At 41.2% G+C, this 123,886-nt stretch overlaps 3 protein-coding genes across 12 annotated transcripts in view; all 3 read left to right on the forward strand.

Annotated features, from left to right (window-relative positions):
* The window catches only part of LOC138759047 (zinc finger RNA-binding protein-like), a 50,592-nt gene extending 42,855 nt beyond the window's left edge, over window positions 1–7,737 (forward strand). For 8 of the 9 annotated variants that reach the window (XM_069928872.1, XM_069928875.1, XM_069928874.1 and 5 more), the window contains 4 exons: window positions 1,490–1,585; window positions 2,644–2,755; window positions 3,948–4,045; window positions 5,558–7,737. In XM_069928872.1, the coding sequence (XP_069784973.1) occupies window positions 1,490–1,585; window positions 2,644–2,755; window positions 3,948–4,045; window positions 5,558–5,740 (489 nt within the window). In that variant the 3' untranslated portion in view covers window positions 5,741–7,737. The remainder of the gene's footprint in view (window positions 1–1,489; window positions 1,586–2,643; window positions 2,756–3,947; window positions 4,046–5,557) is intronic. The other variant, XR_011354606.1, reaches the window with a different exon arrangement.
* Window positions 7,738–32,818: 25,081 nt separating this feature from the next.
* On the forward strand, window positions 32,819–93,840 carry matk (megakaryocyte-associated tyrosine kinase). Of its 2 annotated transcripts, XR_011354610.1 has the most exons (14): window positions 32,819–32,979; window positions 54,870–54,932; window positions 58,080–58,193; window positions 59,214–59,329; window positions 62,953–63,172; window positions 65,513–65,606; window positions 74,957–75,022; window positions 75,641–75,740; window positions 80,271–80,355; window positions 82,844–82,917; window positions 85,495–85,690; window positions 86,433–86,481; window positions 87,120–87,206; window positions 92,538–92,627. XR_011354610.1 is itself a non-coding variant. In XM_069928890.1 (13 exons), the coding sequence occupies exons 2-13, from the start codon at window positions 54,924–54,926 to the stop codon at window positions 92,739–92,741; spliced, it is 1,365 nt and encodes a 454-aa protein (XP_069784991.1). In that variant the 5' UTR covers window positions 32,821–32,979; window positions 54,870–54,923; the 3' UTR covers window positions 92,742–93,840. The 2 variants fall into 2 exon arrangements, 1 of the variants encoding a protein (XP_069784991.1); XM_069928890.1 differs by lacking the exon at window positions 86,433–86,481 and having other exon boundaries at window positions 32,821–32,979; window positions 92,538–93,840.
* An 11,249-nt stretch (window positions 93,841–105,089) lies between these two features.
* On the forward strand, window positions 105,090–121,444 carry LOC138756551 (complexin-4-like). Its single transcript, XM_069922995.1, has 3 exons — window positions 105,090–105,280; window positions 118,620–118,707; window positions 120,986–121,444. The coding sequence occupies exons 1-3, from the start codon at window positions 105,090–105,092 to the stop codon at window positions 121,202–121,204; spliced, it is 498 nt and encodes a 165-aa protein (XP_069779096.1). The 3' UTR covers window positions 121,205–121,444.
* The last annotated feature ends 2,442 nt before the right edge of the window (window positions 121,445–123,886 follow it).

Raw genomic sequence — 123,886 nt, forward strand, 5'->3', positions numbered from 1 at the left:
AAGGGTTTGGGGGGGGGAAGAAGTACAGACCTAAGGTGATAATTGGATATGAATAGGAGGGCAGCAGAGAAAAGGTGAGAGTTGATCAGTGGAGTGTGTGGCTCTATGAATGCGAGGTGGAGAAAAGGTTGACAGGGGGAAAAGGAAAGAGAGGGAGTCAGTGCTAGAGGAGAGGAGCAATAGCCATAGATGGGGTGGGGCACGCTAACAGAAACCAGAAAAGGTGATGTTGGGGGATGCCTGGACGGAATATGAAGTGTTTTTCCTCCAACTTGCAGGTGGTGCATGAGACCATTTACTGTTAACTTGCCTTTTATCTTGTATAGCTGTTGATGGCCTTGTTTACCAACATTTTTTGGTTTCCATTATATGACATTTTACTTTAGGAATCGTGCATTGATAATGGCCTTTTGGTTGAAAGCTTTTTTTTTTAGCCATCTGCAGAGCAGGGATTGCTTTAATCCCTTACAACTTCAACACAAGATGTTATAACTTTATCAGTAGGCTTTAAAGGCCTTATTTTTCCTTTTTCTTAGACTAACATCCATGTTACTATAATTCCGTGGATACCTTTTTCTGTACGTTTTAATGAGTGCAGAGCTTCAGAAAATCAATGACTGACATTTATAAAGTTGCTTCTCTCATGAGGAAAAAAACCTTTAATGTGCTTTTAAATATTTCCCTAAAGTACTGGAAATGGATTGACAGTGAATATGAAATGAAAGCATTGACAAATAAAGAATGGAAATGTACAGCTGGAATTAATTTGCACTTGAAGAACATTTTCTGTAAAGGTTATTTTCTTGAAAGTGAATTCCGATAATAATTACTATTAGTAATTAATTCTGATAATAATTATTATTATTCAACTGGGCAAATGTGTTGCTTGTTATTTGAATGCCTCTGGGCCAAAGATTGTCTTGGAGTTTTATCCTGAGTTTGTTTTAATAGGTAATATATATTTTTAAAAGTCATTGCATTCCATTACAGATAGACATCACTTCATCTGATGGTGATGGCTTTTCCTGTGATTCTTCTGTTGTGATCATCAACAAAAATGAGTCATTTCTTTGTTTTGCACTTTTGCTGAAAATGCACAGTAATTTTGGAAACTATTTTCATGAAGTCCCTATCTATAACTAGCTTTCCCTCCAAGAATTACCTTTCTGGTATTAGTAACGTAAGCAATTCTAAAAGGCAGAGCCAAACAAAAATTGCACATGTTGGAAATTTCCACACAAAACGTGGAGAGAGAAACCAACTTAACATTTTAGGTGGATAACTTTTCATTAATTCCAATGAAATCTGATGTGTTAACTCTTCCTTCTGCTAATTTGCTCAATACCTCAAAGATTAATTGATAATACTCTTTGTTGTTTGAGTTTAATGTATATTAAATCTGTTCGTTGATATAAAAGCATTTGGTAATATCTTTGCATTGTGCCTTTGTTGTTCAAAAATAATTGATAATTTTCTTTGCAAATGAAAGGCAAGGGCTAATGGCTTGCAATCCTGTGTGATCCTCATAAGAATACTACGTGACCTGTGCCAACGTGTGCCAACTTGGGGAGCCTTACCAGACTGGGTATGTATGCAAATATCACACGAGTTGATACTAGTAAAATTGGTTTCTTCTTCCCCATTCCTGCCCAGCCAATTTCAACTTTTTTTTCCCCAAAGGAATTTTTTAAAGTCATATAGCACGGTAACAGGCCATGAGTTCTGTACTATAATTCCATGGATCCAGCAGCACCTTAAGTGCACAGCCAAGTATGTCACATTAGCCTGCATCCATGAATTTTAGGAGCTATTCATTACAATCAACGTGGAGAAAATGACTGAACTCCCCTATTGAGTCGCTTTGTGCAAATCGCTGGATATTGGCACAAGAGTGGAAACCCCATGTTTTTTTTCATTATGTCTACACCAAGGCAATTCACGGGCAGGTTTTCCCCCATTCCTTCAATCGCAGCTCTGCTCCAGGTGAGATTGGCCAATACTAGTGAACTTGTAGATGCTTTGTCCCACCAAAGCCAATTTGCAGTTTTAAAGTAATATTTTATCCTTTTAACTGGTTTTAGAAAGAGGTTTTTATTGCTGCTGCCTCCGTCAAATTAAATGATTCCATTGTGTTCCTTCGAATGTAACTCCACATCTCTTTGTGGACTTTTGAGGTATTAAAATGGGATTTCTTTCAATATTTCAAAAAGTGATTTCTTCACCCTTCAGATCTAAACATCAGCTTTCCCTTGACTCTCCTATTTCCTTATTTGGCCTCGGAGACTTCTCGAACATGGTTCTTACCACTTTTTATTATTGACAGATGTAATCATTCTAAATGTACTAATTGCCCTGATGGTTTCTCTCATTTGCTGCCCGTGCTTTTAATTCCTTCTCCCCGTTCCTCCAGTGCTCGTTCACTCCTCCACTTAATGTATGAGTTGAATTTCTGGTGCAGAGATTGAACCTGCCTTTATTAATTCAGACTTGCATTTTCAGTTCAGTAGTTTTTTTAAAAGTTTAAATACTGACTGCTGTTCTGGGAAAAAAAAAGTCATCTTATTTTGTATAGACTGTATTTCACACCTTTGAAAGGAGGTTCAATTCAATTTTAATTCCACATTGCTTTTTTGATAAAAACAGGCTATGGAGCTGCTTGTGGAGAAAGCCATTAGCAGTTCTTCAGGCCCATTGAGTCCTGGTGATGCAATGCGGAGGGTATTGGAATCTATTGCCTCTGGAGTTCTTCTTCCAGGTTGGTGTCTCTTGCTTGTTTTGGGAGTGAATCATTTTTTGGCCTATATCTCGTGCAAGGCATTTCCTATCCTTTTTTTCAAATTGCATAATTTTTTGCTCAACTTAGAAGATGTCATCGTTGGGAATGGAACACCTCTTTGGACACACATTGGCAGCATTAAACCCTTGGGTCAAAGCAGAGCAATTTAACCATTTATGGGTCTCATTAAGGTCTCCCTACAGTTCCAAGTCCGTTCCAGTACAGTTGACTGCCTCATTGCTGAGATTATCTCGGTCTTTCCCGGCGGGAATGACAGTTTTTGTAGATCAGTTATTCTGCAATCATTCTGAACAATCTTACCAAGATTAAGCCAAATTAAAGGCCTTGTCAGATCGAAATGGATTTGCTCATTTTATGCAGAAATTTTCCAAAACGAATTTGAGCTCAGACACATGAAAAGGACATGGTCTCGCCCATAGTACAGCCATGTAACTGCCTTTCACTGCGTATCTCATTCATGGTTTAGAAGGGGTAACAAGAAAAGATTGAATACTCATTCCTAAGTGAGTAAAACTTGTATTTTTAAGATCAAGTTGAAGGCTTTGCAGCCAGATGTTTCGATGGTATTTTTTTAAAGAAACTCAAGCAATAGACTCCAGCATGTCATTGTATCACTGTGACTTGTACTCTTGTGTGTACATTTGTTGGCATCATTGTGCATTTTAGCTACATTGAATCTCCCTCAAACCTTCTTTATATTGACTATTTTATGTAATACTGAACAGAATGAAGAAAGCTAATTTTTGTATTGTATTAATAAAACTTAATGTGGATGCTAGGACTCCTGTTCACTCATTCATGCTTTCAAAATATAAACATCTATTGGCCAGTATCCAAAACATTATGCCCACCTTCTATAAGCCACTAACAATGGGAACTACAACTTGCAGCTGGTACTTCACTGCAAATGGAGTGCTAATTGTTGGGGATTCTTGCTGTCTAGATTATTCAGGAAATAGAATTCCCATTGTGATCAGGGATGATTTTAGATTTATTCTTGGATTAGCATGTGCACAGCAAAGTTTTTGATGCCATAATGATAGGTTTTGTAATTGTTGGTTTGACCAATGTTATCTGTGGTTAGAGGTATTTTTAAAAAATTCTGGTTTGATTTTCGTGTTTCACCATATTTTGAATTTGCTTGTAACAGATGGGCCTGGACTTCTAGATCCCTGTGAAAAAGACCACTGGGATGCCCTGTCCTGCATGAACCATCAGCAAAGAGAGGATGTTACAGCTAGTGCACAGGTAAGAGATCTGTGCCATCAATTTCCTGAAGATAGTATTTTTGCAATCTGCTTTCAAATCTGCCACAGTGAGGTGAAAGTGAAAAGGCAAGTTGTCTATAATCTGAAATTAAAACAGGAAATACAAAAGACATCGATCCCAAAGAGAGTGAAGATAGATTCCCCCCCCCCCCCCCTCGTGCCCCAAGGGATTTTTGCATTTGATACCTCTTAAGAAATGTAATAACTCGCAGGCACTGGCGGTCATCACCGTGGCTCCTGATGGCCTCAAGCAGATCTTGAAGTAATTTGAATTATTCTGACAAAGGGACATCAACCTGAACCATTTCCTCTTTGCACACAAGTTCCTGACCTACTGGAAACCCTGGTATCCTGCACCTATGGAGATTGGTAGTTTCCGGATATGCAAATTGTCCAGTTGCTTGAGACTCGCTCTTAAAATGCATACAGCTAATACATTAGTATTAGAAAAGGTTTGGACGCTGTTGAAATCAAGCTCAGAGGGAAGGCACAGGAAGCGCCACAACAAAGCTTCTGCCCCTGCTGCCCCTCCAGGCCTCACCTGTCAAGTAGGTGGCAAGTAGGGCCTGTCAAGGATCGCCCTGTCCAGCCCCTCCAGCTCGCACAAATTAAGCCCCACAAACTGAACGGAGCCATCATCATCCTATGGGATGGTGAGCCTGAAGAAGAAGACACCAATATTATGAATAAATAATTTAAAATACAAAAGACAGTGAAAAATGTAAAGTAATTTGAATAAAAAATAGTGTTATAGTCCTTAATTATGGAAAGTTCACTTTAATCAGGTAATTCCTATAACTTACAAAATTTAAATTTGAACCCCGATTGCTGGCGCTGTAACAGTGTTGCACTAACCGCTCGCTCAATGTGCCGTCCTCATAACCAATCCCCCCTTCCCCCGAAGTTTACAGATTAAACCTTATTAATATGCTAATAAAGATAAAGACGTATTAAGCAGGGATAAGGAGACACTTTGAGAGTCATGTCCATGTGTCATAGATTATGAATTTTGAATTATAAACCAAATATTTTTATTTTTTGTTGATACATGTATGGCTTTAAAAAATTTAAATAAAATGTTAACAAAGAGAGAGAGTCACCCCAACAGCAAGCAGCATCAACCAACTCTTCATCCTGGGTGACACCATTTTATTCAAACAACTTTATTCTATGAGCAAAGCAGAGACACGGCACCCGGCCTAATAACATTCGACCACCAGGTGGACCCAGAGGGCCCATGGTATAAAGCCGAGGTCCCAACCATGTGCTCTCTCTTTCTCCCCAGGATCACACTGTAAGCACAGCTAGCAGCCAACTAGATATTTATCTGAGTGGAAGAAAGCTGTATTGCCCCAAACAGTATTGTGCCTGTGTTTTCCTTTGGCACAGCCTGCCACAGCTGTTTCTTGTTTTATTTGCACCAACCAATTAGATTGTGGAGAAAATGTCATTTGTTTGCCAATTTAAGATAATTGTTTGTTTATCCTTCCAGCATGCACTGAGGTTGCTCGCGTTTAGGCAGATTCACAAAGTTCTTGGAATGGACCAACTACCCCAGCCAAAACCACGGTTTAACACACGAAATCGCAAAAGGAGACGAGACACCAGTGAAACAGCAGAAGGGGAAGGGGATGGAAAGAAAGACAAAAAAGACAGCGATACAGGAGACGTCTAGACCTGTTAGGAGTCGTGCAAAATTTTCAAGATTGCAATTTTTTTTATATGTTGCTGTTTAGTCTGAGACATTTGCAATTTTAGTGTTTTACTTGAACAACAATGTACTGTAGATTTAACTGCTTATTGAATAATAGCATCATTCCATGACGATCAAGTTGCCCATGGCAACAGTTCTCTTTCCCCGCTCACTTTCTTCCTACCCCCCTCCCAATTAATGTCTGTCGCAAGTGAGTTGACCTGGTCCAGAAACCCACGTTTTCATGATTTCAAAACCAAAGCCGATTTCGTGCTTCTCTGAGTGAGATGAGGCTGCTTTCTGTCATGAACTAATTAAAATGGCTAAGATGGTTTACATGCATTCAGATGAAAGATGGGGTGTATATTGTATATTTTATATCTATCCAGAAGTCAACATTTAAATGCAGGCGTCCCTTTTTGTGCCGAGAGCTGCTAAGCGCAAGTGATTTCAAGTACCTCCTGCTTTATTCTTTGTTATATTCCACACAAGCACTTTTTAAGTCTATGGGACTTTGTTTAAATAATTGTGCAAACCTCAGTAACTTACCAATTGGATATGACTGGTTTACTTTAAATTTGTGGTACAATGACAACTAAAAAATCTGAGGCCTTTGTGGTGATCATGGAGTCTGGTAGGCAAACCATTGTGTACACTGCATTGCTGGCACATTGTGTACCTTTTGCCAAAAGCAGAAAGGTCTACAATTTCAAAAATTGTTTCAGAAAGATTGATTTGACTTGTTTAACTCGTAATATGGCTCTTCCGCTTGGTTTGAAGATGCCTTTTTCCTATATCATTTGCTATATTTATTGGTGCCAGAATCAGATCTTTTCCTTGTACCTTCTTTCACTTTTCCAAAACTCGATTACTCGACCTGAAATTTGGCTGGATACTTAAGTGTTTTTGTAGCTCAATTAAATAAAGACAATTCTTCAAACAACTCTTGACACCTTTTGCAGCAGTGAATTACCATCTCTCTGCAAAATATCTTTTAAAGCTTCTCGTTTCTTTTAACTTTTTAGAAGGGTTTCTTTTAGTCTGTTCACTGTTTTCACATTTTGGTAATTCCAACAATTTTAAGTTTTTTTAAAAAAACATATTAAAATGTAAATTTCTCTGGAGAAACCCACCTCCAGTTCAGTGAAATAGTTTACTATTCGTAAATTTTTTTTCAAGGTACTAAATGACTTAACGACAACATCTACTGACAAACTAGTTTGAAGTCTTCTGCATCGATTGTGTATCCCAGACTAGGTATGAATCAAGAACTTGGTTACATGTGGTTTGTATAGGTGGTTGCGCTAGTGGGGGTGGGAGTGAATTTGAGTTTTTTTAAAGTTATCCCAGCTCATCTTATTAAAGGCCACGTCTGCCTTGTGAAGCCTTTCACACCTGATCTTTCCAGCTGTGTGGTGCCAAATTGTCCTGACATTGTGGGTGATATAATGATTCAAGATAGCTTGTGCACCAAAATTGCTGGGCATTCATAACTATAAAATCCCTTGTGCATAAAATGTACAGTTAAACTGGTTACACTATTGACATTTGTATAGGTAGGAAATGACTCACTGTAAGCAGACCTGACTCAGTTTTACTTATTGAAGTGTTATTTCCATTGAAATGTGGCTTTGTCCTCAGCTCTGTGGTATTTAAAAAAAAGTGTATTCAATTTTTTTTTGTTGGCAATGTATTGCATTACTGAAATAGCGTAAAAATGCTAATGAGAAAGAGTAGGGGATCTTTGTGTACTTTGGATCCTTTTTATGTTTTGAGGTAGATGTTCACAAACTGCAACTCTATGAAAATAACTGGGAAATAAAATCCTGACTGAATGACGGCATGTTCTGACAGTGCTTTTTGTTGCATTCAGAATTTCTGTAAATGTTTTTGAATGCCTAGTGATCGATTTCCCAGTGAGGTGCAGGATTTGTTTGCAAGACATACTTTGGTAAGTTAATAAAGTTACTTCAATGTGATATTCCTGTTTCTTTGGCTTGGCTTCGCGGACGAAGATTTATGGAGGGGGTAAATGTCCACGTCAGCTGCAGGCTCGTTTGTGGCTGACAAGTCCGATGCGGGACAGGCAGACACGGTTGCAGGGGAAAATTGGTTGGTTGGGGTTGGATGTTGGGTTTTTCCTCCTTTGTCTTTTGTCAGTGAGGGGGCTCTGCGGTCTTCTTCAAAGGAGGTTGCTGCCCGCCGAACTGTGAGGCGCCAAGATGCACGGTTTGAGGCGATATCAGCCCACTGGCGGTGGTCAATGTGGCAGGCACCAAGAGATTTCTTTAGGCAGTCCTTGTACCTCTTTGGTGCACCTCTGTCACGGTGGCCAGTGGAGAGCTCGCCACATAACACGATCTTGGGAAGGCGATGGTCCTCCATTCTGGAGACGTGACCCACCCAGCGCAGCTGGATCTTCAGCAGCGTGGACTCGATGCTGTCGGCCTCTGCCATCTCGAGTACTTCGATGTTTGTAATGGAGGATTAAAACCATGTACCCAGATGCTTTTTGCTTATGTGGAACTGACGACACTGGGTCCACACGCAGGTCACCTTACTTTCAGAACTAGCAGATGTAATTAAACTCAGCCATGGGGACTTATCTGAAGATACACTTTGAAATGGAATTCCACTGTGAGGCCCAGGGAAAGCAGTTGTCAAATGCAACACTCTGAAATTGACGAATTGGTCACAACCTGTCTTGCTCGAGAAGTTTTAATAAGTCTTTGTATCTACGAGATAAACCAGGAAATTATAACATCCTGGTTCCATAATAATTAATCTTCTAAATTGTAGAATGTAATGTTCAGTTTTGATTTTGACTGACAATTAGAAGGAGTAGGCGCATGATTAATTGTTTTTGGGGTATATAAGCCTGTGGTCCTGCTGCTGAAGTTTAGATTCTCCGAGGGGTGGGAACACCCCTTGTCAAGAAGGAAGAACAGCCAGAGTCCAAGCAACGTCCCGGTCGGGGGAGGTGGAGAAGCTGCTACCAGCGCCCTGACAACCTACTACAAGTGTGCAGTCGTTGCCTCGCTTCGGCAGTTGGGACCAGTCCAAGCGTTGATAAGTATAGTTGGGAAGGGCTTGCATATTGTAGTGTGAAATCAGCTTTTGAATTAGTAATAAACATTTGTATAAACTGAACTGCTCTCAGTGTGTGTGTCTATTTTCTTTCAGTAGCTCAAACACTGTGACCAATCTAAAATGAACAAAATGAGAGGTATAAGTTTACCCAAGACAATGTTAGGGATGAAGTCGCTCCAATGAATGTTGAGGATGGAGCGGAGACAACGCTGGTGGAAGCGTTCTAGGAGCCGTAGGTGATGCCGGTAGAGGACCCATGATTCGGAGCCGAACAGGAGTGTGGGTATGACAACGGCTCTGTATACGCTTATCTTTGTGATGTTTTTCAGTTGGTTGTTTTTCCAGACTCTTTTGTGTAGTCTTCCAAAGGCGCTATTTGCCTTGGCGAGTCTGTTGTCTATCTCATTGTCGATCCTTGCATCTGATGAAATGGTGCAGCCGAGATAGGTAAACTGGTTGACCGTTATGAGTTTTGTGTGCCCGATGGAGATGTGGGGGGGCTGGTAGTCATGGTGGGGATTTTGTGTGGTCATTTGTTCTCCAAAGAGTACTAGATTAAATATTGAGTTATTGCCATTCAAATGCCAGCCTATTTAGTAAGAAGACGGCAAGTAGAATTTCCAAATAACATTAGCAATAGCTGCCATAGTTGGTGGTAATATATTTTTAAAGTAAGGATAATTGATTAACAGAATCGACAATGCTGTTCCAGCTCCAGCGGTATGAACTGAGGTTTGAATCCTGCACTGTATGTAAGGGGTTTGTGCGTTCTCCCGTGACTACGTGGGTTTTCCACGGGTCCTCCAATTTCCTCCCACCATTCAAAGCATACTGTAGATCATTTGAGTGGAATTGGGCAGCATGGGTTCGTTGGCTGAAAGGGCCTGTTACTGTGCTGTATGTCTAAATTTAAAGTTTAATAATAATATGTAAAATTTAGAAGTAGTAATATGTAAAGCCATTCTTAACAGCCAGACAGGATATTCTGTTTGGTATCATTATCTACCAACATTGTGCAAACTTTTCCTACATGGAGGGTGGGATTGACTATCTGAATCACTTCTGACATCCATTTGTATGAAATACATCATTACCTGACATAGCCAGGAATTAATCTATTGAGTTATGTACATGGTCACATTCTGTAGATTATTATCCCAGATAGTATTTTGATTGCTGTTAAAGCGTGGAATCCAATAGCAATTTCCATATTTAAAATAAAATGCACAAAGTCTATCATGATTGTGTGAAACTTTGCAATTTGCTCGAAATGCCTTAAACACCTGAACAGTCCTGGATGTTCTCCATGCTTTCTTAATTCCACCAATATCAAATCATTTGTCCCCCATAACCTTGGGACCAGACACATACATATAGGAAATTTTTGGCGGTATGTTAAGTAATTGCGCTGATTTCAGATTCATGCTGGGGGTGGGGGGAGGTGGTGAGATAAAGATAGACTGTAAAATCACGAGTACTTTTTATTTTTAAGTGAAATATACAGTAAAACTTCAAATATAAACTCAAGCGGTTCATGCAGTAAAAGCACATTACAACAATGTTGTTATGGTCATCGTCTTCAGGTTGGGTCTTTTTAAAGACTTTGTCCAGTGTCAACTGTTTCATTAAAAGAGGTTTCTGTCTAAGCAGTCTCCCTTGAATTCAGTAAGCTGAAAAATGCGCCTTGTTCGATGGGCATTTTTTCCACCTGTGTTCACAATGTCCTCTTCCTCATGCTAATCTTTCTTTACCACCATTTCAGCAATTTCTCCATCACTCAAGGAATGCACAACAGAGCATCATTTTCAATGTTCAGCACTATTTCGATATCAGCTGCCTCAAAAGTAATTACATTTTCTGCTACAACATTTGGCGTAAGCAGTGAGGTTTGATATCATCACCTCGTAACTGACAAACAATCCTTCAAAGTCTTCAGCTGCAGGCTCATTTTCATTGAACATTGTTGCAGGCCAAAGTTTGTGCCAAGCATTTTTTTAAAAGTTGATTTAGTTACATTTTTCCAAGCATTTTTTTTTGGCTACCTATCCTCATCGGGTTTGATATGAGGACACCCCACTCCTCAGAAAGGAACAGTGTGTGCGTGAATGGATTTAGGTGAGTAGAGGTGCACAGGTCTAGACCCTCCCTCTCGACATCTCTTCACGGATCCAGCAGCGTGGTGAGGTCCAAGATGGCTGGGGTAAGTTCTGTGGCAGTGAATGGCCCGACCAAACTTGGATGCAAGGGATGCTCTTTCCGCATCTTTTAAGAGTGAACTCTTTCAGGAAGTCTTTGATACTTGTACCTCTGTTGACTTAATCAAGCACACAGTTCAGAAAAAAGTCTTTAGAGTTGCTCTTCATTGAGCATAAAATTTCTTGGTCACAAGGCTGTATTAACGACGTCACGGGGAGAAAGTAAAAGTGGTAAACATTTTTCACAAGCAGGGGATGTGTGAGCAGTTGTCGAGGAGCAATAAAATTTTGCAGTTTTCTTCCAGATCTGCCTCCCTACAATGAGCTCATGCAGCTGGTATGGTGGTTATTGAACCAATCAGTAAATATTTTTAATGGTCACCCATGCATTTTTATTTGCATTATAATGCATAGTTAACTTTGTTACACTTTTAAAGCATCTCAGATGTTGACATTTTCCAAGAACAGTCACCCTGTCCTGAGTGTCCTTGAAACCTGATGATGCTCTTTAATCAGCCATTGTTAATGTGTTTCCAGGGAGGTAGCGCCAGTAGAGAGCTATTTGATCAGCATTGTAAATTTACTCTGGACTGAGGTTTTGATCAGGTACCATGTTGGCAAATTCTTCAACGTAATGTTCAGCTGCATCAAGATCAGCGGAAAGTTTCACCATCACAGATTTTCAGAAATTTTACACCATGACGCTTCTTAAATTTCTGCAGCCAACCTTATAGGCAGGAATCTCTCTCTCTCTCTCTTCTTTCCCCCCCCCCCCCCCTTAATCTTCTCAACCTGCAGGTAAGTTTGCAAAACCAAAATATTGTTTTTAAAAGTCTGAAATAAAACCAAAAACACTTCAAATGGGGAACATTGTTGGTGATAGATGTTATTTATATTCAACATACTCCAGAAAGATTATAGACCTGAACTTTTGATTCTCCATCTTGCTGAATGGTTTTTAGCTTTTGCTTTTTAAAACCTAACCCATTGAATTTATGTATAAATGAATTCATGACTAAAATGTGCTACTAAAGTGGACAATAGGATCATCCGGGCCTTGTCGCTGTTTTTGGAAGTTCAGGGCTAGCTAATGTTCTTTATGATGGCTGCCTTCTTGGAGGCATAGATATCTTCAGTGGATGAGAGGTCAGAGCCTGTGATGGGCTTGGCTATGTTTGCTACCTTCTGCAGTCTTCTGTGTTCCTGGCCATTACCAATCCAGGCAGTGATGCAACCGGTCAGTATACTTTCCACAGTGTACCTGTAAAAGTTTATCTGATCGAGTATTTGGTGACATGCAAAGTCTCAACATTTTGGAAATTAGAGTGTTGATGTGCATTCTTCACAGTTGCCGAGTTGTGTTGGTTCCAGGAAAGGTGTTCTGAGATATGGACTCCCAGGAACCTCAAGATACTAACCACCTCCATCCTATCAATGCAGATAGGTGTGTGGTTCCTTGGCCTGCCTCTCTAAAATCAACAAGTACCCTTTCATTTCCACTTTGTCACCTCCTGCTATAGTAAACTTTCCACACCTCAGCCTTCCAATATTTTCATGTTTGAGAAAGTGCTAACAAAAGAAAAACTGGTTAATTAACAATGTGTTCACTCAACAACTTAAACAGTTGAATCTGAAGCTAAGACCTAAAAAATAAGTTTAACAATAAGAATTTCTAAAAGAAATATAAGGTATGCTCAATGGTTGACATGTAGCTGAAACCCATTTCCTGAAATCTCTGTGCCATGTTGTAATGGAGGATTTAGACCAGCTTATGCAAGAAGGGATGCAGTTAAATCAGAAAACATAATCTCAATACCACCATGGGGCCCAGGGATGCATATGAATCAGTAGACATTATCCAACTTCCACCATGAGGCCCAGAGATGCAGTTGTCTTTTGTTGGTCGCAGACTGTCAGGAGACCTTGAAGATAATTAAATCATTTGTTCAAAGAGATAAGATCTGAAGTAAACAGCTTTTGGGTAATATAAGCCATAGTCCCACTGCTGAAGTTTGAGACTCTCCAAGAGGTGGCAACATCTCTCAGCAAGAAGAAGGATTTCAAGATTCCAAACCGACGTCCCAGTCCGGGGAGGTGGAGAAGCTGCTACCAGCGCCCCGACAACCTATACAAGCGTGCAGTCGTTGCCTCACTTCGGCAGTTGGGACCAGTCCAGGCAGTGATGAGTATAATTGGGAAGGGCTTGCATATTGTAATGTGAATTCAGCTTTAGATTTAGTAATAAAGCCTTGTATAAACTGAACTGCTCTCAGTGTGTATGTCTATTTTCTTTCGGTAGCTCAAACACTGTGACCAATCTAAAACGAACAAAATGAGAGGTATGAGTTTACCCAAGACACATGTGTATTCTGATTTCTAGCATCTGAGTTTTGTTTAGTTTTCAAGGATAGAATATATTTGATTAGAGTTGCAAAGTAGTAAATGTGCCATTCCAGTACTGAAGGTACTTTGTAAACTGGAAACTAATAGGATGGATATGGAGGAGTAAATTTGCAGTGAAATTAGAGTGATGTTCAAAAACTACAGTGGTAATAACCAGGAACTTCAACAATACAAACATGTACTGATTGGGCAGGTAATAAAATAAAGGACAGAAACCAATTTTTGAAGTGTGCAGGACAACTTTTTTGAGTTCATTTCTTGCTTGAAGAGGTAGGAAGCCAGTGAATTAAGAATTATTAAAGGGAGCATTGGGGAATCAGTGATGATAAATATAAGATATCCATGTAAAGGTATATAACCATTTAACCACTTACAGCACAGAACAGGCCAGTTCGGCCCTACTAGTTGTTAGAAATAGAAGTACCTTTAAAGAAATTGCTCGAGACAAAAATTGAGAACAAAGAACATTTATTACAGCAACAATGCAAAGTTGGGTGCTTCCCCTTACCCTGGGAATACACACATACACTGGGGCTCACCCAACTTTTATACAGAAAATTTCAGTATCAGAATACCCTCCCCCTTACATTCTTCTGCCCCCTGGATGGGTTTGGCAGAGGCAATCCTTCCTGCCTACGTGCAGTTTCAGTATACTTGGAGGACCGGGGGTATCCTGTCGGTGTCTTCTTATGCCATTATTCCCGTTAATCTTGTACAGGGTTTACTATTTAAATATGCATACTTGAAAAATCTGTTGTATGGCTTACTAATTATATATGTATAACTTGCTAATACTGTCTAAGGTCTTCTAATTATTTATGCAAGCCTTGCTAATTCTATCTGGGGCTTGGCGACCCTTATCTCATTCAGACTAACTCTACTTCTATTCTCAATTGTCTGTCCTTCTCTCCTTCATTCAGTGAACTTGTGGTGTAGGAGATTCTTATCTTACTCAGACAGTGTCAGCTTCCTGCCTTCTAATATCCATGTCTCATGTTGTTTGCACTGGCTTCATTCATTTACTTATGTATCAATTTTATTTTCTTCATTTCTTCATGTTCATATTGCAATGTCAGTTTTTCTCATCTCTCACATAGTCCATGCCGTAACAAATTCCCACCCTCCTAGTCCCACTGACCAGCACCCGGTCCATACCCCTCCAGTCCTCTCCTCTCCATGTAACTATCCAGTCTTTCCTTAAATGTAACCAATGATCCCACCTCAACTACGTCTGCCGGAAGCTCATTCCACATCCCTTCCACCCTTTGCGTAAAGAAATTTCCCCTCATGTTCCCTTTATAATTTTCCCCCTTCAATCTTAAACCATGCCCTCTAGTTTGAATCTCCCCCACTCTTAATTGAAAAAAGCCTATCCACATTTACTCTGTCTGTCCCTTTTAAAATCTTAAACACCTCTATCAAGTCCCCCCTCAATCTTCGACGCTCCAGAGAAAAAAGCCGGAGTCTGCACAACCTTTCCCTGTAACTCAAACCTTGAAATCCTATCAACATTCTTGTGAACCTTCTCTCTATTTTGTTTATATCTTTCCTATACCTTGGTGACCAAAACTGTACACAGTACTCCAAATTTGGCCTCACAATTTCATCATAATGTTAGGAATTAAAGTACCTTTAAAGAAATTGCTCGAGACAAAAATTGAGAACAAAGAACATTTATTACTACAACAATGCAAAGTTGGGTGCTTCCCCTTACCCTGGGAATACACACACACACTGGGGCTCACCCAACTTTTATACAGTTGATTTCAGTGTAGGAATACCCTCCCCCTTACATTCTTCTGCCTCCTGCTGGAGAGGTTTGGCATTAGGCAATCCTGCCTGCCTACGTGCAATTTCAGTATACTTGGAGAACCAGGGGGGGTTATCCTGTCGGTGTCCCTTCATGTCATTGTCCTTATTCACACCTTCCTGATTCTCGGGGCTACAGTCTCTTGATATGCAGAGTTGACTCATTCTATCTAGGGTTGGCTAATTTCATATGTATAAATCTGTGTATGGTTAGCTAATTAGAAATGTATGACTTGGTACTTCTGTCCAGGGCTAGGAGACCCTTATCTGATCCAGACTACCTCAACTTCCTACATTCTATTGTACCTTACCATTCCTTATCTTAGTCCTATGGTCTTGTCACAAAGGATAGAAGATTCTTATGTTAATCGTGCTGACTCTGCTTTCCTGCATCCTAAGCCCCAAACTTATCCTGTTTGAACTGGTTTCAGCCATTTTACTGATGAACTTTAGTTTCTTCCATGTTCATAATTTTAGGTCAATTTTCCCATCTCTCACAATCCTCACTTTTCTTTTAGATCAGTAATACTGATCTTTCACCATGATCAGTGTTACTGATCTTTGGTTACTAGTGTCAGTGTGACTGATCCCCCCCCCCCCCTCTCCTCACTTTTCTTTTAGATCAGTAACACTGATCTTTCAAGTGTAAGGTGTAGTTTTACCCAGCAGGTCAATAACCGAATTGTAATGTCTGTGTAAAGTCTTTAGGTAGGGGAGCACCATGAAGGTCAGGGGAGTGAGTCCAGCTGCTTATTAGGGTTTGGAGTATCAGGCTCCAGTTCTCAGTAAAGAGTCTAGTCCATCCCATACGTTGAAATATTGAAGCAGTGTCTTTGAAGCACACGACCTTTGTTAAGTGTTGTCCCGACGAAGTCTGTGAGAGGCGCTGCCTTCAGCAGCGAACGAGTAGCAGTCTATGAGAAGCGCTGCCTTCAGCAGCGAACGAGTAGCAGTCTATGAGAAGCGCTGCCTTCAGCAGCGAACGAGTAGCAGTAGTCAGGCGGTTCCGTTTGATTGTGGCTCGTATCTGATGTCCTCTTCAGCCCCGAACCCTAGGGCCACCGATCTCCGAAGGCTGTTTGGAGCCTGATATTAAAGTGTCAAGCAGCTCACGTTGTTGGAAACTGGTGCTCCCTTTCATGGGGTGATGAAAAGTGACCAAGCAGGGGGGATTGTTTCTTGTGATTTAACTGTGTGTTGCAGCTTGTCTGCTAACATTAGCATATATATCATTGAACTTGTGAGTTGCAGCCTGTCTGTGTACATTAGCATATGTATTAACTCTCTCTCTCTCTGTTACATGTACAATGCTGACTACCATTCTGTCTGTCTTTGTCCCACCATGTCCTTTGTGCTATCGCTTCAAAACTCCTGTCTTTAATACCTGTGTAGGCTATGATACAAATTAGATGTACTCCACTAAAGCTGTTTAATTCCCCTGGTCCGTATTGGGATCCCTTATATCCCATTATGACTATACATTAAATCTATGCCCTGTCTACATTCTAAAGGAGCTGAATTGTAACCTCTGCTGTCCCTATTCCAGGGGGGCTTAAAACATTAACGAACAATATTCCAAAGAAATTAGTAAACAACAATGAACAATACATGTAAAGCTCATTAAAAACAGCATTAAAATACAATAAGAACTGAATAAAACACAATAAATGTAAAGCTCATTGAAAACTGCAATAAAATACAATAAGAACTGAATAAAGCACAATAAATGTAAAGCTCATTGAAAACTGCAATAAAATACAATAAGAACTGAATAAAACACAATAAATGTCAAGCTCATTGAAAACTGCAATAAAATACAATAAGAACTGAATAAAACCACAATAAATGTCAAGCTCATTGAAAACTGCAATAAAATACAACAATAACTGAATAATCAAAAGACAAGTAAAATACAACAATAACTGAATAAACCATTAAAGAAACGAAAAAAAATGTTAAATTACGGCACTTTGTAACAATCTGACTTTCCTTTGTGTTAGTGTAAAAATTGTAAAATGAAACACAAACCATATTTGCATGGGTTTTGAATATGTTAGACCTTATTAAAATGCAGTTGGAGCTGCTTGTCTGTATGGGGCACAACCCTCCAATTTGTTAGAGTGAGTACATAACAGACATTGCAGCACAAGAGCCCCTGCAAGAGAACTTGAAACATATTCAACCTTTAGTTCTGCCTTAAGTAAAATGCCTTGTGCCACAGCTCACAGGAGCTGGCCTTATTTAAAACAGTCTGTAAAACAGGCACCAAAAAAAGTTAAAAGATGTTCTTATGAAGATTGCACACACAATAATTTAAGTACAGGCTAGTTTCTATTATATTCCACTTAAAAGTTCTGCTGCATGAATCCTGGAGCTTGTGGAGTCATTATTGAATCAAGAAATATTGGTACCATGCCAATCTCATTCTAACATGCCAATTTCTCCAGTCCTTAAGTCAAGATGTACTGAATAGCATCTGGTACAAGATCTGTGAGTTCTCAATGATATTATTATTCTTATGCACCCAATTGTTCTGAACTATGCCACCAATTTAAATCATATTCTACCTATTGCAATACTCACACAGCACCATAGACCAGTTCGCAGGTTTATTTCTCCATTAAGCTGAATCCAGTCGCGCAGGGTTTACCTCCGTGATTATTTACAATGTAACTTCTGCACTACCGGATTTAAATATAAACCTGATGAATGGGGAAAGTTATCATGAATTAAATAACAGCGGCAATACAGAGAAATTGTGCTGAGGCATTAATTTCACTCCAGAGGAAAATGCACCAGAGAAATGAATGATTAAACTTATAGGAATCCCCATAGGAATCCCCAGAGGTATCTTTATTCTCCAGAGGTGGGTGATCTTTAAACTCACGGACCTTGACTGCTGAATGTGTAGAAGAAATGTATTAAATGTGTTGATAGGGCTCCATACCTCTAACTGCAAGACAAGAGCCTGAAGCCTCAATTTCAAGTGCCACAGTGCACTTAAAGGGACATGCACACTCCCCCTTCAACTGGCTGATCCAGCCACTTTACACATCAGATCCTTTCTTTATCTCACATACACTTAAAGTTAAGACGTATAGAACTCACCCTATTTGCGCAAACATTTCTCCCTGCAAATGTTATAACATCACTCAACTCTCAGGTACTCCCTGTGCAAAATCACATTTAAATACAATTTATTTCATAAATTGGAATTAACTGGTAGTTAAATTCGCTAATTCTACAGTATTGAAAAATGATCCTTTATGACATTTAATTTTTAGCATGAATTTTAATCAATGTTGGTCAGTGACTGAAGTGGGAAGTCGTGATTTATGAAATTATCTCTGGTCTCTACTCTCCCACTCCCGACGCTTCTCCCAACATTCAGGAGCTGGCACACAGTCCCTGCCTTTTTCCATGTTACTCATCTACTATTACTTTAACTGCTTGCATCAAAATGTTAGCCTTTGCTTTCTGCTTATCCTCAGATGTCTGGACAAATGCTTTTTGTGTGATCTGTAGAAGCTGGGTTATTCCCTGCTCATGCCAATTTTCTGTCTTTTGTAATTTTCTCCTAATGTCTGGGGCTGAGTTGGTAACAAAACCTGTTAGTACCAATTGTTCCCCTGCTGGGGATTCTATGTCGAGACCCCCATATTGTATATATATTTGGTCCCAAAAATTGGTCTTAACTGTTCGGCACATCCCTGGGGATCTTCTATCAGGGAGGTCAGTTCTTTCTTAAAGTTACGCACTTCAGTACTGGTCAGGGGCACATTTACGAAACCGAGACCCTCTCCCATGGGAACTTCCCGCAGTGGTCTCATCCAATTGGTTTCTGGCTTATTAGGTCTGGGTTCCTGCTCCCTGGGAAATGAATCAAAGGGTTCTGCCCTTTCTTCCTGAAGAGTCTCACGCTGTTCTGAATTAAAGTTACCTCTCTCTCCTGCCAACAGAGGTGGTAATCGAGTGCTTTGTGAGCAAGTTATCATACCACTCCTGCTCTCTTCTCTCTTCTCTAGTGGTGGGGGAGGTGGGGAAGGTGCAGAAGGGTAGGTCATAGGAGGGGAAGGAAAGATAGGAGCTGGCATAGGAGGAACATAGGGTGGAGGGAGGGAATGTAACACATCCCAACCCTGTGATTCAGGGACAAGAGGTTCCTCCTCTCTCTTATCCCTGGATTCTTTCTCATTCAAAACCAGCTGTTCAATGGATCCCTTGAGCCAGCAGGCTGCATATTCTCTGCTCTCAACATTGTCTGGCTGGTTTTGATAGAGCCATAAGTTCAAAGCTTCACACATCCATTCATCCTCGGATCCGAATTTTGGCCAGTACACGGAGCTCCCTTTAACCGGGTATCCCACCCATTCATTACAACAATACCTGACCGTCGTCAGTTTGTCTTTACCGCGGGTCTTTCCTGTGCCCCACTCAGATAACATCATCCCAAGCGGGCTGTACGTAGCTATCTGGTGGTCACGTCCTGTGTCAGGACTCTCATCTCTACTGCCCGCTATTCCCATACTTAGGAACAAGTAAAATACTCTTACCGAGTTCTGGCAGTACTGCTCTAGCGCGCGTCCTTCCGCCGTTTGTTCTCAATGCCTCTTCTCGGATATCACTCGCTTCTTCCACTGACCAGCCACCCGTCGCCCATGAGTCCAGCTGAATCAGCCGGGGTGCACCTACTCTCGTCGTCGGGGTACTCTGTCAGTGGAGGGAGTGTGATCCCGGACGAGCCCCCATTTGTTAGGAATTAAAGTACCTTTAAAGAAATTGCTCGAGACAAAAATTGAGAACAAAGAACATTTATTACTACAACAATGCAAAGTTGGGTGCTTCCCCTTACCCTGGGAATACACACACACACTGGGGCTCACCCAACTTTTATACAGTTGATTTCAGTGTAGGAATACCCTCCCCCTTACATTCATCTGCCTCCTGCTGGAGAGGTTTGGCATTAGGCAATCCTGCCTGCCTACGTGCAATTTCAGTATACTTGGAGAACCAGGGGGGGTTATCCTGTCGGTGTCCCTTCATGTCATTGTCCTTATTCACACCTTCCTGATTCTCGGGGCTACAGTCTCTTGATATGCAGAGTTGACTCATTCTATCTAGGGTTGGCTAATTTCATATGTATAAATCTGTGTATGGTTAGCTAATTAGAAATGTATGACTTGGTACTTCTGTCCAGGGCTAGGAGACCCTTATCTGATCCAGACTACCTCAACTTCCTACATTCTATTGTACCTTACCATTCCTTATCTTAGTCCTATGGTCTTGTCACAAAGGATAGAAGATTCTTATGTTAATCGTGCTGACTCTGCTTTCCTGCATCCTAAGCCCCAAACTTATCCTGTTTGAACTGGTTTCAGCCATTTTACTGATGAACTTTAGTTTCTTCCATGTTCATAATTTTAGGTCAATTTTCCCATCTCTCACAATAACCTCCCTTCTCTTGAATTCAATACTCCGATTTATGAAGGCCAACATTCCAAATGCCTTCTTCACTACACCATCTACCCGAGTATCAGCCTTGAGGGTACTATTTACCACAACTCCTAAATCCCTTTGTTGCTCTGCACATCTCAATAGCCTACCATTTAATGCATATGACCTATTTAGATTTGCCTTTCCAAAATGTAACACCTCACACTTATCTATTAAATTCCATCAGCCATTTCTTAGCCCACACCAGATTTGAAAACAACTGCGTATTTGGGTTTGTGACAGGGTATATAGAGGAATTTCATGTTCAAAGATAATTAAAAGCAACTTTTGTTTAAATAACCCTTTGTCATGTTGCCTATCTATTGCTGCTGGGTTTTGGGGTTCCCTGAATTTGTAGCAGGTTAAAATCTAAAATTAGCAATGAAATTTAAATACACAGCTTGCAGCATTTAGGAAGAAGATGGTAAATAAGGAGAAAACATCCAAGGGAAATTAAAGCTGGAGTCTTCGGAGAAAGGTGGAAAAGGCATCATGTGGAAGAAGTCAAGTCGATGATGTGAGAATCAGGCCAATTGTAGAAAGTTTCAAAGGGAAGTTAATCAAACAAGATGTAAACCCATGCAAAGAAACTGATGACAGTTTCAGTTGCCACAGCAAATGAAGTGGATAGCATTATACTAAAGATGAGGAAATTTAGCTGTATTCAAAATTAACCCAGATAGACCGCATTCTAGATATTGGTTGGACATTGATGTGGTACTGGCCTTAATAGCCCAAATGCGACCTTAAGTTTGAAAATGGCTCATAACCTTCTTCAGGAAAGATTAATCAGTTAAATATCAATGGTAATGAAAATTTAGAAACTAATCTGGTACGGAACTTGCAGTTAGTTAGACTGATTCATTACAGGAATCCAGCATGGATTTGCTATTCAGGCTTATTTAACTCAATAGTGCTTTTTAATGAAATAATGAAAGGGTCAGTGAGAGGAATGTGATGTATTTAAATTTTGAAAAAAATATTTTGATAAAATGCTGCATCAAAGGTCTATCATAAAGATTGAAACTCATGGGCACCCAGCTGCAATGAGAGAATGCTGGTTTGATGACCAGATACCGAGAATAATAGTGAATTGTTTTTGGATTGGGTCGGAATGTTCAGTGGTGTTTTCAGCAAATGATACTAGGACCTGTCTTCTCATGTAACTGGACTTGGATGGATAGAGTACAACTTCCAAAAGTGCTGGTGATGCAAAATGGCTGGTGGAAAAGCCTGGTAGATAGTTTAATGCAGAAAGGTACAATGGGAATGACGAGCTGAGGTAATAACTAAAAATGCAGAGATACTGGAAATGTGAATCATTTCAGTGAAATGGGAGGTTAAGAAAGTGATCTTTAAAAGCGGAGGAGGGGGATTTGGGGTTTTGTAAATGGAAGCAGCAAGTTAGAGCAAATAAGTCATACACTGACCATTACTGTGCTACACTAGAAAAGAAATCTGTGAAAGCAGATTGTGGGGGAAGAGAGATTTTGGTGACGTGGTCTCATAGAAACATGTCGAATGCTGAAAGGATTGGACAGAGTAGATGTGAATAGGATGTTTCCCTTGGCGAATGAATCCAGGACGAGAGGCCATGGTCTTAGTTTTAAATGGGTACCTTCTCATTCTGAGATGATGAGAAATTTCTTTAGCCGGAGGGTCGTGGATTTGTGGAATTTATTGCCACATACCGCTCAATTACTGGGGGAGTTTAAAGGGGAGATTGATAGGTATCTAATTGGTCAAGGAATCAAGTGATGGGGAAAAGGCAGGAAATTGGAACTTGAAGAGAGAACAGTTTACCTCGGTGGTTTTGTGGAACCGACCCGATTGCCTACTTCTGTTCCTTTATCTTCTGATCTCGTGATTAAGCGAGAAACTAAAACACCAATTTTTATTGTTCTGGTTGGGATGGAGATGGGTGAAAAGGGAAATGAAAGAGATTTACAATCCTGTTGGGGTCAGACACAATAGATGGAGAGAAGCTATTAGTGGAACAGATCAGTACATACATGGAAAGAAAATTGTTGCAGTGCTGTGGAAGAGGATGGAAAAGCAGAACCAACTTGATTATACTGGACCACAAAACTGGGGATTATGATAGACAACTTCAAGCTGGACACACAGATATTTCATATTTGCTGTATCATGTAGGAAGTTGGAGAAACATAAAATTAACATTGAATTTAGCATGTTTAATCGCATAACGATGCTGACACATTGCATTAGTTCAACTGACCTAAAAATGTTTTGCCACTGATTTTAATTTGTACTTAGCACCTGATGCCTCTCATGTCAGTGTCCAACAATAGTCAGCCTGCGTTGATGGATTCCAGTGTTGACGAAGCTGTCCAGTGTTATTCTTGCATCAGACCATCTTCATGGGCTAAACAGGCTGTTCTGTGCAGTAACCCTGCTGTGAATCAGTGGCCTTAGAATGCATTTTCAGAATTGTGCTAATTTCAACATCAACCATACTAAAAAAAATAATTTTATAACTTCTACAAAAATTGAAAGCAGCAGTTTGAGTTTGGTTTGCAAAGTTCACTGAATAAGGTAAGAAAGCCTTGCAATTATATAGTTGTATCACTTGTTTCTTTATTATTTTTGAAATGTTTTTTGATGCAGCTCCTTTGATTGCAAATCTGTCCTCAAACTGCAGCGAAGTGGGTCAGTGACTGGTGTCCTAGTCGTAGTGCTTTCCTTTGATAGCAGCCTGCTGCGCTGTCTATCTTTGAATCATCACAGAGGAACAAGTACAGGCTCTTGGGTGATGAAAGACGGTGCCTGATGATATGGCTGATTCCAATGCAAGGTCCAGATGTGAGTCCACAGTGTGCATACAAAATCCGACACCACTGCAGACTTCTCTCCCTCTTGACCCATTTCTCTTGGGCGATGAAAGATGGTGCCTGATGACATGGCTGATTCCAATGCAAGGTCCAGATGTAAGTCCACAGTGTGCATAGAAAATCTGACACCACTGCAGACTTCTTTCCCTCTTGACCCATTTCTGTGCCTGCTCTGTTGTACAGTGAGACTAGGGTTGGATATTTGATTGGATGTCATGTACTACTTGTCTTTTATCCATTCCCCTAAACACCTTTGAACATTAAAGATCTACAAAGTTAAGAATTAAACTTTCTTTTAAAAATATTTTTATTGGTGTTTTACAATATAAACAATTTTACAGAACAAGTATACAATGCGCTTCAAGATTTGAGAAAGAAAAAGAACATACATTATTGTCATAATAACGAAATCCAGAGCAGTCAGAACAATAAGATTTAACAACAAAAAAGGTTTCCAGTTCTCTCTCCTCCTATAAATGATTTTAACAATCTTTATATTATTCCCAAAATTGAACAAAACCGTTATCTATCATATTATCAAAATCAAAAGAAAAAAAATTAATTCCCAAACAGAAAGAGAAAAAAAAAACCTTGTAAATCAAAACCAAGACCACTAAGCAAGGTTTTAAAAGAAAATGGGAGGTGGGAATCAGGTGGCACTAACACGGAACTGGACAGCACAGCAGCAGAGCATCTAAAGACCTTAAATCTTTAGGTTATGATAATAGTCCGTAAATGGGTCCCACATCTTTTGGAAGTTAATGTTCGAATCTTTAATAGAATATCTAATTTTTCTAGACTTATGGAGGACATGAAATCATGTGTGTAGGTGGAGTATCGTCTTTCCATTTGATTAAAGTTGCGCATCTGGCTATGAATGAAGTGAAAGATAAAATTTGATTTGGAGTTGGAGTTGGTAAAACATTGTCATCTTGAAATGATCAGAATAGAGCAATTAAAGGGTAAGGTTCTAAATTGAACTTAAGAATCACCGGTTAAAGATGTCTTTCCAAAATTTTTCTAGACCTGTGAATCAATGAACCATCAACGATTTTGACAATTAAACTTGAAAATTGGCCAATCATCAATTTGCACTTGGGGAAGGGAGTTCTAAATATCCACCACCCTCTACAGGGAGAGATGTGACCAGGATTTACTCCTGGAAAGTCAGATCTCATTATTATACTAAGCCCTCTTGCTCTGACCTTTCCAAGCTGCAGAAATTGTCCTCTCTGTCTACTGCCCGATCAGCTTACTTTAAAATGTTATAATGTTCAATCAAACTCTGACAATTCTTTTGTGCCTCATTCATCTTTTAATTTTTTTTTATATGTAGGGTAGTGTTCCAACTGCAGTCTAATAAGTGAAAAACCTGTAAGAACCTCTCTAACACTTTTGTTCACGTTTGTTTTATTCATTTTTATTGCATGCTTTTTGCCAGAATTTGTATTTCCTAAAGTATTATTTTTCACACTTTCATTCTTTGTCCTGAATGACTGTGGCTAAATTTATCCGATTTCTGGTTATCTGACTTTGCTCTGTGTAGTTGATTCTATTTAATTATCATATATTTCATCATATAAGCTGACCAGCATGTAAGGTGACTCCATTCTTCAGCCTAATTTTAAGGGTTTTATGGTCTATCCAGTATATAAGTTGACCCCCATTTTACAGACTGTCTGGGTCGCCCAGGAACAACCAAAAAATGTTTAAAACACCCCAATCGCAAGTAACAAAGCTGTAAATTAATTTTTTTTTAAAAAACCTCGGTGTACCAGTCTGTAATGACGACAGCCCACGGATCTGGACTGGCAACATCATGCTCTAGGCAGGAGCAGAAACCTTGGCCTACCTGGCAGCAGCAACAATGGCCCACAGAGCTGGAGCGCCATCATTGTGTTCTTGGCGGGAGCAGCAACCTCAGTCTACCAGGCAGAGGCAGCGATGGCGACCTCAGGGTCCCAGGGAGAAGCAGTTATGGCAGCGCTCAGTGATGGGGAGGTGTCAGGGAGCGGCAGTGCTGGTGGTGGGGAGGTGCTTCCAGCATCGAATTATATGCCATATTAATGTCAGTCTGGTTTTTTTTTGGTGAATTTAAGGTCTCAGAAGTATACAAGTCAACCCCTCTCCCCCCCGAGAAATTTTTTAGGGTTTCACGACTCGACTTGTATACTGAAATATATGGTAATCCTGAGGCTTTGTAACAATCTGATGTTACAAAAGACTTTCAAACAGGTATTCATAAAATTGTCACAGCATGCCAGAATCAAGGTTGGACTATCTTCGCAAAGTTATTAGCTTCCTCGTACTTGAGATTGTGACTTAATACACATGCGGTGCTTGACAAATCCCTGAAGAGTCAGATTCATTCCAACTCACCTCACCAATTCTTTCTTTGTGGCAGCACGTAAATGTTCGATGGCCAACACCTTCATTCTTTCAATAACTCTCTGATGCCTTCTGGGAAGAAATTCACAACAATGGGTTGAGTCTGATTCATTAAACATCCAGATAGTTTTATTCCAACTTTGTTTTATTTACCAAAGTTCTTGATCTTACTTTATTTAGTTAACTTCCTCTACTGGAAAAATTGTATCTTATTATAGCACTTAATTCAACAGTCTAACAGTATTGCAAGATTAACAATCCAGTTTACACAAGATAAATAGCAGAGGTACAACAGAATAAGGGTAGAAGTGTTGCACGCATTGAGAAACAGAAGGGGAAGGGAGTTAAATAAGCTTTGGTATTCAAATCCCAATTATTTCTGACACAATGAAACAAGTTCAGGTTTATTATCGTCTGATCATACATCTACAACCCGACAAAACGGTGTCTCCCCAGACCATGGCGCACTCAAAAAAAAAACCCAATACACAGTACATAATGATCATATAAATAATCAAAATAAATACCGGTAGATATAAATGGGATGATTTACACAGTTACAGAATACTGTTCATCATTCTCACAGCCTGTGGGAAGAAGCAGTTGTGTGTCTGGTGGTAATAGAGTGGTTACCTACAAAAGACTTAACTAAATGGCTATGACCTATAACATGTCATGTACAGATCATTCTATTATTTCTAGGTTCTAAATTGTGCAGTTTTAAAAAATTTTTTCACACTGTGAACCATACTGACCAAAATACATACAGACATTTTTCTCTTGAATATATACAGTGTCATTTTCTCCCCTTTTTCCCCCTCCCTTCCCTCCCTCCCTCACCCCCCTTCCCCATTTATTCAACGTTCAATCTATATGATACATTAAACCCATTAAACAATGTCGTCACACAATAAAAATAAACAAGAAATTTGTGTCTTCTACTTTTACATACTGGGTCAGTTCATTTCGTTGTCTTCTCCTTCTGTCATTTTTTAGGTGGTGGAGGTCCGTGGTAGGATTTCTCTATTGTGTTCCATGTATGGTTCCCATATTTGTTCGAATACTGTAATGTTATTTCTTAAATTATATATGCTATTTTTTTTCCAATGGAATACATTTATTTATTTCTATGTACCATTGCTGTATTCTCAGGTTATCTTCTAATTTCCAGGTTGACATAATACATTTTTTTGCTACAGCTAAGGCTATCATAATAAATCTTTTTTGTGCTCCATCCAAATCGAGTCCAAGTTCTTTATTTCTTATATTACTTAGAAGGAAGATCTCTGGGTTTTTTGGTATATTGCTTTTTGTGATTTTATTTAATATCTGGTTTAGATTTTCCCAAATTCTTTTCACTTTCTCACATGCCCAAATTGCATGTACTGTTGTTCCTGTTTCCTTCTTACAGCGAAAACATCTATCTGATATTGTTGGGTCCCATTTATTTAACTTTTGGGGTGTGATGTATAGCCTGTGTAACCAATTATATTGTATCATGCGTAACCTCGTGTTTATTATATTTCTCATAGTTCCGGAGCATAGCTTTTCCCATGTTTCATTCTTTATCTTTATGTTTAGATCTTGTTCCCATTTTTGTTTAGGTTTACAGCTTGTTTCCTCGTTCTCCTTTTCTTGCCGTTTGATGTACATGTTTGTTATAAATCTTTTAATTATTATTGTGTCTGTAATCACATATTCAAAATTGCTTCCTTCTGGTAACCTCAGACTGTTTCCCAATTTGTCCTTCAAGTAGGTTTTCAGTTGGTAGTATGCAAACATTTTATCGTGAGTTATATTATATTTGTCCTTCATTTGTTCAAAAGATAATAATTTATTTCCCGAAAAACAATTTTCTATTCTTTTGATCCCTTTTCTCTCCCATTCTCTGAAGGAAAGGTTATCTATTGTGAAAGGGATTAGTTGATTTTGTGTTAATATTCATTTTGGTAGTTGATAATTTATTTTATTCCTTTCTGCATGAATCTTCTTCCAAATGTTGAGCAGATGGTGCAATACTAGTGAATTCCTACATTGCACCAATTTTTCATCCCATTTATATAGTATATATCTTCTCCCCTATTTTATCTAGCTCTAATCTGGTCCAATCTGGTTTTTCCCTTGTTTGATAAAAATCTGATAGTTATCTTAATTGTGCTGCTCTATAATAATTCTTAAAGTTTGGTAGCTGTAAGCCTCCTTGTTTGTACCATTCTGTTAATATATATATAGTGCTATCCTCGGTTTCCCCCCTTTCCATAATAATTTCCTTATTATTTTCTTAAGCTCCTTGAAGAATTTCTCTGTTAGGTGAATTGGTAATGATTGAAATAGGTATTGTATCCTTGGGAAGATGTTCATTTTAATACAGTTTATCCTTCCTATCAGTGTTAGTAGTAATTCTTTCCAGTGCTCTAAGTCGTCTTGTAATTTTTTTCATTAATGACTGATAATTTAGTTTGTATTGATGGCCGAGATTATTATCTAGTTGTATACCTAGGTATCGAATTGCTTGTGTTTGCCATTTAAATGGTGATTCTTTCTTAAACTTTGAGAAATCCACATTATTCATTGGCATCGCTTCACTTTTATTTGCGTTGATCTTGTACCCCGATACTTCTCCATATTCCTTCAATTTCTTATGTAATTCTTTTATTGATATTTCTGGTTCTGTTAAGTATATTATGACATCATCTGCAAATAGACTGATTTTATATTCCTTCTCTTTTATTTTTATCCCTCTTATTTTATTTTCTGTTCTTATCAGTTCTGCTAGTGGTTCTATAGCTAACGCGAACAGTGAGGGAGATAGTGGACATCCCTGCCTTGTTGATCTGCTTAATTTAAATTGGTTTGATATATATCCATTTACTGTCACCTTCACTAATGGTCCTTTATATTATGCTTTAATCCAATTAATATATTTCTTTGGTAGGTTGAATTTTTTTAGTACTTTGAATAAATAATTCCATTCTACTCTTGTCAAAGGCTTTCTCTGCTTCTAAAGCAACCGCCACTGTTGGAGTCTTGTTTCCTTGTACTGCATAGATTAAGTTAATGTTCGTCTTTTTTTAATAAATCCAATTTGATCTAGTTTTACTATTTTTGGTACACAGTCGGCCAATCTGTTTGCTAATAGTTTAGCTATTATCTTATAATCTGTGCTAAGTAGAGATATTGGTCTATACAATGCTGGTGTTAGTGGATCTTTCCCCATCTTTGGTATTTCTGTAATTATTGCTGTTTTGCATGAATCTGGCATGTTTTGTGTTTTTTCAATCTGGTTCATTACTTCCAGGAGAGGAGGAATTAATAAGTCTTTAAATGTTTTATAGAATTCTATTGGGAGTTCATCCTCTCCCGGCATTTTATTGTTGGTAGTTTTTTTTATTATCTCCTGTAATTCTTCTATTTCAAATGGTTTTATTAATTTATTTTGCTCCTCTGTTTGCAATTTTGGTAGTTCAATTTTAGTTAGAAATTCATCTATTTTGTCTTCTTTCCCTTCGTTTTCAGTTTGATATAGTTGCTCGTAGGATTCCCTGAAGTTTTCGTTGATCTCCGTTGGGTTATATGTAATTTGTTTGTCCTTTTTCCTTGATGCCAATATCGCTCTTTTAGTTTGTTCTGTCTTAAGCTGCCATGCTAGTATTTTGTGCATTTTTTCTCCTAGCTCATAATACTTCTGTTTTGTCTTCATTATGTTCTTCTCCACCATATATGTTTGTAGAGTTCCATATTTTATTTTTTTGTCTGCCAATTCTCTTCTTATAGTTGTATCTTCCTTTATTGCTAATTCTTTTTCTGTATTTGCTATTTCCCTTTCCAACTGTTCTATTTCCCGATTGTAGTCCTTCTTCATCTTAGTTACATAACTTATTATCTGTCCTCTGATGAACGCTTTCATTGCGTCCCATAGTATAAACTTATCTTTCACTGATTCCGTATTTATTTCAAAGTACATTTTAATTTGTCGCTCAATGAATTCTCTAAAATCCTGTCTTTTAAGTAGCATGGAGTTTAATCTCAATCTATACATTCTCAGTAGGATGTCTTCCAGCTCTTTTGCCAATAACAGGGGTGAGTGATCCGATAACAATCTAGCTTTATATTCCGTTTTCCTAACTCTCCCTTGAATGTGGGCTGATAACAGGAATAGGTCTATCATTGAGTATGTTTTATGTCTACCCGAATAATATGAATATTCCTTTTCCTTTGGTGGGTGTTGTTTCCTCCATATATCTAAAAGTTGCATTTCCTGCATCGATTTAATGTGCAGTCTTGTCACGAGTTGCAATGTTACCCTAACCCTAACCCTAATGTCTGTTCAGGGGAGCATTGCACAATAAAAGTCCAGGGTAGATAGGAAGATGACAATAGAACTTTTCACATCACTGGGAACAAGAGGGGAAACAGGCAATTTAACCGGTTACCTACCTGGGAATTGCGGGGTGTGAAAAGGTCAGACCAGGCAGGGCCGGTCAAATTCAACTGGGCTTCGAGACGTGGGTTGGGAGGAGGGGCTACTCTCGGAGCTCATCCGAGCTTACCAGCCAATCCCCTTCTGGTGGTGTGAAACAACAAATGGCTTACCAGGAAGGCTTCATGACGTCAGCGCCTGCAAGCGTACATGCGTCACATAGGTGATCCGTCTCTTCTTTGAGGATTTTGCAACTTTGGCTTTTCATGCAAAAGGCTCAATTTATGAATCAAACTTACTTTTCATCATTGTTATTCAGTTCCCTGATGTTTAAGTTGATGTTAAAACTTAATTTATGTATAAATAACCAAATTTACAAAAATAAAGAAAAATGCTACTGACGGTTCTGGGAGTGTACATTAAGCCCATTGAGCATTGTTGACAGAAGAAAGGTTAACATTATGCAATACAGAGCATTCAAGTGTCTGTTCTCTTTATTAATGCTCTGTCTACTGCAATTGTCACAAATGCTTAAAAGGAGAACTTGTTGCTTTTATTTATAAATAAAAATCCAGCCAAGATTTTCCACCATTCTAGGTGCTTTTAAGCTGTAGCACCCGGTAATCCTCCTGGGGACCCAGATGCAATTAGTGAGGCAAAGGTGTCTCCAGCACCTTTTAAGCTGAGATGGGGGGGGGGGAATAGCCCCAGTAAAGCGCCAACCCGGCGATTTAAGGGCAATCCTGCTCTCGCGATTACGCAGTAAGTGACGCTTCACGCAAACCAGTCTCCCCACCCCCACCAGCTATTAGTCTCCCACCATCAATTTCACCCCCCCCCCAACCCATGACAGTCGACCATTCACCCCTTCCCCTCCATTTCTCCACCCCAGGCCCTGGCAGCGACCCCTCTCTCTCCACCCCCCTCCCCCCGATCACTGCAGACACTTCAGCTGGGGTTTCCCTGTGACACCAGCATGTAAACACTGACATCACAGGAGTAACCGGGTTGGATATTTTGCTGTTCAAGCTGCTGGTCAATATGTTCTGAATAAGTTTAACTGGGTTCCCTGGTTACCTCTGGGGTAGGGCAGGGACCCGGTTGACTTTGGACGACACTGACCGGGTTGGGCCCTTTCAAGCTGCCTTGCGAATGGGGTGCTAACCAGACAAATTGCCCTATTAACCCTATTTTTCAAGGCAGTTTTAAATCACCTTCTGTCACATCCTGCTGACCAGTAACTTCATTTTGTAATGTTCTTTCAATTCCCCTCAATACCTTAAATGGACATCTGCATGTAGGTTTTCTCAAGGTGCCCATCTATTTTAGCTTAAAAGTGTTCAAATTAGTGATTTTAAGTAATTAATATTTAAAAGCCCCATGGCGGCTGAACACAAGATGACAAAAGTTAAACCAAGTTTCTGAGCCTTAACTATCGCCTCAAAATGTAAACTGAGGCTCCAGAGACTTTATGAAACCATCCCTTTGCCTTCAACATGTTCCTATATTATCTCGAGGCCATTATATACAAGAGTTTTGCTCCACCAACCCCACCCCTACATAAACCCTTCACCATCGCCCTTGTAATTGCAACATGAAGCACATAGCTTTTGTTACATCAAGGACAGGGCAGATGTTTGCCACAGCATTTGCCTACTTTGTTGTAAGAAGCATCAAATGCAGTGCACGTTCTCAATAACAGTAACTCACAGGCATCTGACAGGGGAATAAATAATTGCCTTTTTATATATTAATTGGAACATGGCTGATTCTGTTGGCACGATTTAACTTTATAGTGTGTTAAAGATTTATAGAGGCAGGTCCCATTGGGCCTTCCTGTGAATGTGCACTGTATCACTTGCAATGTCATTGCTGGGGGCTGGACCACGCCTCCCCCCCTCCCTCCCCCTTAAAGTATCTAGTTGTTAATTTTCCAGGTAAGTAAGGTTGCAGTGTGAAAGGCCGGGAGGTGCAGCCTTCCCAGGGAGTGAAAAGGCCTTACTGATTGTGGAACAGTTCTGGAAGCAGAGGAAACATGTTCACAAACAGGACCGATGGTAGTCTCAGATTTCTCACATAGGGGATTATATCAGAATGTCAGTTTTCTGGGAACTATCATAAATGAAACATTGCCCGGCTAGTCTTGATAGCAAGTCTGCTCTGAGTTGGGCGAAGGTTGTAATCTTGGATCAGTCTCACTAAGTCACTGACAGTGGTAGAAGATTGGGCAAATGTTAATTTGCAAACCATATTAATATTACTGTGATAGGTTTTAACAAAATCATATCCTCTAATGCTAAAGGCCTCCAGCTCAGATCAGAGGAAATGATTTGACTGAACAGTAACCAATAGAAGAACACTTGTTGGGTGAACAAAGTGTTGAAATGCTAATTAGCTGTGAGCTTCAGCGAAACTATTGAGGAGTTCTTGATAAATGAAAGAACAGGAATTCTACGCAGTTCCTGTCCTGCTGGCAGTTTCTCGAGAGTGCTGCAACACAAGCAAATGGTGGTGTGCTTCCTCTAGATGCCAGGAATCATCAGTGCTGAATATCTAACCAAACCTTGAGCAGTAAGTAGCTTGCTGATTGCAACCTCGATGACACTTAGTTAGCTGATTCAAAGAAGGTTGTTTTATGATTAACAATAGAAACACGTTTTGTAAACTTGTCCCTTGCTGAAGCTATTCTAATGGGGATTTTGGTTTTGCTTTCTGACTGACAACTGGGGGAGGGCCCAAACCTTTGAAATTCATGCTATTTGGAAACACGATTGTGAACTAGCGTTGCCAAAAGTTACAATGAACCGAACTAATTTAGAAAGCTATTGTAAATAGTGAAAAACGGGTTAATAACAAAATTGTGGAAGAGGTGGGAAGAGCAAAGGACATTAGAAGTTTCATAGTTTTGAAGTCTCAGGAAAGATGACAGTAGAGAATATCGTGGGATATCTCAATTTAAATTAGTCAACTCAAAATGTGTAACCTCATTCAAGGTGTACATCTGACAGCCAGCCAGTAAGTGATATTGAAAACCTGATGTGATCTGTCCTATTACTTCATAGTTTGCCCTTTTTAATTGTACTTTTAATGTAAAACTTCAGAGTTTGGAAAATGCCCAAACTCGCTTTATGCTATTTGGTCAACTTGTCAGTTGGATAATGCCAATATAAATATTTCAATGATTGAGAAATATTAGAGCAGAATTCACAAAGTTTGTTCACCACTGCAATTTTCATGAAAATATATGAAATACTACATGCGGCAGATTACTGAGGGGGATGATCAATGGATTGTGAATTATCTTGGTGCCTTGGAAATGACTGACTAGAAATTGGTTGCTTTGGGGGTTGAAGCAACATTTTTCAGGGAAGAATCTTGCAGTGATTAACAAAAATAGCATGGAATTTTTATTATCAGAATTGAACTGTCAGACTGGCATTTAAACAATCACTGGCTTGGCAAAAGAGTGAAAATTTATCAGTGATATCAAGTTATAAAATAGATTCAAGATTCCTTCATTGTCATGTAATAAAATAAAGTGTTATATTACACGGAATTTGCTTTAGTCTGCTGTCAGGAAGGCAGACTAGCTTTCAGCAGAAATTGCCTTGCAGTCAGAGAAAGAGAAGCAAAAAATAGCACCACCCCCACCACCCACAGAGTTGCCTGGTGTTCGTGGATTCGCCTCCAGTGCGTCCACAGACTGGTCCAGACCCTCTAATAACCCCAGCTCCAGATTTGAACCTCCGAGACATTCAGGAAGCCTTTAGCGCCCTCAGCGCCATCTCACATCTCGATTCTGATACCTGGGACCCATTCAGCCAGTCTCCAGCAGTCTGGAGCCTCTTGGGAGTTCTTTGACCGCAGTTCCCGGCAGGCTGCAGCTTGCGTGTATTCCATATCTCGAGTTGCCAACAGCCCCACTGTCTGTATGTTCTTCAGCTGCAAAGTCCCTCACTAGCCCTCCATTAATATCAAACATAGAAACACAGCACAATACAGGCCCTTTGGCCCACAACATTGGGCTGAACATGCTCCTACTCTAGATATTACTAGGCTTACCCATAGCCCTATATAGCTGCAACATTACTTCTTGGCTCCTAAATTCAATTCTATGATTAATGAAGGCCAATACACCATATGTCGTCTTAACCACAGAGTCAACCTGCGCAGCTGCTTTGAGCGTCCTATGGACTCAGACCCCAAGATCCCTCTGATCCTCCATACTGCCAAGAGTCTTACCATTAATGCTGTATTCTGCCATCATATTTGACCTACCAAAATGAACCACTTCACACTTATCTGAGTTAAACTCTAACTGCCACTTCTCAGCCCAGTTTTGCATCCTATCAATGTCCCACTGTAACCTCTGACGCCCTCCACACTATCCACCACATCCCCCAACCTTTGTGTTAGCAGCAAATTTATTAACCCATTGCTCCACTTCATCATCCAGGTCATTCATAAAAATTGCAGAGTAAGGGTCCCAGAACAGATCCCTGAGGTACACCACTGGCCACTGGCCTCCCTGCAGAATATAACTCATCTCCAACCACTTTTGTGTGGGCAGGCCAGTTACAGATCCACAAAGCAATGTCATGGATCCCTTGCCTCCTTGCTGTCTCAATTAGCCTTACATGGGGAACCTTATCAAATGCCTTGCTAAAATCCATATACACGACATCTACTGCTCTTCCATCATCACGTCCTCAAAAAATTAAATCAGGCTCGTAAAGCACAGCCTGTACTTGACAAAACCATGCTGACAATTTCTAATCATATTATACCTCTCTAAAGGTTCATAAAACCTGCTTCTCAGGACCTTCTTCATCAACTTACCAACCACTGAAGTAAGATTCACTGGTCTATAATTTCCTGGGCAAACTCGACTCTCTTTCTTAAATAAAGGAACAACACCTGCACCCCTCCAATCCTTCAGAACCTCTCGCATCCCCACTGATGATTCAAAAGTCATCGCCAGAGGCCCAGCAATCTCTTCCCTCATCTCCCATAGTAGCCTGGAGTACTTCTCATCTGGTCCTGGTGACGAAGCTGTTTCTCAGCCTGGTGGTTCTGGCTTTGATACTTGTATCTCTTTCCTGATGGGAGCAGCTCAAAGGTGCTGTGTGCGGGATGGTAGGGGTCTTCAAACAATGATCCTGGTAGATCTCATTGATTGGGTGGGGGGTGGGGGGAGAGACCCCAGTGATTGTGCCTGGCATTCCTGTGGATTGACCTCCAATCCAATGCTCTGCAGCAACCATACCACAGTGTGATGCAGCCAGCTAGGTTATTCACGATAGAGCTCTTGTGGAAGGTTTTGACCCGAAATGACAAGCTTCTCTGTGCCTCCACAGTTGCTGCCAGAATTCATCCAGCCCTCTATTCTTTGCTCCAGACTCAAGCACTTGCATTCTCCTGAATCTCTGCCAGGTTAACAGGAAACTTTAGGCACATCATTAGCCACATGCACACCCACTAATTAAGTAGGTGCTACTATCTCAGAACACTTTTGCAGAGAACACTTGCATCTCCAACATTGCAATTCTGTGAGCTGACTTGTTCTCTGCTGCCTCGGGCACAACACAACCATAACATACTTTGCTGTGGTTCAGTGTGAGAAGTTACAGAATACTTCAAAAGAACAGATCTCATCAGTGCAGAATAATGACAGATCAGTCTAATACTGAAAATGTGTAGTTTAATGCATATCTTCACATGTCAAGGTAAACTTCTGCCGCTACTATTTTCTCAAAGGGACAAAAATGCATCAAGAAATTGAAATTCAGTTCATTTTTGGACCAATACAGGCAATAACTCGGATAGTTAAAAATCTGCAAATAAGTGAATAAAAGCTCAAAATACTGGAACTATTCAGCAACTCTGAAATATTCAAATGTGCCTGTTGAGAGAACAGTTAAGATTTTGGGAAGATTATCTTGTATCTGAGCCCACAGGTGACAAATCTGAGTTTCTTTCCTCGTCGATACCATGTGATAATTTTAGATTTTCTCTTTCATTTCTGATTTCTGGCCTCCATGGAGGGTCCTTTATGAATAGAGAAACGCTATGCTTGATTCTACTTGTTGTGTTCACATTTAGAGACATTTTATAAGGTTGCTAAACCTGGCCAGAACACTGAAACAAAGTGTGGTCACACCTGCTGGCTTAGTTTTACTTAACTCAACAGGCAGGAAACCATACATTTCTGTTTTTTTAAAAAAAATGCTGCAACCAATCTTCAAAATTGTTTATCTGCCTTAAAAATACTTCTTTTGTGATTCTGTGTAACAATTCTGCATAATTTGGGTGGCACGGTTGGCGAAGCGGTTAGTGCAACACCATTACAGCGCCAGCAACTGGGACCAGGGTTCCAATTCTGTGCTGTCTATAAGGATTTTGTACGTTCCCCCTGTGTCTGCATGGGTTTTCCCCGGGGGTTCTGGTTTCCTCCCACTGTTCAAAACGTACCGGTGTAGGTTAATTGGATGTAAATTGGGCAGTATTGACTTTTTGGCCGAAATGGCCTGTTTCCGTGCTGTATGTCTAAATTGGATGAGGCAGCATTTAATCCGAAGACTTTCCACCTAGTGTGTTGTGTGAATCGAATTTGAGCAGTGGGGGCAGTTAAAATCAGTTTCAGAGCACAGCCTGATCCTAGTGGGATAGCTGGTATTCGATTGGCACTGCACTGAACTGGGATGGAGATGCAACATCCGACAGGTGCTGAAAGTAGGAGCAAAAGGAAATGAGCTGCAGGAGGAGCTCAGCAGATAGGCTGGCATCTGTGGAGGCAAAAGGACAGTTGAGAATTCAGGTTGAGGCCCTGCATCTCGACAGAGTATAAAGGAGGGATTGACGGTAGAAAAAGGTGAACGGAGGGGTGAGAGGGAGCTGGGGAGCGATAGGTAGCTCCTAGTGAGGAGGGGTTGATGGGCAGATGGAGCTAGTGGGGGAGGAAGGGTGGAGATGGTGACAGTGGCAGTTGGAGATTACAAAGGGCTACAGATGATGGAATTCGATAAGAAAGGAAGGTGGTGAGTGGAACCAGAAGGGAAAGATGGAAAACACTGGGGGACGAGATAAGATGGGGCAAGGTGTGGGAGGGGCTAGAACTGGGTAACGGGGCTTTCAAGGGGTTTTGGAAAGAGAGCTATACGTGAGAGGACCTGAGTGGATTGGAAAGGGAGAGAAGAGAAGAGGTTGGCATGGATTACCCGAAACTGGAGAATGAAATGTTCGTCCTGCTGGTTTGCAGATTACCTAGGCAAGATACGAGGTGCTGATACTCAAGATTGACCTTACCCTGGCTGGAGACTGAAAGTGAACAGATTGGTGTGGGAATCAGGCAGGGTATTGAACTGGCTTGCTACCAGATGCTCAAAGTTCTGGGCTGAATGTGGGGGCTTGACAAAGTGGTCGTCTTGTCAGTGCTCAGTAGAAGAGACCACATTAAGAGAATCAAATGCAATAGACAAGGTTGGAGGAGGTGCAGGTGAGCCTTACCTGCGAGTCCCTAGAGATGGTGGTAAAGGAGGAGGCATGGCATCTTCTATAGTAACAGAGTAAAATACCAGTGACAGGGAGAGAAAATGAAACCATTGTTCACTCCCAACAACCACAGTGGAGTCGTAGAGAGTGTGGTTTCTGTGGAGGGCAATCAGAGGTTGGGTGAGGAAGCTATGACTGAGGGTGGGGTTGTGTTGTTGTTGGTAGAAGTAGTGAAGAATGTTATGTCGCATCAGAGAAAGGGAGTTTGGAAGGGATTATGAATATGGCAGGGCTTGGAGAAGGGGCCAGAAGGTTGTAATGGGATGAAGGGCTCAAGGTGGGGCAAGAAGATCAGAGGGCATTGGCACTGATCTGGGCACTTGGAAGATGACACTAAGGTGGGAAATATTCCATTCTGTAGTCCAAACATCCTCACAAAAATTGCCAATGCATTTACCAAAAACATTTTCCTGTAATAAATAACCAGTCTGAACACAGGATCAGATAATATCAGTTCAGTTTGAGGTTTACCCATTCCGGTATGGACTAATTTAGCTGTAGCTATCAAGTTAGAACCAGTTCCTACAGTGTTTAGGAAATGCAATTATTATGTTTAAATGATCTTCCCAGTTTCAGAAAATAAGCTTCCAACCAGTATACACCACACTTTTCAGCCACGTTGTGTAAGTGCGGCTCAATTTCCCAATTATCTAACACTTGCATCTATTCTGATGCTCTACTCACGCTTCCAATGTGTTTCCCATTCCTGTCACCTCTAGCTTCCAATGGAGCTATAGTCAGATGTTTCATTTACCTCACTCCTGTTCTCACACTCTTTGCCTCCCTTGCTGCCCTACAAAAAGATGCTCTGGTGTGAACCTGCAGAGAGTAGGGAGTGGAAATATGGCATTCCCCTGTGTGGTCCAACCGCCCAGTCCAACTGCTGTCAGCTCTGCAGGCTTTGAACAGCTTGTTAAAGGAGCCAATGGTGGTTTACTTTAAAATGAAAATCCTGTGACTGTGGGGGCTGGACCCAAGATGGCAGCGCCTCTCATCGGCATCGGCCACAAGGGGTTGCAGACTCTGAGGAAGCAGAGGACTGGCACAGGGCACTTGAAAATGGGGAGACCCCGGGTCTTATAAGGAGAAGCAGAGGAGACAACCCATGGGACGGTGACTATAATGGCAAACCAGAGAGGTGGTCCGAGGCTGAAGAACACAAAGACGGTGGGCTGTTGTGACTCGAGGCAAGGAACCTACGCAGGTCGCTAGCTGCTGGCGACTGCAGTCCAGGATCTCTCACCAGGCTGAGGATGACTGGGGACTGGCTCAAGTCTGGCTGAAAGGGTACCAGGTATTGGAAGCAGGATGCGAGAGGGTACTGAAGGCTTCCTGATCATGTCAAATATTTGCTTCTGGAGCTTGGGTTGCTAATGGTTTGGACTGAAGACTGTGTGGATGCAGAGACTGGGAGTGCTGGAGGTGAATCCACGGACACTCGTTTGCTTCTCTTTCTCTGACCGTAAGGGGTGCTGGGAAATTTCTGCTGATAGTGAATCTTTATCTGCCTTATGGTAGCCTAAAAGAAGTTTTGTGTAATATCACATTTTTTGTTTTTATTACATGACAAAATAATCTTGAATCTCCACCTTAAAAAGCCATCTTTCCATTTCTGCTTTTTTCAGTTTTGCAAGCCAACCACATTACCTGTCACCCTGTCTTGCCAGAGAAGATTCTTCTCTTCCATGTTTCCCCTCACAATGTCCAGAGCTGTCATAGTCACCATTATTTGGCTATGGCCCCGTTAGGATTCTGCTCAAAGTTTATGGGTCCTCTTCCCTGTGAAGCAGTCAAGTTTTGGTTTCTTCCGTACTTCTCTCCTACTGACTACATAAAAACATCAAAAAATGTTTGCTACCTGAGGTGAGAAGAAAGCAAGGCTTTTATTTACGCCCCCCCCCCCCATTTGAGAATGGCTGGACTGGAGCTCGACACATATGTGCTTTCAGTCTGATGCATTGCATCTCCTTTTGACAGTTTTGTCTCTTTTCCAATAGTCACATCAAAGACAGGGTGGCTGGTCATTTCATAACTCTGCCATTCAGCTCTCACCCATGGCCACAAGCTGCTTTAATTCATCTCTGGTCTCTCTGCCCTTGGCTTTCTATATTTTTACAACAAAAGGTGCTGATTTTCAAGTTATTTTTAATTAAACACATAATAACCTCCATATTAAAATTTAAAGTTAACAATTTCCGGTAATGATTCTCAGGTTAATCCAGATCTATCTTTTGTTTCTTCCTTGCCCCTGTTACCTTCTTTTGCATTAAATCATCATCCCTCTTTAACGTTTAATCTCTTTCAAAGATCTTCTCTTTGATTTTAAATTTTTAAAATGTAGACATACAACAGGCTATTTTGGCCCACCAGCCTGTGCCGGCCAATTTCACCCAATTGACCTACAACCCTCAGCACGGTTTTTGGCAGGTGGCAGGAAACCCACGCAAATATGGGGCGAATGTACAAACTCCTTGCAGCCAGCACTGGATTGGAACCCCGGGTCCCGATCGCTGGGACTGTAACAGTGTTGCGCAAGCCGCCACGGTAATCAATCAGCCAATTCTTTATTCCAAGCTTTCCAACATTAAATCATCTTATCCCTCAACCTTTTCCAATTATAATGAAATGTCATCAACCTCGCTCCCTTCTCAGTCATTTCTATTTTTAATGCAATCACTCTTTTCATGAAGACTTTTTAGTTTCTTTTAATTCAGAATTTAGCTATTACAGCTCCCTATTACTGTGTGGGTTTCCTTTGGGTGATCTGATTTCCTCCCATGTTCCAAAGGTGGACAGAATTGGTAGGTTAATCAGTAGGTCACATGGATGTATGGGGGCAGCACCGGCTTTTGGGCCAGAAGGGCCTATTATTGAGCTGTGTCTTTAAAAAAAAAAAGTTCCTGTATAACTTTAGCTCAGTCAAATTAGAACTTTGAAAACTTAATATTCCCTTGTCCAGAGAGTAAAATTCACAACTTCCGAAACCTCTTCTCAAAATAGCCAGAATAATCTCCATTCACTGTCAAGATCTTGGATGGGGTTTTTGAAATGAGTATAATCAAGTCGATGTATAGGTATACCTTATTTATAATTCTGCTATTAGAACTGATTAGGTTGATGTGAATTTTGAGTTAGTTGGGTCTTGCAATTACTTTTGTTTCTGCATTGTTCAAAAATTGCTGGAATTTCCTCTCTATCCTCATATCTTTGACGAAGTTGTGTAATTGGCATTTCTACCAAAGATGCTGTATTTTGCAAAAGTCCTTAGGAAATGTTCATAAGCCTTGTGTTTCTAAACTTGGTTCCAAGACATGTGGATTGCTTTAAATAATCTACTGAAACCCAATGTTCTTTCAGTGTAGCGATATCTCTCTCATGCAAGTCCTTTGACAGGATAAGGAGACTTGGCTTTCCCTGGGCCACATTTGTTGTGCATTTCCATCTGGGAAGCAGCTGGCTTGATCCTGGACTGCCTGCCTGTCATCTAATATCTAACACGTGCTCATTAAGCTGCCCGTGAAGAACCTTTCACCAGTTAGAGCATTTAACCTGCTCTTGCAGCTTCAAAAGACTTTTCAGGTTTACCTGAATACTAGTGTATCTTCACAATGTCAGTTCAATACGGCAAACACAAGCCTTTCTTAATGATAGCAACAAAAATCATGGAGCTGTCCGACTCGAGAATTCATATGGTTATATACAAATACAGCATGAAAACAGGCCATTCATTCCATCTACTCTGCATTGACCATTAATTCCTACATCTCAGTAAACGTAGCTGAATACAATACTGCAGACCTTTTATTTCATCCTAACTTCCATTGAACCCCCTTGGTCTGCTTCAACTCCTTAACTTCTTTCTAAGTGCAGTGCTTTGCATTTGGTGCAGTGAACGCCATCAGTTAATGGTCTGCTAATGTATCTACTTGCAGGTGTAGAAGTCGGGTAATGGTAGCATTGCTTCAAATTAAAATTGAAACTGACAACAACAACAAAAATTCCATCCTGTATTAATGTTTGGAATTTCATGCAGAGAGTAACATTGGAATTCTGAGTGGAAATGGAAGATCAGGAATTGATTTAAAGAATGAATGGATAGTTGTGCTGGAGATACTGTAGACTCCAGATGAGCAAACTAAATAGGGCAATTGGACTTCTTTAACAATATCTCTATATAATGATTTGGAAGTACAGTACAGAGCCTCTGTCAAAAAAGAGAGAGCCTTAAGCAAAGTAGTAGATGATAGGGTGCCCCTCTGTATCTGGAAATGCAGATGATTTGCTCAAAGGTATTAACATGCCTATGGAATGAAGTGTATAGGGAACCTGTGTAGAGAAACTAAAGCCCCTTTTCCACTGGCATCCCAGTTAATTGTCTGTGCAGTATCTGGGATGGGAAGCCCTTCATGCCACTTCCACTGGGCCACCCGTAACTGGGACACTAGTTGCTCTTCACTGAACACACTCTTCCCCAGGGACTGGAGTGTTCTGCCTTCAACTGGACACAGGTGACTCTCTGCTGTCCCTTTTCCACTTTAACAGCATGCTGACATCAGCAAACCCCAGAGGCAGTTAATCCCAGGCGTGAAATAACATCATTTGACGCTGGTGTTTGGACAGTGTTCCTTTTCCACTGGATCATGTCCCAGTAAATTCTCAGTTAATTCCTGGGTCAAGGTGCCAGTGGAAAATGGGCTAATGACACACACTATAATGGCATCGTGAAGAAAGCACATCAGGACTTCTACTTCTTCAGGAGTTTGTGGAGGTTGCATCATGGACTGATATGGGGACACCATTACCCCTACGCATAAACCCCTGAAAATGGTAATGGACACAGTCCAGGACATCCACAGGTAAATCCCTTCCCACTATTGAGAACATCTACGGGGAACGCTGCTGTCGGGGAACACCACCCAGTACACACTCTGTTCTTGATGCTGCTATCAGGAAAGTGGTATAGGGCCCATAAGACTCACACCACCCAGGTTCAGGAACAGCTGTTCCCCCTCCACCATCAGACTCCTCAACAACAAACCCAATCAGGGACTCATTTAAGGACTCCTATTTGTGCACTTTGTTTGATTTAGTTGCTGCTGTTTCTACAGTCACTTCTGCAAATTCAAACCTACTTCAGAGTCAACGCATTTGAAATGAGATCTGTAACTCTGTTTAGTTCCTCTGATGCCTGTTCTCTTTAAATCTTACATGGCTATAAATGGCTATAAATGCTTATTTTCCCATTAACTTCAATAGCGGTGTGCTCATTGCTGACAGGAAAAGTGGCAGGCTGTTTGAAGTACATCCTCTATCCCTTTCCACCTAAATCTCGCAAGCAGCAATGAAATAATGGTCAGGGAATTTAAATGAGGAGGGATAAATATCCACTGGGGCTCAAGGGAAAGCTCCATTACACTTCTGTAGTGTCCTACCATGGTCCTTTTCCCAAGATGACAGACAATTGCTGGGGGTGGGGGTTCACATCTCATCCAGAAAATGCACTTCCAGCCATGTAGCACTCTCATGGCACAGCACTGGGATGCTGGGCCTGACTCTACTGACAGTAGGAACAGAACTGCAACCTTCTCAACAATCTGGCAGTGAACGATAGCAGTAGCTTGTTCGATAAATTGCATCTTGCAGTCTAACTTGACATGAGATTTTCTTTCTTCTTTTCATCTCTCATGAGACCATTTCCTGATATCCTATTTCCAAGGGGCAAATGCTGCCTTATTGCCACCTGACTGAACAGCAAAACTATTTATACTGTGCAATTATTTCTGTGCTGAGAAAGATCCAATTCTCCATCTTCTATTCCAATGAAATAATTACTCACTGACAAAGAATTTTGATTACACAGACTGAAAGGATTGTCTTACCTCTGCACTCTCTGAACAAGATTTCTTATTTTCAACTAACTTTTCACTTTCTCAAATGAGTTTGTCCTGAGTTATTCTTAAATTGTCATCTTCAGTGATTTGATGCCATCCACCATTGACCTCTCTGTAATGTCATTTCTTTATACACCTGATTAACAGGATTTTCTGCTTTGAAACCACTAGTGTGTGAACAAGACACTACTCCATAGATTGGCAATTTCGATTTGTGGTGAGTTGGAATTAGCAGGTCAGGATTTGTAAAAGTCTCATAGGAAAGTAGATGGATAAGGATAAAAAATAATCTGCTGCTAATAAATAAATAGAATAATTAACCGTGTGTGACAGGTACGTGTTAATTTCAACAACGTCCAAATGAAAAAAAAATATTGGGATGCTGCTGTAACAGCGGGGCTGTTGCTGGTGTAGACCCGTGGGGAACAGGGAGCAGAGATACAACTGCCCAGTCAGTCTGCTGTATCTCCATACAGGCTTTGAATGGTTCCGTACAGGCTTTAAAATCCAGTGACCACAGGGTCTGTGCCCAAGATGGCAGCTCCTCTGATCGTCAGCAGCCACAAAGGGTTCCATACTCCAGAGAAGCAGGGGACTGGCGCAGGGCACCAGAAAATGGGGAGACCGCTTCCCTGTCTGAAGGAGAAGCAGAGGAACTGGGCCATGGGATGGTGTCCACAGTGGCAGACCAACGAAGGGTTCTGCGGCTGGTGACTCAAGGCAAAGAACTCACGGAGGCCGCGGGCTGCTGGAGACTGTGGTCGAGGGGCTCGTGCCAGGCTGCAGACTGCTGGGCTGGGGACTGGCTCGAAACTGGTTCAAGGGGTACCAGGTATCGAATCTGGAATGCACAAGAGTGCTGAGGATGTTGAAGGGTTCCTAATGAATCTGGAGTTCAGGTTCCTAATGGTTTGGACTGGACTTGGTGACTCTGGGGGGGGGGGGGGGGAAGTCTCTTTTGCTTCTCTCTCTCTCTGGCTTTAAGAAGCACTTCGGGGAATTTCTGCTGATGGCAAATCTGTCTGCCTTACAGCAGACAAAGGTAATTCTGTGTAATATGACAGTTTTTATTACATGACAATAAATTGAATTTTGAATGAAGGAAACGATACAAATAATATAACTAAGAGAGGGAAAATTGGAGTGATATGCTTTGTGAAATCAACTCAAGTTTCGATATTTCCTGCATTTGAGATTTCTACAGTTGTATAAAGAATTGGTATTTTACCTGATTATAGAGTCTGACTTTTGAAAGTGATTTGGTTTGGTAGAATCTGGTATGCCTGAATGAGTCAGGGCAATTGTTTCTTTAGTGGGAAACTTCGAACAAGGGGAGATTGTTCCAGTATTGGGGGCAGTCATTTAAAACTCAGGTGGATAGGAATTTCTTCTGCAGTGCTGTGAATCTTGGGAATTCTCCATGCCAGAAGGCTGTGGAAACTGCATCATTGGGGGCCTTTAAAAAAGGATGCAAGTATGTTTTTGAAAGACTGGGAATCAAAAGCACAGAAGAGCAGTGGAGACCTGGGGCAGATCAGCCACAATCATGTTGAATGGTCTACTCGCTTTACACCTATGATTGTGTGGCTTGGTACGACAATAACACAATCCTCAAATTTACTGACCCAATCACGGTACAAAAAGGGGCGACGAGTCAGCTTACAGGAGGGACATTGAAAAATTGGCCGATTGGTGCACCAACAACAATCTTGCACTCAACGACACTTAAACCAAGGAACTGATTGTTGACTTCAGGAAGGGAAAACCAGAGATGTATTGGTCATTGGGGGAGCTGAGGTGGTGTTACAACATAGACCACAGCAAAAGAAATTCACTATTGACAATAACAATAATTTTTATTAATAACTATTAATAATAGAACATTTCTTACTTAACTCTAAACTTAACCCCACAAGGTGCAAATGTGGCAGATCCTAAATCATTATAGTTTCGGCACAATTCTGAAGAGATGATTCAAATTTAAATTTCAGTCTTCGAAATTTTTTGTGTTGAAACTCAGTGTCTTTTAACCGTTTTCAATTTAGGCTGTATTCAGAAGTGGGTGCATGAAATGCACTGCTCGCAACAGTGTTAGAGGCGGATACAAAAGGATAGTTTAAGAGGCTATTGCGTGCATGGAACTGAGTAAAATAGAAGATTATGCAGTTGGGATATTTTAAGCAGTTGTTAGATTAGGTTGTTAGGTTGGCTCAACTCTGTGTGCCGAAGGGCTTGATCTGTGCTGTAGATGCCTCTGTTCTATGATCTGTGATCAGTGTGATATTTCGGCATTGTGAGCTAAATATTTGAACATGTGCTGCTGATGGTAATTTTGTCGCTATGAAGTTTCAACTACAAACTTTGTGTGTGTCTAGCCTTTGGAAGGGAGACAACATCACCATTTGGAGCCACGTTCCTGCTGGGTGGTGTAGATTTTCCCATGTACAAGCCTGTCATTTTCTCAGAATGCAGGAAGAATGAGAGCCTCATTAGTCAGCAAGTAGAGGAAACAATTAACATTGCTATTTTATCTTCCTGCACCCACCCACGCTTAGAATCTTTTCTCAATTACTACTTCCAGACTTGTGGAAGCATTTCAACTTCAGTCCTGTTTGAATAACTGTTCCAATTCTCAGAGTTGAAAAGTTCTCTCTGTCCTGAGACCTGGATCTATACAAGATTTTTTAAATGTTCTTTGACAGGATTCCCCAAAGATCTTTTTAATGTTCTTTGACAGGATCCCCCATAATCTAGGCCATCTATACAAATTAAATTATCAGCCATTAATGAAAAAATTACAAGACGACTTAGAGCAGTGGAAAGACTTACCACTAACACCGATAGGAAGGATAAACTGTATTAAAATGAACATCTTCCCAAGAATACAATACCTATTTCAATCATTGTCAATCCACCTAACAGAGAAATTCTTCAAGGAGCTAAAGAAAATAATAAGGAAATTATTATGGAAAGGGGGGAAACCAAGGATAGCACTAGATAAATTAACAGAATGGTACAAACAAGGAGGTTTACAACTACCAAACTTTAAGAATTATTAGAGAGCAGCACAATTAAGACCTATCAGATTTTTATCAAACAAGGGTAAAACCAGATTGGACCAGATTAGAACTAGATAAAATAAGGGAGAAGATATCTGAACATATACTATACAAGTGGGATGATAAATTGGTGCAACATAGGAATTCACCAGTATTGCACCATCTGCTCAACATTTGGAAGAAGATTCATGTAGAAAGGAATAAAACAAATTACCAACTACCAAAACTAATATTGACGCAAAACCAGCTAATCCCTTTTACAATAGATAACCTTTCCTTCAGAGAATGGGAGAGAAAAGGGATCAAAAGAATAGAAAATTGTTTTTCGGGAAATAAATTATTATCCTTTGAACAAATGAAGGATAAATATAATATAACTCATGATACAATGTTTGCACACTACCAACTGAAAACCTACTTGAAGGACAAATTGGGAAACAGTCTGAGGTTACCAGAAGGAAGCAATTTTGAATATGTGATTACAGACACAATGATAATTTAAAAATTTATAGCAAACATGTACATCAAACTGCAAGAAAAGGAGAATGAGGAAACAAGCTGTAAACCTAAACAAAAATGGGAACAAGATCTAAACATAAAGATAAAGAATGAAACATGGGAAAAGCTATGCTCCGGAACTATGAGAAATACAATAAACACGAGGTTACGCATGATACAATATAATTGGTTACACAGGCTATACATCACACCTCAAAAGTTAAATAAATGGGACCCAACAGTATCAGACAGATGTTTTCGCTGTAAAAAGGAAACGGGAACAACAATACATGCAATTTGGACATGTGAGAAAATGAAAAAATTTTGGGAAGATCTAAACCAGATATTAAATAAAATCACAAAAAGCAATATACCAAAAAACCCAGAGATCTTCCTCCTAAGTAATATAAGAAATAAAGAATTTGGACTTGATTTAGATGGAGCACAAAATTTTTTTATTATGATAGCCTTAGCTGTAGCAAAAAAATGTATAATGTCAACCTGGAAATTAGTAGACAACTTGAGAATACAACAATGGTATATAGAAATGAATAAATGTATTCCATTAGAAAAAATAACATATAATTTAAGAAATAACATTACAATATTTGAACAAATATGGGAAGCATACATGAAATAAAATAGAGAAATCCTACCGTGGACTTCCACCACCTAAAATGACTGAAGGAGAAGATAACGAAATGAACTGGCTCAGTATGTAAAAGTAGAAGACACAAATTTTTTGTTTATTTTTATTAAGTGACGACATTGTTTAACGGGTTTAATGTATCATATAGATTGAACTTTAAATAAATGGGAAGGGGGGTGAGGGAGGGAGGGAACGGAGGGGGGAAAAAAGGGAGAAAATGACACTGTATATATTCAAGAGAAAAAATGTCTGTACGTATTTTGGTCAGTATGGTTCACAGTGTGAAAATTTTTTTTTTAAATTTAAAAAAGCACACAACCAAGGAGGGGCTTCTTAAGTGTAGCCATGATTGTAGTGCAAGGAATATAATAACTATTTGATTGCATTATTTTTTTGAATAAAGGATATTTGTCAAGTCACTCAGACTAACAATCTTGCTCATTGAAAGAATTTGCCTGAAAGGGCAAAGGAGGAATAAAACACAAAAGTCTGCAGACACTGTGATTAAAGTAAAAACACAATGGTGGAGAAAATCAGCAGGTCAAACAATGCACTTTATCTTTGGCTTGGCTTCGCAGACGAAGATTTATGGAGGGGGTAAAAAGTCCACGTCAGCTGCAGGCTCGTTTGTGGCTGACAAGTCCGATGCGGGACAGGCAGACACGATTGCAGCGGTTGCAAGGGAAAATTGGTTGGTTGGGGTTGGGTGTTGGGTTTTTCCTCCTTTGCCTTTTGTCAGTGAGGTGGGCTCTGCGGTCTTCTTCAAAGGAGGTTGCTGCCCGCCAAACTGTGAGGCGCCAAGATGCACGGTTTGAGGCGTTATCAGCCCACTGGCGGTGGTCAATGTGGCAGGCACCAAGAGATTTCTTTAGGCAGTCCTTGTACCTTTTCTTTGGTGCACCTCTGTCACGGTGGCCAGTGGAGAGCTCGCCATATAACACGATCTTGGGAAGGCGATGGTCCTCCATTCTGGAGACGTGACCCATCCAGCGCAGCTGGATCTTCAGCAGCGTGGACTCGATGCTGTCGACCTCTGCCATCTCGAGTACTTCGACGTTAGGGGTGTAAGCGCTCCAATGGATGTTGAGGATGGAGCGGAGACAACGCTGGAGACAATGCTTTATATAGCAAAGATAAATCACCAATGTTTTGGACTTGAACCCTTCATCAAGGTATGAACAAAGTGGTGGGGGGGGGGAAGGGGAAAGGGGAGGAGCTCTGTCCCACAGGCAGGAAATCATAGATGGATGAATTGTAAGAAACAGGGGAGAGGAGAAGGATGGCTCTGTGAATGGAGAGGGAAGGGGGTGGAGAGCTGGAGGAAAAAAGACAGAGGGATGGGGAAGAGAGGGAGAACGGGGAGTGGTGTAGTGCGTGTCGAAAGAACTAAAGACTTGTTGATCCAAACCAAGGCTTTTATTAACTAAAAGACTGGAGCATATCACAAGTAGGTCGACCAGTCCAGAATGACCTGGTCTGGCTAGGAGCAATCCTTTAAGACCTGCCAGTAGGTGTGGCTACACTCTCAGCCAATCACAGTCATCCTACACTACCATCTGTACTTATGTACATATACACATTGGTGAAAAAATCTGTACTATCACAAGTGGTCTAGCAGAAACTGGAGAAGTCAATATTAATGCCATCCAGTTGGAGAGTTCCCAGGCAGAAAATTAGGTGTGGCTCTTCCAATTTATGGGTGGCCTTGGTTTGACAATGCATGAGGCCTTGGACAAACGTGAGAGTAGAACACAGAATTGGCCCCTGGGAGATTCCTGTCACTGAAGTGGACAGAGCAAAGGAGCTCAGTGAAACGATAAGGGCAAATGAGGCCTTGGTTGAAAGTGTCATCCAAAAGGCAGAAGCTCCTACTTTGATAAACCCCTTTCTTCACTGAATCATCAACCTAGATTTTTCTGCACAATTTTTTGGAATGGAACATGAACTCTTAACATTCTGACAGACACAGGAGTGTTGGTGGCTGACGGCGCAGCCTCAATTTTTTTTTGCAGCCTTTAAACGTGTCAGTAATGTGGAAACTGAGTCTTCACTACTCTGATTTTGCTAAGCCACAAACCCATGAACATCTTTGCTTCCTCAGCTTTTGTCCTCACCAGCTTCTTGTTTTTTTTTTAACCTTCCCCCTCACTTATTTTACCGAAAGTGGTGTCCAACACGCTATACCTTAGCCCATTGTCCGGTTGAACTGCTAAGGGGGTGAGTTGGGATAGGGGGGATCATGCAGTTTGAGCTGGTCATAGGTGGGGAAACATTAATTCCACAATCTCAACGTCAGCATTCTATGGTCCTCAGGAAAGGCTCACAACTTTATGCCTCAGATTTAAGTGGAAAGAACTTGCTTGGGAACCAATTGATCGGCAAATTTAGTGACATGCTAATTCAATAAAAAAGATTTTGTAGTGATTATTCATTCTTTAATCCTATCAATTCCTTGCTCCTGAATAAAAGCTATCAATTCTTCTTGTATCAATTTTTTTAAAGGTCTTGTTCTACTTAATACTGTTTCATGCACTGGTTGAGAGGACACACCCAATGAGCCCTAAATGGGGCCATGTTGTGCACTTGGTGTCATGTTATAGTAGGTACTTGCTTGTCTCAAATTTTGGTCACAATTTGCGAGTGTACATTTTTTTTAGCAAAGCTCAAGCTTGGCAACAAATTAGGTAGCACTGTAAATGGCAGGACCCAGAGGAGGGTTGATGTATCATCAGTGGAACCTTGGTGTCTAAGTCCACAGCTCCCCAAAAGTGGCCATACCAGTTGATAGGTTGGTAAAGAAAGCATATTGGCACACATGTCTACCTCAGTCAGGCTGTTAAATGTGGGAAGTCATTTTGTAGTTGTCTGAAACTTCAGTGAGACCACATTTGGAGTGTGTGTGCAGTTCTGCTTGCAGCATTACAGGAATGATGTGCAGTCTTTGGACAGGGTGTGGAAGAGGTTAAATGGTATATTGCCTAGATTCGAGAGTATTAGTATTAGGGAGAGGTTGGACAAACTTGGATGGTTTTCCCTGTGTTGGAGGCTGAAGGGTGATTTGTAAGTAAAATTATGAGAAGCCTAGACAGGGGAGATAGAGTCTTTTTCCATGGGCAGAGAGGGAATAGTTTTAAGGTGAGAGGGGGTAAGTTTAAAGGAGATTCATTAGGCTAATTTTATTTTACACAAGTGCTTGTAACCTGCAGTAAAGGGCAATGGTGGAGGCAGATACATAGCTACTCTTAGGAGGTATTTAGACAGGTAAACAAACAGGGAATGGAGGGCTATCAACCATGTGCAGGCAGTTGTGCAGTTCAAATTGTCATCATGGTCAACGCAAACATTGAGGGATGAAGGGCCTGTTCTTGTACTGTTTTATTTTCTCTTTTCTATGTTTTTCAAGCAGGTCAAGCTGCCAGAAGAAGCAGGACTGGGGCAAATGGAATGGGAAGATAGTGAGTGCAGCAATGGAAGCATTAGGGGACAGAGACCCTGATCAGGAGGCCCTTCGCCACCATTGTTTGTGTTGTCTGCATCTCTGTCTAAGAACAACCACATTGAGAGAGATTTATCAAGAAGGTGGTGTCAGACATCTGCCAGGGAGTTCTGCAGGGTTGTGTTCTGGAACCCTTCTCTTTGTGATCGTTATAAATGACCGAGATGAAGAAGTGGAAGGTCAGGTCAGTAAGTTTGCAGATGATATGAAGGTTGTCGTAGGTTACAAAAGAATATAGACAGGATGCAGAGTTGGGCGGAAAAGTGGCAGGTGGTGTTCAATCTGGATAAGTGTGAGGTGATGGATTTTGGAAGAACAAACCAAAAAACTAAGTACAGGTTTAATGCTCGGTTACTTCAGTGTATGAATGAACAGAGGGACCTAGGGGTTCAAATCCATACAACCCTCAAGGTTGCTGCTCAGGTTGATAGGATCATTAAGAGGACCTATGTGATGTTAGGCTTCATTAATAGGAAAATTGAATTCAGGAGTCGAGAGGTCCTGTTACAACTCTACAAATCTCTGGTGAGTATTACGTTCAGTTCTAGTCACCACCTTATAGGAAGGATGTGGAAGCTATAGAGAGGGTGCAGAGGAGATTTACCAGGTTGTTGCCTGGATTGGAAAATAAGTCTTATAAAGCAAAGTTACAAGGGCTGAGACTTTTCTCTTTGCAGTATAGAAGAATGAGAGGAGACTTAATAAATTATGAGAGGCATAGATGGGGCGAACAGCCAGCGCCTTTCTCCCAGGTCAGGAATAGCAAACACTAGAGGACATATGCACACAGTGATGGGAGGGAAGTTTAGGGAGACAGGTTTTTTTACACAGAGTTGTGGATGCCTGGAATCCCTTGCCAGGGATGGTGGTGGCGGCTGAATCATTAGGGGAATTTAAGAGACTCTTAGACAGGCATGTGGAAGGAAGTAAAATAGAGGGTTAGGGTGTAGTGAGGGTTTAGTAATTTTAAAAAACAAATATGTAGGTCAGCACAACATTGAGAGCCAAATGGCTTCTACTGTGCTATAGTGTTCTATGTTCTGTTTAGTGCAAATACTCACACAAGTAGCTCTGGATTCATGTGGTCATTGCAATGAGACTTTTCACAAATTATATGTGCATTCTACGGCACGTTACTGTATATAGGCAGAGATTAATCATGCGTGGCGTGTTCAACTTTCTGAGATCTATTTTATTGAACTAATGTGTTTATTAGACAATCTGTAGGTGCCCTTTGCACTGTCTCCGGCTGTGAAATTCATCCTTTCCAACGTAGTTCACTTTAATGTGAGGGGGAAAAGGCGGGCTGCAAGATCGCAGAGTTCAAACTAGAATGAATACAATCAGCCGTCCTTAGAATCATGGTAAATGTGTTTACCAGCTACATGTTTCAGACCTTCACAATGGCAGGTCAATAATTGATTGATTCGTAATCTAATTGAACACTCTGTGCATTTAATTGGAGCACCCTTCGTCAGAATCTTGTGGATGTTAAGGGTTTCATGGTACTACTCAAAGAAAGAAATGGGTGTTCTCTGGTGTCCTCAACTGCAGTGATCCAGACAGCCTGGCTCACAGTGTCTTTAATGCAAGGATTCCGTACTAGACAGCCGTGGTGATGACAATCCTGTATAATGTACTGAGACCATCAATTTTCTTTCCTATTTCTCTGGTGCATAATAGTTTCTTCTTGTAATGTGCTGGAGAGTACTATACAATTCACTTAAATTTGGACCAGTGCAGGAAACCACATCTACTAATTGGTGCAGTTGGCTCTCAACTGAATCTGAAGCATTGCATAAAATGTTGCAGGGGAGAATTAAGATACAATTCAGAATCAGAATTTATTGTCATGAACATATCATGAGATCTGTTGTTTTGCAGCAGCGTCTTCATGGTGCAAATGTAGCTATAAATTACATTTTAAAAAATAAATAGTGGAAAAACTAAGATAAAGTGAGGTAGTGTCTGTGGCTCATTGTCCATTCAGAAATCTGATGGCAGAAGGGAAGAAGCTACTGATTGTGTTCTCCTGATATTCCCCCTCCTGAGGTCCACAATCAGTTCCTTAGTTTACTAATGTGGAGTGCAAGGTTCCAGCAACACACCACTCAAGAGCTGATCGATCTCCCTCCTGTAACCTTCCTCATTGCCGATTGTGATTTTACCAACGACTGTGGTGTCATCGACAAATTTGTAGACGGCATTAAAATTGTGCCTGGCTGCAGTCATGGGTGTAGACCGCATAGAGCAGTGAGCTAAGCACGTGTCCTTGAGGTGCACCTGTGTTGATCATCAGTGATGAGGAGACGTTGTTTCCAATTCGTAATGAGTGAGGTCTTCTGATGAAGAAGTCAAGGATCTGGTTGCAGAGGCTGATTCAGAAGCCTAGGATATGACTAGCATTGAGGGAATGATGGTGTTGAAAGCTGAGCTATAGTTGATACTGTTTGTTAATGTAGTGGGAAACTCAACCTTAAAAGTTACACTTTACAGCTGATATTCCTGAGTTGTAAGATACTGAAATGTGAACAGACTTTCCCTCGGATTCTATCTGTTCCTGGAGGATTTTCTCATTCTCTTCTATGAATTGCTGTCCCTTCTACCCCTGGCTCTATTCCCAATGAGCTTCAGCAAGGTTCATTCTCATCTTTGGGAACTCATCTCATTAAGGCGTGTCCTGTGCGTTGAGGGCGCACAGAGGCAGCGGGTAATGCTGCTGCCCCACTGCCTCAGTGGCATGTGCTCGATTCTGAACATGTGGAGTTTGCACGTTGACTGCTTAGCTTTCCCTCCACGTGCCAAATGGTTATGGAGCCATGGCTCCCACATTCCCAACTCTCTGGGGTTGTGGTTCCCGCACTCCCAACTCCCCGGGGCCGTGGTTCCCATGCTCCCAAATCCCCGGGGCCGTGGTTCTCGTGCTCCCTTCCTGATCACTAAGCCGTGGTTCCTGTGATCCCTCCTGTTCACTGGGCCATGCTTCCTGATTGGAGCCGTGGGTCCTATGCTCACCTTTTCCTAGGGCTGTGGGTCCTATGCTCTCCTCCCCATTCCCTGTGGTCATGAGTCCTGTGGTCCCAATGCCCTGGGGCTGTGGTTCCTGTGCTCCCTTCCAACTCAGAGAAACTTGGATGTTTATTGAGACGGCTGACTCTCAACTGGAACAATTATGCAATAATTCACAGAATTAAACAATTTCACAAGTTAGAAACCGCAACACAGCCTTAAAATAACAGATACATTCAAAAAGTAATTCATCAAAGCTATACATCACTGTATGTATACCAACATTGTATTTGCCTTTTCTCCCTCAGGTAAATCATTCTTCAGTGCGTTGAGCTGATCCATGAGGAGACAGGGGTCTTGAGATGTCTATGGTGAGATGGCTTTATGTATTCTTCAATATCCTCTGAAAACTGACTCAGTGGGAACTGAGCAAAATCATTTGAAAATATTGAAGTGTGTTCATGTGAAAGGTTTGGTAAAGTATGGATTGTCTCTCTGCTTTTTGGTGCACGCTTGGGCAATAATTTCTTTAAATTATCTCCAATTAACCATCAGAGAAATGTTGGTGGGTTTACCTCACCTACCAAACACACAACTTCCTTCTCCACATTGCCCCTCCATGCACGACTATCCAGCTTTTCCCTCAGCTCCATTGCCCCACTACCTCTTTCCCACCCCCACCCACTCTTCTTCCCCCCCCCCACCCTTCCCAACTGCCACTCTCACCATTCTTCATGCCTCATTTCCAGCAGGTCTATGCAGCCATTTGTGGATGATGATATAACCAGTGCCATTGGTCGGTCAGGCATTTTTTTCAAATTATATTTATTGAGCTTCAAAAACAACTTTGTACACATTATACATTTTATTTAGACATACAGCACAGTTAAAGACACTTTCAGCCCACAAGATTGTGCCACCAATTACACGCAATTAACCTACATCCCTGATGCATAGAACACTACAGTACAGTACAGGCCCTCAATGTTGTGCCGACCAATATATCCTTGAAAAAAAAAGGACTAAACACATCATGATTGACAGTCTAGATTTGGTAATGTGATCCCTGTGTATATTTTGAACAGTGGGAGGAAACTGGAGCCCCCAGGAAAAATCCACGCAGACACAGGGTGAAAATCCTTACAGAGAGTGCGGGATTCAAACCCCAGTCCCGATTGCTGTGCTGTAACAGGTGTAATCACTACGCCAGCCCTTCCACCCCAAATAGGAGCAAACTTTAACAGCAAAATCAACACACATATACACAAACGTTCACATAAACCCTCAGATAGATGTCCGGACACTCTACCCCCGACCACCTTTGCTGACAGTATCATTGGTATACTACCTATCATACTGGTACAACCATCTCACAGTTAGTCTTTTACACTGTAAGCACTCGTAACTTGAAGAAAAAAAAACGAATAAAGAGTTGCCATTTGTAGGAACATTTTCCGGTGGACCTTTTTAATGTGTATTTGATTTTCTCCAGTTTAATAAGGAAAATGATATCCTTAATCCATTGTGCAATAGAAGGACTCTTGTTAGACTCCCAGTGTGACAAGATAAGACGCTTGCCTAATAGGGATGTAAATGCCATCATGTCTTTTTGCAGGGAATTTCGGGAGTTGTTGAAGATGCCAAATATTGCAGTCAACAGGCAGGGTTGCAAACTAACTTTAAATATTTTGAATAACGTGCTTATGACTCCACTCCAGAACCCCTGTATTTTGGAGCACATGTGACTTAGGTACCAAGGGGAGCCATTATACCAATTGCATTTGTCCTCTATTTCAGCATAAATGGCTGACAGTCTGGATTTTGTAAAGTGAACCCTGTGCAGCACCTTAACTGAATGAGTCCCAAGCAAGCACAGGAGGTGGGAGAAAGAATTCTCTCAATACACTCTTCCCACAGTTTCTGCTCAGTTTCCATTTCCAATTCTTGCTCCCATTCGGTCTTTATTTTGCAAATTGAATAACTTTTAATTGACCGAATGGAGCTATAAATTTATGAAATTGTCTCACTCACTCCTGGATTAGCTGCTATTCAATCTTCTCACGGTTGTTTGGTAGGTAACTGAGAGAAGTTTTGGAAAGTCTTTGAAATAAAGTGTCGAATCTGAAAGTAATGAAGTAAGAGTGATGCAGGTAAGCCATGTGTGTGTGACAGAGAGGTGAAGTTGCTAAAAACACTCTGTCTGCAAAAAGATCTTGAAGACATTTGATACCTTTAGTTTTCCAAGTATTAAAAAATCAATCAGTGACTGAAGGTGAAAATAAGTGATTGTTATTTAAAGGACCCTGAACTGATGCCAATGACCACTTAAAGTGACATCTAATCTGCTACCAATTTTTTTTTACCGTATTGAACACCTTTGGGCTGTTGGTGTGGCTAGAGGGTTCTGTGGGCAATGAAGAATGAAGAATACCATGGTGGCTAAAGACGACGATTTACAAGATGGCTCTTCCAGTTTATTCCAGGAGGATCACCCAATCCTTGTGTTTATCTCACTACTGAGAGTTTCTGGGCTATGTAGCTCCAATATCTATCGTGACAGATCCCAAAGTGTTGGTATTTAGTGCTGAACAACAAATGGAAGCAGGAGACACACGAGAGACTGCAGATTCTGGAATCTGGAGCAAGCACACTCTGCCGGAGAAATTCAGCAGGTCGAACATCATCAGTGGGGGGAAAAAAACAGTGGTCAACACTTCAGGCCTGAGCCCTTCATCAAGACTGATGGCACAGAAGGGACATAATCTTTGAAATGAAGACAGGGTGGGAGGGGTTGGATAACTGGTGAAGGGTGCCGAACAGAGGCAGTTGATTGGCAGATGAGAGTGAGAAAGAGGATGAGATAACAAAGAGGTCATATCGAGGAAGATGATCACAGTGTTGGGTGGGTGATTTTAGAGACAAAGGCTGCTAGTGTTGGAATCCGATGAGATGAGGTGACCTGAGCTGATGGAACTGAGGGTTGGGGGGGGGGGGGGGGAAGAGAGGGAGAAGAATCCAGTAGGGCACATGGGAGTGGATGGAACCAGAGGAATGGGGAAAAGCATGAGGGGGTGGGGGTTCTTCCCAGCCTGAGCTCATTACACAAGCTATCTCTCCTCTACACTATTATTCTTTTTTTTTCCAATTTTTTATTTTTCACACCATAAATCACATTAACCATGATACACACTTTTTCCTTTTCACACATTATTCTTGATGAAGAGTTCTGAACTGAAACGTTGACAATTTATTTTTCCCTCTAATGCTGTCTAATCTGCCGAGTTCCTCTAGCAGTTAGGCGTATGGACAGATTTACTCCCTAACCCAATGTTGCAAGAGTGAGACTCCCTTTCTTACTGGGTTCAGGTTCACAGATGTCCCTGCTCACGATGGCACGCTTTGAAATGTGGTATTTCCAGAGGTTATCTGCTTCTCAGCAATGCAATCAGAATGATTGCTTTCTCATTTAATACAGTCTTGTAATTCTGTTATTTAAAATTCCTTCTTTATTTCTGCAGAAAGGCTGGGATCGTGGGACGCAATGCATAGCTAAATGTGATTATAAATCCTCAAAGAAAGATGAACTCCCACTGCAAAAAGGAGACATTCTGACCATTATTGAGGTTGTAAATGTGAGTATGTGTTAGCCAAAGAACATTCTTCTACAAAACTAAAGTAATATGTTGCAGATCATGGAAATCTGAAACAAAAATAGAAAATGTAGGTACTACTCATCAGTTCAATCAGAGTTAACATTTTTGATTAATCACCCTTTGTCAGGAAAGTTTGTGTTGTTCTCTTTACACTCTACATTCTGTTTGGAAAAGCATTTGGGATAGAGAGAGTGCTGACTGCGATGTACTGAGAATGGAATTTTCCTTCATGCTTTGCATTTTTGTCCTCACCTCTGTGAAATCCATCTGAGGAAAACAGTTCATAGAAACCCATGTTTTATCATCCCTTCCTTCTCCCCTAACTCCAGACACTGTCCCTTAAAGTAAGTAGCGTGTATGCCAATCAATCATCTCTCCCAAGCACACCACCCATCAAACTCTTCCATTTGCAGATCCTACTCAAACATCCCATTCACTTACATCCCTGTTCAGACAGCGCTATTTGCTTTCCAATCAGAGCTAGCTCTCCCTCTTAACCATCCCAAACTATTCTCCCAAGCAATCCATAGTATTTCCAGCGGGAAGTGAGGAGCTGCAGGGAAATAACTAAAAAAGAGGCAGCAATTGCTGATTTGTAAACTGTGACCATGCTGGAAGGCGGAGGAGAGTCCAGGGTGGGTCTTGGAAGAAGTGAGTGGAATAAGGAGATAAGGAGACAGAATAATAGCCCTTTTAAGAGGATGTGGATAATGGAAGGAAGAGAGGATTTAATTGTACTGTGCCTTTTATTTTAATTTACCAAATGGCAGAAGCCAATTCTGGCCTTTAAGATCTGTGCTACCCAATTTATCTACAACCATGTGCAGTTTTGAAGGTGGGAGGAAACTGGAGAACCTAGGGAAAGGCCATACAGGCCATGGGGTAAAGGGAGAAACTCCTTCCCTCCAGCGCCAGATTCGAACCTGGGTTGCTGGTGCCGTAGTAGCATCACACTAACCGTGTTTAGTCAGCTGACTGTGCTCCATTTATTTGAACCAGAACAAGGGTTCATACAGGGCAAAGAATAACAAGACACAAGAGGAAGGGCTTGTATCCAGACATAAATTACGTGAGCGTGAAGCCATTCGGGTTGATCCCAACATCAATCTCATGCCGTAAGTACCTTTTCTGGTTGCTAGCTCAAATGGTTTAAAAGTTGGCCGGGACTTCAGCAGACCTCTCGTCATCTTCACCCGATGGTATCAGGGGAAAACTAGTAAGGCCTCGGATCCATATCTCATGCTTCAGCAGAGAAACACACCCTCAGAACTGACTGGGTTATTTGCATAATTGTGCTCAAAGATGGGACTTTCTGTTTCAAACGTGCTCCAAGCGAGTGGTGGGGAGCATCCTGTATCCTGCCTGCGACCATTGATACAGTATTGGAGGTAAGGAAGGATTAAGGTTGATTGGCTTCTCCTGATTGAATGGGCACATCAGATGTCCTGATCACATACTCCCATCACCCCCAAGAATATTCACGGGAAATGTATTTTATTTATTGTCTCCCAGTATTGAGTGTCTCTGCTGGGACATACCATATTTAACTCTAGATCTAAAGAGCTGGGTGTAATGCGCTGTAGTGCGAACAAACAAGCTCAAATGACCAAGGCTGTACTACAGGCTTTAATTAGCTTAAAACCTGCAGACAAGGATCAGTCTCCCTTCTGTCTCCATGTGCTCTACTGCCTACACAAGCGCCGGCATGAGCCTTTATATGGGGCTGGTAATTGGCAGGGATTAGGTGAAGCCAGCCTCCCAGGTTACCTCCTCGCAGGTACAGTGGGTTGCCCCCTGCAGTAGGTAGGCAGGAATGCAGGCAGTCACAGACAGTCTGGTGGTTGTTTCTCCGCACTGGGGCAAAGGTCAAAGACTTGCACATGGGTGCGGGCACCCAGTCATAGGATCATAGAGTCATACAGATGGAGTTACACCACCAGTACACTTCCTCCTGCTTATTCAAGCAGGGCCACATGAAGTCTGTGGAGCGAAGCAGAGTCCAGCATAGAAATCTTTCATCAAAATTGAAAAATAAAACTAGACTTTTGGAAGAGGGAGAGAGGTTGAAAAACTAAAAGGGAAGATTGATATTGTGAAGGGGAAGAAAGAGAAATTTTAAAAGGCTGTTCATTTGGGAGACATGAACAAAATTTATATGGGTTTAGAAAAGCAATCTCAGTTCAGGCAATTGCTTAACAAAAACATCCACACTGATTATAATCTAAAATTATTTAACTTGGTGTTGAGTCCAGAATACTACAAAGTCCCGAATCAAAATATATCATATTTCCAACTCGTCCATTGAGCTTCCTTAGAACAGTGCGGGAAGCCAAGACTGAGAGTGGGTAACTGACAGAATTGGGGTTTGTTCTTGGAAAAGTTAATAGGGGTGTCCAGAGAACAGATCCCTAATCAGAATTTGTCTCCCCAGTGAAGCGAACGCTGCTAACAGCATGATGTAGGACCACAGAATTGAAAGATGTGCAAATAAACTGCTCTTCCAAGTAAGACGTAAAATAAGTGGAAGGGTTTTAGCCTCCTGAAATGGGGCTAAAATGGGACAACATTTCTTGGTTCCCATTTTATGGCTGGAGAACCCTACTTGGCTCAGGGGTTTTGGGGGTAATAGAGCTTTCCTTTATGGAAAGTTCTCTATCATGAACTTCAATTAACAGTCCCAAAGCTTAAGGAATAATTTGAATAAGGCTGCTTCTTCCCAAACAATTAATACAATAAAACTCCAATAAATGGAGACACGGATCAAAGAAAAACTGGGCAAAAATGCCAATTGTTTGATCAGGAATACCCTGCATAAAAGTAACTTCTAAAATAAACACAAGAATTTTAAAGTTACCATTTGCATAGCTACGGGGAAGCAGGACTAATTGGAGAGGGTGTCCAAAGAACTGGTTCATCCACAGTGGGAACTTATGGGTTCTCATTCTGAGTCATCATGATCCCCCACGTATGGAATCTTCACTTCCCAAATGATTCCCTACATCCTCATTTCCACTCCTCTCTAGTTATTGTAGCTGACTAATCTCCATTGCTTTATACTGAGTTATTCTTGTAACTGTATGGTGGAGTAAAGCATAAATACAGTTGCTTTTGAAGCATCTTTATTGTGGCAATTTACTCTCTGCGCTGAATATTGGTAGACAATATTGGTTCAGCTTAAAATAAGAAAACTACACCAATCATATCTACTAACAGTTAGTAGATGCGAGAAACAAGCCAATCAAAGTTCAGATTTATTGTCAGAGTAAAAGGTTATAAATACATGACATCACATAGATCCCTGAGATTCTTATTCCTGCCATCCAAGCAGAATTTCTGCTTATCGGTGACTGTAAACTGTTCTCAAGAAAGATACATACACAGAAGAGGGAAATGTAAACAAATTGTAGAATACATTAAAAAAATTTAGTAATAAATAATGTGCCAAGTCAGAGTCCATAAATGAGTCTGAGTCTGTTGTTTAGGGGTCTGATGGTGGAGGGGTAGTCATTGTTCCTGGTGATATGAGTCTTCTGGCACCAAGAGCTGCAAGAACAGAGAATGTCCTGGGTAGTGTGGATCCCTGATGGTTGCTGCTGCTCTCCAATGGCGGCGTTCCATATAGATGTTCTCCAAGGAGAGTTTTACCTGTGATATACTGGGCTGTATCCATTACCTTTTGCAGGGCTTTCACACAGGCATTGGTATCCTCAGACCAGACCATGATGTAGCCAGTCAGCACACTTTCCACTACACATCTGAGAGGTTTGCCAAGGGTTTCTGATGTCATACCGAAATGCAAACTCTTGAGGAAGTAGAGACACTGACATGCTTTCTTCACGATGGCATTCATCCAGAAAGGATGGCACTAACATAGTTGGCAAACAGCCCATTTTAATAATGCATCTGGACCAGACTATATAATTTGGAAGTGAAGTTATGGCCTTAACTGTGGACAAGGTTAATGATGCATTTTTCAAACAATGAAACAAAACTAAGGTTTTAATTTAAAACAATTGTAATAAAGGTTGAGAAATAGTTTACAATGGTTTTATTCCATTATGTAATTATAACTTTTATAACAAGTTGTTTGTCTCTCTGTATAAATTTACAGGTGTTGTAGAGGTAGATTTCAGAGTTAGTAAACAGTGGAGTCTGCCACCCACTCTACATGATATCATGTGAAATAAAATCTGTGCAATTATACCTGAGGCCTCCATGAGGTTAATTTTGTTGACAGGCATTAGTATGTTGGGTCTAAGAAAGGTCCTCCAAGATGGTGACTCCCAGGAATTTAGATTTGCTCACCCTCTCCACCTCTGATCCCCGGTGATCAGTGGATCGTACAGCTCTGAGCTTTCCTTCTTGAAGTCCACAATTAGTCCTTGGTTTTGGTGACATTGAGTGAGAAGTTGTTGTTGGTGTACCATTCGGCCAAGTTTACAATCTCCCTCCTGTACGCTGAGTCATTGCCCCTTTTTATACAACCCACCACCATGGTATCATCAGTGAACTTGTAGATGGTGTTGTAGTACCGTGCCACCCTGTCAAGGGTGTACAGAGAGTAGAGCAGAGGGGTATGACCTGCTCTAACAAACCTTTCCCAAGTTATCTCCCAGACACTTCTATATACTTTGTCACAGGGCAACCTAACGCTAGGCTGCACGAGAGAGAGACTTGTGCAAAAGACTTGGATTATTTGCTCACTCTTGTTTTTCTCTCTCTCTCTCCTCTTTGTGAGGTGGTTCCATGGAAAGATCAGCGGTGAAGATGCAGTGAGGGTACTCCAGCCCTTAGAAGATGGCCTCTTCCTTGTGCGAGAGTCTATACGACATCCTGGTGACTATGTGCTTTGTGTCAGCTCTCAAGAGGAAGTCAGCCATTATCGTGTTATTTATCAAGACAATAAACTCACAATTGATCAAGAAAACTATTTTTACAACCTCATTGAACTCATCGAGGTAGGTTATCCAATTACATTTCATGTTACTTATTTGCATTACACAATGGAAGATTATGAGCAGCAGGAGATCTGGGAAAATTTGCATTAAATAATAATATTTCCACCCCCCATGTCACAAACACCAGAAAATTTTATTCTGGTCATTCTTTTTTGGATTCGAGAATGGTTGGATGGAAGAAGCCAGAGAGTAGTGGTGGATAATTGCTTCTCGGACTGGAGGCCTGTGACTAGTGGTGTGCCTCAGGGTTCAGTGCTGGGACCATTGTTGTTTGCCATCTATATCAATGATCTGGTAAATTGGATCAGCAAGTTTGCATATGATTGGAGGTGTTGTGGACAGCGAGGAAAGTTTTCAAAGCAAGCGGAGGGATCTGGACCAGCTGGAAAAATGGGCTGCAAAATGGCAGATGGAATTTAATGCAGACAAGTGTGAGGTGTTGCATTTTGGAAGGACAAACCAAGGAAGGACATATACAGTAGGCCACTGAGGAGTGCAATAGAACCCAGGGATCTAGGAATACAAATACATAATACCCTGAAGATGGCATCACAGGTGGATAGGGTTGTAAAAAGAGATTTTGGCATTTTAGCCTTCATAATGAGATGTTATGGTAAAGTTCTATAAGACACTGGTGAGGCCAAATTTGGAGTACTGTGTACAGTTTTGGTCACCTAACCACAGGAAATATATCAATAAGATAGAAAGAATGCAGAGAAGATTTACTAGGATGTTGCCTGAACTTCAGGAACTGAGTTACAGGGAAAGGATAAACATGTTAGAGGTTTATTTCCTGAAGTGAAGAAGAATGAGGGGAGATTTGATAGAGGCATTTAAAATTATGAGAGGGAGAGGCAGAATAAATGTAGATAGGCTTTTTCTGCTGAGGGTAAATGAGATACAAACCAAAGGACTTGGACTAAAGATGAAAGGTGAAAAGTTTAGGGGGAACTTCTTCCCACAGAGAATAGTGGGAGTGTGGAATGAGTTGCCAGCTGAAGTGGTGAATGTGGACTCGATTTTAACATTTAAGAAGAATTTGGATGGGAGAGGTATGGAGGGCCATGGACTGGGTGCAGGTCAGTGGTACTAGGCAGAAAAATGGTTCAGCATGGATTAGAAGGGCCGAAGGGGCCTGTTTCTGTGGTGTAAGGTTCCATGGTTCTAAGTCAGCTAAACAATGAAGGTAAGCATCACTGCCAAGTCTGAACCAGTTATCATGTTGAGGATAGGATCCCTGATTAATTTTGTCTTTCCTAATCAGTACCAGGGATAAAACACTCCTCCATCTCCTGAGTGGCGGATTGGGTTTTGGGCTCTCTTCAAACTGTCATGATAGCATATTGGAAAGTTATTTTACAAATAACATCGAGCCTAATTCCTATGGATGTTGTGTGACCTGCCAAGTTTAAGTGCTGGAGAAACCAGGAAGAGGCTGTCTTCTGAGTTCACCGCTGATCTTTCCATGGAACCACCTCTCAAAGAGGAGAGCGAGAAAGAAGTGTGAGCAAGCAATCCAAGTCCTCCGAAATAATTGGTTGTTATCTATTGCTGCCCATGTCAAAATGTAGGCAACCAGTTTAGATCCATAAAGAGAAATGATTGCACAGTGAGTAGGAGGAGTTAACAATTCACCAGTCACAACTCTTTGCCATGCAGCCATCAAAGCTGATTCTCACAATCCGATTACGTGCTGGTGGGTGATGCCAAGGAAGGTGCTTTCTCTGGATTTACAATGTTTTTATTATTGATGAAGTTAAACTGAATAAAATGCAAACTCCCATCCCGACATTTAAAGATTTTAATTTTATCACTCAGAATGGAATGGAAATATTACTTGTGTTAGGACATAAATATTGGGAAGTATTTATAGGAAATATTACAAAGCAAAATAAATGGAGGAAGTTTAAAAATAGTTTAATCCACTTCAGCAGAAGATCAAGGCACGAGGTGTTCTGCAATATGAAAATAGAAGCCGAGTTGTCCAACAGACACTTTAGGGCTGATATAATGAAACAGAGATACTTTGAGACTACTGACGAAAAGTTAGCACAGAAACGAAGTGTGTAGCCTTTCGGCAGCTCGCATGGAGCACATTAATTGTCAGTAGATGTTCAGGTCCTTGGCACTAATACACATTGCAGTGCTGGACCCTGGATTCACTGGGTGGTCCCATGCCATGTGACTGCACTTCAATATTTGACAAATATCTCTCATCAATTAAAAATAATGCTAGAGAAACTCAGCAGGTCAAAATATCGCAAAGATACATAACCAACATTCGGCTTGAAGCACTGAATGGTTTAACTGATATGTTGTTGTCCACTTTATTTTATTTAGTATTATATGAAAGATGCATGTGGACTCATCACTAGGCTAACAAAACCCAAACTTAAGTTTGGCACCAAGTCAGCTGCAGAGGAATTCTCAAAAGGTAAGTATCTCAAAGAGTATTGAATACTGTGGATCATTCACATGTACGGAACCAATGTTCTATTCTAGATTATGAACTTTGGTTCCCAGAAGGCTAGAGAATAATTGAATCTATATCAGAAGGCTGGAAGCTGTGGATACTGATTTGAATTGTAATTCTAACACCAAGAGACATTTATTTCTGTTTTTAATTAAAACAACTTGAGTGAGAAAGAGGAAATAAAAAAGACAAGTCCATCTTGATTAGTTTTGACCTACATGGGATGAATTTAAGTTTTTTAATTAAGTCAGAGTTTATTGAGCACCATGGAGCACAAATTCAATCCTCAATGACAGCAGCAAGTCCACAGTGACACTTGGCTCCAAAGCTTACACCTGGAGTAAACACTTCTATTTTGCAGATTATTGCTTATCTTCCTCCCCTAGATGACATGGGGTCACTTCTCTCTTTTGTGCTCCTTCTCATGTTCATGCCTCACCATACAAAGTGATGGATTGCCCAGATTATGGTCATCCTTTGCTCATTTCAGGCCTCCTAATGCTTGGCATTACAGAAATGTAAAAGATTATGAGAAACATAGATAATTATAGAGGTAGTTAAGTTGTTTCCATTGGTGGAGAGACTAGAATTACGGGACACAGCCTCAAGATTCAGGTAGTAGATTTAGGTCGGAGATGAGGAGGAACTTCTTTTCCCAGAGGGTGGGGAATCTATGGAATTCACTGCACGTTGAAGCAGTGGAGGCGACCTCAGTGAATATATTTAAGACAAGGTTGGATAGATTTTTACATAGAAGGGGAAATTAAGGGATATAGGGAAAAGGTGGAGATGAGCCCTTCATCAGATTGGCCATGATCACATTGAATGGTGAAACAGGCTCAGTGGGCCAGATGGCAGACTCCTCCTATTTCTTATGTAAACCTCTTCCAGTTGATTGAGTATGTCATGGTTGAATGTGGTGAAATTGTTCTCAGGTGCATCTACTTAAGTGCAAGGAATATTGTAGGAAAGGCAGACGAGCTTAGAGCGTGGATTGGCTCGTGGAATTATGACGTTGTGGACATAGTGAAATTTGGTTTCAGGAGGGGCAGGACTGGCAGCTGAATGTTCTGGGCTTCTGTTGCTTCAGACCATAGAATTGGGGGGAGGGGCGGAATTGCTCATCAGGGTAAATATCACAGCTGTGCTCAAGAGGCTATACGGGTGGAGCTTAGGCAAGAGATAGCAGACAGCTGCAGGAAACATAAGGTTGTGATAGTAGGAGATTTAAATTTCCATTTATTGACTGGGACTCCCACACTGTTAAATGGCTGGATGGCTTGTCAAATCTGTTCAATATATAGTAGTACCAATGAGAGTGCAATACTGGATCTCCTATTATGGAATAAGACAGGACAGGTGAAAGAAGTATGTGGAGGGGAACATTTTGGATCCAGTGATCATAATGCCATTAGTTTCAGGTTATAAGATAGTCACAAAGCCATGTTGACTATCTCTAATCAGTCCCTAGCTAACCAAATACTGGTAAATTTGATCTCTCAGAACAATAATTTACCTACTACTGATGTCAGGCTCACCAGCCTATAATTTTCAGGGTTACTTTTGGAGCCTTTTTTGAACAATAGAATGTGAGCTCCCTGCCAATCCTCCGGCACCACACCTGTAGCCAACGACATTTTAAATATTTCTGCCAGAGCCCTTGCAATACAATTAAACCTTCCCAAAAGTTAATTAGTTCCCCTCTAGTTCAGATGCAAACTGTTCAGTTGGAACAGGTCCCACCTTCCCTGGAAGAGAGCCCAATGATCCCGAAACCTGAACCCCTCCCACCTGAACCATGTCTTTAGCCATGTCTTTAACCTGCATTATCCTCCTATTTCTAACCTCACTAGTAACACGTGGCATGGGTAGCAATCCTGAGATCGCACCTCTGGAGTTCCTGTCCTTCAACCTAGCACCTAACCCCCTGAACTCTCGTTGCCGGACCTCCTCACCCTTCCTACCCACATTATTGGTCCCTACATGGACCATGATATCTGGCTGCTCACACTCCCTCCTGAGAATGCTGTGAACTCAATCTGAGATATCTCAGACCCTGGCATCAGGGAGGCAACATACCATCCACGATACTCAATCTCTTCTACAGAAACTCTTATCTGTCCCCCTAACTATGGAATCACCTATCACTACAGCTTGCCTCTTCTCCTCCCTTCTCTTAGCTACAGGACCAGACCCTGTTCCAGAGATCTGATCACCGTGGCTTGTCCCTGGTAGGTCATTTCCACCCCCCCCCTCCACTTAACAGTATACTTGTTATTGAGGGGAACAGCCACAAAGGTGCTCTGCACGGCCTGCCTATTCCCCTTCCCTCTCCTATCACCCATCTACCCTCCTCCTGCCACCTTGGAGTGATAGAGTCACTGTAACTCCTGTCTATCACCCCTTGAGCCTCCTGAATGATCCAGGATCTGCAGCTCGATGTGATTCTCGCAGATGAAGTCGTCAGGGATACTGCTGTCTTCCCCGATGACCTACATTCTTCAAGATGAGCATTCCTTGCCTTGGCTGCCATTCCTGCTGGTTTTTTTTTTCAAACTTTATTTAAAAGATTTAAAAAAAATAACATACAATCCATTAATCAAAAATTGATTTTACAAAATAAATCCCAAATCCGCCCTCCCACCCCTTCAGCCAATTCCCTTAAGGGGAGCCAAAAATATAAATGATATATAATTTAAAAAATTATAAATGTTGAAAGCAATTCAAAGTATATCTAAATGTATATATTTCAAATATGGAGACAAAAAGGGAATAATTATCATGTAAATTATAAGTAATTTTTTCCATAGCAATACAAGCCTTCAATCCATTATGCCAATGTAGTATATTAATCTCTGTATTATATCACTGACAAAAGGCAAAGGGGGAAAAACCCAACACCCAACCCCAACCAACCAATTTTCCCCTGCAACCGCTGCAACTGTGTCTGCCTGTCCCGCATCAGACTTGTCAGCCACAAACAAGCCTGCAGCTGATGTGGACTTTTACCCCCTCCATAAATCTTCGTCCGCGAAGCCAAGCCAAAGAATCTTTCCAAGTACTCGCAACACATTTACGCGCTACTGATAACACCAACCGTACAAAAGCAATTTGAATTTTATCCAAACCTAATCCCCTCAACGAAATCAAATTATCCAACAAAAAATCATTGGATCTAATGGTAATGTAAAGTTATACAATTTTTCCAAAACTACTTTAATTCCTTGCCAAAATGGTTGAACTTTAACACAAGTCCAAACAGCATGTAGAAAAGTTCCAATACATGAATCACATCTAAAACATAAATTTGAATTACTAAACTCATATTTTTTCAATTTCTCTGGAGTTAAATATAATTGATGTAAAAAATTATAATTAACAATTCCATATCATACATTTATCAATTTGATTACATTATCCTGACGCATATTCGCCCAATCATCTTCAGGAAAAATAAACACTAAATCACTCTTCCATTTAAGTTTAAATTTTTCCCAATCCGGTTTATCCATATTATCTTGTAACAAATTATACATAACCAAAATATAACCCTTCTTGGGTACAGAAGAAATCAAAGACTCAAATCTCAACAAAGTGGGTAAATTCATCTCTCTACCATAATTATCCTTTACCAAAGCTCTAAGTTGGTAATACACTAATAAAGAATTTACAGATATATCAAATCTTTCTCTCAAATGGTTAAAAGAAAGAAATTGTCCCTCTTCAAAACAATCCTGTATTGTCTTTATACCCTTAAAATCCCAACTCTTTAAATAATTATAAAACCTTGAAAAAGGAATAAACTGATTATTATACAATGGAATTAAAATTGATAATTTACCTTTTGATCCCCAAACCCTATTTTTTTAATCCAGATCTTTAACAAATATTTCAATACCAGCATATTATATTCCTGTAACAAATTAAAATTCCAACAAAATATAAATTCATTTACCTTAACCTCAGAAATATATGCCATTTCCACCTTAGCCCAGCTAGGAGGATAATCTAAATCCATCAACCTGCTAATAAACTTCAACTGGGCCGCTTCATAATAATTTTGAAAATGTGATAACTGAAGTCCATCTAACGCATATTTCCATATAAGTTTATACAATGCCACTCAAGCCAATTTACTTTTCCATAAAAACTCCCACACTACCTTATTTAAATCCTGAAAAAAAAACTTTTAAAAGTAAACAAGGTATTGACTGAAATAAATATTGAATTTGAGAAAACATATTCATTTTAATACAATTGACCCTTCCAATCAAAGTTAATGGAAGATCTTTTCACATAAATCAAATCTGCTTTAATTTTTTTAATTTTGGCACATAATTTAACTGATAATAATGACTGATAATTAACATCTACAAACATACCTAAATATTTAATTTTATAAGTCCACTTGAACTTTGTAATAATTTTAAATTCTGAATAATCTCCTATCCCAACTGGTAAAATTTCACTTTTATCCCAATTAATTTTATATCCTGACAATTCTCCAAATTTCGACAAACACTCTTGTAATTGCTTCAACGACCTTTCTGGTTCTGTCAAATATATCAAGACATCATCTGCAAATAAATTAATCTTATATTCTTTATTCATTGCCTTCATCCCTCTAATTTTATCATTTTGCTTAATAGACTGCTAATAGTTCAATAGCCAATGCAAATAAGGCAGTTGACAATGGGCAGCCCTGCCGAGTTGAATGGGTCAACCTAAATGGTAAAGAAATCTACCATTTGTCACCACCCTAGCAATCGGGTTCGTATATAAAGCTTTAACCCAACCAATAAAAAAAAGGGCCAAATTTAAACTTTCTTACACCTTAAATAAAAATTCCCATTTAATCCTATCAAAAGCCTTTTCTGCATCTAGTGCAACCACCATAGAATGGTTAGGCTGATTTCGGTATAATTGACCAAAGTAATTAATTGAAGAATATTATCAGATGTATTTCTATTCTTAATAAAACCTGTTTTTCTCTAACTCAGCAATCTGATTTTCCAACATTAAACTTTTTGCCATAAATTGTTTCCTAACTTTCATAAAGTAACTAATAACTTGTCCCCTCAAATAAGCTTTTAACGCATCCCATTCTACAAAATGACTATCCACTGAATTAATATTCTCAGTCAAAAATAAAGAGATATGCTCTTTAACAAAAGTAACAAACTCTGGTTTTTTCAATAACATTGCATTAAACCTCCATCTATATGACAAATATACCACTTCTGAACTTTCACAAGAAAAAAATAATAATGAATGGTCAGATAGAACTTTACTTTTGTATTCAGCTTGCAGTTCTCTACCCTGTAGGTGTGCTGATACCAAAAAAAATCAATCCTAGAAAACAAATCATGTCTTGATGAATAAAAAGAAAAATCTTTCTCTGTAGGATTAACCTTTCTCCAAATATCTACCAGATTTAAATCTTTGATCAACGCTTTGATCTGTATTGCTGTCTTTGATTTCCTTATACTCTTCGGGTTTCTATCCAATAAAGGTTCCAAAACACAATTAAAATCTCCTCCAAGATATTTTCATTAGCTTGAGTCGACAATAAAAAAGCTTCTGAAATAAACTGCTCATCTACATTAGGTGCATGAAGATTAAGCAAAGTCCAGGATTCAGCAAAAATTTTACAATTCACCCGTAAAACTCTACCTCCATTTCCCTCTGAAGATTCCAATTGTTATGAATCAAAATCGCCAAAATCGCCACTCCTCTTGCCTTAGAAGTAAAAGAAGGAAAAATCACACGTCCAACCCAATCTCTTTTCAATTTCAAATGTTCTTTTTCAGTCAAATGTCTTTCTTGTAAAAAGGCAATATCAATTTTCATTTTTTATATAAGCCAATACCCTTTTTCGCTTAATTGGATTATTTAATCCCTGAACATTAAAAGTTGCAAAATTCAAAGAAGACATTTTTACTAACTACTAATATATTTACACTTAATAAAATAATGCTCCCCTTTATAATTCTTCAAAAACACAAAACCCACCTCTCAATAAACAAAAAAAATGTAAAAATTTTAAAAAACCCAAAAAAATAAAAACCACCCAAAAGGTAGTAACACCCTAAAAAACTGGGTGTGGAAAACCCACTAGTGGTAGATGACAGTCAAAGTTTTCAGTGTCATCCAACCCCCTCCCCCTCCAATACATATTCATTATGTAATTAAAAACAATCAAATATAGTAAATATATTCAACCCAATGATTGTTCCGGATCTTCAATGTCAAGAAGACTTCGTGTCAGCTCTTCTTTCTTTCCATTCTTTTCAAACCCATTTCCATTTCCATTTCCCCTCCTCTTAGGAGACAATGGTGAAGACCGCCCATATCTTTGCAATTCTGGCAATAAATTAGCAAAAACCAAGGCATCGTGATCATTCTCAAAAAATTGAGATTGAAAGTTTCCATAAAAAAACTTTCAAAATTGCAGGATAACGAAAAGCAAACTTATAGCCTTTTTGCCATAAGACATCTTTAGCCGAATTAAATTCCCGTCGTCTTCTAATAACCAATTGACTCAAATCAGCATAATAAAACACTGTTGTTTTGAATCATCAACAGGGATTGACTCTGCTGCGCTTTCTGTACCGCCATTCGTAAAATCATTTCTCTATTTTGATACTTCAAACAACGAATCAAGACCGCCCTTGGTGTTTGTCCAGGAAGTGATTTTTTTCCTCAATGCTCTATGGGCCCGATCCAGTTCCAAACCTTCAGGAAAATACTCTTTACCCAATACCTCTGGGATCCAATGTTTAAAAAATTTTATTGGGTCAGAACCTTCAAAGTCCTCTGGAAGACCAACTATTTCCACATTATTTCTCCGGCTTTGATTTTCCAAAGAATCAATCTTCTTCAATAAATCCCTTCTTTCAATCCCCCAATCTACAATTCCATTTTTTCTTTATTGCGTTCCACTTGATTTTGACATCCAGAAAAAGCTGTTTCGATTTTTAAAAATTATCTTGTACAATATCAACAGATTTTATACATCTGTTAATATCACTCTTAACCACAGTCATTTCTTATTTCATAGTTGACATTTCTTCACACAAAGTATTCATTTTTATTTTCATATCCATAAATCCTTGAGTTATTTGAGTTGACATTTTATTTGACATATTATCCATTTGAAAAGCAATCCCTTCCAATACAGTGAACACTGAATCCAATCCAGATTCCATAACCACTTTTTGAGGTCTACCTTCTATAAGTATAGGCTCCTCCTCCTGGGCAAATTCCAATAAGGTAAGTTCCTCTTCACCTTCAGTCACCATAGGTCCTCTGACTGTGTGGCTGCAGGTCTGGACACCCGACACTGGCACCCTGGCCTCGTCGGGGTGCCGACGCTCGGCTCCCCCACTGCCCATACTTTTTCCAAAAGGTCCCAGACCCAGGATGCTCCACACATGCCTGGCAGAACCACCGGACATGCAGGGGCGTCCTCCTACACTGCACGTCCCCAGGCCACCCAGCAATGTTGCAGGCTCACGAGTCCCTTTGTCAGTCGGGCCGCCCGCGTGCATGGCTTTATGCGCACGCAGGTTGGCTACAGCCGAACTCACCGAAGTGCCAGTGCCATCTTGCGACTGCAGGATCGGCCCCAAAATCAAACTTGAATGGGCAGGAATCCTCTGGGGTTTGGAGACTCCCAACAATGGCTCCATGGATTCAGCTGCGCAGGTAGGCCTCAGATCGTCTATACTTTTATATGGTAATTTCTTCTGAAGTGGAGTTTTAGATTTCTTCACATTAGTAGCCATGATGAATCACTGTTATTCAAAGAACTATAAATACTATTTTTAACCACTTTTATACTTTTTAAAGTCGGGTATTTAATAATCCAGCTGGGGAAAGGTGGAACACATGTCTTTCTTCTACACCATCTTGCCACACCCCCATTCCCGCTGTTTATGACTAGGGGTGTATATTATACGATATCTAAAACCTGCTCTTACCTGTGCCTACCCGCTAAATCCCTTTTGTTACTCAAATAGAGTGGCCCTTTCTTACTTCACCTCCTGCACCACCACCTCAACCTTTTCTCGCTGAAGCCCCTTAGCACTCTGACTCAGCAGACTCTGACAAAGACCATTCCACTACAGAGTCCCTCACTTTTATAGTGATGTTTGGGTCACCTAACCCCAATTGTCCAATCAATTACTATCCTCTATGTCTCTCATTTTTCAACCCTTTTGTCTTGAACTCGATTGCCCAATCAACTGCTCCTCTGTCTTCAATGTTTGGACTTGACTGCTATCATGTCATACCCATATCTGTAATTGCTTTATATGTTGCTGGGTTCTTTGAGAGGCATCTAACACTCTGCTAATCTTGGTGTAGTTTGCTGACTAATGCACCCATCTACTTTTACATCAAAGTCATTTATGTACATCGCAAACAACAGGGATCCCAGCGCTGCAGGTCACCCTTCTTGGCTGAGTACAGTTCTGCACATACCACAATTCTTGACTGTCATTCATTACATGGGTATGCCAAGCGCTGAGCCATTTCCACTGAAATAGCTGGTGAGTGTTCACAGATATATTCAACAACCACGTCTTGCCAAGAGCATTACTGTCTGTGATGCTAATACTGTATGCACACAAAATAAAAAAGCAAAATGACAACAATCTTTCACAGTGATTTAATATCATACTACTAAATTGAAGCATGATGTCTCAGCTAATGCTCACCTGGTGCAGCTGAACAAAGAACAAGCATGAGAATGACTTCTTCCTTCCTCCCTACCACAACCGGTGCTATTTACAGGCAGCATGAACTCTTTGCAGATCCTGTTGATAATGTTGTGTTCTTTGCCACAGTCTGGTGCTTTAGTGAGATGTCTCCAGAGAATGAATGATGCAGTAGGTGTTGAACAAATCAACAGCTTAAGAGCACCCCCCCCCCCCCCCCCAGGGTCTTCATCCTCTCTTCCAGTGCTGGTTTGTGGCCATGGTGTGTTACATCAGGCAAATGCACTGTAGCAACCCGGCACATCCTTTCAACAGCTCTGCCCAGAAGGACAAAGGCAACTTCATGTTTCCTTCCAAGACACAAGCCATTCACCACCTTGCGACTCCATACCTCATCGCAGTTGATGCACCTTCTCCACCTCAGCTCCGGTGTTTAGGAAGGATGTCCTCAGTGGTAGATTGAGATGGGCATGTCTTCCTAGTATCACAAAAATCACAGAGCTGTGAGATATTGGTCCATATATTGCTCTATTATCAGACTGCGTTGGGAAAATTCTCCCTTCTCCTGACTCCCTCCCCTGTTTCTTTCAGCTGGCTGGCTACTTGATAAGCAGCAACTCGTGATAGGAGATCAGATAGGAGAAGGTGAATTTGGAGGTGAGTGTTACACGAATGATTTCCTGTTTGATTGTTTGTTTGTGGGCAGATTTTGTAACTCTCTGCCCTCCTTATACAATTTCTCATGGAGGATAACTTATTTCGTCTCACTCTCTCTCCCTTTTTCCCTCTGTGTTCTTTCAAGAGCCAAAATAAATTCTCACTTCTCCTCTTATCATTTACAATTAACACCTTTTGTCTGTTGGTCTGGACTCTTTTTCCTCCCATTCTTCCACCTTCCTCTCTCCAGTCTTTTGCTTCAGGAAGCCAACACACACACACACACACACACACACACACACACACACACACACACACACACACACACACACACACACACACACACACACACACACACACACACAACATTGAATTCTTTCCCAGATTCTCTAATTTGGAATCTCCTTTTCCAAAGACACTCTCAAAGTGGCACTAGATATTCTTTTGTATGTCACCATGACAAATGCACATCATTCTGCATTGGCTGTTAATCTGAACTGTTTGCAATGAATTGCTTTCATTTACTTCCCTTGTGAATTTTTTTCTGATAATATTCTCGAATTCTGCCCACAAAGTGTTTCATAGGAACAGAGTCTAACCTGCACTCCGTTCTTGCAGCTGTGTTCCAAGCAGAGTACATCGGTGAGCAAGTGGCCGTGAAGAACATCAAATGCGATGTTATGGCTCATTCCTTCTTGGAGGAAACTTCTGTTATGACGTAAGTGCCATCTACAGTGCTTCCATCCTTCCCTTTCTGAGAATGCTGACCGCAGTATTTAATGGTTCTCTGGCAGGCAAGATAGCTTCACCCCCAGTTCTCATCTCACCCGGGCTTCAGCAGACAGTAATATTCAAGGGCCAAGAATCATCACCTTTAATGATCTCAGGAACGTTAAAGCCAATTATATGAGTCAAGCCAACACTCTGTGTGAGATCAAATGTAGCTTAATGGCTTACCCAGTTGTGCAAGGCACTGGATAATGCCATTTAACCACAGTTTTGCTTCACATACAAACTGTGTTTTAAACAGAAATAACTAGTATTTATATTTTCCTAAATGTTAATGAACAAAATTTTTCATCAATATCTTGGTTAATTCCAACTAATTGTAAAAGAGTCTGATTTCCCAATCATGGGTGGTTATATTTGTGAATGTTGAGTGTTGGTTGAGGGGGTGAGGTGGATCTGAAAGTTAGACCAATTTGCAGTATTTATAACGTGGAAGTGTGATAAAATCTATTTTTAAAACAATAAAGAATAACAAAATCAGTGTATCTTTTGATTTTCAGAGTGAAACATACAAGTCTACAGATGCTGTGCCTGAGATTGTAGTAAAAACACAGTTAATGGTGGAGGAACTCAACCTCCAGAGGAGGTAAAGGTATATTACCATCATTTCAGGCCTGAATCCTTTTTCAAGGTATACTGACAACCTTGAGGATACCTTGACGAAGGGCTCAGACCTGAAACGTCAGTAATGTATCGTTACCTCATGTGGGCACGGCTGAGTTCTTCCAACATTCACTAAAGGTAAAGGTTCTATTATTGTCACATAATACTACATTTAAAATGTAACATACATGAAATTCTTTAACTTTTGTTTACCGTAAGGCAGGCAAAGAGTCACCACTTTGTCCAGCGCCCCTCTCAGAACCTACAGCACCGGTGTTCCTCACCAGTCTCCACTGACCAGTCCTGTACTTGCTTAGCTTCCGAGATCAGACAATCCCAGGCATATTCAGGCTATTAGGCGCTGATTGTTTATGAGGTGATGCATTCCTTTTTTTTTTACACAGGGGTTTTTTACATAGAGAAGCCACATTTTTGCCCAACTGACAATCTATGTAAAAGGGGAATTGGAAAGGTGGATTCAGTGTTCGCGCTGAACGTGGATCGTTGAGTCCTTTTATAAGGTGAACTGGGTTCCCAGGACAAAAGGGATGGGAAGTGAAGCACAGCAGCGCCACCCTCTGCTGTGATGTACAACATGCGCGTCGGGAAGTGAATCACTTTTATGATTTCAACTGAGTCCACGATCATTTGCAATGATTTATGTTAGGATTGGCTCAAGGCTGGATTATTGAGGTGACAAAAGTAGCAAATGCTACAAGCCCCAAATTTAAAAGGGCCCCCACTCTTAGTACTATGAATTGTGAACAACCATTTAATTTTCATCTTTGTGCAACAGCTTTGAGATATCTCATTGGTTGTCTGTGTTAATAGCCCTGATTAAAGGTGACAATTAGCTAAAATACTGATTTTTATCCAATTATCACCTTTACTCAGGCTTATTAACACAGACTATGGGTGTGTTGTATCTCAGTGCTGCCGGAATTCACTGGGGTGCCGCTCTTGAATCTGATCGAACTGCTTCAAGGCCACCCCGGCAGCTTGCGGAAACCTCTCAATGCAGGAGAAATGGCTGTCTCCGTCACCTATAATCCCCCATGTAGAGGAAAACACTCTGCCAGTGTCAGTGCCAGGGAAACAAAGAACAGTTCCAGCTATGTGGGGGATTATGGGTAACGAAGATGGCCATTGATCCCACATTGAGCCAGTTGCCATAGGTTTTTTTAATGTGGGAGATTCTTTATGGCAATGAATGTTAAAGTTCTGCCTCATTTCCATACTGTCACGCTGGTTTCTGGTTACCTTGAAGACTCAGTGGTGAAAAGTTGTTTGCACAGAACAGGATAATGCGGAGCATAACAAGATAGAAAACTAATGCCATGACACCTCCCAATACTTAGCAAAAAGAAATGCAGGCTCATTGCAGTCCGAGGTAAGTTTGTGGACTGGTTATTCCAGGTGATGCGCCATGTTGTATTTGGCTTTGGCCTTTGAGAGAGAACGGGAGGACAGTCTGAGCGTAGAAGAAAAATGTATGTGTTCTTTGTACCTTTGGTTGTGCTTCCCCCCCCCCCCCGACCAGCTACTGGAATTCCATGCCTGGGGGTGGATGAGGGTTACAAGTAATTCCATGAATGGGTCAATGGTCTAAAAAGTTTGGGGTCCCCAAAGCTACAGTGTTACAGTTGATTTTCAGTTATGGATGTTAGTTTTGAGAATTGGCCACTAGGTGGAACAGCTGCCCCAGGTGAGTGGTGCTGCCAGAAGGAGTGGTTGAGTTTGGTTCATTTACAATATGGAAAAGACATTTGCACAAGTCGAAAGGGGATGTGCCAAATGTAGGAAAACAGAACATCCCCTTTCTACTTGGCGAGTAGGCCAAAGGGCCTGTTTTGGGGCTTTAACTCCATAAACTCAATTAGTTCACATTCTCTTTTCCTCAGTCAAACCAAAATGGCTGATATGGCTGAAATGGTGAGAGAGGTTTTCCAGGATATTGTCCATGTTTAATACAGTCTGGTGTAGCAAGGGCAGGTTAGAAGAGGACCTTGACTTTGTTGTTATCAAGTAGATCACCCACCCTTTCATGCTCTTTAGTAAACAACAGCTTGGATGCTCAACATAGCCTAGATGGCCACAGCTGAGATTAGGAGATTCCTATCCATGGTGATCCAACATATGGCGGAGGGTCCACACAACATACTTGGTCAGGAACTGAAGAACTGTCCAGACCAATTGACGGAGGTCTTCAACATCTCATTGCAGCAGTCCATCATTCCCGAGAGGTTCAAGACAGCCACCACCATCCTGGTACCCAAGAGGATGACAATAGCAGGCTTCAATGACTATCGCCCTGTGGCACTGACCTCCACCATTATGAAATGCTTTGAGCATCTGGTGATGGATTGCATCAAAACACACCTTCCATTTCAATTTGCTCACAGAAGAAATTTTTCCACAGACGATGCTATAGCCTTGTCACTTCACTACATCCTGACCGACCTGGAAAACAATGCCTCAGATGCCAGGATGCTATTCATTGAATTCAGCTCAGGGCTGTGTACTCAGCCCACTCCTGTTCATGCTACTGACCCACGACTGCATCACCAGATCCAGCTCCAACAGTGTCATAAAGTTTACAGATGACACAACAGTCATTGAATTGTGCTACAGAAAAGAGGTAGAAAATCTCCTGAAATGGTGCAAGAGTAACAACCTGAATCTCAACATGGACAAGACGAAGGAGATGATCATGGAGTTCAGGAGAACCAGGAATGACCACCCTCCACTACACATCAACAATTCTGTAGTGGAGAACACCAGGTTTCTTGGAGCTCATTTAATTAGTGATCTATCGTGGACACTCAATATCTCCTCACTTGTCACAGTGAATGCACTTCCTAACAAGACTGAACCGGACAAAGCTACAAGCCACCATCATGTCAACCTGCTGTAGGAGCTCTATTGAGGCATCCTGGCCAGCTGCATCACAGTGTGATACAGTTGTTGCAGAGAAATGGAACTGAAGTGAATCCTCAGGACCATAAGAGCGGCAGAGAGGATCATTGGAATCTCCCAACCCCCCCCCCCCCCCCCCAATTGATGTGATCTACTGGGATTGTTGTCTGAAGAGGGTGCACAAAATCATTGAGGACCCCTTCCACCTGCACCCAGCATCTTTCAGCTCCTCTCAATGCTGAACAAATACAGGAACTGCTCACACTAACCATCCGAGAAACAATATTTATTTATTTCTATGGATGAATTTCTTGTCCTGCGTGTGTATTGTTTGTTTGTTTGTGTGTTATGTCTGGTTGTGTGACTGCATGTTTTGCACTGAGGACCAGAGAACGCTGTTTCATCAGGATTTACTTGTGCAATCAGATGACAATAAACTTGACTTGGATATAGGACCATGAATGCTAGAATTCTGAAATCAGAAGAGAACAGCTGATGACTTCTTGCAGCATAGACAACAACTTTTGGAGAGACAAAAATTAACAATATTTCAGATCGATGAATTGCAAGCAGAAATGGTCTCACTGCACAGAGACCCCTTGCTCTGAAAGTGAAATTACCTCATTTACAGTGCGCAGAGGAAGTAAATGTAATACAGTCACTCCCAACAGTGTGCTATTAAATACTGTAAATGCAGTATGAGGACCCAAGAGTTGTGCGGTTCAAAGATAGGGCAAACTATAACACTGGGTGTGTTCCCTAATCCTCTCCCAGCCTTCGTTGTGCATTATTCATGAAGCATGACATTCATGAATAAAGACCAGGAACCTCAGTTTTGTGCTATATTCGACCTTCTCCCCGATGCCAAGCATTTTGTCGGACAACAACAGACCCAATAGTGGAAGATTTTACACTCTCATTTCACTTTTTTTTAAAACAGTAAACTGCAGCACAAGAACCTGGTGAAGTTACTGGGCGTTGTTATGGACAATGGGCTGCATATCGTGACTGAGTTAATGAGCAAGGTATGACCATTTTAATTTCTTCCTTGACCCTGCAGAGTAGAGACTAAGCTCCGTGCAATAATATATTATCTCCTTGCTACTGGAGTGGCACAATTAAGCAACAATGACCCGAGATCAAAACCAGCTCTCTCTGTAAAGAGTTTGGATGTCAGAGTAGGGTTTCCTTCGGGTGCTCCAGTTTCCTTCCACTATACAAAACGTATGGGGGTTGTAGATTAATGGGCTCGTAGGCTGGAAGGACCAGCCTATATCTAAAAAAGAATTACTGTCGAATTCTGTGACCTGGAATCTGTTGGAGTAGCATATCCATTGAAGCGAAGAAGGCCGAGAGGTGATTTTATAGATATGAGAGGCATAGATAAGGTATACAGCCTGCGCCTTTTTCCATGAAAGGGAGCAGCAAACACCGGAGAGCGTCTGTACAAAGTGAAGGGAGGAAAGTTTAGGGGAGACATCAGGCATGTGTTTTTTTTTACACAGAGTTGTGGATGCCTGGAATGCCTTGCCAGGGGTGGTGGTGGAGGCATAATAGAGCCATATAACAATTTCAATACAGCAAAACAGGTCATATCGGCTCTTCCAGTCTGCACCAATTTAACTCCACGAGTTCCACCTACCTGCTCCCTGCCCATAGCCCTTCAACCCCCTCATCCATGTACTCATCCAGCCTCTTAAATGACAGAAATGACCCTGCTGCAACCACCTCTTCCAGAAGGTCATTCCACTCAGCCACCATTCTCTGAGTGAAGAAGCATCCTCTTATGTAATTTCTAAAGTTTTTCCCCCTAACCATTAACTTGTGACCCCTTGTTCCAATCTCTCCTACCCTCAAGGGGAAAAGCCTATTCACATCTACTCTATCTATCCTCTTCATAATTTTATATAACTCTATCAAATCCCCCCTCAACCTCTTACGCTCCAATGAATAAATACCCAGTCTCCTCAATCTTTCTCCATATTCTAAATACTGTTATAGGCACATGGAGGGTCATGAGGTAGGGAGGATTTAGTATTTTTGGGGTGGGTATGTACTTGTTGGCACAACATCATGGGCCAAAGGGCCTGTTATTTTCTATAAAACATCAGAAATGGGGATGATTAATGAAAATTAAGACTATTTAATGAAACTTCCAAAAAGAATTTTGAAAAACTCTCATTCTATATATTCTACTTCTACTGCTCTCCCAAAAAGGATTAAGTATTGCTCATTTCTAACAAATCTATTCTATTTTCTTTTAAAAAAATCCAGCGTTGGTACATTATCCTGAATCAAATACTTTGGTGTTTTCCAGTAGGATATAAACCAATAAGATTTCTTTAAAATTCCTTGTATTTTGTGGAGCAATATCCTGGGAAATGAGGCTATGACTGGGCACAAAACAAACCTGTGAATGAGCTGCTCTGGAACAGATGCACATTCAAGTCATCAGGGCTGGAGACTTACGGCAACTAAAATAAGTCCAATTTTTTGATGCTTTTGAGATCAAATCCCAAAATATTGTCATTTTTTTTCCTGACTATTATAAACCAGTTGATTTGCTAATCACCCTTTATGCTTATAACACAGGGTCGCAAGTTTTATCCAAGTCTTCAGGCCCTTCAGGTCCTCTCTGTCCAAATATGCCCATGTGACCAATTAACCTTCTAACCCCGTGTTGTCTTTTGAACATGGGAAGAAACCCACAGACTCCTTATAGACAGCAGTGGTTTCAATCCCGGGATGAAGGCGTTGTGATTGCGTTGTGCTAACTGCTCTGCCAGACTTGTGAAATTTATGCCAAATACAGTAAAACCCCTGTTATACGGAATTCAAGCCACCGACACAAAAAATATCGCAAGAAATAAACAGGTTAAAAATACGGAAGTTTAAAATTGATGTGCCTCGCTGTTAGCTCACCAATCACGTCTCAAACAACTGAAAACTTCACTTATCAGGCATCTACCAATCCCCTTGGGTGCCAGATACCAGGGATTTTACTGTACTGGGACTAACCCTTCACTGGTGATCTTCAGATTACGATGGTAAATAGAGAGGTCAGAACTTGTTTCACTACCTACATATGAGCAATGATTAGATCAGTGGTTCTCAACCTCTCTGCACCCCTTTCACATACCACCTTAAAGAATCCCTTTTTTAGGGATAAGATGCAATGGGCGCTCTGTAGTTAGTAGGGGATTACTTAGGTGGTAGGTGATTACTTAAGGTGGTAGGTGACCTTCAGCCTGTTGAAACACAGTCAGCTTAGTATATCGGTGATATCAGGTGGTAAAAGGCTTCAGAACTGGCTAATTAAACTCTTATGTAGAAATGGAGCTCTTGCATGCAGAAATAGTCTCTGCTTTGCCAATCATATTTACCATGCACATTTTTTTTAAGTCATTGTTGTCTTGGAAGGAAATGTGACAATTGACACAGGAAGCAGTGAAATAAATGACCAATGGGAAAGTTTCACCATCTCTAAACATTCTGCTCTCTGCTTTTATCAAGGGTAACCTCGTAAACTATTTGAGAACCAGAGGAAGATCGGTCATCAAAACTAAACAGTTGATCCAATTCGGGCTGTGAGTTCCAAATCTTGCTCTGTTCTACTTTCCCTCCCAAAATACTGATTGGTCTCGAGGTGAAGTTCCATAGATATCAGTTCCCACTGGTCCAAACCCCATGGAGAAGCCCCGAGATCCAGGTTAATGTTGTGCTCCATGGGATTTTGATTGGACTCCAGAAGAAACACTTGATGTTTTGCAAGAGAACTCAAGCCAATATCTCTCTAAATTCTCTTTCTTATACGAACTATCCCAGCTGACAATGAATTCTAAAGCCTGAAATAAACCTGCAAATCAGGGTGAAATGGTGAATTGCCAGCAAAAATGTATAAAGTGTGGGAACCATTGATTGGGCCACTGCTGACATTAAAGTTGGCAGAGAAAGCACAGTATTATAAAACAAGAATGTGTGCTGTTACTGTAATTGTAGTTAATACATTAAAAGTGCTGGAGAAACTCAGTAACTCACCACCAATAAGTTACCTTGATGAAGGGCTCAGGTCCAAAACATTGGTTATATATATATCGCCTCTTATGGGCGCTACGGAATCGGTTGTGTATTAAGCCCAGTGTTATTGCAAGGATGTAAGAGGCATAAAAAGAGATCTGTCTCAGATTCAACTAAAACTCTGGTGATGGCAGATGAAAGACCTCCCTCTCTTTACACATTCAAGTGACGCCACTATTGTAAATGCTCCAACACTATTCCTGGCAGCCAAGTCCAGGTACCTACCTCTCCCTCTGTTGAAATAAAACGTGCCCTGCACATCACTCCTCACTTTAAGCACAGGCCCTCCAGTTTGTAGTGCAATACACAAAAATGCTGGAGAAACTCAGCAGGTCACGCAGCAAAGATGCGGAGATCCTCCAGCACTTTGGCATTTTGCTCTACAATCACAAAGTCTGGAGACTCTCCTGTTCATCTCCTCCAGTTTGTGACATTTTTACCCTGGGTAAAAAAAAAGATTCTGACTGTCTACTATGCCTCTCAACTTTATAAATGTCTGTCATGAACTTAGTTAATACTGACTCAAGTATCGAGCCACTTGCCATTCCTACCTGTGTAGATGGGATATTGTGGTTCAGAAATAGACACAGATGATTGGAGAATTTGTGGATTATTTTACGCTGACCTTATAGAATAAAGCCAATGACGCCTCACCTCATTAAAACAAGGCAACTATTTTTAAAGAAAATCCATTTATATCTGGAAATCTCTTGTTGGCGGCCAAGAACAGAGGCTTGTTAAAAATGTTGAACAGGCTCTAATCTGCTCCCCTGCCAGTTGACAAATGTTATCTTGTTAACTTTGCCTTCTCTTTGTTCTGGCTAATTAGCAAGGATGATCAATTAATAATTGCTTTTGTGCAATCCACGTTGGGAATTAGATTTTATTTTGAAGATAGGAAGTTTATCTTCAACTTTACCTGCAACTTTAACATAAACCTCGTAGTTTCATCACCCAAGTCTGCAAAATCAAACAGTGTTTTTTGAATCATTTAATTTTTTTTTATAATTCATAACACTCAAAGAAAGGGAAAATAAATGTATGATTTCTAAAATAAAGCAAGAGGTTTAGTCTGAATTGCATAAAACAGCGCACAGGAATCACGGGAAGTATCTCAAGCCCATCCAGTCTGTGCTGGCTCCATGCAAGTGCAATGGTTCTCAACCTTTTCTCCCCACTCACATAACACCTATGGAAATCCCTTACTAATCACAGGGCACATATAGTATCCTAAACCATAGGTGCTCAGTGGTTAGTAAGGGATTACGCTCTTGAGGTGGCATGAGAGGGGGAAAAAAACTGAGAGCCACTAGTCTAGTCCTTGGAACATCACAGGTGACCCTGCCCCCACTACTCCCCAATGAAGTGAATGGCACTAGAGACGCTGAAATATCATGTTACGGCATTTTAAAACAAAAGATTTCACTCATAATTTTTGCCCATCTGTTTTCTTTGGTTCCTTTCAGTCAATGTGAACATTTTCTTCATCACTCCATCTTTAGAATGCCTCTCGTCCTCCTCTGTTCCAATCAGTTCAACCCTGGCCTCTCCAGTTTATCTTTTCTCATTCAAAACCACATCAAACCATTCATTTAGTCCAGTGGTTTTCAAACTTTTTCTTTTCACTCACATACCACTTTAAGTAATCCTAATGTGATTAGTAAGGGATTTCTTAAGGTGGTGTGTGAGTGGGAAGGGAAGGTTGAGAACTACTGCTCTAGACCCAATTGTTACTGAAATATTTTGCTTGAGAAAAATGGTCATTGGCCCATTTCCTTTGGAGTTATGAAACCGTGCACATAACGAGTCAAATTATGTCCAATTAAAACAGTGGTTTTCAAACTTTTTCTTTAATCTCACAAACTACCTGAAGTTATCCTTTAATAATCACAAAGCATCGATGGCATAGGGATTACTTAAGGTGGTATGCGAGTGGAGAGAAAAAGTTTGAAAACCATTGATTTATTCAACGGAGCAGTGTAGGGGAGTTAGGAATTGGTCTCCACTTCTCCTTTGTGATTGACCTTTCTCTCTGTCTTCACTAAGTCAAACACAAGCTCTCTTTTCCACTTCCTCCCCATTGCCAGTGATGTCTGTGAAGGGATGAAGTACCTGGAGTCGAAGAAGCTTGTTCACCGAGACTTGGCAGCCCGGAACATCCTCATCTCCAATGAAAACATTGCCAAAGTGAGTGACTTTGGGCTGGCCAAAGGGGTGTCCAGCACACAGGACCAAGCAAAGCTGCCAGTGAAGTGGACGGCACCAGAGGCACTGAAACATCACGTAAGAGCAGGAGAGTCATTTCTCATCTGTAGCATAGAATGCACGGTGGGTGGGACGGAGTTCCCTCATTCCATGTGGCTGGATGGTGGGTAGGACGGAGTTTCTTCATTCCATGTGGCTGGACAGTGGGTGTGATAGAGCGCCTTTGTTCCGCATGCCTCTGAGGGATTTGGCCATGACTTTGCCATTGCAATATAACTTTTTTCACTGCACTTTCCCTCCAGTTCAACCACTTTAAAATGACTCCAGCACTGAGTAATGAAATCTAACTGGGCCATAGGGCAGAACAGCATGTAAACACCTGCCACTAGTGTACAGAGGAAACTATTCAGTTATGTGTGTCAGTAATGCATGTCCACCCACCACATGCACGCACGCACCTGCCCACACACAAAGCTAACATATGTACATATGTACACACAGCCAGGGAAACAACTTAGCAATGTGTGTAGTGTATGAATCTGCATACACACTCCTCTAAACAGAGACATCTCTAAGCACACACCTCAAAACAAGCACACACCTCAAAACAAGCACACACCTCAAAACAAGCACACACCTTGACAAATGGTGTGTGTGTGTGTGTGTGTGTGTGTGTGTGTGTGTGTAAACATGTGTGTGTGTGCGTATACATGAGCATGTACATGTGTGTGTGTATGTATGTGTGTGTGCGCGTGCGTGTGCGTGCATCCAGTACACATATCCTGAATGCTTTCTTCTGTTCACTTGTGGCTCCATGCAGATGTTTGCTTGCTGTACTGCAAAAGACACACGCACAGAGAGGGGGCGAGGTAAGTATCAATAAAATTCAACGCCATCTCTTGGATAATGCTAATCACCAAGTTGCACCTGAGGTCCAAGTGGATAAACACAATGAGTGGCAAAACAAAGCTCCCCAATAATCAGTGAGAAAATTCTACCTAAAATGTAGCACCTCGGGGAAATAAACCTACAGTTGTTATCCCTTTGTCTTTTCAAACCTGCCAGAATCCTTTCAATGCTCTTCACAGGGGATTTCCTCTAAATTACAGTGAGACATGAAATATTCTAACTCTTCCCCTGTACCTCTCTACTTTTCCCAAACTGTTCCATTCATCTATTGTGTGTGGAGAGAGTTGGCCAGAACCCACACAGAGCCCTGGGAGTGACAGCTGCCAGGGATCATGGTAACTCCATCCCTTCCTCTGATTGTATTGCCCACTTAAACCCCACAGGGCTTCGTAAATGGCAGAATGCAGTTAATGAGCGAGCAGGAGAAAAAATGGGTGGGGGGAGGAGGGAGGGGGGAAGAGAGAGATGAATGAGGGGGGGGGAAGAAGGAGGATGGAGAAGGAGAGAATTACTTAATTCTAAGACATTAAGGATATTACCCCTTCTGATTGTTAAAAGGAAGGAATGTCCATTAAAAGTCTCCTGATTCCTTCAACAGAAATTCTCCACCAAATCTGATGTCTGGAGTTATGGAATTCTGCTCTGGGAGTTGTTTTCATATGGTCGGGCTCCTTACCCCAAGCTGGTGAGTGATCATGTGGCACCTTTGTTACTGCACAGGACACCGTCTAAGATCACTGTCCTGGGCCTGCTCAAGGGCAAACATTCTGTTTGTATTTAGACAATAAAGCTACAGTATATACTTGTGTAAAAGTCAATACCATGTAAAAGCTGACTCCCCTACTTTTGGTCCTGCCCACCTGAGCACCCAACACCTCAATCGCAGACTCTCTCCTCGGGCCCCAGCCGTCCACCCATCCAAGCTTCCAATGCCCAGTCCGAGGACACCACCAGGTCAGTCCCCACCACCCACCTGAGCTCTCAATGCCCAGACTGAGAACTAACCCCCAGGTCCTGGCCACTCATCCAAGCTCCCAATGCCCAGACCAAGGATTTACCTTCTAGTTCCGCCCACCCACCCGAGCTCCCAGTGCCTCTTACCACCTGGTCCTGGCCCTCCCCCAATAGAATTCCCATCGCCTCGAACGACACAGGTATTTACCGCGGTCAAATATAGGATGTGTGTCATTGTCAATCCCCTAAATTTTCCCTAATAATCAGACCACAAAATTTGACTATTACACATGTATATACAGTCAATAAAAGTCTTTATACAGTCTTTATAAAATCAAATGTCCTAGCATAAATCTTCACAGGGTGCCCCCAGAATTCACAGGGCAGGGTTTCTCAATTTTGGGCAGGGTGTAATTTGTACTTTGTTGTTACATTCCTTCTGGGAATCTCATTAAATACTAATTGGTTCATGTGTTTTGTTTAATCTTTAATCAAAGGTCTAATCTGAAAATTTACCCAAGTTTTCTTTCTCAACTTGCTGAAATTACTGGTTTCATTCAGATATATAAACATATTATTTCTCATTTTCATTTCTACAACTAGACGTAGCAAGCCCCTTGCACAGAGAATGGTTGGTATCTGGAATAAGATGGAGGTGGTGGAATCGATACAATCGCTGCGTTTAAGAGGCATTTAGACCAGGGGTTCTCAACCTTTTTCTTTCCACTCACATACCACTATGCCATCAGTACTCTGTGATTAGATTGCTTAAGGTCGTATGTGGGTGGAAAGAAAAAGTACGAAAACCACGGCTTTAATTGTATTAATTGATTCGTTGTGTCCACGATTTAAAAACTCCAAAGGAAATGGGCAATGACAATTTTCTCAAGCAAAATATTTCAATAACAATTGGGTCCGGAGCAGGTATTCTCAACCTTCCCATTCCACTCACAGACCACCTTAAGCAATCCCTTACTGATCACAGAGCGCTTATGGCAGTGGGAGGTGAGTCATTGGAAGGGAAGGCAGAGAAAGATATAGTCCTAATGTGGGCAAATGGGATTAGTGTAGATGGGCAAAATGGATGGATGGCATGGGCATGAAGGGCTGAAGAGTCTGTTTCTGTGCAAGAGGTTATGTCCCTTCTACCTGAATTCCAGGGCCCAAGCCACAAGTTAAATCGATAGCATTGTTGAGGAAGAATAAACACAGAATTGCTGGAGGAACTCAGCCAGTCTCGCAGAGTCCATAGGAGGTAAAAATATATTACGGATGTTTTGGCCTGAGCCCTTTAAAAAAAAGGTATAAGCAAAGAACAGGAAGGTGTCAGAATTGCTTATACAGTACCTTGAAGAAGGACTCAGGCCCGGAATGTCAATAATATCATTACCTCCTATGGACGCTCCAGCATTTCTACATGTTTTTACTACACTCCCAGCATCTGTGGACTTCCAGGTTTCATCCCAGCACTGTTGATGAACTCATGATTGAGTTCTATGAAAATGCTAAACTGAGTGAGCTGGTCTTGTGCCTGTTCTCACCTCACGATGCCCTTGGCAGCACTGCTGCTGAGGAATTAAAACTTTGTGCTTGTAATCCTCCATTATCCGCCCCACAAGTCCCCTCTCTTTATCCTCACATGACACTTAATGACTTGCTAAATTGCAGCTGTTCCTTCCAGAGTCACAACTCGAGGTTAATGTGTTATGCAGATATGATCACAATGGAGTTCAGGTGCCTGATTTTCTGCCCGTGATTTATTTCCAGTCATTTTTTTCAGTAGAACTGTTCTCATTGACTCTTCTCACCTCTTTGTGCTGAACAGTGATGTTCTGACCGCAGTTCCATCTAAACAACTCCTTAAACCCCACAAGTTGAAAGTATATTCAGTCAGCAAGCTGATTGTATCATGTCTAGGGGATGTGATAAATGCTGCCTGGCTGTTTTAGAATTTTTTTTCTTCTCTGGGAAGACGAACGTGGCCACATTAACCTGCTAGGCATGCCTTCCTATTTTATATTTTGCAACTCCTACAAACTTTTTTCTCATGCAATACATACTGAAGAACCTCAGCAGGTCATGCAACAACTCCAGGAAGTAAAGGGTAATCCACATTTTAGGCTTTAGGCATTGGTTACCCTTGCATTCATGTAGATTCTACGTGACCTGCTGTGGTTTTCCAGCACTTGTGTGTATTGCCCTGCAATCACAGCGTCTGCAGAAATTCTTGTTTAAGACTCTTTCCTAGGTTCTATTCAAGTTTATCATCTCATTGTACCAAAGAAACAGCATTCTCTGATCCACGGTGCAGAACACTGGAAACACACATAATTAAAATAAATTATTATCAATATTTTGGAGAGTTGTTTTAGCGGTTCAGCGTTCTCACTGCCCACTGTTCTTCAACCTGGTGGTGCTGGCTCTGATACTCCTGTATCTCTTTCCCGGCAGGAGTAGCTGGAAGATGCCGTGTGGTGGAGGTTCTCCTGATTTTTGCTGTTTTCACTCTCTAACTGCTTCCACTTACTGATTGAGCAGTTAACCTTGTGTACAACCTATCCCCACGGTAAATCCAGTTTGACCCTGTCAAAGCCATCCTCCCCCGATGCTCCATGAGCTTGATGGGAGTTCTGTCCTCTCCTTCCCAGTTCTGACAAAGGGTCTTTGACTTGCAACAGTGACTTTGTTTCTCTTCCCACCAATGCAGCTCGACTTGCTGAGTACTTCCAGCATTTTCTGTTTTTATTTTAGGTTTCTAGCCTTTTTTTTGGATTTTCCCATGTTCATGTTGGTTGATAATCTCTCTGAAAACTAGACTGGATGTTACTTAGTCACTCTTACGAATCGGATGTGATTTCAGTATCAGTTGTGTGTCTTCATTCCCTCCACAACAAACCTTTTGGAGGGCTGTAAGCAACTTATTTTCACCTTGTTCTGATGAGCTTTTTTCGGGGACTACAGTGGTTTCACAATGCCTCTTGGGAAATCCATTGTAGAAACGACTCCCTCCCCATCCTGACTTCACTTGTCCAACCACCAAGTACCTCAGACTCCAATCTATGGATTCCTTGCTCTCCAAACCCCAAACATCTGCAAATACCCTAAATCTACCACCTCCTGATTGTGTTCCTGATCTCTCTGAACATCCCTGAACCAATCTGCAGACCCAGCACCAGTACATTCCTCCCTGTCATTACAACAGGCTTTTTTTGCACCAAGTAGCCTTCTCTTCTGCTGCTGAGAAATGTATGTTTCAAATGACCTTGGATCATTGTTTCCTGAAAAGGCATCAAGCTTTTGACAAAGGGCCCAGGCCTGAAACATTGGTCACTCTTTACTTTCCTATGGATGCTTCATGACCTGCTGAGTTTCTCCAGCATGTTAGTGTGCAGACTTTGTTTAACTCCGTCAAGCTTTTAGAGCCATGTAGCACAGAAGCTCAAACCTGAAGGCTGAGTACAGGGTTAATGATCAGGTACTTAACCATATGAAAGAACAGAGGGACCTTGGAGTCCAAATCCATACATCTCTCATGGATGCCTCACAGGTTGATAATAGTTAAGAAGGTCCATGGGATGCTGGGCTTCATTAGTCAGGGGATTGAGGTCAAGAGTTGAGAGGTAATGCCACAACTCTACAAATCTCTTGTGAGTATTGTGTTCAGTTCTGGTCACCTCACCATTGGAAGAATGGAGAGGGTGCAGAGGAGATTTACTAGGATGATGCCTGGATTAGAGCCAAGACGTTTCTCTTTGGAGTGTAGAAGAATGAGAGGTGACTTCATAGAGGTCTACAAGATTCTAAGAGGCACAGGCAAGGTAGACAGTCAGTGCCTTTTTGCCCCCCCCCCACCCCCCCCCCCCCAGGGTGCGAGTAGCAAACACCAGAGGACATCTGTACAAAGTGAAGGGAAGAAGGTTTAGGGGAGACACAGTGAGTTGTGGGTGCCTGGGTTGCCTTGCCAGGGGTCGTGGTGAAGGCTGGAACATTCAGGGTGTTTAAGAAGCTCTTAGTCAAGCACACAAAACTCAAAACGGTCAACCAGTTTATCTATCTCGGCTGCACCATTTCATTGGATGCAAGGATCGACAACGAGATAGACAACAGACTCGCCAAGGCAAATAGCGCCTTTGGAAGACTACACAAAAGAGTCTGGAAAAACAACCAACTGAAAAACCTCACAAAGATTAGTGTATACACAGCCGTTGTCATACCCACACTCCTGTTCGGCTCCGAATCATGGGTCCTCTACCGGCATCACCCACGGCCCCTAGAACGCTTCCACCAGCGTTGTCTCCGCTTCATCCTCAACATTCATTGGAGCGACTTCATCACCAACTTCGAAGTACTTGAGATGGCAGAGGCCGACAGCATCGAATCCACGCTGCTGAAGATCCAACTGCGCTGTGTAGGTCATGTCTCCAGAATGGAGGACCATCGCTTTCCCAAGATCGTGTTATATGGTGAGCTCTCCACTGGCCACCGAGACAGAGGTGCACCAAAGAAGAGGTACAAGGACTGCTTAAAGAAATCTCTTGGTGCCTGCCACATTGACCACCGCCAGTGGGCTGATATCGCCTCAAACCGTGCATCTTGGCGCTTCACAGTTCGGCGGGCAGAAACCTCCTTTGAAGAAGACTGCAGAGCCCATCTCACTGACAAAAGACAAAGGAGGAAAAACCCAACATCCAACTCCAACCAACCAATTTTCCCTTGCAACCGTTGCAACCATGTCTGCCTGTCCCGCATCGGACTTGTCAGCCACAAATGAGCCTGCAGCTGACGTGGACATTACCCCTCCATTAATCTTCGTTCGCGAAGCCAAGCCAAAGAATAGTCAAGCACATGGATGAAAGTAAAATAGAGGGTAACAAGGTAGGAGGGTTTCATTGGTAAGAAGATGTGGCACAACAGAAATACTGTGCTGTAATGTTCTAAGCAGGCCTTTTGGCCCATCCCATCCATACTAATCAATGCTGGTCCTGACCTTTAGGCTGTCATGTGGATTTGATTTTCTCTATTTCAAACTGTTTTATAAAATACTATTTCTGTTTCTTCCTAGACACTGATCGATGTTCCAGCAAAAGTGGAGAAGGGGTATCGGATGGAATCGCCGGAGAAGTGTCCCATCATGATATACAACATGATGAAATCCTGCTGGGAGAATGATCCCGGAAAACGTCCCACCTTCAAAAAGCTCAAAGATAAGTTGGAAAAAGAAGGACAGAAATCAGACAGCTTGAAGGACAATTTGGAATCAGTTTAAACATTGTTGATCGTTTTTTTTTATTAAATTAACATTCCAAGATGTTTCATTTTCAGGAATTAAGATTAAAGTGAGCAACAATATGGGGTAAATAGTTCTTAGTTTTCCATAAAGAGATGTATGAAAATAGCTTGTTCCTGCTGGATGCTAGAATTCACAGTTTGATGGTCCTCATTTGCTTAATGGCATCTTTGTGTTTTGAGAGCCTGGTTAAATCCCAACTACATTAGACCTGGGGTGTTGTTTCATTCACTTACATCATACATTGCTAATACTTCTTGACAATCAGCAGAGGGAGATATAGCAGGAATATGAGCATTTCAGCCCAGGTGATTCACTCAATCACACCCATGTGTTGCCATCAGCTGGTCAGCAACCCACCAACCTGTTACAATGGGCAGGGCACCTTCCATTTGCAGGCAGCACCACACTGCTACAGTCAGCTCTGTCTCCCATTTCCCTCTGTCTCACCTCTCCTCTTATCATATCTAATTAACGTCTGTACTCTTCCCCACGACCAGTCTTCAGTCTCTTTATTGTTGTGCCTTCCTGTTCTTTGCTTAATCCTTGAAGAAGGGCTCAGGGCCAAAACGTCAGGAATATATCTTTACCTCTATGCAGGGCCAAAACGTCAGGAATATATCTTTACCTCTATGGACACTGTGAGACCTGAGGAGTTCCTCCAGCATTTGTGTGTTTTTAACCACAATACCAGCGTCTGCAGACTTTTATATTTCACTGCAGTCAGCATTTTAAATGTAGAATTATGTAACAATAATTTTCACAAACCTTAAATTTTCCTGCTCTAATCTCAGTTCCACCTGCTCATGATCCAAACTATCTCAGATTCTTCACAATGTTGAATCCTAGCCTAATTATTCCAAAATGAAATGTATATTTAAATAGGATGGATACATGTGTATGACATCCACAATTAGGCAGTAGAATTGGTTCAATAAACCAATTTCACATGTTCTCGCAACTCTTTGTATCTCTTTATGGTCTCAATGTCTGTGTGCAGATGTCCATATTTTACAAATTGGAGCAAGGACACAAACAAAAAAGTGTTATTAGAGCAATGAATAAAAATAAAACAATGCTTTTGAGTTTGTTGATTTTTAATTTTAACAATACAGCACATTAGAAGTCCATGAACCCTACAAGTTTTTGGAGGGTCGTGGGAAGAAACCGGGAACACCCAGAGAAAACATGCAGATCACAGATAGAATGTACAAACTCTTTACAGAGAAGGCACCAGATTTGAACCTTGGTCATTGGTGCTATAATAGCATTGCACTAACTGTGCTCCCCAGGTTATGGGTGAAACTAGAAGCAAGCAACCACTTGTTATAACCATCATAAACCCATTGTGAACATTGCCTGGTTATTGATGAGACAAAAAAAATCATTAGTACTGATTCAACTCATTTCTCTGTAACTAGAGTGCCTGTGATTCACCCCTTATGCAATAGGGAACTGCAAGCAATGAGGTACAGTGCAGTGGTTCTCAACCTTTTTCTTTCCACCCACATATCACCTTCAGCAATCCCTTACTAATCACAGAGCACCTACGGCGTAGGGAATACTTAAAGTAGTATGTAATTGGAAAGAAAAAGGTGGAGAACCACGGAGGTACAGTAAAACTTCAATTCCAGCATTTGATTGTATATCCCAATGGTCTGACATCAAGTTCATTTATTTTCATCCGATTGCACAAGTACAACCCGACGAAACAGTGTTCTCTGGTCCTTGGTGCAAAACACATAGACACACAACCAGGCATAACAGACCTAAAGAAAAATAATATATATGCAGGACAAATATACATATCTAAAAATAAAGATTGTTTAGTAAATATGAGAGTGTCGGATGGTCAGTATGAGCAGTTCCCTTGGTCATTCAGCAGTCTCACTGCCCACAGGAAGAAACTGTTTCTCAGCCTGATGGCATCTCTTTCCTGTCAGAAGTAGCTGTAAGATGCTATGTGCAGGGTGGAAAGGGTCCTCAATGATTTTGCTTACCTTCTTCAGACAATGGTCCTGGTAGATCATGTCAATGGATGGCAGGGAGACTCCATTAATCCTCTCTGCCACTCTACGGTCCAGTGGATTGATTTCCAATCCATTTCTCTGTAGCAACCATACCACACTGTGATGCAGCCAGCCAGGATGCTCTCAAAAGAGCTTCTGTAGAAGGTTTACATGATAGTGGCCAGTAGCCTTGCCCACTTCAGTCTTCTCAGGAAGTGCAGTCACTGTTGCGCCTTCCTGACAAGTGAGGACCTGTGTCCACGATAGGTCACTTTGTTCAGTGGACTCCAAGGAACTTGGCATTCTACCCTCTCTTCACTAGAGTTATTGATGTGTAGTGGAGGGTGATTGTTCCTGGTCCTACTGAAGTCCATGATCATCTCCTTCATCTTGTCAACATTTAGAAGTTGTTATTTTCACACCACATCACAAAATTTTCCACCACTTCTTTGTATTCAATTATACCTCAGTAGGTCTGGTATGGTAACAGCACTTCAAAGACCATCACAGGGAGCGCAGGGGCCCTTCAGTGCTGTGTGTCCACTGCTGTTCACTCTGCTAACCCACGGCTATGCAGTTAAATACAGCTCAAACCATATCAAGTTTGCTATGGTGGGCTTTAGTAGAAAGAATGCTGAGCCAGTGTACTGAGATGAGGTGCAGTAGATAATAGACTTGTGCACAGCCAACAACATGTATCTGAATGTTAAAAGAAAACAAAAGAGATGGTTGTCATCTTCAGGAGGGCCCAGGGGAACCACTCTCCACTGACTATTCACAGCTCGATCCCTGAGATCATCCATTTAGAATCGAACCAAAAAGCTCCAGAAATCAGTCAACATCCGATCTGAAGGTAGTCATAACCATTTAACAATTACAGTACAGAAACAGGCCATATCATCCGTCTACTCTGCACTAATTTAAGTGAAACTCCACTAGTTCCACCTTCCTGTTCCCTTCCCATAACCCTCCAACCCCCTCACATCCATATACTCATCCAACCTCCCCTTAAATGACAAAATTGACCTAGAGGGTCATTCCACTCAGCCACCACTCTCCGAGATAAGAAGCTTCCTCAAGTTATTCTAAAGTTTTGCCCCCTCACCCTTAACTATGACCCCTCATTCCAATCTCTCCTACCCTCAAGGGGAAGAGCCTATTCACATCTACTCTTATCTATTTCCCTTATAATTTTATATACCTCTATCAAATCCCCCCTCAACCTGCTACGCTCCAATGAATAAAGACCCAGTCTACTCAATCTTTCTCCATATTCTAGATACTGCAATCCAGACAATATTTTAGTAAATCTTCTCTCCACCCTCTCTACCTTATTGACATCCTTCCTATAATTTGGAGACCAGAACGGCACACTATATTCCAAACTTGGCCTCACCAATGCCTAGTTAGATTTCTGGGAAATCATTCAGCTGTAAAAGGTTAAGGAAGCTCTGAACTCCAAATGTCAGCATTGGTGACAGATCAACAGGATGCTAATGGCCACCAAACCTGGCTGTTGTATGTCACTCTGGCAGGCATTTACCACAGTGGTGGCCCGCTCTTACTGCATCACCAGTCTGTACACACACATTAAAAGCCATTTCGGAATCAATGTACCATCTGCTGTGACACAAAGCACATACTACAGAACAAGGTCATGCACCCTTAGCTTTCTGGTTCAGTTGGAGAACTAAAGCTTCTGGAAGGCACCAGAGGGCAGTATGAACCCTACAGCTCCGAGAAATTCAGAGCTTTCAGAAGAGGGAAAGAACAAAACTTGTACAAGACACATTCCAGAGCAGGAAGGTTGGAGTTGTGAGGAGTTCCCAAATATGAAAGTTTGCCCTGGAACAAACAGTTATTTTAATTTTAACCTTAATGATACAGCACAGTAGAAGGACCTTCCAAACCCATGAAACCTGTGCCACCCAATTAACCTGCTAACCCCATATGTTTTTTTTGGAAAAGTGGGGTGGGGGGGGAGGAAATTGGAACACTTGGGGAAAGCCCATGCAGGTCACAGACGCCTTACAGACAGCGCCAGATTCAAACCTGGGTCGCTGGCGCTGTAATAGGGTTGCGCTAACCATGCTGCAGTGTAATAGCACAGTTACCCTGACGTAGCTGCCCCATAAGAAATGAAAGTAATTTTCTATTGATATAGAAACTGCCACATAATTTAAAAGTACCACATTAAGAAAGGTTTGCATTTCATATTCTGGACAACCTACTTGATCTAACAGACACCACTCTCTGAGGTAAGAAGCTTCCTCAAGTTATTCTAAAGTTTTGCCCCCTAACCCTCAACTATGACTCCCAGGTCCAATCCTGCAGATTCATGAATGAATAAAACTACTGCTTTACTTTCTTGATAGAAGATTAAAAATAGGGTCTATAATGGGAACATGTCAGAAATTCCATACCCCTATTTTACCATTTAATTTGATAACAAAATAATATAGCTGGTAAAATATACACTCCTTGCTCTTTCATTGAGAACAATCTTGTATTCTTTATACACAAGGATTAGCAAAGCAAGAGCTTAGATTCCAATCAGCATTTGTATTTATCTCAGCTATTTGAATGATGATGGAGTTTGTGTCTAATCCCTGCATTACTTCTCTCCATTTACAGTTTCAAGTGAGCTTTGCTACTTCACCATAAAATTCCTGTAATTCCAGTAGTCTTAGCTGTCCAACAAAATGTCCTGGCATCAGATTTTCTTGTAGTAACCTTAATTTGTTCTTTTACTCCAGATCACGGCCTGCATTGACTCAGACTATATATTTACTCAAGCCCTACAAGTTTTGCCCAGTGTATTTTGCACAATGGGTCGACACAGTTGGCGTAGCGGTAAGCGCAACGTCTTTACAGTGCCAACGATTGGGACTGGAGTTTGAATCCCGCACCGTCTGTAAGGAGTTTACATTCTCCCCGTGTCTATGTGGGGTTTCCCCAGGGGCTCAGGTGTCCTCCCACTGTTCAAAACGTACCAAAGGTGTTGGTTAATTGGGTGTAAATTCGGCAGCATGAACTCATGGGCCAAAATGGCCTGTTACCCCATGCTGTATGTCTAAATTAAATTAAATTTGTAATCTTGGAATAAAATTCCTGAGCGTTACATCACAGAAAGTCACAGCTAGTATCCAGTCCTGATGTATTGAAAGAGCAGTCGTGGTTAATTCCACACAAGCAGGTTTTACCAGTAACTTTTAAGTTTTTCATCCTCAAGAACCAATGCAAATCTTTGGAAGTTACTTACTGAGTCTTCACTTTTCCAGGACTTTTCCTGAATGTGTTGTATCATCGAGTTGTTGGCACAGGATTTCATAACATTTAAGAGGAACCTATTCGCCAACACAGAGCACGCTATGGGCCAAGTGCCAGTAAATGGAATTCACCTGCACTTGAAAGGAACTCAACAATGAACTGAGGAGCCTGCTTCTGTGCTCCATGATACTATAGCCCAAAAGCTCTCCGAGTGAAGAGATTTTGCCCCGTCCTTGAAGAGCATTTGCCAGTGATTTTAAATCGGTTTAATTTGATGCTGACTGACTAAATGTAATGAAGTGTCACATTATTCTTCACAAAACAGCAAAAGGTGAAATGATGCTGTAGAATCTTTAGGAAAGTGGCCAAGATGAAGGCAAAATAGCATGGAGAGGAAAAGAGGCTTGTGAAACTCCTGAAGAGAATTAGCAGGCCTGGGGATAAAGTGCAGCAATAGAGAGTTGAAGGGGAGAGGGACAAAACCAGGCACTGGGATTTTATGGAAGAGAATATTAAGGAATTTAGTAGAGTGTCAATATAGGGACAAGGAACACATAACTAACCTCTACAAATTATAACAGATCTTTCCCTTGTTTTAACATTAAGTTGAACTTCCAGCTTCTGGTGCCATGAGTCAAACTAGGTTTATGTGCTCAGCTCAAGCCTTTTAGCAGAGAGGTAAATAGTAAACATACTCAAAGAATGGGTAAACCTCTATGAATTCTCACCCTGACAAAGAAAAGTACAATTTATGAAATATAAGTAATCAAGCAAATCCTTCCCATGTGATTCTCGTCCCTCTTCCACCTTAATTTTTGCTTTTCATTCAAATTTAATTTCACACTCATGATCAAATTGAATTTACACCCACACTTCCAAACTTATTTCACTCTTCCAATTTCCTCTCCACCCTTCTCCCACAAATCCACCCTGGAACTGGATAGGGGAACAACATTTTTTTTTTGTAAAAAGGTTTCTGATTGGCTGAGAAACTGTCCCACACATTGATGGCCTAGCCAATCAAAAGCTGGACTTCTGCAAATGAACATGTCTCCAATCAGAGACTGGCTGGTTGAATCAAAAACAAAGCCAGATTGCAGTTGGCCAATTCCCATGCTGACATCACCATGGAAACCCATCTGGGATATTCAGTAGGCTTCAAAGCCAAAATTGTTGTTCCTCAGTGTCTGTTTTATTTCTCATTTGTTTCATCTTATTATTATCCAAGAATGCAAAGATAGTGAAATCTGGAGATATAATAATTTATGGTGAAAAACACTGATAAAATATTTATCCCTAAAAGAATCATTACTGGCAGAAAATGATTAACATGGATCTGATGCTCTGTAATGTGTGGGGAAGGTGAATGGTCAACTTGTATATTCCTTTGAGGTAGTTGGACATGTGGACATATTTCCTTTCATGAATAATACCTGTAGTAAAGAGGGTACATTTAAAGGACAATTAATTGTAAGGCAAAGATTACTCTTTGTGTCTTTGAGTAAGATAGTCAGATCTCATTTAGAGTACTCTCTGCAGTTCTGCTCACCTCGCATGGTGAGTTATGATGAGGCCTTTGGAGAAAAACCTTGGCTACCTGACCAAATTACAGTAGGACATGTGTGCATGTGTTAGGTTTGGGTAGAATCGGGCCAGACTGTGCTGGCTGGCTCCAGGTTTTTTCCAGCTCACTATGCCATTGCTTAGCATTGGCGATGAGTGTCTTTTGATTTTGATCAGTCCTTGGCCTTTCATTGTGGAGCAGATCAACGGCATGTCTGAGGTTGTTGTATTTGCAACATTGATCAATTTGGGTCATGCATTAGAATCATTATCTAATTTGGATTGGTAATATCAGGTCAAGTTTGGATCAAACTATGATCTTGTCAGGTTTGAATTGGTCCTGGTCAGGTCAGGTTTAGAGTGGCCATATTTGGTTTGGGTTGGATTGGTCACTGTCAGGGAGGGTTCAGAATGTCTATGGGATCAAATTGGACAAGGTCAGATTCTGTTCAGATTGGACATTGTCATGCTGAGTTCAGATTGAATGTGGTCAGGCTGGGTTCAGATTGGTCAAGGTCAGCCTGGGTTTGGATTGGACATGGTCAGGCTGGGGTTCGGATTGGACGTTGCCAGGTTGGGGTCCAGATTGGGCATAGTCATAATGGGTTCAGATTGGATGTGATAGGCTTGGATTCAGATTGATATGCTCAGGCAGGGTTCTGAGTGGATGTGGACAGGCGGGGTTCTGAGTGGACGTGGTCAGGCGGGGTTCTGATTGGATGTGCTCAGGCTGGATTTGGATTGGACATTCTTAACTCAGGATCAAATTGGCTGCACTCAGGTCAGCTTGAGTGTCCCAGCAGACTTGTCTTTGGAAAGGTCTTCAATCAGCGTCGAAAACCTAGTTAGTCTCAGTTTGCATAATCTTCCAGTCAAGATAAACTAATAGGGCAGATCTCGAAAGTTCTTTTTTTTAAATATTTTTTATTGGTATTTAATATATAGACAATTGAACAATATGATTATACAATGTACAATACAGTTAAAAGTATAGAAAAAAGATTTCAAATATGAACTTAATTCAAATGACCAACACACATTGATAATAATGTAGTAAAATTTAACATCAAACAAGAAACAAACCCAACCCAAAAGAAAGAGAAATAAAGGAGAGTAAAAATAAAGTTAAAAGTTCTTTACGAATGAATTATAAATGTCTTTTTTTTTAAATAAGGAAAAGATATATAATCGTCTTTCCTTCTCTTCACATTCTGTCAGAATTTTTATCTAAAGTTGTATTATTCACGTTGATCAAAGCCATTATCTGTTATATTATTCAGTTTTAAAAAGAAAAAAGCAAAACCTAAACTAACTAAAAAAAAGGGAAGGAAAAATCCCCCCCGCCCCCAACCCCACCCCATAAGCAAGATTAAGAAATGACACATGGAAATCAAGTGGCGTCCACATTATTATCAAGTGGCGTCAAGCACTTTGACGACCCTAACACTTTAGATTATAGTAATAATCCAAAAATGGGCCCTACATCTCTTGAAAGTTAATTATTGAATCTTTTAATAGAATGTCTAATTTTGTAAAGGTGGAGCGATGTCTTTCCATTTAATCAGAATTGCATGTCTGGCTATTAAAGAAGTAAAGTTATAATTTGACTTTGAGTTCAGATCTTGAAATGATCTGAATGGAGCAATTAAAGGGCAAGGTTCTAATATGACCTTAAGAATTACTGATAATGTTTTTAAAATATCTTTCATAAATTTTTCTAAATTAGAGCAAGTCCAGAACATATGAATCAAAGAAGAAACACCAGTTTTGCATTTATCACCTAGAGGATTTATATCTGATTAAAACCACACTGCCCTGCGACATTAGCCTACACCATCTCCAATGTTCAGGTATAAAAATGGGCTTCATCAGAGTAGATGAGGGGCATTCGTGGTGACTGTGTCTCAAAGTTATAAGTGGAGCCTCAGCTCAAAATTCATTGACCTCAATCTGAAGCTCACTACCTGAAAATCCCTTTAAATTACAACAGCTCATTAACACAGCCTGTGTAAGGAAGAATTATATTTAATAAGAAACAAAGACCAATCTGTTGTAGCAATTGCTCTGTTATTGTCAAACTCGCTGCAAAAATACTATGAAAATCAGAAAGACTCTGAGAGTCCAGGTGCTCTGGTTTCCTCCCACCCTCCAAAATGTACCAGTATCATAGGATAATTGGACAGCATGGGCTGGAAGGGCCTGTTACCATGCTGTATGTCTAAATGAAATGAAATCAACTGAACTCAGAATGAAGCACTTGGTACTGAATGGTGCTGAAGACTACATCACAGCAAAGAATATTCACAAACTCTATGCAACTCTGAACAGGATCTATTCGAATTGTCCTTTAAACCTATTTTAAATCTCTTGTATTTTAAAAAAAGATATATTGATAGAGAGGACCTTGGCTTGTTGCTTCATTCAAAGGATAGCACCTTCAGCCTTGCACTGAAGAATCAGCAAGGATAATGAATTCAGTGCTCTGGAATGCAACATGGATTTTAAAAAATTGATGAAAGGCACTTCAGTTAAGGAAGGCATGACAATCCAGTCTGATTCCTGTGGAAAGTACAATCCTCTTGGCTTTTGTCGGTCATGATCGACCATGGATATTACACCTCTGGTGGTCACTGGTTTGTTTAGCAACATCGACAGTGGCTATCGTGGCCGATCCTGGAATGGAAGGGTCTGTCACAGTTGCTGCAAATATAGGGCATCGTTGAATTAATCTACAATAATCCGCTATCTGATTAATCTAAACTCCCAATGGCTCAGCATCTAATTCATTCTCTTCGCACTTACCAGCGCCCTGATTTCTGTGCTTCCTTCCTGTTCACCAAGCCCCAGTCCCTGCATTCCCCTGAAATTCCTCGGGGTCCTATATTCCCTGACTACTCACCTCCTGGTTCTCAGACCCCGTTTAAAATTGACCTGGATGCACAGTATTTTTATAAAATGGTTCAACTTTTATTTTAAAAAGAGAATATGTGTTGGGCAGTAATGGAAATAACATCTAATAGTCCTGTAAATCTGCTATTTGGGTGCCACTGATCCTGAGAATGAAACTTAACTGCAGTGTTTTCCCTGGACAGCATACTGGAATGGGAAGACTTGCTGCCTGGGGAGATGAGTGCCATTGCCTGGTTACTTTCTGCCTGATTTCAGTTAACACAACACAGTCAAGGCATAGAATAAGGCTTGATGGTGTGCGTGGCCCAGTTTCCCGCACTGTATTGCTTAGTTGTGTGAAGGACAACAGGAACAGATCTCTTGAAGCTTTCATCATGTTGAACACTGTTATGCAGTCCATCACTAAACCCCCAACCTTGGCAAGAATGTTAAAATAAACTGGGGAAAATGGAAAACCAGATAAAATTCAGGACATTGGAGAAAACTCCCCATGGACCTTACTGGTCATCAAAACTGGTTTAGATCACACCAAGAGAGCAGCCCAAAAGTTGATTATTGAGCAAACAATGAGGAGCTACAAAGATTCAGATTTCACATTTCTTGTCAGAGTGTATCCATGACATCACATACAACCCTGTGATTATTTTTCCCATGGGCAAGGTAGAATTACCACTTATCGGTGGTGCAATAAGTCTGCACACAGCTTATACACGTAAACAAATAAAGAACAGTAAACAGATAACGAATATAAAAAAAACTGACTGCAATACAGATAGAATTTTTTTTTAAATCAATGAAGTGCACAAGTGAGAGTCCTTAAATGAGTCCCTGATTGAGTTAGTTGTTGAGGAGTCTGATGGTGGAGGGGTAGCAGCTGTTCCTGAACCTGGTGGTGCGAGTCTTGTGGCACCTACACCTCTTTCCTGATGGCAGCAGCGAGAACAGAGCCTATGCTGGGTGACGTGGATCCTTGATGATTGCTGCTTCTCTCCAACATCAGCATTTCCTGTAGATGTTTTCGACAGCGGGGAAGGTTTTGCCTGTAATATGCTGGGCTGTCTTCACTATCTTATGCAGGGCTTTATACTCAGGGGTATTAGTGACCAAGACCAGACCGTGATCTAGCAGTCACCACAATTTCCACCACACATCTGTAGAAATTTGCCAAGGTTTATGATGTCATACCAAACCTCCTTTATCTCCTGAGGAAGTAGAGGTACTGATGAGTTTTCTTCACAATGTATGCTGGATCCAGGAAAGATCCTCTGAGATAGTGACTCCCAAGAACTTAAATTTGCTCATCCTCTCCACCTCTGCTCCCTCAATGATCACTGGATTGTACACCTTTGGCTTTCCCTTCCTGAAGTCAACAATCAGCTCCTTAGGTTTGGTGATGTTGAGTCTAAGGTTGTTGTTAGTGTACCTTGATGAAGGGCTCAAACTCAAAACATTAATTATGTTTAATTATTGTCTTTGCTATATAAAGTACACACTGTTTGACCTGAGTTTCTCCAGCATTGTGTTCTTACAGTAGCAGGTCCTTTTCAACCACAAGCCCATGCCACCCAATTACACCCAATTTACCTACAACCCCCAGCACATTTTGAACGATGGGAGGAAACCAGTGCATCCAGAGGAAGTCCACACAGACACGGGGAGAACATACAAACTCCTTTCAGACCGCCGGATTCGAACCCAGGTTTCTGGCGCTGTAATAGCGTTGCGCTAACTGTGCAGCTTCCCACTGCATATCACACATCAACAACATTTAAGTACAAGTAACACATAAGAAGTGAAAACAATAAACAGAGGATTAAAAGGCCAATAATTAATTAATATTCACAATTGGCACCCAGTTGTGCACACGGATCTTTGGTGGTCTTGAAGTCAGGCTGTGGCTATGGGGGAGGATCAAGAGCCTGATAGGTTTTAAATATTATTTCCCAATTTCAGGGCAGCACCAGCAAATCAGTTTCAAATCCAGGACTCTCTGTAAGGAGTTCATATGCTCTCTGAGTGGATTTCCTCCGGGTGCTCCAGTTTTATCCCACCCTTCAAAATGTAGGTTAACTGGTGTAATTGGGCAGCATGGTCTCATGGGCCAAATGAGCCTGTTACCGTACCGCATATCTAAATTTAAATCAAAAAATTAATTGAACAAAACAAAATACCTTGAAAGAATCATTCCTAGTTATCCATCCTATTGCTAATACAATCCATATTTTTCTTCTGTCCCCTGTTTTGGCTTGTTTCAAATAAGGAGAATTTACATTATTTTAAAAGTTACAAAATGTTAATCGGGCAACACATACAAACATAGAAGCAAAATCTCACCACTTGTGTGATTAATTTCTCAATCATAAATGCTGGACCTCTTTTAAACAGAGGGATTGGACCAACAAATGTGATCAGTGAAGGTTCCCAATAGTTCCCTGTGGCATCTTATAATGAGTTAAGCCGTTTAGCTCGCTGTGTGCCAATTACACCCAAGGCTTATCTGTCCTTCAGGTGCACGCGGGTTCCAGGCAACATCAGCCTGCTTTCCTTGCCTGCAGTTAGAGCAGGTTCTGCCAAAATGACATTCTTCCTCAAAAACATGATCAGTGGAAAAATAAAAGATCTTGGCGGTGGAGGAGGAGGAGGAGGAGGAGGAGGAGGGGGAGAGGAGGAGAAGGCAGCAGAGGGAGATGGCAAGCCGACTCCACAAAGCACTGGAATGACCAGGGAAGAGTTCGAGGAATACCAACGGCAGCTTTTGGAGGAGAAGTGAGTGCTACCACAGCAGAAAGGGATTGAAAGTGGAATTGTAAAATTGTGCAAACACAGGCTTGGATGAATATTTTCTAAAGTCAATTTGTGTAATTAAACAATGTCGATTAAATGTATTAATCAAATCTTAAATATTTTTACTAATTCATAAAAGTCCCTTCTTTGTGGGTTGCAGAGCACACATTATCAGTATTTATGTACAAACCAGAAACTTCCCATAGTATTCTGTTGACTGGAATGTTTGCTGTTTGCTTGGAGTCATGCTAGAATTTGCAAATACTGATTTCTAGAATGAACTCTAGAGAAAAAAAAGTAACATGTCCAGATCAGAAACTATTTAGATGTAAATATTACAATCCAAACTTAAAGCCCACAGCAATATTTCCTGAGGATTAAGAGCCATTGTGGGTCAATGCTGTTTAAGATGGGTGTCTGTCAAGCATTTACCTTTGCACGTGATTTTAAATTTAGTTGTACAGGCCATTTCAGCCCACAAGCCCATGCTGCCCAATTACTCCCAATTGACCTACACCCCCCGGTACATTTTGAACAGTGGAAGGAAACCGGAGCCCCCTGGGAATACCCATGCAGATACATGGGAGAATGTACAAACTCCTTACAGACAGCGCAGGATTTGAAGCCCGGTACCAGTCGTTGCCATTGTAACAGCATTGCGCTAACCACTATGTTAACCCTGCCACCCCAAGGGGCACATCCTTTCCCAGGGATTGTTGTAGGCCCAAGTTGGAAAGTGCTTAGCTCGAGCAGCAATGGTTCTTTGTTTCAACTGCCCACACTGGGCTCTCTCAGGTGCAGAGGTGTGTGCGTGTGCATGTCCATGCTTGTGCATGTGTGTGTGTGTGTGTGTGTGTGTGTGTGTGTGTGTGTGTGTGTGTGTGTGTGTGTGTGTGTGTGTGAGTGTGTGTGTGTGTGTGTGTGTGTGTGTGTGTGTGTGTGTGTGTGTGTGTGTGTGTATGTACCCGGAAGCTTTATACAGAATGATATTGCTCGTCTTGTTAAATCATACCCACGTGGGTATGAGCAATGATAAGGATAAGCTGGTTTTGCTGTCTTTGGAAGGGGGACTTAATTGGTGACTAAAATTATGAAGAGCCTGCAGAGAATAAATATGAAAGTCCTAGTTTTTATACAAGTTCTAGTTTTCAAAAAAGCAAAGGAGAGAGATTTAAAATAATTTTGGAGAATGATTTGAAGGGTGATGAAGAAGTCTTGGAACACTTCCTGAAAGGAGAATGTGGGCAGAAACACTCATCACATTTATGCAGAACTTTGATGTGCACTTAAAGACCTGTGACTTGCAGGATTAGACTTGTCACAGACACTGTGGACTGAATCGTCTTTTTAAGTCAGAAATTTTCTCTAAGATTTTCAATAATTTCCCCAGATAGGACCTGGAGTCTCTGATAAAACTGAGAAATTCTTCCAGGCCTTCAGGGACTTTGCTGTAAACACCTCCCCAAGGCCTGCAAGCCCCAGATGGCCACCAGGTCCATGTGCCACAGTTGTTTTAGAATCAGCTGTGCAGAAGAACTCCTGAAAATATAATGGGAGTTATTTATGTCAGCCCATGACAGCTGAGCTTCACCTTAGATTGCAGCACGGGGTACAGTGCCATGCTGAGCTGACATAATCACCCAGCAGCCTAGTAAAGGGTCCAATCTAGCCATGACTTTCTTGAACCAGCTTCATATTTTCCAGTAGCAGTCCCAACCAGCAGACAGAGACTGAACAGGCTGGGACTTTTCTCCCTGCAGAATAGGAGGGACCTTTTAGAGGGGCATAGATAAGGTAAATAGTCACAGTACTTTTTCCGAGGTTAGGGAAGTCTATAAACCAGATCTCAGTGATTTGCGATGAGAGGGGAAAGATTTATAGAACAACAGAGCACAGTATAGGCCCTTCAGCCCTCAATGTTGTGCTGACCCATATATTCCTTCCTAAAAAAGTATTAAACCCTCCCTACCCCATATCCCTCTGTTTTTCTTTCATCTATGTTCTGAGTATGGGCCCTAAAGGCATATTGACACACAGAGAGCGATGGATGCCAGAGGAAGTGGTGAAGTAGGGATAATTGTACCATTTAAAAGAAGAGGTGCACGGACAGGAAAGGTTTGGAGGGATATGGGCCAAATGGAATGAACTTAGTCACATGCATAAGTTGGGCCAACAGGCTTGTTTCAGTGCTGCTGCACTCTACAACATTCTGCTTCCTCACTCGGTGAAACATTTCAGTGAAAACTGTAGGCACCACAGTTTAATAGGGCTCTTTCAGTTGCTCAAAGATGGGTGGTGTAACTCCACCCCCTGTTCCATCCCACTTGGAGAGAGCCTTCAGTTAATGAGTGGCTTCCGCCATGCTCTCCCAGTGAAGAATGTGGAAATAACACATCCTGTGCCTGACCTGTGGCACTACGGGCAAATAAACTGAAAGCATCTTGCAGTATTTTAAAGATTAATTCCCTTTTTTTATCGTGTTTGGCAACATCTTGGTGTTGAGTTGTCATTCTTTTTCCTCTGATATCAAATGCGTCCCCCAAATGCCCCTTCAATACCAGCCGCATCGTGATTCATTCAGGTGCCTTGCCATTCTGCGTGGGCGATCATGTCTCTCCATCCATCTCTGACCCTTTGAATTGTAGTTGTTGCCTCCCCAGTTTTCCTTCAGTGAAGGCTCCATCTTTGAGCTGAGACCATAGTCAATGTTGAGTTCATGATTATACAAGGGAAAAATTACTGAAGTGGTTTCCCGTTGCCTTCTTCAGTTTCAGTGTCCACACTGGACGGGCAACCGTGGCCATTGATTGGCAGATTCATCTGCCGAACGTTTTTACTTTTACAACCATAAATTCTAATTTGTAGAATCTGCTTGTAAAAAACCATCCACCATCTGCAATCCATAGCTTCACGTGACCCTGATTGGGAGGCTAAACAGGTATTACCCCTTGCCCAAGGGTGACCTGTAGATATTGGACAGAAGGAACGCCTTAGACCTCCTTTCGCTGAGCAATTACGCAGCCCCGACACCAATAGCAAGCCACAAAATCAGGGTGTTCCTAGTGTAATTTTTAGCATTTCCACCGTTACCTCTCAGGGTGGCCACCGGGATATTTCAATCTGGTCTCAGTAGCTCAGGAGGGGAGAAATTCAGCTTCCCTTTCAAGCCCTAAATAACTTTAACAGTAGCTGCAAATATGTAAATATAAGATCAAAGGTTGAAGCAAAAACACAGTAGATCAGCCATCCTCAACAGGGGAGCTATACAGCCCACTTAGGGCCACAGCACATTTAAGGGGGTCACAGACTGAAATCAATTTTTTTTCATGTTTTTGATAGTCAGTAGGATAGAAGAACAGAAGAAATCAATTAAACTTGACTGCTTCACAAGGAAGGGGGTCCATAGCCTTTGAGCAGAAGGGGCTGCAGCCAAAATAAGGAAGAGAATGGCTGCTGTAGATAATGGAAATCCAAAGCATTAAAAGAAAGTACTGGCAGTGATCAGTGGGCCAAGCAGCTTCTTAGGAGACACTTATTGCTTCAGATAAAGATCCCTTCACCCAAGGTGCAAAAATGAGATCACAAATATTCAAAGTTGCTGAGGGCAACGAAGCGGAGTGAGCAGAGGGACTATCTCGCAAACCAGAAATTAGGGACGGAAAAAAAGAAACAGATTGAAACGTCTGTAAAGGAAAATTTGACCAGGGCTTGGTTGCAATTAGCAAGGTACTCAAATAGTGAGCAGTGGACAGTGCGGGGAGCAGCCAACTTGTGGGCCAGTTACCCTTTTCAAGCTTCAGTCACTTTGGCCGACAAGGGAGGGAAAGCGAAGGAGGAAAAAGAGAATAAAGATTTACAGCAGGGGCGGCCAATCTTTTACATTCCATGTGTCCATTTTTTCACACACGATTTCAGATGCGCCGTTCAATTCTTGTACCCCAATTGAATTCTTGTAAAAATATGTTAATATGATATATTGATTTAATATAAAAACAAGATTACTTACCTTAATGGGAGTAATTTTTGATTTTGCTACAGGGGTGCAATGTGCCACTTCTAATTATCCAATGTGACATTTCACCCCATGCACCATAGGTTGGCCATCCCTGATTTATGGCTATTTAATTGGAGCTGTCGTTAAATGGTTGGGTAAATGAGTGAAACTGGGTGCACAAGTTGGAAAAATATCACTAATTTGGAGTATTGCTTATTGCTGTCTCTCTCCCTGGACTACCAAGATGTAAAGGCAGGCCGCCAGGAAGCACAAAGTTACCCATTCATCCTGCCATGTACAATACAAAATATAATGACATCATTTAACATTATGTAACATATTATGTTACAATATTACTCCTCTGTATAAGGTTTGATTCAGTCCAACGATGTCACCTGTGACATCAATTATTTTGTTGAAAGTGAGCATCCTGTATTTGAAGAAATACGGTAATGATTATGCCAACAAACAAGGCTAAGTAACCTGCTATTTTACGAAGCCAGGTAACTAGTGCAATCCAGGATTTGAAGCTAAACTTTGACAGCAGCGGCTTAGGGTGAAAGAGCTTTAGCAGGATTTACCTGTGACACAAAACCAGTGACCAATCTCTGCTTGAAGAGAGGGAGCAACAACAGATAACACCAAGCTCTCAACTCAGATGAACTTATTTTAATTCAGTATCAGCGGGCAATGCTGTGACGTAGGGCTGTTCAATACTTTGGCTGCAAGGTTTATAGGTACCTCATAAAGCCACACGGAACATATATAAAGGCAAATAATGTACATATCTCCAGTGTCTTAAATACAACCAGTCTTGGGAGTCCGATCTCCAATTTAACCAAGTACAATGGCAACCTTCTCAATGAGCAAATGGTTCTAGTTTTCCAGATCTTAAGTACAAAGTCAAGGTTGCCACATCGGGAAAGAAAGAGTGTCTGGCGATGCTGCATTTCAGATGAGTTCTTTAATTGAGCTACAGTCTGGCTTTTAGGTAGGCCTATGACCTAATTCAAAGAGAAGGGTAATTCTCTGAAAGTCCTGCTTAAAGCTTAATCCCTTAACCTTCACCATCTCAGAAATGGATCACATGGTTATCCACCATTCTTGGATGTGAAGTCTCGCTGCTTACAAGTTTGCAGTAGTTCTTTGTGACCACAGGCTTGATAGCTCACATTGTGGTCATGTATTTGGAGATTGGGGTGAACATCTCTAACAGAGCTGCTCTCACTGTCTAAAACTATTAGCAGGAGGTACCAATAGCAACAACAATCACATGTGCTGATGTTACACATTTAATGATACGATTATACACATGTACACGCGACTCATGCATTTTTAGATAGAAATACATCACACTGCTTTCTTTCTTTGAAAATGTATTCCAGATACAAGCTCGGTATATTGACAGGCTTTTCTCAGAGGCTTCCTCTGATTCCTGACGAAGGACCCAGGCCTGAAATGCCGACTGCCTTTTACTTCATCTGGATGCTGCAGGACCTGCTGAGTTTCTCTAGCATCCACAGATTTTCTTCTATAACTTTCTCAGAGGCTTAGAACGTCTTAACACTGTGGCAACACTGACCTCAGCTGTGGAGTATGCGCGCCCTGCTTTCTTTCCTCCTACATCCCAAGGATATGCTGCTACAGAAAAATTACTCACAGTGTAGGGGTGTCAGAATTAGGGGGAGTGGCTTGTTATGTTGAGAGAGAGAGAGAGAGAGAGAGAGAGAGAGAGAGCTGGTTACAAGGAAAGTGTGGATCTGATAGAGTTGCTTTGCTGGAGACTTTTTGAAAGACTTTCTTCTTTGTCGCCTGAATAATCACTGCCTCATCTAACTTACCCACTCACCTTAAGTAATTTTAATTTGGACCCCACTCTTCTCTCACTTATCCAGTTTGTCTTTCATCTCGCTTTTTACAAAACACGACACTGGTCAAAGTCTACAATGAAATGGATTGATTTCAGAGTGATGTGGTATACATGCAACACGTCTGCAGTGCCAGTGAAAGGTTTCAGGTTTTTTTTTGGTACTTTCAAGGCTGATTTTGCTGATCTTCCCCACAAATGACTGATGTTCAGTATTTTTTAGTTAATCTTCGACTTGTCATTTCAGTCACACTTTTGCAGTCGGCAAGGATGGTTGATTGTTGCCTTGATTATCATAACTCAAGTTGTCTTGGATTTGAGTCTGTCGCTCAGGGTTTGACTGGAGTATTTCATTTTCATATTTATCACAACACTGTGCGTGTTTCTACTGGGACACCTCGTGTCACCCCGCATCACCTTGCATCATCGCGAATTTTTGTCCCCCGCATCACCGCGTATTTTACGACTACCCGAACTGTTTCTACTGAGCGATAAATACGCGGTGATGCGGGGTGATGAGGGGCGATGCAAGGTGATGCGGGGCGATGCGAGATGACCAGGAAGTCGCATATTTTAAGGTCACATATCAGGTCATTTTGTTTTCCCATCCAAAATGCCCTTCACCATCATTTCCTGCCATTTTGTGATCAAGAATCGCTGAAAATCAAATGTCCAGTTGATACTGTCCGACATATTCCAACGAAGAAACGAAAAAGTTATTATAATGACAGACAAGCTTGATATTTGTCCAGGGAAATTACTCCAATTTAACAATACACAAAGGAACAGTGGAGGCAATATGAACGCAGTATAGCTAGCTAGTAGGTAGCTTGTGCAGTATATATACGCAATAAGATAATGCACTGAACCGGTGCGTGCATGCGGTGATCAATTGAAAAGCGCGGGCGAAAAATCGATACTTCCGGTACACCGCGAATTCGTTACTCGCTGTGTTTCTACTGAAAAATTGTCCCTCGCATCACCGCGCATCGACCACCTCAAAAGGTGGACGACGGAGCACCTCGTATCACCGCGCATCGGCCACTACCCGATGTGTTTCTACTGAGGAAAAATTTGAGGTGTTACCTCGCATCACCGCGCATCACCTCGCATCACCTCGCATTGCCCCGAATTTTCATCGCTCAGTAGAAACACGGCCATAGTAAGAGGCCATTCAGCTCATTGAACCACTGCCGGTTCTCAGGGGACCCCCATCAATCCCGTTCCCCACTTAGTTTCCTGCAACTGATTTTCTTTCACCCCCCCCGCCATCATTGATTCTTCTCCTACGCTGCAATGTAACTGACCAACGTGTGGCTGCAAACTCCACACCAACAGTGCCAAAGGTCAGAATTGCACCTGTGATGCCAGTGCTATAAAGCATCTGGACTATTTCCTGCCCTTTGTCCCTCCCCATGGTCACATTATGAAGCTATTGCTTGGATGGTTTTCAAAAATGGTTTGGAAAGTAAAAATTATTCAGTCTGCTGGCAGATGTTCATTTTACCTACAATAAATATTAAACTGACTTCAGTAAGCGGGTTCATTTTGGAAATGAACATTTCCTTTAAACATTTTAATTCTAGTAAGGCACATTAATTCCACTTGAATTCATTCTTACAGTTCAATGACTTTTCATCAGAATTGGATAAGTGAGAAAACAAGCAAATCTTAAAATTGCAGGGAAGGGGAGGGTTAGAGAGAAGAAAGAATGATTAATATTATTATTATTCTGTATTAGGAGGGAAATCAAAGTTATCCAGGTAACATCAATGTTTTGGGTGACATCCAATTAATTGATGAATGGACGAATGTTTTCCATAACTCTCTTATCTCCACCCAATCACGTGTTTCCCCATGGTTCTTTCCAAATCTGAAAGATAAAACATTAGTTTTTTCACCATTCCAGTTCTAGTCAAGGGTCTTTGATCTGAAGCATTTCTTTCTTCACAGATGCTGCCTGACCTGCTGAGAGTTTCCACAATTTTTACTCCTTTAGTTCCTTCTCTGTGTTTTCCTCTTGGACACATTTCCTCTTCATGAAGGGGTCATGATGCTGGTTAGTTATTCTAGATCTGGGTTGCTGCATGTCCCCTTTTGATGTACCTACTGTATAATACGCTTCCTCATTAAGGCCCAGAACCATGGTAAGTGTCTGACATTGCGTCTGCAGGAAGAACTTGAACCATTTGCTCTTGAACTGTACCACTGACTGTTTTTCAGAAATGTAGCTTCTGTTACCGCCTCCTGGCTACAAGCCGCTGTTATGATTCCCCAGGTGATGTGTGAGTTTCTTTGGCACATTTCACTGCCATTTTCAGTTTTGGAGGCCTGATCCAATATTAGATACTGCCTGTTTGATGGGATCCATTCATGATTTAAAGCAACACAAAAATCTACCATCCAGACCTGGTTCAATAATTTCATTGAAGCTTCAATATCTTGATAATCCCTTGAATGCAAAATAGTCAAAGATTCTTCCTCCACCTTGCTTCCAGACACCAAGCTGGCAGCTTTCTAATATTTGGAGTTGTTAAGGATTGAAATAATCCTCCAATTCTTGCAATACCTCTCTGAATGGAACATATTATGCTTTTTGTGGGGTTACCGAATTATTAAACCTACAAAGGTCTCAGAGTGGGGCTCCATCGACAGACTAACCTCCTTATGTTCCCCAAAGGTAATTTTCAGTGCCTGTGAATTTCAATAAGATTCTCTTTCCCATTCTTTTGGTGAGTGCTTTGAAGACTCACGTGCTCTCTCTGGGTTTCCTATCCACTCAGTCTGTATGAGCTTCCATTTTGCCCCATTTTCCCTCCAAAATAGTGTCACTTTTATCTTGTCTATTGTCTGGCCCATCCTCCACTGTATTTAATGCTCCTGTTATCGCATCTCCCTCTGCACAACTCACTGTTTCTGCCTTTTCATTTGATGCTGTCTGCGCAGGTTATCAGGAGGACCAATAATGACCACCCTCCACTACACATCAACAACTCTGTGCCAGAGAGAGTGGACAGCACCTGGTTCCTTGGAGTTCACATCATCATATGAATGTCTCCACAGTGATGCTGCCTCAAAACACTGAATTTTATGACTTGCTCATGACAATAAATTCTGATTCTGAGGTTTACTGATCCCTTCCCCCCAGGAAAGTATTGACACCTGAGCTATTTTCACTTTCCCAACTGCCCAATTCAGAGGTTCTGTGATCAATTTCATCAACCAGCAATGCTTTGAACGTGTCTCACTAAGTTTCTCCAAACCATTGCATTTTCCTCTGGAGTCAATATTAGTTATTTTGGCTGTATTAAAGGATAGTGAGCTACTCTGTAGAACAATTAAATACTATCTCTGGGATTAACATTGATGGGTGCTTGATGGATTGCATAGGTATGATGGGCAAAAGGACATGTTTCTGTGTTGCATGACTCTAGGACTCTATATGGTCACACATCAACATTCAAATATTCTCCACATTCTGTACTGTGATGTAAATAACAGGCAGTGTCCAAACTGGATTGAAAATCGATGATTAGATAGAAGTGAGGCACACCGATACTAACCTGTAATGAGCTCTTAGACAGCCAGATTGGCTGATCTCATGGTGCATCCTGCCACACCCCATTCCGCTCGTTCCACAGTTTTACCCAGTCCTCTGTTTGGTCAATTCACATTTACTATCATCTGATTGCACAAGTACAACCCGTTCTCTGGTCCTCGGTGCAAAACATGCAGACACACAACTAGACATAGCACACATAAAGACAAACAGTCCATATGAAGGACAAGAATTCATATATTCAAATAAATAAATAGTTTGGTAAATATGAGAGTCTCATATGGTTAGTTGTCAGCAGTTCCTTTGGTTCTTCAGCATTCTCACTCCCTGTGGGAGGAAAATGTTCCTCAGCCTGGTGGTGCTGGCTCTGATACTCCTGTATCTTTTTCCCAAGGGGAGTAGCTAAAAGATGCTGTGTATAGGGTGGAAGGGGTCCTCAGTGATTTTGCACTCCCTCTTCAGACAATGATACCAGTAGATCACATCAATGGGGAGGGGGGGTGACAGGGAATCCAATGATCCTCTTGGCCTCTTTTATGGCCCTGCAGATTGACCTCTTGTCCATTTCTCTGAAGCAATCATATCACCCTGTGATGCAGCTGGACAAGACACTTTCAATAGATCTTCTGTTGAAGGTTGACGTAACGGTGGCCGGTAGCCTTACCCACTTCCATCTTCTCAGGAAGTGCAGATGCTGTTGCGCCTTCTTGACAAGTGAGGAGATGTTGGGTGTCCACAGTAGATTACTAGTTAAGTGAACTCCAAGGAACTTGGTGCTCTCCACACTCTCTTCTACAAATTTGTTGATGTGTAGTGGAGAGTTGTCATTCTTGGTCCTCCTGCAGCCCACAATCATCTCCTCCATCTTGTCCACATTGTTATTCTTGCTCCGTATCATGAGATTTTCCATCTCTTCTCTGTAGTGGAACTCATCATTATAGCTGATGAGGCCAACTTCTGTTGTGTAATCTGAGCACAAGAGATCATTGATATTCCTGCCCTATGGCATGTTCAGGTTCATATGACTGGTGTCAAAAGAATAACTCCAAACTCTACTGCTTTCTACTATTGCATAGAACTATCAAACAAAATGATTGTCTTGTATTGGACATTGTGGAGATACTATGCTCTGTGCATTATGCTGTTAGTGTGGGAGATAGAAAGGAGCTTGTGTTCTGATGAGAGTCCTTGAAAGAATGTGACAATGCAGTTTTACAGCCTCTTTCTGGACTTCACTTTATAATTCTTTAAGACAAGGGATAACATATTTGCTTATGAATATAAATGAAAGCACTAAACTCAGAGTTCCTACCAACCAGAATCTTTACAAGTTTATTGAAGGTGACAATACCAGCACATATAGAGTGCCATAGGTGCTCTGTTGTTAGTAAGGGATTATTTGTGGAATGGGAGTGGAAAGCAAAGGTTGAGAATCCATTATTCTAGGAGCATGGGTCTGGGGCACCTGTCAGCCTCTTGGATGCTGCCAGGAAGTTGGAGACAACTGTTTCACAAACTCTTTTCTGAGGATACCTTAAATCAATGTTTGGTCTTCCCTTGCACATTTTCAAAGAAAGGCGGTGGCATGTTGGATGATATTTATCCCTCCCTCACATTAAAGCACATTACTTGGTTATCTCAATGGTAACTTCACTTTTCAAACTATCCACTTGGCTGAGAGTTGCTTTGAACGGCATCATGTAAAATAGAAATTTATTTCCTTTTCTGGGGGAGACATTGATTGACAGGATGACAAAAGCACAAATGCACCGTAATCCTGTGAAAGGCTGAATGTGCCATCTGTGGGCAACTGTAGAATGTGTGGCCCTGCAACTGTTCCAAGGCATGAGCACAGAGCACGCATGGTTCCCTATCCTGTAGGGTGTGTATGTGCACCGGCAGTGCACGTGAACTTACCTCAGGAGAGGGCCTGGTCAATACTAGTCCATAACTAGCTGCAGTGCAGTTGTCAGCAAAATAAGCTCCCATTATTTATTCTATTATAGTAAAAGTCCAAAAATCCAGATGCCAGAAATCCAGACCATCCAAGAATCCGGACTTCTCAAAAACTCGCAAACTTCTTAAATTTAGCGGATTTTTCTGTGCACACCTAAGCGCCACAGATGCACAGAAGTCATGGAAATTAATGAATAAATATTTATTTAGTTTTTATGTGCTTTAAATTTTATATGAAAAATGTTTCATTAATAAATTATCAAAATTTACCTGTTCTTCACTTCTTTATTCTTCTTAAATTTGAATTTTAAAGGTACTGCCTGAGAATCTGGAAAATGCAAAAATCCGGACCAACCCAATCCCCGAACAGTCTGTATTATAGGACTTTTACGGTAGCAATTAATAAGGCAATGAATAGACTTTGTTGTCTCAATTTATGGGCATTAAATGAATGCTCCAGAGCCAATTTCCACAGCCAATGACGAAGTTCCAGGCAGGCCAGCTTTCCGGTATTTCTAGTGGCTACATAACAGAGGTGCAGAATCGATAAATTAACTCTTGAATGCTCTACCCCAATTGAATATGCAGGCTGGGAATTTTGATGTTGCAGAGGAAAGCTAGATTTGGATTTTCATAGCGGCATCAAAACTATGGTACAGTAAAAATCCTAAAATCCAGACTGCTCAGGGATTAGATCGGTCCGGATATTTGGATTTTCCAGATTCTCAGGCAATTCCAATTTAAGGAGAATAAATAAGAGACGAACGGGTAAATTTTGATAACAGAACATTTTTACACTTAAAATACAAAGAACAAACAAAAACAAATAAATATTCTGTGACTTCCATGTGATTGCTTGTTGACATTGTGCATTTGTGGCGCTTATGTATGCATACAAGCACACAAAAACCAGCTAAATTTAAAAAGTTTGAGAGTTTTAGCAAAGTCCAGATTATCGAGTGGTCCAAATTTCTGGCATTGGAATTTTGGACTTTCACTGTACATTCTTGTGGGGCAAAGCAAATTATGTCATCTTCATGAGTCATACATGAAGTGAACCAGGTTATTGGTGGGTGCAAGGAATGAGCCCAGTGTCACAAGTTGGATGGATGCCATGGAGCCAGTGACATAGCAGCTCAAGAAATGTGGCTGACAGAATATGGTAAACCACTGTTGTGTAATGATTGGCTGCTGCCAGCTGGACACGCCTCTCGAGGCCGATCCGACCTATAGGCCTTTGCGTGCTCCCCATTTCACTCGCCTCGATCAGTCAAGGAGGTTGACAGCTGTTCCAGTCTATAGTTAATAAAAGCCTGTCAGTTTCTCAACTTTAGTCTTTTGTGATTATTAGTGGTGCATCAGTTACAGAAATAGTCACCAGCACAGTGTTGACAAAAAACCGACTGTGACACGAGCAACCCAGTAAATATACATCCCCGGACAGATATTGGTACTTGCTGATCCACTGTCACGATAATCCCCATCTCTCATGAATTAAGCCAAATGCTTTTTTTTTCCTCAAACGTGAACTGAATCCCAGCTGATAAGACGTGGGAGGCCATTCAATCTCACAAGTCCAATCCAATCCCCACAATCTTCTCCAGGATATATTGCATTTAACTATAGTGATCCACTTGCTCCTTGTATGGATGGATGGGCCATTCTATTGCCTTATGAGCAGGCCTGTATCCCAGAGATGCAAACCCTTCTGGATCAGTATCAGCTTGGGAGCTGATAATGAGAACATGTTGAATTGAATGCAGCCTCCAGTGACAGAAGCTTAACCCTTTATTTGTGACAGGACAATTAGCAGATTCACCAATATCTGAATCATCTCAGGGACATTGGCTGCAGATTGAACAGAGCTAAAGCTAAAACAGAACCTATAGCATCTAACTAAACTTTAGACTCTGTGGCTTAAAATCTCATTTTCTTTCTGCTCCAGAATAGAACGAGACAACGCATTCACCCAAAGAAAGGCAGAAAGGGCAACAGTTCGATTGCACATGAGGGAAAAGTACCATCTACCACAGGTAAGGTACCAATGATGGGCCTAGGTCATAGGGAGAGTGCAGGCAATGAACACTACCAGCAAGGTCAAGGAATGGATTTCATTATCACGGTAAGAAACAGGTGGGTGCAAGAAATGAAGTCAGTGTCATGAATAAGATGGGATGCAAAAGACCCAGTGACACAGATATTCAGGAAATGTAGCTGAAACAGAATATACTACAATGCATGTACTTGCAATCATTTTGCCTGGATTGGAGAACATGCCTTATGAGGAGAGGTTGAGTGAATTTCGTCATTTCTCCTTGGAGGATGAGGGGTGATCTGATAGCGGTGTACAAGATGATGAGAGGCATTCAGCTTTTACCCAGGGATGAAATTGCAAACATGAAGGGCATCGTTTTCAGGTGCTTGGGAGTATGTAGAGGGGGGAATGCAAGAGATACGCTTCTCTTGCAGAGAATGATGGGTACATGAAATGCACTGCCAGCCAGGTTCCCTCTAAATTTTAGTCATCAGTGTGCGCAAAAAATCTTATGTTGTGCAAGATGGTGGCCTGTGACAAAAGTCTGTGTGCACTGAATGCTTGTGCAAAGGTAAACTTGAAATTGTTTCAAGATCATTTTGGCACAGCCTATCTCTCAAGACAAGTTTTAATAGAATACAAGAATGATTTCATTCTACAAAGTGACAGATTTAGTTAAGATTTTATTCTATCCTTTGAAATACTTTGTTCAATTTGTTGTTCCATTAAATAAAACATCGAAGAGTATTTCTTATTTTTATGTGATGCAATGTTGAAATAAATTAATAACACCCATCAATTTACAGATTATTATTATTATTATGAAAGTTGCTGGAAATGGTTAAATCAAAACTCATCTGATAACAAAGCAAGTTGAAAAACTATCCAGATACTTAATGTGAAAATTTTAACACATAGCACATTTTATTTAGGTTTACAAAATATTTGGCATAAAACAGCACAGAATAACAACAGAATCACATACATATTAGCGAAGAGATTATTTTCAATAAGTAATTATTGATTACGACATTATTTTAGGTAACTAATCTTTTATGCACACATTAATTTCCTTTGGGTGCTGGTTGCAAAACATGCATGCACAGCGCACAGTTTAGAGGGAACAGCGGCTGCCAGCCATGTTGGTGGAAGCAGATACAATAAGATCCTTCATTACCAGTCGAGAGGTACATGGAACTGAGAAAATTAGGGGGAGGGGATGCAGAAGGCAAATTCTGGGCAGTTTCTAAAGCACAACACTGAAGATTGTAGTGTAGGTTTCTATGTTCTGTGTTCTTTGTTCATTGGGAGAGGCTAATGGCAGTGAAACATGTAAGTCTGAAGATGCTGTGATTGTAGTAAAAAGAATGGAGCGAAACACACCTTGAAGAAGGGCTCAGGCCTGAAACGTCTGATCTTTACCTCCTATGGATCCTGTGAGACTGACTGAGTTCCTCCAGCATTTCTACGTTTTTACTAAAAGGCTAACTGTGGCAGGTACAGCCCAAGAAATGTACAACCACAGGTAGATGACAGGCAGCAAGCAATATATCGAATGTCACAGGTAACGTACAGATTTTACCTGCACTAAACTTAACTGATGCAAGGTGCACGATAGAGAAACATATCAATTCAGGCAAAGTCAACTATCACCTGAAATTAATGCATGGGGGGTGGGGTGGGGGGTGTAATTTAGCTATGTGGTGTGGTTTATTATTTTGACTGAACAGGTCCAGTACAGGGAAATGTGCTGACATGAAGCAGAATTCATCTGTGTTTCAATGTTCAGTGGTACAAGAGCCCATGTAAGCCAGGGAATGTGCTGCTACCTCAGTTGTGTGGAGTGAAAAAGAGAGCAAAGGATTCTATGATTGGTCTTCAAAATCACTTTGGATAGGGCCAAGAAATCTCAGCAGGGTCCTGGAAAATGCAATGCTGGGGTATGATTTGGCTCTGACTCACTCTGCAGTGACATTACCATCAATATAGGTTGCTATGCAACAGAGAGAGGTTAGTTGCTATGCAGTCCATACGATACCTCCAGTTTCAGAGAAGAGGGGTGGACAATACGGAACAAATCCCATGGACCAACAGGTAAGATTAGGTCTTGAATTCTAGTGCAAAGCCCCATACACCATGTATCAGGAATACAAGTGTACAGATAGTTATGATTCTCCATCTATTCACTTTTGGAGGACCAGAGAGGTGGAGGAGGATGCTGGAGATGATGTGATGGGTTAACATATGTTTAATTCCTTTATTCATGCTCTACTTAGAACGACAAAGATGAGGGTCAGCTGCAGATGGCAGGAGGCGATGTGGACCTGCCTGAGGAACTGGCCAAGATGGTTCAGGAGGATGAAGAGGAAGAAGAAGCTAGCAATTCATTCCTGGGAACGATTCACAACATGGACTTTGACACCCTCAAGGTTAAAGCCCAGGAAACATTCACTGAGATGAAGCAGACAGCTGAGGAGAAATGTTCTGTGATGTAACATTGGTTAAATCTGTAAAATACTGCAACTGCATTGGATGAGAATTTCTCATGAATGTGATTGTGGAGATGAGGCCTATTGAAGGCAAGGAAAGTTACTAGAGAAGCTCGCTGACATTGTTTGATGTGCTCTTTGCATTTTAGTTGTTTATTCCTCAGGTATTTGAGGAGAATTTTTAAGTCAATCTACATCTCACCTCCCTGGACTTACCTTTGGACACTACCTGTCAGGCTGGAGAAACCTTGCATCGCTTTCTAATTTGGTATGAATATCCTCAAACATAAGAATGGTTTGAGGATGCACCCAGCACCCAGAGGATCAAATGGAAACTCTTCCAATTGCCTCTGGCCAAGCTTCCAATGTATTAAAACAGTGAGGGCTCTTTCTGACCACAGCTCAAGTTTACAATGCCAGATTCTAAAACTGCACCAGTTCCCTGCATCTTCGGTGAATATTTCCCATGCATATGGAACTCAATCCTATAAGCTATACTGTCTGGTTAACTCTGGAGGGATAGTTGTAAGGTTATCTGTTTGTTACTCCATGTCACTTTTGTTCCTGAATCAGCTATACAGTGGTTGACACTGTTTGGGTAGAGTGAAATGAGCAGAAGGGGTGCCACCCTGCCAAGTCCAACCCAATGCACAGCCAATGCTCACATCCTGTTCAACAAGAAGGGCAGTCTACTTTGATATCATGGGCTGTCATCTGATTTTGTTTTAACTCTCGTTTGGCCCACAGAGACCAATTGTAGCATTGCCTAACTCACCTAACTAAACAAGAAGGTGAAACCTAAGCCTTACTCACTCATTTGTTTCATTGTGTGCTGCTTTAGCCATATGTATCTACATCCCTGCATCCTCCCTATGTTTAAATGGGACTCATCACCTTGCTTCAAACCTTAATAGGAATACCTTGACACCTGAGGAATTCCGTGCCCCTCAGTCTTCATCTCCTTCAATAACTCAGGAGCTATTTAGAAGCAGTCAGAAGAATTGTCTCTAGTAGGTGCTCTAACTCTGTGACTTGGCCCTTGCCTTGGGTTCCCCATGACACCAGGGTTTTTGGTCTCTCCTTCTCCAGGCGGCAGTACCCAATAAAATATCACTTGAAATGCAAAAGGAGTGGGTCTACTTGACAAAGAAATCCTTACTCACAGTATATGAGGTAATAAGAGGTGTACCACATGTTTGAACTACAAGAGCACAAGGCATTTCATTTCACCTTGACATTCAACAGCACTGCTCTGGTTGAAAACTTCCTCTTGCCTGCAGATTACAGTTCCAACAAACATTCTTGAAGTTGACTCCATACATTAGAAAGCAACCCATTTGAGTGGACTCAGTTTACTAGCCCAAGCACTCACCACCCCACGACCGTCCCCCCAACCCAACACCCACCACCACAGCAGTGATGTATGAGCATGTTCCATTGACAACTATTGAAGCAACTTGACTCCCAGACATGCATGTCTGGGACAAGGGGTATTGGTGCAAGTTGTATCCACACTTGGAAATATATCATTACTCCTTCATCATCAGTGGGTCTAAATCCTGGAACTCCCTGAATGGTATCGACAGCGGGCACACGTTCACCACAAGCAGTTTACAAAGACAGCTCATCAATTGTTTATGCACATGAGAGAAAGATATTAAATATTGAATTGCACCTCACATATGAACAACAAAATAACTTTAATGAATAGATCATAAATAATAAATCATCAAATCCTTTGCCTCCCAATAGGAAAAATAAACTTGGAGATCTCCACTTGTTCATTGATAGGATACCTTTACATTGCTCCTTGTTCCTGTAGGGTTCGACTTCATGCATAAAAGATCTATTAAATATTTCCATAAGGATCCTGCTTGGAATGGGTTTGAGTTCATCCAGTCCAGAATTGGACATTAATACCATTTAAGAGACTCCAAGCGGAAATAAAGTCTAAGAATTTAGAATGGGATTGTAGAATCAGTCAGGGCAATGGGATTGGGAAAGGTGATGTCACAGCAGGGTGCTTTTACATATTCCAGATTTATTATCAGAGTACATACATGACATCAGATACAACCCTGAGATTCTTTTTCTTGCAGATCAGGTAGAATTACCACTTTTTGGTATGTGCAAAAAAAATTCAAATATGTAAACAAATAAAGAAATGTAAACAGACTGACTGTGCAATACAGAGAGAAAAAAATCAATAAAGTGCACAGGTAAGAATCCTTAAATGAGTCCCTGATTTGTTGTTGAGGAGTCTGATGGTGGAGGGATAGCAGCTGTTCCAGAACCTGGTGGCTCAAGCCTTGTGGCATCTATACCTCATTCCTGATTGTGGCAGCGAGAACAGAGCGTATGCTGGGTGGTGTGGATCCTTGACGATTGCTGCTGCTTTCCGATGGCAGCTTTCTCCATGGATGTTCTCGATGGTGGGGAGGGTATGCCTTGGGCTTTGCCTTGATGACTTGTGCTTTCTCCATTACCTTTTGCACTTGGGGTATTTGTGTCCCCATATCAGACCGTGATGCAGCCGGTCAGCACACATTCAGTCACATGTTTTCCCCCTGACCCATTATTGACTATAAATATGACCATTTGGTTCAGGGTGTGTGAGCGCCTCCAATGACAACACCCTGGCCATGGTCAAAAAAAGGAGAAACTAAATAAACAACAAGATAGGATTCT

Source organism: Narcine bancroftii, chromosome 3 (assembly GCF_036971445.1).
Source record: "Narcine bancroftii isolate sNarBan1 chromosome 3, sNarBan1.hap1, whole genome shotgun sequence".
NCBI classification, from domain to species: Eukaryota; Metazoa; Chordata; class Chondrichthyes; order Torpediniformes; family Narcinidae; genus Narcine; species Narcine bancroftii.

Bases quoted from the DNA above. Each gene is read 5' to 3' on its own strand.
- LOC138756551 (XM_069922995.1), top strand. From the start codon at position 105,090: ATGACATTCTTCCTCAAAAACATGATCAGTGGAAAAATAAAAGATCTT. The intron at 105,281-118,619 runs GTGAGTGCTACC...TTTCTGCTCCAG, and splicing joins CGGCAGCTTTTGGAGGAGAA to AATAGAACGAGACAACGCAT. The intron at 118,708-120,985 runs GTAAGGTACCAA...TGCTCTACTTAG, and splicing joins AAAAGTACCATCTACCACAG to AACGACAAAGATGAGGGTCA.
- matk (XM_069928890.1), top strand. The intron at 58,194-59,213 runs GTGAGTATGTGT...TATTTGAACCAG, and splicing joins CCATTATTGAGGTTGTAAAT to AACAAGGGTTCATACAGGGC. The intron at 80,356-82,843 runs GTATGACCATTT...GCTTTTATCAAG, and splicing joins TGACTGAGTTAATGAGCAAG to GGTAACCTCGTAAACTATTT.